Source organism: Lutjanus erythropterus, chromosome 6 (assembly GCF_056507025.1).
Source record: "Lutjanus erythropterus isolate fLutEry1 chromosome 6, fLutEry1.hap2, whole genome shotgun sequence".
Classification (NCBI taxonomy): Eukaryota; Metazoa; Chordata; class Actinopteri; order Lutjaniformes; family Lutjanidae; genus Lutjanus; species Lutjanus erythropterus.
In genome coordinates, this window is record NC_139322.1 from 35529435 (window position 1) to 35673613 (window position 144179).

At 40.8% G+C, this 144179-nt stretch overlaps 2 protein-coding genes across 4 annotated transcripts; one reads left to right on the forward strand and one right to left on the reverse strand.

The window, feature by feature from the left end:
• Positions 1 to 34513: 34513 nt before the first annotated feature.
• LOC146325661 (solute carrier family 41 member 1-like) lies at positions 34514 to 98624 on the forward strand. Of its 2 annotated transcripts, none has more exons than XM_084721792.1 (11): positions 34514 to 34722; positions 37369 to 37721; positions 50039 to 50146; positions 51298 to 51369; positions 51998 to 52142; positions 55087 to 55233; positions 57588 to 57732; positions 57825 to 57904; positions 63558 to 63692; positions 65117 to 65265; positions 96594 to 98624. In XM_084721792.1, exons 2-11 carry the CDS (start codon positions 37413 to 37415, stop codon positions 96765 to 96767), a joined length of 1464 nt encoding a protein of 487 aa, XP_084577918.1. In that variant the 5' UTR covers positions 34514 to 34722; positions 37369 to 37412; the 3' UTR covers positions 96768 to 98624. The 2 variants fall into 2 exon arrangements, with proteins under 2 accessions (XP_084577918.1, XP_084577919.1); XM_084721793.1 differs by lacking the exon at positions 34514 to 34722 and adding an exon at positions 35617 to 35752.
• An 8836-nt stretch (positions 98625 to 107460) lies between these two features.
• On the reverse strand, positions 107461 to 131431 carry LOC146325662 (carbohydrate sulfotransferase 11-like). 2 transcript variants are annotated; one of them, XM_084721795.1, is made up of 4 exons: positions 130846 to 131431; positions 111595 to 111671; positions 109563 to 109724; positions 107461 to 108852 (listed from the first exon to the last, which is right to left on the reverse strand). In XM_084721795.1, exons 1-4 carry the CDS (start codon positions 130937 to 130939, stop codon positions 108169 to 108171), a joined length of 1017 nt encoding a protein of 338 aa, XP_084577921.1. In that variant the 5' UTR covers positions 130940 to 131431; the 3' UTR covers positions 107461 to 108168. The 2 variants fall into 2 exon arrangements, with proteins under 2 accessions (XP_084577921.1, XP_084577920.1); XM_084721794.1 differs by having other exon boundaries at positions 109563 to 109727.
• Positions 131432 to 144179: the final 12748 nt, after the last annotated feature.

Below are 144179 nucleotides of genomic sequence, written 5' to 3' on the forward strand. Positions count from 1 at the left end.
TATCGTCTCCTTTCTTTGATCTGAAATCTTGTTTTTGTGGCTGGCGTACATCAAAAACGTGCGTGATCAGTAAGAAGAGTTAAGGTTTCACTGCGTGCAGCTGGACAGAGAGCTTCAATTTTAATAGAGGACAAAAGCAGCCCATGAGCCAAAATACATAAAAACACCCTGTAAATGTCCAGATTAGTCACAGTTAGTTACACACATTATTGACATGAGATAAAGTCAGCCACACTCACCAGAGCACAACGTTTTTTTATCCAGCCTTCACACAGCTGCTTACCTTGTGAGGCAGCTGGATTTGCGAGATCACGTGAGAATCCATCTCGCCAGGCTTCAAGTGATCCATTTGTGTCCGCACCAAAAGCCGTGCAGCCAATCAGCGTCCTAGGAGGGACTACTGGCCGCTTCGGGCATGGTTTTAGGTGTGACAACAGCAAGAAGCGTCCATGGAAGCGACTCATCTCGAACAAACAATGGCAGCTCCTGAAGAGGTTAGCGTAGATACAGTGATAGCATCAGTTATATCAGAACTGAAGAGTATTTCTTCATTGAAAGAAGAGCAAAGAACAACACTTTAGACTTTTCTCCATGAAGAAGGCCTTCTCGCTCTTCTCTCGGCCAGCTTTGGCAAGAGTTTGATCTGACTGGTTGAAGTTAGCCCATGTTAAACATGATAGTTCCCCCAGTTACGTGGTGAAGTGCTTGTTGAAAGTGCCTGCCCTTTTCCAAACAGTTTCTAAGAAGGAATTCCCAGATGGTTTTGTCTAATAAACCATTTGGTGTGTCAGGTGCTGTCCTGCTGATTATGTTGACTTGCTCACATTTTGTTGATTTGGTCCTCGTCCCTTGCTTTTTGCGCTTCTACCATGGATAAGTTCTACATAGCCACATAGTTCCTTTTTTGTTTGCACAGAGTGTTTTATTTTAAAAATTAACTGGATTCTCTATGTGGTTATTCTGTCTGACTTCCTGACTGCTCGATCTGCTCCATGTAGATTGACGCAGCGTCCATCAAAAATAGACTCTGACACCGTGTAAAAAGGCTGGATCAGCTCCAGTGGTTGTGGCATAGCTGTAACAAAGTGTGTCTTTGTCCTACTAAAGGCCTCGTGACACATAAGCAAAGGAGGGCAAGTGGTCTTTGCGAGGCTGTGACTCCGCCCCCTTAAAGTTAACCAAAGTTGAACTGATATCACATGCAAATTTGTGGCCTAAATCCTCAGTTTGCATATGTGTGACTGGACCTACAAGCAGGATACTTTCCCAGTTCATAATTATTAATAATTCTAATTAAGAATTAATAATATAATCTAATATAATATTATAATTGTTTCTCCTCGACAAATAAGATTAGGTCTATTTCTGCCTCATGGTCATGTAACTGAAGCTCCAGTCTGCTGCCTGGGTGTATGTCTAGACATGGCTTACCCAGAATGCTCTCTGGTATTAATTGCTCTAAGAGATATTTCAAAATGCCGTCTGTTGGTTACTTTCCTTTAGTTTGCCTGTGTTTGTTCATGTTGTGCCAGCGAGAATGAGATTTTATGTCTCACTGGTCAGGGATTCATCAATCATTCATCAGCTCTGTATTTTGTAACTGACACCATAAACGCAACATTGTGGCAGAAGGAAAATCAGAAAGAAAAAGAGAATCATTTCTCTTAAGTTTTAACAGATTTTTGTTCCTTCGCAGGCACCATATCATTTGTGCTGGAATCTGAAAATTAGACTTCAGAGCATCTTTGACTCCTCTGAAGGGTAAACAGGCCTGTATTGTGGCCAGGGAGGAATGGCTGGAGGAGGGGGAAGGGGGGGAGATGCGAAAGAGGCTAAACAAACAAAAGAAACAGAACAGATTGGGAAAAAAGAGTCAGTGAGTGCTCGGGAGTTTTCATAAATCTGCTGAAACATTTTCATAAGTCTGGCTACTGCTCTTTTATAGACTTCGTGTTTCGGTGTCTCTCTCTCATCATAGTTGTGTTATTTTGGTTGGAAAGCAGTGATGGCATCTGCAGAATGTCCTGTCCTGTCCTGTCCAGTGAGCATCAGGAATCCCATGTAGCTTTAGACACAGGCAGGTCAATAAATATCATCACAAGAATCACAAGAATGACATGAAATGAAACTGAACAGGTGTCCTCACTTACATTAGGTTGCAAGGTGTCACTTCTTTCTGGTTGCTTCTCTAACTCAGTTTAAATGATGCACTCTGTTCAGATGTGTTATAAAGGCATCAGTATGCTTCAGCTGAAGAGTATGTGGGATGTTTGAACAGCAACTGAAACCTCCTTCATTATTAGAGTGGCTCATCTTTCAGTTATTATATTGTTCCTGAGCTGACGCTTGAACAAGAACCCTCACTTTTTGCATAACTTGGTCAGGTGTACTGGGGTCTGAACTTCTTTGACCCCATTTAAGCCTCACATATGTCTTGGTTGATCTGATCACAAGTGGGCAGCTCTTGAGTACTTCAGGTAACACCTGACATGTACACAGCAGTTAGCATCCTAGTAGCTCTAAAGCTTTATTAGCTTTATTAAACCTCTTATCACTGGTGGTCCAAAGCTCCTACAACTAGCGATTTAAATACTAATGTGACCTCTTTTTTAGATGCCTTCTCTAGATGAACCTCTCAGGGCTGGAGAGGGTCGCAGGTTTATTCCATCTACAATCATAACAAAGGATAACAGACCCAAATCTCTAGATTTTCACATTTTACAAAATGAAACAATCTCAAATCTGTACAGTACATTCCAACAGTGACTGTATAGTAGATTTTAAATTCATGTTAATAAAATAAACAGATAAAAGTTGTCTGTCTTTTACACTTATGTAAAAATATATATATATTAAACAAAAAAATATGTAAGCATAAAAAATGTATAACAGGTTTCTTGAACTGGACTGTTACCTTTTTTTAGTTGTTTGCATTTTATAACAATTGAACATTACAAACCACACAAAATAACCTCAGTTAGCAACACATGAAAACAGACAGTTGACTTAAAAAAAATGTGGCAAAATTAATCTAAGACAACTAATATCCAACCAAATACAGTCAGTTTAAATTATAAGTGCTTTGGAAGTTAGTTAGCATTGTTTTGTCCACAGACATTCACAGATATGTTACCTCACCGCAAATCCTCCATTGCTTTGATGATTACCCATCATCCTTTGCTACTACTACTGAATGCAGGTGCCGATGAAAAACGGCATATGGTGCTGTTGTCCAATTTAGTGTGATTTAACTATTAATTTAACATGAACCTTTAAATTTTGTTACACTAACACTCACTGGTATTCTGAGCTACCAGTCTGGGCAGAGTCAGATAATAATAGGACAGTTAGATGCACAGCTAACTGAGCTAACCAGCTAGTGGCAGCTACAGTTTGCAGGTACTTGTACTTTGCTGACAAGTAAAGCTACATTGGAAATACAAATACATTTTTCTTGTTGTTGTGGCTTCTTCTTATTGTTTCACATGTTAATATGCCAGCATAGGCGTGCGAATGACTACATATTTGGTTTTGTAGGCTGTCCTTCAGTGTGGCCCAGAACACATTCTTTTTAAACTTTGCTTAAGAATTGGGAATGCTTCTTAGGAAATCTGGTTTGGTGTAGCTGTTTTGCTGCGTGGGTGGAAACAGTAGACTTTTAGAGTCGTACAGGGCTTTTACAAGCTATACAGTGTCGGGAAAAAAGTGGGAAAATTTGCCAGAAATCGGGAGAAATACAGGAGACTTGTGATTCCAGAAGGAAAAAGGGGTTTCTGGGCTACAGTAGAAACATGGCAATACAACTAACAAAATACAGCAATTCTTATTGTCAGGTTATTAAACATTAATGAAAACATTCTTAGGAATATTATATTTCATTTCTGCCATATTCTGCCAGTAGATCCCTCTAAAATTTACACACTGGAGCTTTAAATTCCTATTTCTAATTTGAACTAATGTGGGATCTTTTTTTTGTTTGTTTTTTTTCATGGGATTTGTTGACAACAAAAATATAGAATATTGCCAGCTGTAACTTTTAACAACAGACATCACAAGCATGAGGTATAATTCAATCTAACCTAATCTAATCTAATTTAATCTAAACTTTTACATTATTACCTCATTTACCAAGAACATCTGCTGAAGTCTTGCTGTGAGTTTATTTTGTGATGTTGCCGTTTCAGTATGTGATATAAAATTGAGCTCATGCTGCTTGTCTGATCTTTTTTTTTTTCACCAAACAGGCAGCCGTAATGTCTGCTTCCATTTTGTAATGTACTGTAAAATAAAACAATCACCAGATTCCCTGCAGTGTCTGAGTGTGTTCACCACTTGACACAGCACATGAGACAAGAATACATAAATTGCTCTATTCTATCACTGAGATATTTTCTCTCAAAGTAACAAGGTCGCCCTGCTGCGCTGGTTGGATTTCCTCCCCACAGAACCTGCTCTCAGGACTTTTTCAAACATATCTTATTATACATTTCTGAGTCTCTGAGGCTTGCTGTCGGAGGCACCCTGGAGGGCATGTCTGAGGGTGTCTGGGACCAAGTGGTTGACCACAGCAGAGTCCTGCCAAGCCATTGTAATGTTAAAACAACCACTGCATTCCTTGCACTGCAGTACAAGCACTGAGCCAGGCTTGGAAAGTTACCGACTTGGGGCCCATGATTTTCCCAAAAGCTTCTTGGAGCTCAGATAATCACTGCTGTGCTGTTAAACTAATAGATAAAGATTATCTTTGAGCGAAAAGGACTATGTGAACCCAGAGTTTTGAATTGCTGCAGAAAATAGTGCAGTATAATAGAGATATAAAACACAGCTTTGACACTTGGGTGTGATCGTACGCTGACTGATAATTTTAGGAAACGCTTGCCAAAATCTCCATGCATTCGAGGAATGAGCACACACACGTCCAAATAGCTAGATTTTTTTTATTATCCACCGCGCCAGTTTGCCAAAACTGGGGAGCCATAAACCAACAAGTCTCAGAATAATCATCACCTCAGAGCTGTCCTCTGATTCTGGTCCAAACCAGGACTCTGGACTCTGGAAAATAAAGGTTTTGTTCTGTTTTCAGGGTCAGAAATTAAACACATGGAGTAAAACTGCTTCGAAGTTTATAAAAATGTGTTGGGAATATAGAGTATATTAGGAGGGAAAATGATGATTCATTTCAACTTTTTTACTTGGGATTGTTTTCAAAGTAAAAGTGGCATTATTTCACATCCTCTTGATGCTAATTTGTGACTTTTCCTTCCTCACTCTCCTGTCTGTTCCTGAGAAAAAGATGCTCACTAATGAGACAACATCATTAAATGTGTAATATAAAATATTCAGCCTGGACGTCAGCACACATCTATTTCCTGTATAAAGATATAGTGGAGTTAGGGCTTGTGTCCACATAGCTTTTTTTTTTCCTGAGCGCCAGCATTTTTTTTCAGTTGTTCCCAATGAGGAGGGAGCATCTGCGGCTGGACGCTAGAGAAAAGGTGCTGCACTCATCACCCAGATAACCAAGAAAATGGAGGAGAGCTGTCTGTGAGCGCCAGAGAGCAGAGACTCAACCCGTCTGTGCTGCAGTCAAAGAGAAAGACGTCTTTACAAGTGTCTGTGTGTCCATCTTCCAGTACTTCTGCAGCTTCCAAAGGCCTGGGTGTGAATCTCTGTGGTTTGAACTTTGAATTTCCTGATGTTGAAGCTTTAAGGTAACAAACCTTTATTGTGAAGAATAGGAAGTGGCATGTGGTTATGAAGTGTTTTACAGCCACTTGAGCCCTGTATCAAGACACACCTTCAAGCAGGAGCAGATGCAGTTCCCCGCAGCGCTGGACCGATGAGGCGAATCATAGCAAGGCAGCACGTCTTCTGGTTCACGCTCACGGTGGAATAATGTCAAACCAGAATCAAAGTGGCGATGCAAACTGTGAAGTAATGGCAGTTGTAGGAACTTTTAAGATATCGCTGTCATTGAAACACAATCCAAATGAAACCCTTTTTCTTTTACGGCGCAGATGTTTCATCCCAGCACTCTGCAGCGCCGTGCTGGCGCCTTTCTGACAAAAAAAAAAAAAAAAAAACCTCTGTGGACAGAAGCCCTCATGGCATCCTGAGCAGAAATTAAGTCACACACACAGCTGGTATATTGTTAGACAAGCTTCTCTGTTTATTGGTGACGACCCCTCGTGCAAGTTCACACATTTGCGCATGCATGTTCATGAATGCGAGTCCCTCTCTTCTTGTATTGACTAATGCTTGCTTGCACAAACTGTACAGTGTGTACCATGTTATTCCAGTAACTAACCTATGATGACAATATTGCTCTTTTGGCAGCAGATATTTCAGAACAATGATAACACACCATTTTGGCTTCAGGCTAAGGCTTAGAGATTATATACAGTACTGTGTGTAAGTACTGATCCTGGGCAAACTGGTTTCAGCTACAAAGCACCCTATAAATAGAATGAATCATACACTGTGCTCTTGTTCAACCCCCTGGAGGTTTTAATACATTTTTATTAATTTTTGTGGTTCTCTGGCCTTTGTTGTTTTCGTATGCTGGTTGGTTGCCAGTCCAATTTAACAAAGTTTAAGAAAAATAAAATAAAATGCAGCCATAATTAATGTTACTATGTATTTCTTCACCTATGACAAAGTAAAATAAAGGCAGTTGTTTTCCTGTTGTGTTGAGCCCTAATTTATTTAAGTTGGTCCCTCTGAGTAATAAAACTTAAGGAGTTTTTTTTTGTTAATGATAGCATCAGTTTCATACAGACATTAAAATAAACTTTCAAAATAAATTGGGGACTTTAAATTGAATATGACAACCAGCTCCAGCGGTGCACAGGAGGGAATTCATGAGAAGGATTCATTTTAATGGTGCACTGTGGTGGAGAAAAATAGATCAATACTACACCATATGTATTTGTGAACTCTAGATTGTTCGCAGTGTAATCTGCAAAAAGCTCTGAAATGACTCTGAAGCAGCTGGGAACTTTTAAGGAAGGAAAAGCCGATAATAAATGCTGCATAAGGTTGTCAGTAAGGCCTTGACCTCTGTGAGCCAATCATCTCGTTGCTGTCAGACTGTTTCTCTCTCTGCCGCTGTCAGCTGTCATTCCATTGTCACGTCAACCCTCCTCCACTCCATCCACCTCCAGTTTTCATCACATCCAGCACCCATGGGTCCTTCCACTAAGTCCCGCTCCACATCACGTCCATCCAGATCTACAGCCATGACTCTTCACCCCTCTTCATCATCACCCCTTAAAAATGCTGATGTAACGATGGGGTGATTCCTGTCATATTTCTTCAACTTTCTACTGTGCACTGTATGTCAAAAAACAATTTAATTACTCTCCGAGCCTCCTAAAGGCTCCTTCTGGATAAAACACTGACCACGGACAAGTACCTCATACAACCCCACTTCTAATAATAAAATGAATAAAAATGACGATGTCACAATGAGGTCTAGTCACCAAAGACTCCTCTCATATTTCTCCAACTTTCCCTTTGTGCACAATGTCAAATAAATAATTTAATCACTCCCTAAGTCTCATAAGTCTCTCCTGATTGAACTTATATTTGAGCTGCTTGAAGGCCCACAAAAACTGTTTGCTCGTGTGTCGAAAAAAAAAAAAAAAAGACTCTCTGGCAAAAGAAAACCCTTCTGCTGGCTGGAGAACTGTGTGTGCGTGTGTGTTCTCCATCATACAAGATCCTCATTAACCTGAGATTTGAACCTGTGACCTCCTCAGTCACATTTCCAGCGCGCTCTGCCAGCCTTCTCAGCTCGGTGCCCAGTTGACTAACAAACTCGAGTGGATTTATTATACCGCTGCTGGCACCGGCCCCGTACCACGCAGGACCTGGAAACTAAATATCTGAACCTGAAGCTGTTTTACGTATATGGCAGCATTTATAAGCCACTGGTGGAGCTTTTTACTGGAGCTTTTCTATTCTGTTTTGACTCACATGTTCTGTCGTAGGTGATTTATTTTCCTGTAGTAAAAAGGTCTTTGTCAGGCCAGTGTGAACGTGCTCTGCTGTGATGCTTTCCCGTACATTTCAAATCTCCGTACAGTCAAACATGCAAACACTCATAATCACATGCATTTGATTTGCATACAGCCCGATCTGTAAACACATGATCTGAATGAGCTGCTTTGGATTTTTAGATAGCACCGATCTTAGACCTGTAATTGGGTTTAATTTCCTGCATGTTGCCCAAATCAGATACTGCAACTTTGACATTACACACACAGTCAGAAACCTGGCAGACGCACAGTGGTACTTTGTGTCGGCTGTAAGCCTGGTACAAATCCCACCTCAGATATCAGCTGGGGGCTCCTGCTGCTGCCTCCGACAGATCATCTTCTGAGGTACAAAAACACCAAGGATGACTGCATGTGCTGCAGAGGTGGGAAAAGTACACACACACAGTCTGTACTCGAGCACAAGTGCAGGTAATTGTGTAAAATTAAGACTCTGGTAAAAGTAGAGGTATTGATTCAACTTCTTTACTGAAGTCAAAGTTAAAAAGTAAAGGTTCTGAAGTTGTTTTAAAGAAAAAGTAGCCATGTGAGGGACATTTCTTCTGACTGTTTCTGTACAAAGCTGACTGGACCTCACCTTTTCTTCAGTCGAGCCTCCCTCTCTCGTTTGTTTAATTTTGTTACGTCTTTTCCGTCTTTGTACGTTGTTTTCATCTTAGTATGTCTTTCATGTAGTTTTTAGTGTTGTTACGTCTTGTTCGTCTTGTTAGTTTTTCACTTTACATCTTTTGTTTGTTTTATTGTGTTCTTTTTGTCTTTTTCCTCTTGTTACATCTGTTTTTCATCTAGTTACGACTTTTATTTCTTGCTGTCTTTTTCATCTTGTTGCATGTTGTGTCCGTCTTGTTACATCTTTTCTTGCCTTGTCTTTTTTGTTCTTTTATGTTTTTTACGCCATTTTTCATTTTGTCATTATCGTCTATTTGCAACTTTTGTGTTTTGTTACACTTTTTTGTTTTGTTACAAATGTCTTTTTCATCTTGTTACGTCTTTTATACTTTTTTTGTCTCATTACGTCTTTGCATCAAACTATGGTAAGTAGCAACGTCCTTTCTTTTTCATCATGTCACATTGTTTTTAGTGTTGACACATCTTTTATTCTTATTATGTCTGTTTACTCAATGTTTTGTATTATTACATCTGTTTATTTCTTTTTCATTTTATGTCTTTTATGCCTTTTTTTTGTCTTATTATGTCTTTTTGATCATGTTAAATGTCTTGTTATGCTTCCCACCTCATTTTCATCTTTGTTTTATTTTTTTGTGTCAAATTATGGTGAGCAGCAACAACTTTTTGTCTTTTTTGTCATGTTATGTCATCTTTAGTCTTGTCATGTCTTTATCATTCTGTTACATTTTTTCATCTTGATACAGCTTGTTTTGTTTTGTTACGTCTTTTTTGCCTTCTTATGTCTTTTACATCGTTTTCACCTTATTGCGTCTTTCTCATCATGTTACATTGCTTTTAGTCGTGTTGCATCTTTTACACTGTTTTCTGTCTTGTTACAACTTTTTGTCTTGTTATGTCCTTTACATCATTTTTTTTACGTCTTTTTGATGTGCACAGATAGATACACCAAGAAATTATCTTGTCGATACATTGTTGTCCAATCTATTTAGGCTGAAGGTGGTCTTGTTGGGATGTCGCTATGGCGATGTGCAATGATTGAAAATAAATGAAAAAAAATGATTCAATAATTTCTCTCAAATGCATTATAACCAAAGTAACAAGCCTGTTTAGAACATGTAAGTAGGAGTAGAAAGTACAGATATTTGTGTTCAAATGTACTAAAAAGCAGAAAGTTATAAATACTGAAGTAAAGTGCTGATACATGCTGAAAGTATTTTTACTTAGTTACTTCCCACCTCTGAATAGACACACAGTTATCCCTTTCACACTCTAGTTCTCATTTCCCTTCCCTCTCTGGGCTATTATCTTCTAATCTACACGTCAGGTTATCCGGGCCCTTCGGACCCGCCACACACTTGCACACTTGGCCCATTCATCAGATCAAATTGAATCTTTTTTGTGTAATTGCTGCTGCACCGTGTACTGCCAAGTGTTTGTTTGAATTGGAGGGGTTCTTGGTGCGTTCACTGTAACTGATAGGCAATCTCATCATGCTCTTACTCCCAGCCTTCCAGAGAGATCCAATCCCCAACCCACTCAGAACATAAATACAAGATAAATAATATAAATGGCTTCAGTTCTACAATAGAAACAAACTGATCTTGATTTTACAGTGACTTTATGATGTATTTCCGCAAGATATTTTCAACAGTAAGTCCACTTTCCAAAGTCTAATTAATATTCATAAACACACTGAGGGAGTTAGTCGAGATGAAAATACTGGAGCTGAGTGTTAATGGAGGCTTTAGGGTTTTTAGCTCTGGGTGAAGTGACTGGTTGTTTCCTTTTAGGGTTTGGCTTTTGGGGGAAATCAGTCTGATTAAAGGCAGCAAGGAGCAGCCATACTGCCTGCCCTCAAGCAGAGCTTTCAGAGCTTTGTCTCCACCATCAATCTGGGTCCATTAGCTTCTCCAACAAGCGGACAGATTCTTTTTTAACTTTACTGGATGCCCATTTTAAAAAAGGCTTTAGGGTAAGGGCTCCAAAAACGTTTCACAACCCAGAGTCTGGATGAAAAATGGTCTTGTTTTTATACACAAGAGACTCAAATATTTCAGCACTCTTTCCCTGGTTGGGCCTTCACCAAAAAGCAGTCCAGGTATCAGCAACAAGCTAGTTAAGAAGACTGCCACAAAATCAAACTTTATCGGAACTTAATGGTTGGTTCCACCGAGCATGGCACATCTGCGCCACGGTTCTGATTCATCCTCTGCACAGCTGCAAGCCCCATCCGCAGTGTTTCAGAGACATTTCAGCAACGGAGCCTTTTGCCCGCCTGATTATGTTTACTTGCTCAGATTTACAGTTTCTTGTTCTTTGTGCTTCTACCATGGGTAAGTAGGCTACGTGGTTAAATAGTTTCTTTTCTGTCTGTCATAATGATTGTCAGTCTCCACCGGGTCTTTTATTTTGAAAATTAACCAGATTCTCCCTGCCTTTTCTGCATCTGACTTCCTGCCCATTCGATCTGCTCTGTGCTAATTGTGGCATCAGTCAAAAATAGACTCAGCACGTATTTGAAGCAGAGAGCCTCTTCTGGGATGCACCTGCGATCAGCTGACATGGAGCAGCTGTAACGTGGTGGAATTTAGCCGTTAGAAAGGAAGTATGAAGAAAAAAAGCTAAGTATAAGTGATGCTAGCAAAAATAGCTAGGACTTTGTTAGCCTCTGTACCAATATTCTTTTGAAATCTCTTTACTAAATTAGACATGCATATTAGCTACCTATGTATACTTTATAGTTTCAGTGAACTAGTTTGAGTTGCTTGCCAGCTATTTGCCACCTAGCTAATTTATTTAGCATACACTGAGGAAGCTAGTAAATGCAGTGTTTGTAAGATGATGAATGAATGGACCATGTGGTGACAAATTGTTATTTAGGCTACATTTTTGCTTGTGATAAACAATGACGACACAGTTCAGCTACACGATTTACAATTTATTTTGATTGCAGTTTGGGCTTATTACGTGAACTTTTACTATAAAGCCGAAAGGCCTGGAGAACAGGTGGATTTTAGCCCCACTTCCTATGTTACTTTTTGCTGTGTGCAAGGTTTGTTAGAGCATATCCCAGCTCATTTTTCAGAAATGATCCACATTAAAGTACCCACTGCTCTGACAAAATGGACAGGCTGTTGAAACCAAACTCCATTCTGAAAGCAGGCATTTTATAGTAAGGCTATATTTTTTACAGTAATAATTGTAGTTACACCATCACTTTGACTGTATTCTGATTCACTTTAATCTGTTGGACCAATCGGCAAACATGTAATTTACTTATTGACATCAACCTGTTCATAATTAACCTATCATGAAGTGTTTGCTACACATGTACTGCTACATGTATGTACCGGCCCAGCACTGAATGTGTGAATGTGTCAAAGTGGAGTTGGCTTATATTAAATATATATTTTTAATTACATAATTTATTTCATGTCTGTTAGAAGTTGTGTAAGTTATAAAAAAAACTTACTGGGATACTTGAATAGAACATAGCCGTCGTTAAAGTGATTAGTGACATTTGCAGCAATAAGTCAAAATGTCTTCTGTGAAACATCCCTATTGGAGGGTCTGAAGTGATGTCACACATTAAGGGACAGGCCTGATAGGTGTGATAAACCACTGATGAGACACACCAGGGAGATGCCAGGAGAGCACTGCTGAAGATGTGGATTTGCATCATGTTGAGCTGATTCCAAAAGGGTGAGATGTTTGATTAGAACACTGTGTGATGTTTGATTGTTGTTTGGAACAATTTTTGCTATCCAACTTTTGACCCATAAAATAAAGGTTGAGCTGATAACATAAAAATTTTAATTAATTGATTTATGATCAAGTCCACACAGTCAATGGATTGGAGGGCGACAGAATCTGCACGATTTTTTGCGTCAAGCTCAGGTCAAACTGAAAAACTGCCTCTTTCCAGAAATCATGACCCAGTTTCCACGCATTGGCAAAAGTTTTGTGTCACATTGAACATGATCAAATCAGCTAAGAATCCCACATCACTACAAATCTAGAAACCTACCAAATGGCCCTGTGGTGCTCAAAGCAGTGAGCAGTTTCACAAAGGAACTACTTTTCTTTCTGCAGTAGAATCGATCGGACCTACTTTCTTTTTGACTAGAGAGAAAGTAGTTTCTTCATGAAACTGCTCACAACAAGGTTTGTGGATTTTCTTGAGTAATCAGGTCATGGTTTCCAGAAAGACACATTGGTTTTGAATTTTTCAGATGTATTTTTTTTGTTTTTTGAGCAGCTATAAAACTCTGCAACTCACACCAAAAAAAACCTAGATGGATAAATAGCAGTACAGGCCAGGGGGAAAAAATTTATTTTTTATTTTGGGATGGTTTGTCTCATAAACAGTGGTGGACTGCAAAAGATTGAATTCACTCGTGAGTCCTGCAAAAATCTGTGTTCTTCCCTAAAAGTTATTACGTGAGATTAAATTTCAAAAATCACCTCCAGACACAGCAAACATCTGAGAGTGGTAGCAGACTGAAAACTGGATTGTAAACTAATTTATAAAATGTTGCCAGGGGCTAATAGCATGTCAGAACATTCTGTATCAAACCCTGTGTTCTGATGTTTCTGTTTCTTTGTAGGGTGCGGATCTGATAAACAGGAGCAGGAGAAGAAGCTTTTCAGACTTTTAACACTTTCTTCCTCTGTGTGTGTGTTAGTTTGCATAAGAATTTGCCTGCCATGCATCTGGGTTTATGTGACTTTTTACTGGGAGCGGTTCTTTCAGTACTGAGGGCCTGGGATGGTGTTTGTTATAAAACAGTACCTCTCCTGGGATATCTGCTTTCTCTGTTACGCAGGAATGTACAGAAATTGAGACTTTGTGAAGACTTCAGAGTGGGGCATCCAAGAGAGAGGTAGAAACACACACACTCACACACACACAGAAACACACACTCACACAGAGAGAAAAAGAGAGCTGTATGAGAGTAAAGTGTGCCTGAGTTCTGTCTTGAAGACAGAGCTTTAAACACTACCACATGCTAAGAATCCAGCAGCGAGTGAGAGTGTGTGTGTTTGTGTGTTTATGCTCACTTGTCTGAGTGTGTGAGAGAGTCAGAGAGGGCTGACTGTAGTTTTATTATCCACTGTTGACGGCTCACACCAATTATAAGACTGATTAGGCTGCGCTTGGCAGAGAACCATGAGGCTCTGCTCGCCTGCTTAAAGTCAATAAGAAACACAGCCAAAGAGTTAAAGCGTTGTTTAACACACACACACACACACACACACACACACGTACACACACACTCAAAATGATGCTTATTACAATGCACAATAGTTCTGCGGGAGAATTATGTAAGAAGATGCATGGCCAGTCAGAAAATGTGTTTTCCAGAGACTGTCATCATCGTCCAACATTTCCTGGTTAGCGTTACAGTTTCTCCTGCGGTCGGAGTATTCTCTGCCCCGTGCGTGTGTGTGTGTGTGTGTGTGTGTGTGTGTGTGTGTGTGTGTGTTTGTGTGTGTGTGTGTGTGTGCGTCCTCTGGTTAATTTTCCCCACTTTCATATGAATGTCAGACCAGCCCTGGACATTTCCAAGAGAAACCATTCATTCAGTAAAACGATCCCACATCACGCTCCAGAACCACAATGAGATGAGAAAATCACATCCAGCACATCTCACGGTCGGATTTTGTCCAACAGATTCAATAGAGAGTCCTTTATGTGAATGGAGTAAAGAATAATATGAGTCTATATGTTGAGAAATGTGTGTGTGTGTGTGTGTGTGTGAGAGAGAGAGAGAGAGAGAGAGAGAGAGAGAGTTTGTGTGTTTGGGAAGGCACCCTCAACTGTTGCATTTGACACTTGAAGAACCTCCCATTAAAAACAGCTGAAGAGTGACACAGGCTGCTGAGTAGGCCTGGTAGCACTTGATTCCTGAAGTGTATTATTTAAGTAGGGAGTCCAGATGTCCCGTTTTCCAGTGACAGTCCCCGTTTTCGGTGGCCTGTTCCAGGCTGGAATTGTCCCCAGAAATATTCCTGTTTTTAATAGTGCGTTAAAAACAGGCCGCAAAGTGAAACTAGAAGAGGTCACTCAGTAGAGTGCAGATCCCTGCAAGGCAACAGATGGTGAAGCACCTACCGCAATGCCACTACAACTGCCAGATGCGACCAGCTGAGACTTGCAAAGTTCCACCAACATTAACACGACCCTCACATGCATTGTCAACTGAAACAAGCTTTATATCTGAAGCAGTTGTCGATCACTCATGGCCCCTAGCAGCTGGTTAACAAGAGTGAGAAGTCAGCTGGCAATGGTTGTATAAAACAGAGCAGTCAAAAAATAGATTTACATGAACCCTCCCCAACATACGCTTTGCAGGGATACTAACATTTTATGTGGCAAGTAGGGATGTGCACGGCTAGTTGACTACACGATTAAACGTCACCACCCTCACTAGTCGGCACCAGCAATACTAGCTGGTTAAATTATTTAGCAATATTTTATTCATGCACCATGCCAATTAACTGTTGCCTCTATGGTGTTATGCAGCCACCCACCACTAGTTGGGGCTGTGACCCCATCAGACAGCAGCCCTTCTTGCCACGCACCGTAAGTGTGTATACCCCAATGGCCAAGCCAACCCTGGATGTTTTTATCAACAAAGTCAAACAGATGACAGCTCCTAAAACCAGTTTGGCAGTGTTTTAATCTAGAAAATGGACATAAGGTTGAATGTAGACTATGACAGAATAAACTGGTATATAATCACTAGACTGGAGCAACATGTGACCACATTCAGCACAGACACAGACGTTAACCTGCAAGCAGAGCAGCAGCTGCTGCTAGCACTGCTAACATTAGCCACACTTTGTGTCAGGCTGACAGCTAACGTCAGCTCCAGGTCATTTACCCGGAAACGTTGGCAGGAAGCTATAGTGAATCCACAACATCACCACAAACCTCCAGCCAAGTAGAGTGGAGTGAAGGAGACTGTAGAGGAGAGGTAAAGATATGATCAGATAAAATGCAAAAAGAGGCAAGCAATGGAATCTGTTAATCAAAGTATTTGATCTAATGGTGGACTATTTATTATTAAGGATCGTGACAGGAAGGAGAAGAGTGAAGCGAGGAGGGTGTAGAAGAATGAGGCTGAAGAAGAGGAAGACAAGTGAAGAAAAGATGAGAAGAACCATTGTAGTTTTACTATTTTTTTTCTAGTAGAAACAAAAGTAGTTCTGGTAGATTCCTCTGCAGAAAAAATAGTTCCTACATGCTGCTCCCAACAAGGTCTGTGGATCATCTTGAGCAGCCGGGTCAAGATTTTTGGAAAGAGACACTGCTTTTGAATTTTCCAAATATATTCAATCCAAGTGTCATCTAGTCCCATTATATTTGAGAGAAGTCAGACATCTCTGCTACTGATATCTCCAAAACTCTGCCACTCACACAAAAACTTTCTAGACGGGTAAAGAGCACTACAAGCCAGGGGGAAAATATGTATTTTTGATTTTAGGGTGAACTGTCACTCTAAGGCTTCTTGGCTGGGTGTTCCTGTCACAAAGGATGAAATTACATGTTGTGTCTCTTTTCTGTTTACTCTTGAAACTTTATGCAACACATGGACAGTTTCAGTGTTTTCTTTGAAAAGAGTTTTTCAAATTTAAAAAAATGGCATTGTTAAGTACTACTCAGTGGTGGTAAAAGAACTGAATATCTCTATTCAACTCCAAGTACTGTTACATTGCTAAAATATTACTCAATTACTAGTAAAACTTAAGCAAAAGTACAAAGTATTTGTGATAAAAACTACTCAGAGTATTATTACTTAACCGTTGATGTCACCATCATGTCTCCAAACTACGGCTGCAAACTATGGTTTTGAAAGTAACTAAGTAGATTATATAATGTAATGCACACTTATGTACAAGTAAAAGTACAGACTTGAAAATGTACTCATGAAAGTACAAGTATGTCTTGTATCTGAGTATTTGTACTTTACTTGTTACTTTCACCCCTGGTACTACTTACAGACAAGTGAGAAAATCAATTTTTGGGGGTGTAATTTGGGTGAACCAAGCTCTTAAAGAAACATAAATCTACTGACACCCACAATAATTCAGTTGAGTTAGTGAGTGTAATCTAACCAATGAGAGTGTGTATTTATGTGTGTTTATCTTATCATGGTCTACACAATGACTGCTGAAGTTCCTCTTAATACAAGGACAGTGTCACACCAGTACATTGAGAATCCACTGTACTGGTGTTTCTCAGGTCTGAACTACTGTATGTTGCCTAATGCAGTATGACAGTGAGAAAATCCATGTGTTTGAGCGGTCTAAGTGAAGTTTTTAATCTAGCCAGCAGATCTGGTTTTACCATCTGTGAGTAAGAGGGTGTGCATGCAGCTTTCTCTTTGCCATTGATTATATCAAGTAACTGCCCAAGGTCCTGCTGGCGCTCTCACTGCTACTTGGCGAAGAGAAGAAGAGGCTTCTCTCTCAAACACACAATAAATAGTTCTCTCTCTTTTCTTTCTTCCCATCGGATGCATTCACTTTGATGGCTCTCCAGAGTGTGAGTCACCGCAGAGAGAGAGCGAAAAGGCGGTTCAGTGACATTCTTTTGCGTCATTTTGTGTACTTTTTGTGTACTTACGCTTGGACTCAAACAATCAGATTTCCAAACAAACAGCAGACGTGGTCAGCGAGCCTCAGTCAAGGTTGCGCTTTCACACTCGCAGCGAAGCCACACGCATACAGAAAATGCACATTTACAGACGCCGCTCATTCCTCTCAGTTGGTGGGTCTTGGACCCTTCAGAGTTTATACTTTTGATGAGAGCCAAAAGAACGCCAAAGCCATGCAGCCTTGCACTCCCGCCTTGTGTCCAGTGGTCTGTGTGTGTGTATGTGTATGTGTGTAAACAGTTCGCTTGCTAAGGAAGGATGGGGAGAAGCTTTTGTGTTGTACAGATGCCAGCATGAAATAGCATGCCAGTTTAAGGGCATTTCACATGTCATGTCAAGGAATTTTAAGCCTTTTGTGTGTCATTTAACACTACTTTGTGTACTGTTTTGGATGTGGTAAGAATCGTCAGGTGACCTTTGTTGTCATGGGGATCTTCAGTGTAGTTAACATGGTGAAACAGACACAGTTTGGTTAGATTTAGCCACCAAACTTGGTCAGGAAAAGATTGTGATTTCAGTAAATAAATCTGTTACTTCTGGAACTCCGGTTATGTCTGTTACAAAAGTTAAGACGGTACCCTATGCACTAAAGTTAAAATAAGTCAAGGCTAACTTTTGGTTTACTCAGGACATGAACTGAAGTACATGTACATAAGAAGACGTGGTAACATGTTATTTGATGGGGTGTGCATAACAGTGTTATAACCATGCCGTGACACCTGTCATAAACATAAACACAAAGGAGTCTTTCTAAATGTTTATGACCGTATGTCATTTGGCCAATTATGTAATTTTAATGCAAAGTTGACACTGTTTGAGATGCATTTGTTGCAACAAAATGATGTTAATTAAGATAAAGATGTCATAAAGATGTCTTAATGACAACCATGGCAATGTTAAAACAACATCTGATAATGTCAAGTTGTCATGACAAAGATATCTCAGACAATGTAAACTTTGCATTAAAAATGGTAATTGAGGGAATTCCACTTAATACCAACAGTCATAAACATTGACAAAGAATCCTTCATTCGATAAGACAAGATAAGATAAGATAAACCTTATTGATCCCACACTGGGGAAATTCACGTCACATCAGCTCAGGGATCAAAAGTACAGGTTGAAAATGACTGAGTTGTAAATAGAATACAAATAACATAAAAACAGAATACAATACACAAGGGAGAGTAAGAAAATGTTCATGAAATGTTCATGTACTAAAGTTTAAGTCAATGTTGACTTGTGGTTTTATATGGGACACTGACTGCTGTCTTCTGGGTGTAAATCATGTACGTGTGTTCTTGTACTATAAGATTGACCAGACTAAATGCCATGAAATGACACATGAAAAGCCCTCATGATAACAGAGTTTTTACTTTTTAAGCTAAGAAATGCCAAACCCATGCACCTTTGCACTCCCACCTTACCTCTTAGTGGTCAGTGTACAGTATGTGTGTGTATAGTCTGAGTGTAAATAGTACACCACTTTAACACTATGATATGTAAGATTTCCTAGTACTCAGGTTCAGGTTCAGGTTACTTTATTCATGCCTGTGGGCAGATTTGCTTTGCAGTGAGCTGTCCACCCATACATCCATACACACAGACCTCAGGACACCTGCAAAACTATACAGCATAACAAACCAGAAACCATGCTAAAAACGTGCTCAGGGCTCCACCAATAAAAGACTAAATATATAATAAAATATAAATATAATATAAAATAAAATATATTAAAGTAATAGAGCAATCAATAAAAACTCTAATTTCATTACATTATTCCAAATATTTCCAACAATGTTGAAATGCAGAGTAATTGGTATTTTTTTCCAGGTAAGAGTGTTTCCTGATAGCTGTTACTAGCTGGCAACTAAACATGACTTAATGTGAATAACATCATAATATTAGCTCACCCATACCATAGGCAACAAAACTGCTTTGTTAGGTTTAGGTGCCAAATTTGGTTGGGAAAGTATTGTGGTTTTGGTAAATGTCTATGTTACTTAAAGTGATAGTTCACCCAAAAATGAAATTTCAGTCAATATCTACTCACCTCTGTGCTGAGCTCTTCAGCCATCCTCACATCAGCACAGGGATGATGTGAACTATCGCTATCGTGGGTGAACTATTGCTTTAAATAAGTTAAAATAAGTCATCGATGACCTGTAGTTTCCTGCGGTCTTCTGTGTGTAAGTCATGCATTTGTGGTGACAACATCATGCCATCTCTGCATAAGATTGTACAGACTAAATGGAGTGAAATGTCACACAAAAAAGCTAAAGAGCCCTCATGATAACATCCAAAATTACTTAAAACATTGGCATGTTATTGATTTGCACCTTTGGGTGGGACCCAGCTTCACAGCATCACTGAGCACAATCAGGCCGGTGGCCAGACGCCCTCAGGGTCACAACGCTACCAGTTGGTTTTGTGTGCACACTGTGCACAGTCAGCGAATAGGAAGGAAACAAACCAACAAACAATATCAAACATTTATTCATTCTTGATTTGGTTTTGGATGAAGACGCAGGAAGGAAATGATTCATGTACTGGATCAGCTGTGGACTGAAAACAGACTTCATGGTGAACTGATGCTGAGGAGATTTTTTTCGAGAGAAAAGTATTACCAATGTATCGTCCAACAGTAGGGTGCAGGAAGCATGGGTAGTAAAATTTGGTAACTCTGACATTCAGACAACATAAAAACACAAACAGTGATTGATGCACAGCTGTTGCACTCGATTGTTTTGTTAGGCCTCAGCGACAGCAGAGGGAGGGAGGCCTGGTCCTAGATGTGTTTTTCCTCTGCTCTGTTTTACAACCTTTCTGCTCTCTGGCCTGCTTCCCTTTGCTCACAGCAGGTCGCTGGGTCTGTGGGAGGAATCAAAGCCTCTGCTCACTTCATTATATAAGAGCGCTGCTGCTTGTTATGAACGTTTCTCATCTGTCTTTCAGGCTTTTAACTTCCACAAGATGTCAGCTGTCATCTTGTGCTGACAGCATACTGACTGACCTCTCCTTTTCTTCTTCTTTAGTATTAGTAGTAGTAGCAGTAATGTTATTTTCAGCAGCATTTGCAGAAGTAATAGTAGGAGTAGTAATAGTAGCTGTACAAATTGCAATGTTGTAGCTCTAACAGCAGCATTAAAGGGACAGTTCACCACAAAAACAAATACGTACACATTTTCCCCCTTTCCTGTAATGCAATTGATCCACCTAGGTGTTTTTTATGTGAGTTGCACATGATCAGCAGTAAAAAAGCTTTGCGCTGGGTGTCTCAGAGTTTTTCCTATGGAGACAGCTGTGGTGCCCGACTAAAGCAGCACCGCTGCACTTGGCTAGATTGGATGATTGATTGGATTGGATAGATTTGTCCCTGGTCTAACCCAAACCCCCACTCTTTTTACACAGAGATCCTGCAATATTGCCACAACGAGGGCTTAAAGCCGGGCCGCGTGTATTTACACTGACCCAAGCAGCACTGGCATAAAGCTGTCCCAGTGTGCACTTTTATACAGCGTGCTGGATTCAAAAGAAGCATGATGTAACACAACAGAACAGCGGTCAACAAGTCACGACCAAAATTTGATTAAACTAGCCCATGTGACTCAAACTGATATGCATTTTCATCAAAAGACATACGCCTCATTTACACCTGGTTTTAAAAGTGTGATCTGTGTCCAGACACATCATCCAGATAAGGAAAAATGCATGTTAATGCAAGGTGTAAATGATTCATGATCAGAATGTGATGCTGTTTCACAAAGATATTAAAATTTAAGACTGGTCTGCAATGTTAGACTAGTCTTAATTTTGCTCACTGATTAGTGTATTGCAATTAGACTGTTTCACAAAAATAAAGACTGGCTAACTGTAAAAGAAAAAAATTAGATACTTTAACCCTTTTTTGATGCTTCTCTCCATGGTGGGTTTAATTTACTGCACCTTTGGCTGAATTTTCCAAGTAAAATGTCTTTGCAACTGTTGAGTTCTTCTACAAGACACATATTTTCTGCTGAGGCAAACTGAGCGGTTGGATGCGGTCACTTAGTGTGCCATTTTTTTTTTTTATCTTGAAAAAGGTTTTAATTTACCCAGAATTCATTGTGCCATAGTCCTAGTTAAGTTAGTCAAGAACTGTACATCTTTTGTGCAACAGATTAATTTAGACATTCTGACTATCTGTTATATCAAAGTCGAAGTCTATCTTTGTGAAACTGGCTCTCAGATCTGCCAGACCACATCTGGAGTTAGTCTGGCTTGCATTCCGTTCAGATCTTAGGTAGCTGTAAACGCAAACCAGACAACAATCTGGATAATTTATCTGAATACAGATCACATTTTTAATACCAGGTGTAAATGGGGTGTAAGAAATTAAAAATCAGGTACTAAAATCACAAACAGTTGCTTCAGTCTCGACACTAATTGCGAGTAGAGTAATATTATTAGTTGTGGTAACAGCAGCAGTGATACTGGCACCACAGAGTGAAATGACGGGAACCTCAGGGTGACATGTGAGCAACATGAGCTGGTGTCCCTGCACCTGTGTGCTCGTGGCAGAGCAAGCAACTGCTTGAGTCACTGAGATTTACAGTGACAGTGTGTAGAAATAAGCCACACACACACACACACACACACACACACTTGTGTTTCCATCACTTCAGAGGACATTACATTGACTTACGTCATTTACCCTAAACTGCTTCAACTGCCGAGTCTCCTTAAACTCTATATACTAGAGGGTGGGGGTGGAGCCACTGCAGGGGGAAGACTAGGGGAGCAATCAAGAATTAAACAAAGTTGAATGAATACGATCTATGTAGGTGAAATAAACAAGTATTTGATGATCTTATCTTGCTGCCCTTTATTTCACTAAAAATCAGCGTTTTCTATCAGTATGTCCCACAACTATTGCTAATAATTAATAGAAATTGTAGGGTGTGCAAACATTTCTTTTTGGCTTCTGAAAGGGGGACATGCCAGAAAAAGTTTGGGAACCACTGCCCTAACCCTTACCCCAACCTTAACCCAAGTCTTCAACCTAAAATTTAATGTTATGCAACACATAGCATTATAGCACTACAGTATAAGGTTGTTGTGCAGCAAATGCTTCTTATTACATAAAAGTGACGATACAGTGTTGCATATTTAATTTTTAAAAGCACTTAAGCTGCTGTTGTTAAACATTAAAAACAGATGACAAACTGGACTAAACTGTGATCTTTTAAAAAATGAGAATCAATAATTACAATATGACATTTGACTCAACAATAAATCCAGCTGAGTAATCCTCATTTCCGGCCCCATGTAATATTTATCAGACATTTAACGTAGCAAGAAAACAACACCTGCTGTGCTAGTGTTCATCTTCACAATAGGCGAAATCAAATTTGAGGAAAGAGAAGACGCAAAGGAGAGCAGTGACTCAGCCAGTAGTGTGTGTGTGTGTGTGTGTGTGTGTGTGTGTGTGTGTGTGTTTATGCATGAGCAGAGTAATCCTGATAAATGACCCCGCACTGACTGCTCACAGGACATGTCAGTTGACCCTCCTGGCACAACCCGACTGACCCCGACACTGTGAGCCGTTGCACGGAGCACCCTGAGACCCCTGTGCCCCTTACACGAGACCCCAAATTGCAGAGCGAAAGACTCTTTGACCCTGACGACTGAACCCAACAACTTTAAACCGCAGAATCAAGTCACTTGAACCTCCTCCTTGCACTTGCAGGAGGTAGACGTGTCATTGAGAGGCATTTATATTTCCATTAGCTCATTCAAGCTCAGCTTTTAATTAATCAATTTTATCAACACAAAAAATGTACAGGTTACAATGTGCAGCATGTTCACATACACTGCTTATAACACAGCTACTTACTAAAAATATAAATAATCTGACATAAAATATTCATTTTAAAATGATTTACTGATGTTGTAATGATGTTGCCAGAGCTCTTGTCAAACGTGTGACATTTGTGGGGGACTGGACAATATACAATGAAGTTACTTCAACTTCCTGTTTTATGGCTAAACACTGAATTCTGTAATTAGTCAAGTTTTTAACAATGCTGTGCTATATTTTTTAATTGTATGGCTTTGCTATGTATAACAGACTGTTGCTATGTAAAACAGACTGTTGCAGTGGATGCAGTTGTAATCTATATTTAAATCCATAAAATCATTCTTAAATTAATTTATTAACTCAAATTATTGTTTGTTTTGATGCTGCTGTTGTTGTTGTTTTTTCCGTGTTATCAGCAGGATAATGTACCCTTTCAGGATGATCCAAGTCCTGAGTCACCCCGTGGTTTATTTGTCAATACTGATCTGCCTACTGTACATTATCCCCTACATAATGAATGGCTTTTTATGTAAATAAAGGTATGATTTAACCTCTGCAAAACTCTTTAATATATTTAAATTATTCCAAACATTCACTGTGTGACAGGTCTTTCCTGTGTTGCACTGGAGGTGCATCTAGTTTATTTGTAAGAAACTCAAGAAAAACAGTATTATATAAGCACTGACTGCCACCATATCTAAACAGACATAAGAGCACCACCTACAGAAACTCAATCGTCAGTGCTTCAAGAACACAAATATCACAAAATAAAATACATAATTAAATCAGATAAATAAATTCATAAATTAATAGCATGAACTTGTATATGATTACATGATTTATGTGTGTTAATTTACCAGACATTATATGTCCAGTTTGTGTGAGTGAGACGTTGGCACACACAACAACTCTGTTAGGAGCTCCAGTGATCGTCACACTGTAAACTTAAGCAGGATTATGCAACGTGTCCCTTTAATGGTGTACAGTACACGCTCGGCAGCAGCAGACTGACAGATGTGCCATCTGAACTCATTCAGTGAAAGCTGACACACATGCTCACTACACATGCACATACATGCCGAATTCAGCCACAGGCATTCACACTGGAGCGAGTTATGTCTGCTACAGCATATCCTGCCACTGATAACCACGTGACAGCTGTTTCTAGAGAGAGTCTGCCAAAATATAAATGATACTGACCCTGAGAATGGTACTTGAGACCTCAGAGATCCAGTGTTTTTTTGTTTTTTGTTTGTTTTTTTACTGGGATTTATTAGCAGAATATGACAGAAATTGAATTTAATATATGTAAGCACGGGCACCTAGTTACAGGAGTCCAAGGTGGGAGTCCAAGATTAGTGCCAGGCAAGGGGAGACATGGCAGGAATTTTTTTTCTGCAGGGGTGACAGAATGTTAAAAAAATATATAGTTACATACATTACCAGTTTGAATTAACTAAAGCTCCTTGGAAAATTCCACCAAACTCCCTTTAAGAAATATGAAATATTAACAATTACTTTCATGTCCATAAAAACACATAACTCTAGAAACACAAGATGTAAGACATCAAACGTTGACAGTGTTCTTGTCAATTCAGCATCAATATAACATGTAAAGATTTCTGTACAAACTTTACATTTTGGATTTAATCACCTCAACTTGATACCAGCATGAGCAGTTTTTGTAGGAAAGAATATGCAGAAAGTACTTCTTTCTAGTAGAAGGAAAGTAGTTCTTGAAGATACTAAAGTAGTTCTGGTAGATTCTACTGCAGAAAGAAAGTATTTCCTACATGAAACTGCTCACAACAAAAGCTGTGGATTATCTTGAGTAACCAGGTCATGGCTGAGTGCTATTTAGTTCCAATTCTATTGGAGAGAAGGCAGAGATCTCTACAGTTAATATCTTAAAAAGTCACACCAAAGAACTCTCAAGGCCCTACAGGCCAGAGGGGAAAATATGCAGTTTTGATTTTGGGGAGAACTGTCCCTTTAAAACTAACTGTCTTGGGTTTGATGTCAAGAGTGTTTGTTGACTATGATTGGAAGAATGCGTCATTCTGCAGGAGTGCGTGCCCCCTCAACACATATTTGTTCCTTTTTCATTCCTTTTGTTACTCAGCGAACTAAATTTGGTTTATCTGACTTTGATTCTTCAGCCATGTTGCTTCCTTCTACAAAAACAGCCACAAGATACTATGTATTCATCATATCAGCGTCTTCAGTAGCTCCCTGCGGCTTTGATAAAAATCATGTGGAAACGAGGTATCCTGGTGGCTCATTTGCAGTCCATGTACAGAAGCTCAGCAGTGGTCATTGGTTCAATTCCAGCCTGTGACCCTTTGCTGTGTGTGTCCTCTCTCATATTTCCTGTCAATCTACAAGCTGTCATGTCCAATAAAAGCTACCCCCCCCAAAAAAAAAAGATTAAACAAATGTGTATATGAACGTGTTGTTATGTCTATGTATGTGTGTGTGTGTGTGTGTGTGTGTGTGTGTGTGTGTAAACAGACAAAGATAGGGTGATAGGGTGAGTGAAGTGGGAGTATCACAAGGCCAACAGCTGCTAGCGTGACCACAAACAGGTGCTCTAAGGTAAACCAGAGGTACACCAGAAAGACACACGTGCTGTAAGAGAGACAGACACACATTTAGACAAATATCTCTTTGCAGATGATACCTTCACCTACACTGCAACGATCCACTCCTGGATAGAGCCTTTATGTCCTTCCAAATCAATTATTTCAGTGAATAAGTTCATCTTGGGTGGCAGTCTGTAAAGATATTTTAAGGACATTGTGCCTGACAGACAGCTGGCAAGTATGCAGAGAGACATATCAAACAGGTTAACAGAATGACAGACAGATGTTTCAAACAGACAAGTAGGCGGTCAGATGGAAAGACTGAGACACAGAAAGACTGACTGTCATGATAGGGCGGCCAGCAACAGGGGGACAGGGACACTTATTTATAGCAACATTACAAGTTTCCATGATAGTTTCCACCACGCAGGCCAGAGACCCTGAAACACATAGCTATCTGTCAACCACCGCGCTTATCATCACACAAGTACCAAAGCTACTCTGTCGGTGGCAGCTTATAAAACTCACCATGGACTCTCACTGTCCCGAACCACAGCTCATCATTTTCTCTCTCCTTGTAGATGGAATCAGTGGTGTGGTTCAGAGTATGCATAACTGCACAGAGAGCCACTCTGAATACAAAGTCAACAAGCTTTCAGAAAATTATGTGATTTATAAAATGTACCGTGCAATAATGATAACAAATCTTTCATATTCCCAAAAAGCTTTTGTCCCCCTTATCGTTTGATAGATTATATGTTAAACAGAGTCTACTTTAAAGGGACAGTCAAATAAAAAATACACATTTTTCCTCTGGCCTGTAGCGCTGTTTATCCATCTAGATGTTTTGGTGTGAGTTGCAGAGTTTTGGAGAAATCAGCTGTAGAGATGTCGGCCTTCTCCCCAATATAAAGGGACTAAATGGCACTTGGCTTGTGGTGCACACAGCACCAAAACAACAAACAAATGCACTTGAAAAATTTAAGCATTGTGAGCAGTTTGATGTAAAGTAGTTCTGGTAGATTCTACTGCAGAACGATACGGTGGAGCTGGAGTCCAGGTCAATGCCATCTAGAGTAACTATACCTTTAGATAATGAGTTGCAGAGATGCTCAGGGCTGAGAATAATTACATAAGTTTTGTCTGAGGTTTTTATGTGTCGAATGCTGCACAAAGATTTGGCAAGAGAAGTGTTGGTATGGAGCACAGGTCACACAGATGATTATTTAATTTGACCACCTTCAGCAGTTAAGGCTGTGATCTTCCAATCTGGTTGCTAAAAGCATCCTACAATTCCCACAATGCAACTGTGCCTGTTGAACACCCACATCTTTCAAACTCTCTTTAAGACACTCACCACAGTTTATAATACCATTTTACACTAAATTAGTGCGCCGTTTTTCTAAACACAGGGAAACCCGCCAAAAATAGGTGATAGTCTCCCGCCCTGTTGCCAGTAGACACTGTTTGCTTTTCTGTTTTGTTTTTTTGTTCCTGATGTGTCACATTTGATGTCAAAATTGCGCCAGAAAGCAGAGACTCAACTCACGAGAGAGAAAGACATTTTTAAAAGTCTGTGTGTTCAGCTCTCAGTACTTTCACGCCATGGTAAGTTCCTGCTGATGAAAACCAAACCTAAAAACATTTCCTTAATTTGTTGCTTCATTATAAAAGCTTTAGGGTAAATTAAATGTATTAATCCACTGTTCAACTAAAGACAAACGTGTTTCCAGTTAAATCACACCTTCAAGCAGGAAGCCCCGCTGTAATTGAGAGACAAACCTCTGCTGTGCTGGGCTGATGTGCCGAGTGAAGCCAAGCCAAGCCAAGCCAAAACATCTGTATGATAAAGAGTGGAAAGAGCTGCAGAAGTTACCAATGGACGCAAGAAGCCTTCACTGCCTCCAGTGGGAAAAGGGGCGAAAATTAGCTTGTCCACACAGGTGTCGTGTTTCCATTGCTGCTGATCAGAGCTGGAGCTGAAAAATACCTGTGACTACTGCAGTCATTTGATCTGAGAATGAATGCAGATTGTACCTTTTCCCACTCAAGAGAAAAGCCAGATGTTAGTGGCTTTTTGGCCAGTGTAAAAGGGGTTTAAGGCATGCTTTCTGTTAAATTCTCGCCTCCAAGCCCAAGCTGAGATAACCCTGATGACATCATCAGTGTTATGTAATTTAACTTGACAAAGCTCCCTTCAGAGCCACACAAGACTTTAAACAACAGCCTGAGACAGGCTTCTCATGGTGACTAAAATCTTTACTTTCATTTATAGCAGCTTTAATGGTGAAGAAATAATCTTATTACACACTATCTGACAGTGTATAATTCTTTATCAGCTCTTCATTGAAGCTATATGAAGATTTCACAGAAAGATTAGATTAGAATACTTAAACCCAAGACTTCAACCTGACATATTTGGTATATTTTGGAAACCTTTTATTGGATTTCCACAAAGAACAAGCCTGTCAATTTTTGGGAAGTGTCGGCTCCTTGCAACTGAAGATGTAAATCTTTAAAAATGGGTCAGAAATACACATGGCCTGTGAGCCATGGCAGCCCTCTTTGAATAGCCTTTGAATTTCACTTTGAATACATTACTCAGCTACTGCATTAAACTGAACCGCCTTAAAAGGCACCTGTCAGGTGAGGGGTAATGATTTTTAGAGAGCTGCTGGTTGCATAGCAAAATGCATCATGGTGTGCCATCAGCGCAGCACTGTTAGCTAACATTAGCTATATTTATCCCATAATAAGTCACAGTATAGGTCACCAACGCCAATCTCGCCATCCTTTGTAACATAATCTTCTCTGAAATCTTTTCTCCATCAACTTCTGGTCCTTTTTTCAGTCTTTAAGAGAAAGAGTGAGTAAAACCTGTTGTTGTGTCACTACACTACAAAATCACAGGAATCGTACCTTTAGTGGCTAATATTAACTTTTGAAGAAAGAAAGTTGAATCAAGTAGGTGACTGTTCAGTGTGCACAGGATTAAAGCAAAAAAATGTATCTCGCCATAGAGCACAGTTTATATTTTTTCAGAAGTTAAGTTCTGTGGTGGTCCATCAGAAAGGCTGTGACCTCGCCTCTCCATAGACCACAGTAAAAGTCGTACACAGGGTTTTTCCTGCATAGAGAATTAAGAGGCGGGGGCCTCCATCAAATTTTATACTGCCTCCAGTTCTCGACATGGGTTCATGGAAGATGATCACAAGTGTTTCTCTCAGTGGATTTCTGTCATTTGTAACTGCAGTTGCGGCATTACACTGACGTGGTGGTGGTGTGGTGATGTAACATAATCTGAACAGTGCTGGAAAAGGCGTTGCTACAACTACCAACATGGAAGAGTCTTTCTTTCTTCGGAAAAGCACACTACTACATTTTCATTTTAAAACACAAGTTTTGCTACATTTCCGCCTCGTGTGCCCCCATTGCCCCACCGTTTTAGGACAGCCCCAGTCTCTGGTTAGTGTTAGACGAACGATGATGCAGACACCCTGCTGTTCTCCTTGATTGATTGATCTGTCACTACGTGTCACTCCCTGAGTCATTACACTGTGAGCTTACAGACACTGTGAGGCTGGCTGTCTCTTGATCGGTTCAGTTTTATACTCTTCATCTGCATTTTAACCTGAGTGTCAGTGACTCCACACTGGACTGGACTATCAGCCAAGTCAACAGCCACTGCAGCCAGTGAGCGTTATATCTAATGTTACCGTGATGTTTTGTTGTTGTGAGCAGTTTCACTATGAAGAAGAAGAAGAACTATTTTCTTTCTAGTAGAAAAGTAGAAAAGTTGTTTGGTAGATTCTAAAGTAGCTCTGGTAGATTCTACTTCAGGGGGAATGTAGTTTCTACAGGTTTTGAATTTTTCATATGTACTTTTTGGTGCTTTGAGCACCACAGGCCAAGTGCCATTAGGCCCATTATATTGGAGAGAAGGTAGACACTTCTGCGCCTGATATGTCTAAAATTCAACAACTTGCACCAAAAAAATCTAGATGGATAAATACCACTTCAAGCCAGGAGAAAAAAATTATTTTAGATTCTGGGGTGAACCGTCCCTTTAAGGCATGAAGAGATTTTTTTCCAGGAAAAACTTGGATTTTTGTAATTTTAATGAATAAAGATGACTTTTTACTAGAGGTTTAATCAATGCTAGGAGAGGAACAATGATGCATGTTGAATCTTTTCCTGCATAAACTGACAAATGTGACCACGGTCCAGCCAAGTAATTTGGATTGAGATGATATTACAAAATAGCTATAAAAAAACACTACGCTAAACACCACATGAACTGGTGTTTAGCTGCCTGCGATGCTATAAATGCCTTTTTAAATGATGTAACTCATACATGAAGTCCTGGCATGTCTCTGTTTTTACCCCATCCCTTCTGCAGGCTTCAGACCAGCTCTGCAGCGCACAGAATGCCTTTTGTTGTGTGCGTGTGTGTGCTCATATGTCTCCGTACTGTACATGGGTCTGTGCGTGCGTGTGCACCGCGTCTGTATGAAGGCGTTAATGAGGTGCTGAAAATGCCAGGGCTCGCACAGCCACGGTGATCTGAAGCCAAAGAACACCATAAAACGCATACTGTACACATGAAAAGACACAAAAAAACAGAAATGTATGGGAAAACATAAGGAAAGGCAATCTCAGTCTTTCCTGCTTCTGATTATAGTTAATATGAGTTGAAAATAAACAGTGAGGGCCTGTAAACCAGATTTCCATAACCTCCAGGGGCTTTCCACCTCTGAATAGACGGATAAAGGAATCCATAACTATAACATGGATCGTGTTACTATAAACTTAAATAAGACCAGGACTTAAAGCCTGTTAGAGACGGATCATCCTGACAGACCACCGTGCTGCTGATACCACCAAGACTCACTGACTGCACCTGAGAGGTTTTTGTTTTTTTTTCTCCCTCCGTAATGATCTTGTAAAATTGCTCTTCATACTTGTCAACTCTAATATCTTGAACAGTTTTTACAAGCCTCTTTGTTTGGATTGCAGCAGTTAGGAGCGAGTCTAAGCTGTTCAAGGGTTCTTATAAAAGCTGAGTTCTCCCCACTGGGCTCTGTTTTTAGCTTCAGCATAATGCTGCAAGTAGGTGAGAGTTTTGCCAGGTAATTGCCTGTTTTGAATAAGACTGAAGTAAAGTAAGAAAGATATGAGCTGGTTCTTTCTCTTTAATCTATGCCACCACCTAGTGGAGAAATTGTGAAGTGTCATGGTGCAGTGAAGTAACATACTGTATAGTACAGACAGCTAGATCAGTGATTCCCAAGCTCTATTCCTTGGAGGCCCCCCTTCTTGTATCTAAGGAAAACTGACCCCTCCATCCCAAATACACAAATCTTTACTGTCCAAAATAAACATCAATGAAATTGCTTCCATTCTTAGAACTTCTTTACCTTTGGTATATGTGTCTTCTCTAGTATAAGCTTAACATTTTTTCTTTTATCAACCAAATGGAGGAGTCTTATACACACTCACTCTTACCAAAAGAATAATAATCATTCATTATCACAGAGCAGGAGAGGTCACAGAGGTCACGGCCTACAAAGTAACCTACTATTTTTAACTGAGGACAAAGAAATGCATCTTTTTAAAATTTTGAGGACCTCAGAGCAGACGTGTGATTTCTGGTGCCCCCTCCCCCTCCTTAGGGTGGACCATTGAGTGAGACTGTGAGCTACAGACCATCCTTGCTCAGTGACACTACAGCAGCACATAAACAGGAACTAAATTCATTTAAGTAGATGTTTTTGTGTGTTTAAACACCAGGAGCTCCTGCAGCCTCAACAGAAGAACTGGAATGTATAGTTGGAGTACACTGCAGTGATGTAGTCCAAATGATTACCATATGGTTTCCTCTGAGCTATCTGGATGTTGATTCATCTACAGCCAGCCCAACATTGTGCACAGGGTCACTATTAATAGGCTGCAATTCCACTAAATATCCCAGCATCCCAGAGCATGAAATCTGTTTTTTTTTTTTTTTTTGAAGTGGGGTGTAATGTACTGTATAAATAGTCAAAAATTCCCCTCAAATGCAGTAAAACTAAAGTAACAAGCCTGTTTTGAAAATGCCAGCAATAGAAAGTACATATATTTGTGTTAAATAGTAGGGAGTGGAAGTAAAAGTAATGCTCAAGTAAAGTACAGATACCTGAAAGTTAGTATTAATAATAAATAAATGAATAAAATTAGTAATGAAGCATATTAAAACTTTGTGAGACACAAATATTGCATACTCAGTGCTGTCAAATGTGCTGCTGCCATCAGTACAGTACACACATATTTACATACAGATTCCAGCCAGTCATTTCCACGGGTGGAAATAAGCAATTACAGCAACGTATGTTACTGTATACTAAGTCATTTTTTGGCTACTTGTACAGTGCAGAGTTTGGTGTAATTTAGACAAGACAAGATCTGGGGTGCCAGTCACAGGGGGTCTCCAGGGCTTTGTTTGCTTTGAGGTGGTCAAAATTAGATTTAATCAAAACTAAAATCAAAATTTAGTTGAAGGCAATGCACTGTGATAGATTTTTGAGTTTTAAGCCCTACTCAAACTCTTAAGTTTTAAATGAACTTAAAAAAAAAAAAAAAAAGTTTTGCTGACCTATAATCTTTAGCTGAGATAATTTACTTTTCTTCTTTAGATAAACTTTAAACTTTTAGTTAAAAAAAAAAAAAAAACTTTCAAAAATTGGTCACAGTGAGCTGCAAACCTGATTTGTCATTTTTGTGTGTGCCTGAAGAATTAAATGGTTTTAATTGAAAATATCAAAACTTTAACGTTTATTTTCCCTTCAAGCCAAGGTCTATTATACTGGAGCCAAAACTATCTAGGTGGATAATTAGTACTACAAGCAATAGGGGGAAAATATGGTATTCATTAATTCTGGGGTGAACTGTCCCTTTAAAGTTGAGGGTTAGCTAGATAGGCCAAACAAATAAGGGACTTTCACCCATGTTTTTGGCAGTGCCTCGTACAGCTGCTAAATGGTACTTTGTGCATCAGTATTTCAGGAGTCTGTTTGGATATAATACATGAGAAACATCCTGATCACAACCAGGGTAAAGACTCAAATATCAAAAGTTTGAAGAGCCTATATTATTTCACATGAAGGGATTATTATTACTCTACAAAACTGATAGAAATACAAGTGAATAAAAGGTGCTTAACATGGCCCCTGATATTAACTCAGAGGAAGTAGCTTGCTTACAGATTACAGATACACACACAAAATATATCAAAGTATAGAATGAATGATGGACACAACAGATGGACACTACAGTAAAGAGTCATATTGTTCCTATACCACTACAGTACAATAGCTGAAAAAATATGTTAAACATTACTGGTACATTTATGAGCTTCAACCAACAGTTAGAGCAGCTAGACAGACATCTGATATGTTTCCACTTAGCAGACGTCCTCCGTTTGCCAGCTAGCTGCATGAATGAAATACACAAGTGGGCATTTGTATTTAGACACAGACCACTGAAGTATTAACAACATCACCGTGACATAACCATTAAATGTTACCGCATGCGCACAGAGTGGTGTCATGTTCTAAGCAACAGTAAAAAGATCATCATGCTGGACTGTGTTACACACACAGGTTAGTGGACGACAACAAATCAGACTTGGTGACACAACAGACATGCCATGAATTCAAATGACATTCTTGATGATAGATATTTAAATTCTACCATTTGAATCACTTGTAACTTGGATAATGAACAAGTGCATTTACAAAAAAATATAGAAGACAAATGAACATGGTATGATAACCTTCAATTTTCATACCACAGTCAGAAATCAGTATACTCCTGCAACCCTGAAATATGAGCTATTTTTGGGTTGTGTGCTAGGGGGACTTGCGTGTCTTTCTAAGCTTCCATTTGGAGCAACTGGACATTTTATCTGGCATCGTATCTGTTTGTGGAGCAGTGAGGAAAAGTACATGGCTAGTTCACGTTTAACTTTCTGAAAACACTTGTAAGTTTGCTAAAAAAAAAAAAAAAAAACACTAAGTAGCAGCCCTTTTTAAGCTAGCTACCTGTCTGCACAATTTTTTTTTTCATAAAACAACAGTGCACATAATGTTTCATGAACAGGACACTAGCTAAAGTGCTTTAAATGTAAGGGTAAAGCTAGCTTTGTACACTGCTAGCTAGCTAACATTCCTGAAAACACTTGTAGCTAGCTAAACACATATGCTGTGTACTGCTGAGGCTTCACTGTATAAACTCCTATAACTGTAGCTAAAAAGCATTTTAAATCGAAGGCTAAAGCTAGGTTTGTATGCCACTGCCACTGCTGCAACGTAATTGTAGCTAGATGAAGAAAAAGTAAAATAAAGTAACACCAGATTAATAGATATTCCTGGCTGCACAATAAAAAAGATGATTAAGGAAATTAAACCAAAATGGAATTATATGTTTTTGTTTTTTCATGATGTCATCTAAAAATGAACTAATCAACTATCAACTTTAATTATCTTTTCATAACAAAAGTATACTGAAAATTAGTCTGGTTGAATGTGTTCATCACCATGAATGAAAAAATGAAGGTGCATGTCTGCCTGCTGCTGTCACCAGCCTACCAGAGATGGAAAGAGACAGGAGGGGGATATCATTATCTGCCAATGCCATGAAATTCAAGACGTGCCCCATGATACATGCGCACTAGCTCACACATTGCATACACACACACACACACACCCACACACACACACACACTTGCACGTAGTGAGCTTAACGCATACTCATATGTTAAAAAATGCACGAGCACATGGAAGGCGAAACATACACATAGCCCAAATATAGACACTCACATACACACAGCATAGCTTAGCATAGCATAGCATTCTTGGGACACCTTTCACATCAGCTGTGCTCACACTCAACCGTCACTTGCTCTGGAGACAAAGGTAAGGGCGATAAATCAAATCCTGGCTTCTAATATGCAAAATTATCTCCACTTTGTGTAGTACAGGCCTGATTCAAGACAGCAGTAACGTACTTTTCAAACACAGTGTGTGCTGACTGAATGTGTGTCTTCATTATTAGTGACATGTGCCTCAGATTTTCTACGGAGTGTTGGCAGCTTTAGTTACAGATGCTATAGACTTCACTCATGTTTGCTCCAAGTAAACTACAATGGTTTTCCTCGTGGAGTCTGGGGTCCCCAGCAAAATAAATAGAATCAAAAATACAGCTATCAAACTATTAATATGATCAATATGTTCTGTTTGTGAGGCCCTTGACATGTAAATATTTGGACGTCTTGGCCTATGAGTTTATATTGTTAAAGATTTGATCAGTCCTGACATGGTAAAGAGAAAAAAATGGCAACTATCCTTTACTTTTTCACAGCAGCCATATTTATGTTAAATAACAGGATGAACACAGATGTTAACAATGATACTAATTAAGGTCCAGTTCAGTTTAGTGTAGCAGAGCATTTCCAGTGGGTCAACATGCACAGTAGCTGCACCTTGACCCTATTTAACCTAACCCTATTTAGTATCATTGGTAACACACCTGTGTTTGCCAAGGAAACTAAAAAAAAAAAAAACTAGTTACTAGTTTTCTTGGTGTAAACTGTTTCATTTTAAAATGGGTGCTAATAAAAAGGCATATTAGCTCTTTTTACAGTCAATGCTGCGCACGATCTTTAACTTTGCCCCCAAATGAATGCAGTTCACTTTCTCCAGAAGAGGGGGCGGGACCACACGTTGCCTGGGTTACTACAGTTTTTATCCAATCAGACAGCGCTTAGTTGTGTAACCTTGGTTACCCGAGCACTACTATTATGGTCTGTACAGATGGCAGCCTCCAGTGGAGGTATGCATGACAATAGAAGATTCTTGGACATTTTAATGTTCGGATGCGAAACTAATGGACGCGCAGATACAGTTGGACGTTCCGCGAGACTTCCGGGACTCTGCCATCGATATTGTGCGTATTCATATTTTTATTTGTTGTTTTAAATCTCTGTAGCCTGATGTAACCGTCAGTGTTTCTGAATAATCACACAGTGGTAATGTAAACAGACACTGAAGAAGCTGCTAGAAATGAACGGTTCATAATTATATCGAGTTGCAGGAGTTTGTCGACTCCGTCACCACAACAGAGATTCAGTAGTCAAAACTGGTCTTGGTGTTATGTGTGAATGCAAGTTAAAATAAGAATGTCGTCTGCATTTTAACACTGCTGAACTGACGTGGCTGTTTTTTGAGAAGTGGGGACTTGTATTGTGTGTGGAAGGACAGGGTTCTCGTCTTGTCTTGTTCTCAGACAGAGTATTGATTGTAAAATAGTGTAATGTAATAGCGCAGTATTGTGGACAGCTTTATTAGAACTACCAATGGGAAGCCGAGGCTCTTTGAATGTTCAAACTTCACGTAATTAACGCAGTTATAACACAGCTTAGGATATCGATGTTAGACATACAGGTGACGCCACCGAAATACAAGAAACATATCTAATATGTTTAACAGTTACCTAATAAATGGAACAGGAGGATTATAAATGGTCGTATTAATTGAAAGTAGGATTGCAGCGGTATGAGATTCTCACTGTATCATCAGCTACACTGAGCCTTAAGGAAATTAAAACATTTATTTATTTATTTTTTAAAGTTGGACAAACAATTTCTCTTAATTTCACAAAATATTATGTTCTTATAGTCATGACACTTGATATAAACTTGAAATGGAGCATATATTTGTTGTCAGTTTTTAAATCACAGTACTGTTAAACCAGCTGCAACTCTAACTGAAAATCTGGTATATTTTTGGGTTGTGTGCTGGGGAGATCTAAGCTTTCATTTTCAACAACTGGACATGTTTTTTTTCTGAACTCCAAAACCAACTTTTTTTTTTTTAACTACCTTCCTAGTTGTAGCTAACTTTAATCATGAAACAAGAGTGCATGTAATGTTCCATGGCTCTGCTGAAGCTTCACTGTATAAACTCTTGCAATGATAGCTAAAGGCCAAAGGTTTATACTGCTGCTAGGTAAAGTTAGCTAGGTAAGTAGTTGAGTAACATGAACTAATAAAGTTTTAATTTATTTCATCAAATAATAAAATTTGCTTTATAGTTTTTTTTACCAACTCAATTGAAGCTGAAAGAAATCTGTTAAAGGTTAATTTAGGCACTAGGTAGCTAGGGGGTGTGCTAGATTGAGTGTTTTGACGCCTAGCGCTACATTTTTTTTGGCCACCTAGTAATTCCTATAGACTAAGGTGGTGGTAACACAGCAACATGGCTGTGAACATCAGAGGCGTGTCTGCAATGCATCCTGGACAATGTAGGCACCATTCCACAGCTCTGTATTGCTTCGATTGACTACAATTACCATCAACACTGACTGGACATCCACATGAAAAGTGCAGAATTTTCCCTTTAAGGAATTTCCCCCTTTTTGACTTGTCTGATAACACTTTACTTCTCTTTGTCAGGATACGGGATCCAAACTCATATAAAAGAGATTTCAGGGAAGATTTGGGTACGAGTGTTACAAAACGGCACCTAACGCACCAAATGTCTCATTTTACTGTGTATCTCTAGATTAAGCCAGCACTGCCCCACTCGTCGCTGCCACCACTGCCATCATGCCTGGTGAGGATAAACCACCACAACAGACCCGCCAGAGGAAAAAGAAAAAGTCCCGCTCCAAGGGGAAGAGCCCTGGTGGGAGTCCCAGTGCTGGCCTGGGAGGCACCGTAGATGGCCAGGATGACTTCTTCTTGCCGCCAGTGCTCCAGCCTCCTCCTAAAAAGCCAGCGGAGGAGAGGCCGAAAGTGCCAGTCGTCAAACTTGAGGAGGAGTCGTCCATTGCTATCTGTCTTCAGGTGCTTTTTCCCTACCTGCTGGCTGGGATGGGCATGGTGATGGCCGGCATGGTGTTGGACAATGTACAGGTGAGTGCAGACATGAGGCTCATTTTGAGAAAGCGGCATCACAAATTCCAAGGTTTAATCATGAGCTGATAGTGTGCACATTATCTTAAAGATGAAGTACTGGTTGTGAATGTGTGTTTTTACTAAAGTAGCTTTAAGGAAAGTTGTCAGATTTGTTTGAATTAATTTTCACCCAGTAGTGATGGTTGGTTTTTGTGTTAGTGTGTTTATGGACATTAGGTGCCATTTTTTAGTCTGTTCAATTTCTGCCTTTGTCTCTTGGCTTCCAGTGTCCATCAAAGGCAAACGGAAGTAAAATGTGTCTATCCTGATTGGTTCACATAACCCACTATAGAAGCTGGGATCAACTGAGGATTTGGAATCAGTTTGTTAGTGTTTAAAACCGGTAAATCGGTTTAAAATGGATTTATTGAACCTCATACAAACATGATGTGTATTCCCTCAAACAAGTGTGGAAAAGGTTTGGTTGGATTATCAAACAAAGGTAAAGAAGCCCATATGAAAATCCTGTGTGATGTAATAGTGTAACTAAAACAAACTTCATATCCACTGTGCGTCTTAGGATGAAGAAATATTGTATTAGCACACCTCTTGAACAGCCACACCCTGTTACATCATATTGTCATGCACAGTACAGTATGCACACATTACAAAAACACCTTGACTATTAACTATAATAACATGATAACATGCAGTACATAGATCATGATGTCTTTAAGGCTGCTGTGGAAAAATGTCTTCCAGTTGTCTTAGTCTTTTAAGTGAAAAATCGCCACTCTTCATGACAAAATTAAGTTAGTATTGATTGTGAATGTAGGCAATTTAAGCAATAAATTCCTCAGTGCATGATGTATTGACCAAGAAAGTAGTTCTTCAGAACTATAGGCTATTTCAGCTCACATTTCTAGTCTCTGCTGCACTGATGATTTGGCCAACAAAGTAATAGCTAAAGGCTAGTGTGGTTATACACAGCAATATGGGTGTGCGTGTCAGAAGCTTACATGCAGTGCATCCTGGTACATGTAGGCACTGCCGGCACGGCTTTGTGAGCAGAGCTCAGTTTTCTTTGACAATATAGCACTCACTGAGGAATTTGTCATATGTAATTGTTATCTGTTAGAGTAATTGAGATTAAAATATGTAATTAAATTACAATTACTAATCAAAATGTTGGTGATTATAAATAGGTTACATCCAAATATTAGTTTTTGGTTGCTTCTTCTAGTTGTTACTTATTGCGTTGGTCTGAATCTGCAGTGAGAGGCTGCCTGAACACTGTAGGGAGAAGGACTTGCCTTCCACTCTGTTATGGTTTTGTTTTACTAATCAATACATTTGGATGCTGCAGTCATAAATGACGTGTTTGAAGGGGCTTCACAGAAACTTGACTTCCTTTGAGCAATGTCGGCACGCAGTTTGACACTGATCTTTGTCCGGTCGGGAGCAACACTAATACATGAGCTTGACTAATCAGGCAAAGCATGATACCACTGATACACAGCAACTGATGCACTGTCAAAACGTTCCAGATAAAATATGCAATCTAGAACTTCTATTCCAGTGAGCTGTAGATAAAATAGACGTTTTTGGACCACAGGTCCACAGGTGATATACTGATCAGAGCATCCTTTACTTAGAGTTATTCAGGACAAATAGAATTAATCAATGTAATTTTAGAAATTGGTAGTCCTTAGAATGCCTTATCAGAAGAGTAATGTATTTGAATTGTATTTCTCTAAGTTGGACATTTGGTAAAACGCCTTATCTCGGTAATTGCCAAAGAGTTCTTTATTCAGTACAACTGGACTTTCCTCGGTGTGTGTTTAAACATACTGAGTGTGTGTTTAGTTGGCAGTCTTTGTCTTTTAATTGATGTGGAGTGGATACCTCTATGTTTCTGTGTGGTCCCGTTGTGTCTTTATCCTCTGCCAGCCAGGCGTCCCTGGCATTTGTTCTGCAGCCAGCTGGGTTGAGGGAAATCAGACGCAGCACTGTCTGCTTTGTGATTAGCTGGTACCTGCTTCCCTTCCTCTCTGTCCTCCACTGATAAACACTCGTCTGTCCCCACGTGGCTTATTCCCTCCACTCCATCTGTTGCTCATCAGTATTTCTTCCAGCCTCTCGTCTACAGTATCTGTTACCCTCCTGCGTCTGATGGAGGATGATTACTCATGAGTTTGGCTGAGTGCTGTTTCTCAAAACACAGGGGACAGTAGAAGGACATTGAGAGTAGCTTATCTGAATGGAAAAGAGATAAAGACAAGAACACTACACTATCAGCAATTAGGATTGCTACTGTAGCCTGTGACGGTTGTGGATCTTGTCTAAACAACCACGCCCTGTTGTCATGCCTACAACATACACTATATCCCACATGTTACGTTCTATGTCCTGTTTGCTTTTTTGGTTTTTGACCCTCGTGGTTTGCCATTTCTTTCCAAGTTATAGCTCTCTCAACTTCCCCAAGCTTGGGCTGCATTACATAATTATGCAAATATATCTCCGATGCCTCCATAACATTATTTGTTGGATTGGGATGTGCATTAAAATGATATAGAAGATAGATGATAGAAAGAAAGAAAAATAACACACACAAGTTGTACAGTTGAATGGTGCATCCATGATGATTATGATGTATAGCTCTCTTTGCAGGCTATACAGTCACATGATATGAAATGAACTAGAGCTCTGCATGGGACTGCTTTCTCAATCCCACCTCTGCAGGATTTCTGATCATTACTGCCCACACCTGCAAACATTCATTGACCATTCACTATCGCACAATAATGGAGTTTCATTGATTTTGTGTCTTGTCCCAATATGCACGGCTATTTTATCTGTGGCATTAATAAAGAGAAGCGTAACTGTGGGCTCGTCTAGGGCCCGTCCCATACTGGATTTTTGGGTAAAAATCAATACATAGGAAAATATTCTATATGAAATGTAAAGTAAACATTTGTTTGTATTTGATTTTGCTGTTGTGTAACACTTTGTAACTATGTTTTCAAAGGTGCCTTAAAAATAAAATACATGCATTTATATACCTATATATAAAATCAAAAATGACATCAAATTTCATTGTATTGCTAATAATTCTAAATAGGCCTCAGTGATACAGCTGAAAAACCTATCACGATAGTGAAGTTTGAAGTCATCGATTATATAGGTTGTGACTGATGACATGTTGTGTGCTTCAAAGAGTGTGCTTCTATTATCGATGGGTGATATGGAGAAAATCACAGTATTTTTGACCCAATGTTGTAGGGAAGACTATTGGTGCTTTCACAAAATAAAGTTTGGTCGTCCTCAAGAAGCAATCATGAGTTAACTGCTTTTATCATAAATAATTACCTTTATAAAGTTAGAAATCATAGTAACAAGGTTCAACTTTGTTGATATCAAGTTATTTTGAATATAGATTTGTTTTTGCACTTCAGAAGTTTTTGCCTTGGTTATTTATTGGTTATGACGATGACGCAATGAAATATCATATTTGACTGCTCTAAAATAATGTTGTTGTTTTTTTTAAGGCAAACTTAAATTCTTAGAGAGGAATGCCTTGACTGATTTATGTGTTACACCTGCCACCATCACAGTGGCAGAAGAAAAGTGAAAGCTCCCGCTGCCAGATGAAATTAAACATTTTACAGGCTCAAACCACTGGTGTGAAAGTAATGCTAGGGTTGCACGGATACTGAATGGTGTTGGTTCTTTAGATATTTTGTCACAGTTCAAGGGGCTTGCTAATGCTAGCAGTGGCAAACAGAAACAACAAGTTGTTGCATTTAGAAAGTGAGGAACTTCTGATGAAAATAAAGCATATTTTTTCAAGTCATTGTAGCAACTGTAATGGTATCGACAACTACCCAAATGTAAGTACTTCTGCGTGGTCTGAAAAAAGGCAATATGTACTTAATTAGTATTTTTGTCCGACCTCCAGACTGGATGAGAAAGTTCTATGAAGCAGTTAAACCTGGTATCACCCACTAGCTTCTAATCATACATTTACAAACAAGCAATTCATGTTTTCTGGTTATATACATCTGTTATCAGATGAAATACATCACTTACTATTTTGACACATTTAATGACAACTGATGTAATGATTCAATGGACTGAATTAGAATGAAATCATTTATTCATAATCATTTATAATACCATAGAAATGTTGAACTGTCTATTCAAAGTGTACAAAATTTCATATTTACAAGATATTTCAGGTTTTACAGGATTTTCTGGGCAGATATCTGGATTCATTCTTCAGAAAAATAAGATCCTTTCTTCAACAGTTTTATTGGTTTAAAAGTGACGTGCCACCTCAGTAATGGCAGCTTGTTTGCCTTCACCCTTAACCCGCATTTGTTTATTTACATTACATTTTACACATGAACTTAATCATACTCATCATGAGTACTAGTTAGTCTATGAAAACAGTTGTCTAATCTCTGGCTCATGGAGGTTTGTCAATTCTGAAAAAATAACTGGTGAAGTCATTTGGGTGGTCTGGAGAAAAGATGCTGTCAAGTTGCTTTATGGGAAATGTAGGATTCAAGTTTGACCCACACGAGGGACTGGAAGTCAGTATGCCTCTGCCACTGCTGCTTTGATCTGAGCATTTCTTTTTTAACCTGTCTCTTGTGAGTCCCAGACGTTTTTTTTTTTTTTAGTAAATTGCTGCATCAGCTCTTGAAATAGCTCCGGGTAGTCTGGGAAAGAAATTGTTTGATATATCCATATTTAAAGCTAATAACTGCTGAGAGGTAGATAATTAAACACTGAAGGGTAGATAATGGAAGAAGTGCTAAAACGTAATTTTGAAGTCAATTAAGATGTAAAAGACCTTAACCAGTGCAGTGGGAATCAAATTAATAATTTGATAATAATAGAAAAAATAAAAGTATTCCCTCCATTAAATAGAGAAAGTGAAAGCATTGTAAAAGCATATTGATATGTGAGACAAAAAAACTAAAGAGAAAAGTGGTTTGCAGATTCTTGTGACCTTTAAGTGCTCTGAAATCAATATTTTAGTTCAGGGAAGCTTCTTGAAAGCCGGGTAATGTTTTAGTCACGCAGTACAGTACGTGTTTGCTTGGTGTTACAGAACAGGGAGACACAGTGCCAGGGCCCATGCCAGGATCATGGTGCAGATATAGCAGGTGGACGGGGGGTAGTGATGGATAGAATGGACGGAGAGGAAGAATGAGTCACGATGTAGAGAGAGGAGAGAGATCAGGAACAGAGGGATGCAGAGAGGGAGACACGCAGCGAGACCAGCCGACGTAGAGAGCGGGATGTCACATGGAAAGAGGGGAGGCAGGATGAAAGGCAGACACGCAGCAAGAAATAGCGAGAGATGAGAGCGTGAGACGGTAAGCCGGTCGTTTCCCACATGAGCTTGCATGTCGGGCAGCGCAGACAGCCCTGCCTCTTTCTCTGCTACGTCACAGCAGAGCAGAGTGGAGGAGTGGAGGGAGCAGGACTACCCTGATGCTGACAGGAGGAAAGAAGCACTCTCCTCCAGCCTGCCTGAAGCCGGCTGCTGCATCTTGTCAGTGGACATCTCAGATCACTTATTGACATCACCGAGCTCTTTTTTTGTTTGTCTCTCCTCTTCACCCCTATTGTGAGTCTGCCATAAGAGACGAGCTGGATTGACAAAGACATGAAGGAATTCTACTGCTCCTAACTCTCAAGACCTTTTGGACTATTCTTCATCTTCATCTTGCCGCTGTCAATCAGTCTTCAGCTGTCACGACAAGCATTGCTATCATTTACAGGATACAGCTGTGCCTTTACACTGGAGGTCAAAGGGATTTCACACTGGATCAAATGGAGAGCTTGATCCAATAAACACTAAACTCCATTCAAAAGACTTTGGAGTACATCAGATGGATTTTGGAGTGGATCAGAAGTCCTTGAAATCTGAACTCTGGATTGTCAGATTCAGTCTCTTGCGTTGATGTCAAAAGCCATCTTACCTTTACTTGAAAAGGCAGGTTAGTCCAAAAAGAAACCCAGACTTCAACAACAGATGTGGAGCATCTGTGCTTATAGATGAGGATTGTGACCTATGAGTAAGAAATGGTGTTAATGACTGTGCTGACAAATGGATACCTCGTCACTGCTGACTCACCACTGGGCCAAAGATGCCATGCTCCATTGCCCTCCAGTTAGAGTTAAAGCCTTTAGTTTTGATTTTGCCTGGGAAAAAAGATAATTACTTTCAAACAAATGGAAAATTAAGTGACAATCTCGAACCTGTTTGACGTCTGAGCATCCGAAGTAGCTAATTACTTTAGTCTTCAATTTGTGAAAAGGATTAATACAAGCTGATTGTTTGACTTGCTCATTGTCAAGAATGATTGAAGAGAAGCATTTCTTCGGAGTCTTTGGAGACCAGAACAACCATGCAATCACAAATCCCATTCTTCAGTTCTCCAATAAAGGCCTTCACAGTGACTGCTTAGAACATTTGCCCTTGGTCTTTTAAAACCAAGGACAATAACATTGATTGTTTTTGTCTTTCAGTTTTCATCCTGCTCACTTCTTAGGACAGGTGAAAGTCAAACCAAATTTATTTGAACACATCAGAAGCAGATTTTTCCCTTACGTGGGATTGCAGTTACAGTTACCATGGGATAACTATACACTGAACCAAGTGCTCAAGTAACCTCCTGTTCAACATGGTGGTGACTCGTCTGGAGCTGGAGCTACGCTACCAGGGCAAGAAGTTACGTGGCGTAACATGGAAGTTGACTCGATCAGAACATGGGTTCCTACCAGAGAGTTCCTGGCTCATTGCTGCCCAGGTCATCGTGCCGTACCTGGTGTCAGGGCTCGGAATGGTCTCCGCCGGTATTGTTATGGACCTTATACAAGTATGAAAATCTAAGAAAAAACATTTGTGGAATTAATTGTGAGAGATTGATTGATAAGTGAATGGTTGGGTATCATCTGAAATGTTTTATACTAGTGTCCTACAATAATTAACTTTCGCTACTGATACCAAAATAACACTTAAAAGACCTGAAAGATAATTATTTTTAAAAAAATCCTTATTTTTCATTTAACAAAAGAAACCCAAGTCCTCAAAGGTTACAACAATATAGAGTGTGGCTCATTCTACAAAACTCCAGATTACGTTCACTGACATTTTTTTTTGTATGTCCAGTGCAAACATTTTTGAGATTCTCGCTTTCTGTATTTTCTATGGTAGAGATCAGGACTACCATGACTGGTAAATACTTTTCACAATACACTTCACCTTTGTCTCACAAACACAATTATTTAGACACTAAATTAAAACATGCTTGCAAATGCTGCCTTTTGAGAAGATAAAGTACATGTCCCTGTTAACTGCTGCTTATTCTCGCGTGTGCGCACTATAGATTGCTTGGATATTGCGCTGCCCCCACAGCTGAGTTCTGCCTGTTTTGGCCCGTCACCATCGTGATAATTGACATTTAGGAAATCGATTTTTGACTTTTATGAATCGATTAAGAATCAAATTTTCCCCCACCTCTAATCTTCAGCCTAATAGTGAGAAGACATTCTTTATGAATTCCTCTTGATGATATTATATGATAATGTGAATAAAAAGGCAAACATTAATTGCATTTCTGTAATGGGACCTTTTTCCAGTTACCTGCACAAAAGTTAGACTTGCTGACCCTGACCTCCACACCCTCACTCTTGGCCTCGCAACATATGGGGAACACTACAGCACTGTGTATCAGTACTCAATACCTTTTAATGTATTAATTGAAGTCAGCCAGTACCAAGAAGTGTTGCGTTCAAGACTTTTGGTACCCAGCTCTAGAAGAAAATGACTATTTATATGGCTTTGCTCACAGCCAATCACAACAAGCACTCTTCATAAAGAAGAAACTTTGAAAAAAGGTAACAAATGAAGTTCTCCATTGGTATTGGCATTACTTTAAGGGTACTGTTATTGGTGTTGTACTTATTTAAACGATACCCAGATCTAATGTCCAATGAGAGTTGGTTTGGACATAAATCGTGACGAGCAGTACCATCTAAGATGGACAAAAGTAGTTATTTTGTATTTGGAATCAAAATCAAAATATATTTTCTAAGCTGCAGCTAATGATTATTTTCATTTTTGATCAGTTGTTCTAAGCCACATGACGTCCTCAAATGTCTTGTTTTGCACACAACACTCAGTCAACTGTCATCAAGGACTTAAGAAACCAGAAAAAATTTACATTTGATAAGCTAGAGTCTGAGAATTTTGAACTTTTTTGCTTAAAAAAAACACTCAAAGCAAATTAATCGATTATCAAAATATTTAATATATTTAACAATCAATTAATTGTCGCAACTCTAATATTTTTATTTGAAAGAGTCTAATTAAAGAATAAGTAAAGAAGAGCATGAATCTGAACAAGCATTCAATGCCAACTTTTGGTCCTTGACTGTTTTTGATACTTGGTACTATGGACACAATTCAGTCAGTACCATAGAAGCACTGACGTTAAACATGGACCCTCCCAGCCGTATATGGGTTTACGGTTGAATGGACTAACTTTACACAGTTTATCATGGATGAATGAATAATGTGAAGAGATGGGTGACCCTGTACATACTGTATACGGAAAGTCAGTAACAGATGAACAGGTAATTGATGTTTGCAGAATGGACGAACAGCAGAATGAGAGGCAGAGATCGACTTTACCTGCTGGCTGGGCCACAATGGTCTCAGCTGGCATCGTTGTCATATCCATGTATATAAATTGGGGTCAGACCAACATTGGCCTTTTATAAAAAAACTATTTGCCAGTCAGTCTAATCCACCTTCTTTATGATTGGGACGGCTTTTAACCACATAGCATGAGGCTTTTTAGTTTCTCTGTGGAGAAGAAAATGATTGATGGTGGACAGAGGCAGACTTTTGGAATAAGCACATAGGTGGAGGGAAGATGGAAAGATGTGTTTCTTTAAAGACAGAGAAATAACTGAATGGATCACTGGATAGATTGAAGTAATGAAGCAGCCGCTATATTCTCAATAGTTTGAACACTCCTGCGTCTCTGTTGACAGTCCTGTTTTCAGTTCAACAGATGGTGCCTTGTGTAACATCCACCTTTCTGAGATCTTCAAATCAGATTTAGTTGTGGGAGGGAGAGGAGAGCTTTGGGATAAAAGCGAACCGTTAATTTAATAAGTGGCTGGAGGATGAAAGAAAGGAGGCCAGAGAGAGGGAAAGGTAAAAAAAAACCCTGATATCTTGGTATTGCAGAGAAGACAAGACGTACAGAGAGCAGCAGCCAAAAAAAGCAGTGTTCACAGTGTTTGCATTTGTGTTAGCCTAAAATAAAGCTTGAACTGTTCTGAAAATAACTAAGTGCAAGTGCTGATGATGTAATAATGATAGTGATGATGAGTTTTAATACTAGTAATTATGATGAGAATAGCGGCAAAATAATTATAAACATTGTTTTTTCTCTTGAGAGATCTTGAGTGTCTCAGTGTTAAGTTCTCCTGGCTTTTAGCCCATCGCACTGAGGCCACAGCAGCAGCAGCAGCAGCAGCAGCAGCAGTATTATAGCAGAAGTGGGCCATGTCCCAAGATAGCCTCCCAACATGACAGCCGTCAGCTCGACCTACCAGTCTAGAACCTGAGAGCGACGTGTATAAATAGACACGCACACAAAAAGCACACTTCTACACGTCATCCCTCTAGCTGCTCTCGTGGCCTTGTTTAGCCCCTTTGGGCCTTGTGAGTTGCTATAAACAATTTAGGAGGCAGGTATTCTCTCATTGGTCATGTTCAGTGTTTGTGTAAGTGCACAAAGGATAATTAACCAAGGAGTTTTTTTCCCATGACTTTGGGTGAGCAGGCTAGATAACTAGCATATTTACTTGCTTTTTTTCCTATTGTGCTTCACTCTCAGCAGGGATGATGTATTTTTGTAGGCCAAAGTTAGCATCACTATGTTTTCTGCCACAAAAAGACAGTGGGATTTTACCAATGGATTTTAGATTAGTGCCAAAAATAAGTTTTGTGGCAAACAAAAGTTTATGATACATTCTGTTCGGCAAGATCATCGTCACTTCAATAAACACCTCTCTCATGATTTGTAAAGCCTGAAATTTAATCAGCAGTAAAAAGCTAACATAAGGCTATAAACAAACAACACCAAGGTCACAAAACTTCAGCATTATCCCCATTAACTGACAACCTCTGTAGTCTTTAGCTAGTTGGCAGTCGCTTTTGTTAAGGCTAAAAACCTCTGAATTAGCTGTGGCCACTTGACTCATCCATGGACCGTTGAGCTGCTGACGTTGAACTCACATCTTGGACTTGTGGGAAATAGAGACTCTTAAAGGCGACCAAAAACGGAAATATACAAAAAAAAATCATTGTTTTTTCAGTGTTTTCTTTTTGTTGCTCTTGTTTAAATTATTGGTTTTTTTCTAGACAAATGGAGTTAACCACATACCTTTCAAGGCTGTCAGAACAGAACTTTCTTTCTAGAAAAAGAAAGTAGTCCCAGTAGATTCTAATGTAGTTCTGGTAGATTCTACACCAGAAAGAAAAGAGTTCTTACATGAAACTGCTCACAACAAGATCTGTGGTTTATCCTGAGTAACCAGGTCATGATTTGTAGAAAGAGATGCTAGTTTTGAATTTTTCAAATGTATTTCTTGGGTGCTTTGACCACAAGCCACGTGCCATTTAGTCCCACAAAGTCAAACATCTCTACGGCCGATATCTCAAAAACTCAGAAACTCTCATCATAAAACCTAGATAGATAAATGGCTCTACAGGCTAGGGGAAAATATGTATTTTAGAAGTTTGGATTGAACTGTCCCTTTAAGTTTTCATTTAGAAATGTGACTGATGATAATATGTTTAGATCGATTCCTGCTCTCGAAACAGTTTGTCAGGTACGCTTTCTTATCTCCACTGCTGTCGGTAGCCGCCTACTTCGGAGGCTGCGAGTCGCATTATAAATTGGCATAGAGGAGGAAGAGCAACATGTTCAACCAAATTCCTACAAATCAAGTGTTGGGAGACACTTACGATTTTTCAAGAGAGACGGACAACTTGAAAAGACGCATGCAATTTGCAAAATATGCTGTATCAATATAAAGTACACAGGCAGCACCTGAAGTGGACATTTGTAACTTAAATGTAGTGTGTGAGGTGTTATGACAGTGAGACTGGTGTTCAGCCTGTGACTGCCAGTAATAGTTTACGTTTTGACATTACAAAGCAGCTACGAAAGACCTGTTTGTGAAAGGAATGATTTAAGGCAAGGTCCCGGTCCAGTTTTATCTTTTATCCTTTGCACTTCAACAGACTAATAGAAATGCCTGTTTGTGAAAAGGCCAAGTGTTTTTCAAAGGTCAAAAACTAATAGCATAAATGAGATCCTTACCTAGTCGCAGTCCTAGAGAAACAAATATGTGAAGTAAAAATTGCTCTTGAATTCATGTTGTCTGAGTTGCAGGGGCGAAAAAATAAAAAGGGCACCAGCTGTATGTAGTGGGGGAACCTGTGTTTACAGGAATGGCACCGTAGGGCATTTTGTCATGTTTTATCTATCATAGGAGCATCAAAGTGGACACTTTTGCTGTGTTTTTTTTTAAATGTGTGTGCTTGAATTAGTTGAATTCTTGTGTACCATATTGAATTGCATGGTGTTACATCGAATAGCATTCTGTTGAATCAAATTGTGTCAAATAGCAGTAGGGGTGAATCATATTGTATTGCAGTGGTAGTTGCTTGTTGCTTCCAGGACATTTTTTCCTCTGAGAAATTCTTTTATATCAAAACTTCTTATCTGACTCTTCTGTTCTTCCTCTTCCCTCTTTCCTTCCTCCGTTTCTGGCCTGTCAGTCCCTCCTCTCTCATCTTCCCCTGCTCCACATCACTCTGCTCTTGGCAGCTGCGTTGTTCTTTCATATGTGCATCTATTTAAAGATCTAAACCGTCTTGGTCCTGCCAACTCCAGTTGTAGTGAGAAAATATGAGGCAGACGTGAACTGCACGTCTTCCAAACCCGCTGAACCTTTGCAGTATGGCGTGGCGTCAGACGATGCTCAGAGATGTGGAAACAGGAAAAATAGGCCACTGGGTTAGTCGAGAATATGCAATGTGCTTATTTAAGTGCGTCAGAGAGGCACAAGGTTCAGAGGGTTCATCTGTGGAGGTGGAGATGACACTGACGGGGTTTATTTAGAACTGAAATATGTCACTAGAGTTGTAATTAAGTGAATTTATATATGTTTTGTGTAATGCTCTGTAAATATTATAATACAATCTTCCATTTCTGATCTGTGTGTTGCAGCACTGGGAGGTGTTTAAGGTGATAACGGAGGTGTTCATCCTGGTGCCTGCACTGGTTGGACTCAAAGGAAACCTGGAGATGACCCTGGCTGCTCGCCTCTCCACTGCTGTAAGAAGGACTGGGTGTTTAATATTTTAGGTCCTCCTGCAATTTTTGGATTTGATTCAGAACTAAATTTGTATTTACTCACTGCATGTTATTGTTTAAGAGGACACTATGTCTTAAATTTACCACCAAATCTAGAATTGATCATGCACGCAGAACAAAGTAGGCCTGAACGATTTTGATATTTAAAAAACATTTAACAAATCATTTTTGTTGGGTGATGTTGATACAGGTATTAGGGAAACACATTTTTTGCAATAATCGCTGAAATGTGGTATTTAAACACTTCAACAACATGCAGCCATTTAACATGTGACTGAGGCGGGATATTTTATAATATAGGCTAACAATAAACATTATTGTCCAAAATATACACTGAAACAGTGAACTTCACTGGAAATTTAATAATTATAAATAGCTCTAAATAAAAAAAACACAAATAGAACCTAATCAATAGATCTAAATTAAGCCAAGCATATTTTCTTTATTATGTTATCTAAATTAACCGTTTTCATACCAGCACATTCCAAACTACACATTTGCAGATACTGATATATTTCTGATTTCTAAAATCAGTCAGGGTCACTTGTTGACATGTTGTTTGTTGCTGTGAGGCAAAACATTAGACTAAGCCTGGGAATGAGCAGATTTATAGAAAAAAATAAAATATAAAATATTGTAATAAAATATTTGTAGTGTGTATGTTGTGTGTAGTGTGTAAATTACTGAGGAACAGTAATGATGCATTGTGGTCCAGTATAAGGTCCAAGTGATGTTAAAAAATTCAAAAAAACTACTGCCACTTGTAGTATCTATAATTATTTAATGTGTAGTGGGTAATTAAAAAAATACTTACTATGTAATGTGTTACATTACAGGTCCCTCCTAAATGCCAATATGTTATTGCTTTATTCTCTGCACTTCTTCACTCATAACTATCAGTAGATACTTGGCATGTTCAAAATGTTTGCATTGTAATTTGCAGGCAAAACTTCACCCACATCCCAGATTATAAAAAGAATATTTTTTCTTTACCTGGAGGAGTTTCTGTCCACAATCAACATGTAGACCAAATTTTAACTTATCTGAATAACTGAAGATGCCTTGTCTCCACCTCATAATCAAAACGATTTGTGTTGTCTCCATGTTTTTAGGCCAACACAGGCCAAATGGACGATCCTGACAAACAGTGGACCATGGTGTGCAGCAATCTGGCGCTTATACAGGTAACGTAACTTACTGCTCCCTCACACAGCTAACTGAGTTCTGTTTAGGTAAAAAGAAGAAAACAGACACTGAGATACTTTGTTTAGGTATTTGTGGTCCCCTTTGGTCTAATGTATTTTGTGTCTAGTGTTATTGGTGTTATGCAGAGTGTTTCAGCTATAGTGTCAGTTGAGTATTTCTATCCAAAGTTCATAGTAACAACTTTAGATTATTGTTTACTGTTAATGTTCACTATTTATTGTAACACTAGGTTAAAATGTTAATTTTAGACCACTAGTCCTAATTAGAAATACAGTAAAAGGTGGCATGCTTTGAGCTCTGGTGTCTCACATCTTTGTTTCCAAAAAATGTAAGGATGGAACTGAATATTATTCAGGTAAATCAGTTTACATGATGTTAAAATGGGAGCGTAGTCCTTAGTTCTATGTTAAAACCTAGCCCTAACCTGACCTCAACCCTAAACCCTTTATGTTCTTTATGTAGAATTGATGAAACATTTTATTGTACAGGTAGAGAAACATACAGCACTCATTAGAATCAGGCCCGTGTTGTGAATGTCACCGTACTGTATGTATCATTGCTCTACTCATGTTGAATGTAACAATAATGTCTCTTCATTTTCCGCAGGTTCAGGCGACGGTGGTGGGCTTCCTCGCAGCAGTGGCAGCCGTGTGTTTAGGAGCGATTTCTAGAGGAGGGGTTGAACTGGACCAGGCGGCTGTCCTCTGTGCCAGCAGCATCACCACTGCCTTTGTAGCTGCTCTTTCCTTAGGTGAGAAACCACGGATGCTTCTTTGTTCTGCACCAGGAGCTGAATGAATCCTGTGTATGTAACAATCTGAAAAACTTTTAACAAAATATTACACTTCTAAATTTGCCACAGAACCTCACGAAGCACACAGAATGAAATGTATCAAATTAGCTGACACTTCTTGCACCTGGTTTATTAGAGAATCACAACAATCCATGAGTTCATCACTGAATCTTTTATAATTGTTACAATTTAAGACAAAATGGTCATTATCAAATGATGTTTCCAACCAGCTGCTACTTTTAATCACAGCAGAGGATGGTGATTTTCTTATAAACAACAGTGAGAAAGAAAATGTAGTTTATGCAGAAACCAGGTGTGTCAATATATGTTTTATGCTTCTATGGTGAGAAGAATGCATAAAACAAGGTTTCCACAGGTCCCTAAAAAGTCTACAATCCCATCATCTGAATTTTAGGCTGTAAAATGTTGTTAATACAACTTTGAGAAAGTGATTGGTTTGTTGAATAAACATTGCTTTTAAAGTGATAGTTCACCCAAAAATGAAATTTCACTCAATATCTACTCACTTCTGTGCTGATGTGAGGATGGGTGAAGATCTCCAGTTCACAAAACGTTCCCGGAGTTTCAGTGGAAAACAGTGTTGCAGCCAAATCCAGTACAATTGAAGTGAATGGTGAACAGTTTTAAAATAAATAAATAACACAAAAAAACACTAAATGTCTCCATACTGCTCGTGTGGTGTAATCCAAGTGTCTGTAAGCTGCAACATTAAAATTTGACCCAAAAAGATGCCATCTACACCATGTTTTTAGCCTAAATGTCAACTGTGCGCGTAACAAGTCACTGTTTCAGAGCAGATCTCTCTCTGTTGTGTGAGTCACTTCCAGGTAGCATGTAAACACAGGTGTGAAGGTATCGCGAGATCTCATATATGGCATGTCATGCCGCTTGGGCAAGAAATTGATGAGTTTATGAAATTAATATTGCTTTTAAGGTGGATTAACTTCAGTCTCACTTTGTTTTTAGGAAAAACAATTATTGTCAGCTGTAAAAACTACAAAACTAAACCAACATGGAACCACTAACCACTAATGCAAACTGGTCAGAATTTATCAGAGCTCACGATGTGTTGTGTGGGCTAAAGAGGCATCTCCTTCCAGTTTAAAAGTCTGAAAGACTGTGTCTGTTAATGTTACTTTCTTCAAATATGGGTGTGTAAGTGCAGCGAGATCCAACATGAGAACAGCACTTTTAGAGTTTATTTGAATCCTGTCAAAAATAACAGATTTAAATCCAGCTGCACCATGTGCAAGAAAACACTCAAATGAAGAACTTTGGTATAGAGACACTGGAGTCACATGAGAAGTCAGAAAAACAAAAAGCTGCAATAAAAAATAATGACTGCCATTACCTTGTTCTGTATTTACATTGGGCTCCACCAACCCAGTCTGCACTAACTAATTCTATGACTCCTATTTTCCTTTATATCCTTTATACTTTTCTTTTTGCTAGGATGGACATAAAAGAGGTCATAAATTGCATTTAATATGGTCTTTAAAAGTCTTAAATTTAACTTAACCTGCAGTAACCCTGGTAAAATCAATGTGTGAATGCTCCAAAGATGCGGTGATGATTTAATCACCCAGAATCCAGAAAATGGCTGCCAAACAAACAGGTGGCAGGGTTCTCAAAAGCCCCTCAAAAATAGATTTTCAAGATTTACAGCCAAGAATTGGCATTTACAGGCACAGCTACTTTCTCTTTTACAGAGTGTAACGGTTATCCAGCTGCTTTATATGTTGACGCAGAGACACACAGGTGACCGCCTCATTCATCAATCAGTCTTTACTTCTTTTATTGGCTGCCCTGTTTATTGGGCAGTCGTTATGTCTTTACTTTGCTTTGTGATTTATGGAGGATCCACTTAGCTGAACTTCCTTTGAATGAAATGGTACATTGTCTTATTCATTTGATTGCAGTGATGAGAAAACTGATACCCCTCTTGGATCTGCCCTTTAAGTATGAAGCTGGAGTCATGAGACAGCTAGCTTAGCCGAGCATCAAGCCTGGAAACAAGGGGAAAAAGACAGAACTCCAGGATTAGTGAGTTTTAAACATGGCACATTTTCTTACCTTTACAAAGAGCGAGCCTGTTTCCCCCTGCGTATAATCTTTATGCTAAGCTGACACTCTGCAAAAAAAAGGGAGTAAGAGAAATTTCCAAAACGTGGCACTAATCCTTCAGCTGAAAGAAAAGATAAATGTAGCTTCTGTTTATGTAAATGCTAAAGCAGACACCATCAATCAGTCCAGTTCAGCCTACAGACTTGACAGGTTTTTCACGTAGCAGCAGGAGCACCTATCCCCAGATCACCCTTTCCCTTCATGTAAGAACTGCATAATCCATAATTTATCCTCACCATAAATGTTCTAGTGTTTAGCGGGCGTGATGAGAGAGGGAACCGATTCGCCCCTAGTTCTGTTTTTCTGCTAATGTCTTGAGTCATGTCTCAGCGGGGGAGTAACCTCTTTCCAGTTTTCCTCTCCTTACTCTGCCATTTTTAATTTTTCTCCATAAATCACTTTTCTTATTTTGCTCACTTCTAAATGCAGCCGGTTTAAGGCTCTTCTTTCCAGGAGGCTGTCTCTTGATGTTCTGAAAATTGTCTGTTTAGACACAGAAAAACTGACACATTTTGTTTCATTTTACCTTCAGACCGAGTCAGGCAAACAGTTTCCCCCTGCTCGCAGCTGTCGTCAGCATTTTGTTGTCTTGTAACTCTGATGAAAGCTCTCTCCCAAAACACGGAATCATTACTTTCTTTATACAGTTTGCGGTTGACTGATAACTTTTTCTCCATCATCCTGTTTTCTGTTTCTGTCCTTTCTGATGAACTCATTTCTCTCCTGTTTCTGTTTGTCTGCACTGTCCCCCCCACAGGTCTGGTGATGATTGGAGTGATCATCGGCTCCAGGAAGGTGGGGATCAACCCTGACAACGTGGCCACCCCCATCGCTGCCAGCCTGGGTGATCTGATCACCCTGTCCCTGCTGGCCGGGGTCAGCAGCACGCTCTATGAATACATAGGTGAGGAAATACAGAAACAGGAGCTGCGCCTCTGATTTATGAGCGTCTCTGCTAGATTTTAGCACCTACCGAGTATGACAGCAGTTTAAATCTGGATTTATATTTTGTCAAAGTAAGAGGAAGGTTTGAATTTCTTTGTTTTGTAGTAATGAGAACAAGAGAGATTTAGTCAAATGAGAAGGAACATCTTGACCATTACACAAAAATCATTTCCTGAGTTTGTCATGCTGGTAATCAGAACACAAGATGGCAGCAGAATTCATGTGTATTTTCTCAGTTAGCTTGTGTGTGTGTGTGTGTGTGTGTGTGTGTGTGTGTGTGTGTGTGTGTGTGTGTGTGTGTTCTGAGACTCTTGGCTCTAATTTCAGTTTGTGAAAGTGTTCCATGTTTGAATGTGTGCATTATAAATGTTTATCTTGCACGTAATTTTTATATTCTGATATAGGTGAAAACATGACTTTATCTTAGAGTTTATTACCTTTTTGTTTAACTTGACACAAATATTAATGACTTGAAATTCATGAAAATAATTTGAGCAATTATTTCTTTTACTGCGTTCACCTCATGTATAACGTATTGTTAAACGTCAACTATTGGTAGTAGTTCGTATTATTGCAGAACGTAATTACAGTGGTTTCTTTGAATGTATAGCGGTGCCTGGTAGGGCTGAGAAATATCGAAATCGCAATATGGTCTACTGCAATTTTCAAAACACTGTATGCGCAATATCTGTTAAAGGCAAAATGTGTGTCAAAATACCATTTTGTATTAAATATTGCAGTTCTGCAGATGTGTCCTGGCCAACACATCATTCTCTGATGATGATGTAAAAATGATCCTTTCCTCTAGTATCACAAATTATATTGCAATTGCAATATCAGTCAATTAGATATTTCTTCAAAATTGTTCAATCCTAATGTCAACTAAAGATAATAGTATTGATTATTCCACAATGCAATCATCAGTACTGTAATTGCAATGGCTTCTTTTAGGGTATAGCAATGCCCGTTTTTCATAAAACCACTGAGGCTGAGGTTTCCCTCCCTCAAATTTTCATCTAAGAAAAAACATGAGTGGCGTAAAGTCATCATAAGGTTTTCCTTAGTATGTTGCTAGAATGTCCTTAGTAACCAAACCAGTCTCTTGAAAGTGAAATAATTTGTGGAACGTATGACATTGGCTGAATTTATGGTGACTGGAGAGGAGGAAGAGATGCATTTCTGGGACGGGGAAATTCCACCGAACACTGAGTGAAACTTGCAACTTCAAGTAGCAACAGTCAGAGAGTACAGATTTGACTGTCGGATGGCATTAGCAACTTTACACTGATATACTTCTGTTTCATGTTAACGTTAAGCGTATCATTGAATTGACACTCACCGCTTTTTGTCGACTCCTGTCTATGTTTGGCTGTCTCCTTCCTCGCTGTCACTGTAATATTTTCATATTTCTTCATGACTTCATCTGCAGTTTGTTTTACAGCAGATTTCTCACATTGATTTTGTCAGTTCATTCTTGCCACATCTTCTGCTTGTGTGTATTTGTTATGGCTGCTTGGTTAACTTTATTTTGGATAATGTGCTTGTTCTTTCCATATTCCTCGAGGAAAACAACATTCTCATATTCTGTCCAGTTTGGCTTTCTTTTTCCTTTTGGGTATTCTCCTTGTCCATTTTGAAGAGGCTAACTAACACTGACAACAATGCTGTCAAGTAACGTTAAAGGATTATGATGTGAGTGAAGTGTAACTATGGTAACTGAAGTGCACTTGTGCTGTATTATGACAGTTACTACTGTGAAAGCCTCAGTCTAATCACTTAACCAAGGAGACAACCTAAGAAACTTTATGCAGCGCTCCTAAATGAACCTCTTAGGTTAGGAAAATATTATGTGTAAGGGACAAACTTAAAGGTGGGGTGGTCTAATCTAATCCAAGACACTTTTTATCACAGTCCTCTATCTCCCCGTTCTGTGTGCGCTGAAAAGAAAACTGATGTTTCTACACAGCTTTGGCTCAGTAAATGGGAAACAAAAAGTGACGCCACGCAACACTATTCCAGCCGATCAGTGACAGGTTGCATTTATGTCTGTGCATGGGACAAGGGGAAGGGGAGGTGGGGCGGAGAGGGACGATAAATCCTTTGAAGGAGGATTTGTTTGGCTGTTGAGTTCAAATATAAACAATCTTTCTCCAGAATCACATTCCCCATGTTTAACTCAGAAACCAAATGAAGTATCTGCATCTGGACGCTGTTTTTTATTTATAATCGTTTTTTTGTGACTGTCAAAATAACGAGGATATAAGAGGATGTCAGTTTATTCTTCACCTCCTCGTGCCTGTTTCTGTCCCGCAGATGTATGGTACCTGTCCCCCCTGGTGTGTCTGGTCTTCCTGGGTCTGATCCCACTGTGGGTGGTGGTGGCCCGACAGAGCCCTCAGATCAGGGAGGTTCTCCTCTCAGGGTGGCAGCCTGTTATAGTAGCCATGTCCATTAGCAGGTATGCACTGAAACACCTGTTCATTGCTTCATTTAATTATTCATTAAGAATTAGCACATGGTTCTGATTGTCTTTGTGTTTGTGATTTACAGTTTTGGAGGCCTTATACTGGACAAGACAGTGAGTGATCCCAACTTCGAGGGCATGGCTGTCTTCACGCCGGTCATTAACGGTAAAGTGATAGGTCTTTACAACTAGCTAGCTAGCTTGCAAGTTTTATCAGAATTTTAGCCATTTATTGGATGTTGTTGTTCAGAGCAACCCTTCAGGAACACACATCATTATGATTAAAGGTGCAATAGGCAATAAGTTTGGTTTAAATCTTTCAAAAATGAACTAACAACATCAGCAGAATATGAGAAAATAACAGTGTTGACACTATATCAAAGAAATCTTTGTATTGTGTTACAGAGGTATTTACTGAAGTTAGCATGTTAACCAGCTGGCTCCAGTGCATACTGTCTTATAATACCTCTCTGTAGTTTGTGCTGGCAGATGTGTGCTGAGCGACAAGTTCACTTGTTCCACGAGTTCTCAAGTCAAAAAATCAACTCACAACATGTCAAGATAGGAATATTCACATTTTCCTTATTAAACAGAAATATACAACTGTACACCCGAATCAGAGTTTAACTCTTTTAACAAACTAAGACTAGCTTAATTCATTCAGACTCAACAGAAACAAAACAAAATTCAAAAGGATTTTCTTCCCACTCTTCCTTCAGCTTTGCTTTGGTTTATATAAACCCTTAATTCACCAAGTTAGATGTAAAAATACTGTGGGTCTACATGCCACTGATGCCCACCCCCTCGTTGCTCCTTTCCAGCTTCAAGCCCGTCCCTGTTAGTCGTGTCTTCATCGTCCCTTGTGTCTTAGTCCTGGTTGGAGCCGCTGTAAATCAACTCCATAGTGTATCTTTTTGTGATCAAATTGGCTTCCGTCTGGGACTGTGTTTGGTGCCAGTTTGGACGTGTTCATTCATTCACCCTGGGCCTGAAAACCACTCAGTCAGTTAATGAGAAAGCTAGCTGCACAGCTAACAGAGCTAACTAGCCAACAGCAGCTACAGTAAGCGGTTGCTCTAGTGATATGGTGCCCCTGTTTGTTTGGAGTATGAATTCAACAGGTGGTTCATTCTTACGTATTGCACCTTTAAACCATCCTGCAGGTTCTTCACTAGTGTCCTGCCTTCAATCAGAATGCTAAAGACTCAGCAGCATGCTGAAATTATATTGATGTAAAAACAGGAGTGAATGCAGTGTGGGGGGTAAACAGGAGGGCAGCAGCAGTTTGAAGCCTGACTCAAGGCAAACAAGATATTCATTGTGACTGACTGCATCACCTGATGGTGAGTTGAAGTGATAATATTCATTTTAGTCAGATACACTTGTTCACATAGTCAGACCTGTTCATGTCTCAAAAGTTGTTTGGAGGTACAGGTTGTGCTCTTTTGGTGCTTCCTGTGTAAATCTGAGCAGCATACTAAACACCGAGTTGACAGCGCAGTCCGACTCTCAGAACAGCACAGTAATGCCTCTCACTCAGATTTCACTCCGATTCGGTGCTGAGTGCATCACTAATCCCCAACAACATTCCTCGGCTTCATCCAATGACTTTTTTGATTGATTTCCTTCCTTCCAGGAAGCCACCGGCGGCTTCTAGTTTTCTTTTTTTTCACCTTCTTTTCTCACTCAAGTTATTTTGCGTGGTTGTGCAGCTGCATGCAGTGACTGATTTAAAAATGCAGGTAAATTTAAAGATGCCTGGCAAGTGACATAAAGCATTGCTTTCAAGAGTGGTGTGATCAGAAAATGGAAGATAGATATGCAATAATGTAATCAAAAGGATAATATCAATGTGATTATTTCTTTGACTGAAGTGTCCTTTCGAGTGACTCTGAGGCAGTGGAGTTGTTGTCAAAGATAAGCAAAAAATGTTCCCTAAAAAACATATAGTCTGAAATTGGCAAACGTATTTAAATCTTCTGCTGTCTGATAAAAAACAAAAAAAACCTTTGAATCTGACCAGGCATTTGGTGCCAACAGTTTTTATACTCACTTTTCATTCAGTACCAAAATAGTATTATGGTCTGGTACCCAGCCGTCACAAAAAGGGCAGTGATCAGAACGTTCCTCGCTTAAAACTGAATCACCATACTTAATGACCGACTGTATCTCAATCACTTATTTTCAAGTTGATTCGAATTGCCAGTGTGAAATGAACTGAAACCAGCGGCAGTCTGGAAGGAGGGAAGTCAGTCTAAAATCATATGTGATCCTTTGGAAAATGTTTGACTCTAATATTAAAGTATAGATGATTTACTGTAAATGGGCTAAAACAGCTGCCAGGATGTCCTGTAAATGAAGCCTTAAAACCACTGGAACATTTTCAGGAGCACCAGCTATTTCAGATGCACCAAGGCCATCATCTGGAGCGTCAGACTGCTCTGACAAATCACTCTCCAGTTCCATTTAGTTCAAAAGAGTTAGACGGTTTGTCCAAAATGTGAAACAACTTCACAACTTTATTCACTGATTTGAGTTAAACTGGATTATATTTTGTGGAGAAATATTGGTGTGGTTTTACTTCTGATGTCCTCCTGCTGCTCTGCCTCATCTCTCAGTGATTTTTCTCAGTTTTCTGATGGATAAATAGCTGTACTTGTTGCTAAAATAGCTAACTGCTGCTAACTGTAACTGTTAGCTGCCATCAACAGGCAACAGAACCGGGCCCAGCAGCCTCTCGGTGAACACGGCCAGACCGGATTCAAAGACAGCCTCAGAGACCGACTGGGAAGACAGTACCAATTTACTGATTTGATTTGACCTCATTTACTGAGTTTCTCTTTCTGATGCAGCCAAACTCGTTTCTTGAGATAGTGTTGCATTCATCGAACACATCAGTCCTCATCCTAAAAGCCTTTTCTCTTGTAGTGTTTGAAAATAGGAGCATGTATGTACCGAGTGTATAAGCTCAGCAGCCAAAGAAGGAATACTAGTCTGATCTCACATTTTTCCTTATCATACTTAGAACACTATTTATCACTAATTTCTGCTTGGATCATCAGCTGGTGAGGATGCTGACTTTGTCAAGGTTCTTTTGCGGATTTGTCATCCTACAACACAGGGTCGCACAACGAAATACAAATTGTAGACCTTTTATGCGCCACAAAAAAAAAACAAAAAAAACAAAAGAAAACTTTTGTTGCTTTTTTTAAGTGCTTAGAATGACTTTATAATTTTCACAGGTTAAGGAAAGTAGCTGCTCTGTAGTCGGGGGTACGGCAGTGGATACTTCTGTATCTCTCGCCAGATGACATTTAGCATCAGCCTCCTTTTAGCATTATTTTATGTTTGTAGCCATAGGGTTCATATCTAAGATCCACTTTATAGGGTTCTTGTTTTCAGAGTCAGCTTGAAACATTCAAAATTCAGCTGAAGACTGCATTTGCAACTCATGGAGTTAAAGTTAGCTTAAAAATATTACATGGAACATTCGCATTTTGTTGACTTTTAATGTTAAAAGTGAAATTGAAGTGAAGGAAAATCTGCTCCTGCTTCTTTTTAAGTGGCTAACATAGGACTCACTGTAACTTTACCTGGAAAAATGTACTAAAACTATATTTTTAAAAAAAGCCAATCTTCTTGCAGATGGTCTTGTTAACTTTAGATCATACAGAGGCATCAGTAATAAATTGAGACTGTTTCATAAGCAGTTAAAAACTCCTAGTAGTGGCTTTGATTAGCCAGGTAGCGACAGCTGGTAAATTCTGCCAGCGATAGTTATCATTTGAGCTGAAAAAATCAATGCTGTTTGCTAGCTAGCTAACTAATGAACTTAAGCTCTGTGTCGCTAGAGGTTGAAGATTGATTGATAGGTGGATGTCATGATATTATTGGTTGAAATTGGTGGTTTCAAGCCTACAGAAGCTCACATCATATTTTGTTTTACAGGAAGAAAACTTGATTGGAATTTTTGGCATATATTGTTAAATAGGTGCCCAATGTGTCCAGGGATTATATCTTAGAGGGCATTTTTTAATTTCCTCTCCACTTAAATAAATTTCATTAAATGTAATAACCATCACAGTTGTGCAAATGAAACTACAGTACTGTGGTGGTAACTTGGTACTCTGCTTGAAGTCCACCACAGAAATGTCAAACATGTAAAAAGTCACTTTAAGTGCATTAGAGCTGTTAAGCAAGAGACGAGAAATCATCTGTCTTCATTAGCGATTCACTACAAGACTTAAATGAAGGGATTGAAATAATCAGGAGGACAGAAAACAACATTTTCCAGTGTGTATTGATTTTGTAAACTGACCCATGTCCAATCCCAAACAGTTTAATTTGACTTTCTGGATTAGCATGCAGCTCTTTTCTCCACGACAAAGTCCTAATCGGCCGTAGAAATCCGAAAATGAAACTACGCCTGACGATTTGTAGACACTTAATACACATAGAAAACTGATTTTCACCCCATAATGCTGATGAAAAATGCTGTTAGACATCGAGAAGTGGAGGCAAAAAAAAAAAAAAAGAAGCAGCCTTCAGAATACGTGGTTTGGCTGTGAAGTGACGCATGCAGTGCAGGAGAGAAGTCGATATAAACCACTAATGGTGCACACCCTGTGTCCTGGCACAGCTGACAGGGCCTTTAATAACCATCGACTCTCGCTGTCACTGTTTCTCATTCTGTCTCTGCCCATCTTCCTGCTGTTTCACAACCTCCCTCTCTTTCTCTCTCTCTCTTTGCACCACTCTCTGCTAAATTCTCAATTTGCCAATCTGGTTTGAATTTCCCATTTTCCCTCACTGGCTTGCATATAAACCGGTATTATGTTTTACGAAAAGTTCCCTCAAGTCATTTCCATCTCACAAAAGAACATCTGTGCAGTTTTTTGGGGTAAATACTTGGAAAGGTGTTTGATGTAACTGAATTATGCGCAGATACTCTCGTCAACGACAGAATTAAAGTCTTTGAAAGCTGGTAGGATCTGGTTGTTGTTTTCCATCCAGCAGTAACGCGGCTTTGAAGAAGTGAATAAAAAAGGCTCAAGTCACACCAGAATGAGAGGATAAAATCTCATCTTCGGTCTCCTGTTTAACCCCGCTGAGCTTTTTTTCTCGCTTTGATGCACGACACATCTGGGAGCAGTTTAAAAATCTCCAGATGACTTATCAGACAGATCTGACATCTTGACACATAAGCGAGTCAGGAACAAGTTATCTATCAGAATTTAAGAAGTGGCACATAATGATTTCTGCACAACCAGACTCATATTTCACTGTCAGAACCACGCAGCTGCACGAGGATGATTTCCTTTCCATGCACACGTGCCGCCGCTCTCGTGTCTGAGAGGTATCGGGTGGAGCTTTTGTTTGTGCTCTTTTTTTTCAAACACTTTGACTCCGCCGGCCAGATCTGAGCTGTGCTTTGGCCTGTGCGGCTTATTAAGATGGACTCCGCTCTCTGTAAAACCCCCGGCCGGATCACGGCTCAGCCAAGCTTGTGTCATTGCTTGGCTTAATTTGCGGGCAGGCGACAATGAAAAAGATGAAGCGTAACTGATTCTAAAGCTGTTGTGGGAAAGAACTCTCTGTTTCAGTTCATTGTGATGTTATAAATCAGCATCAGCTTTTCAAACCAATCCATGTGGAAAACAATAAGTCTTTGACATGAAGACACGCATAATAAATTGTGATGTTTTTTTTGGTAGAAATTAAGTTACAACCAGCAAATTAAAGTGGTGTCTGTTTCTTGCACTTATCCTTTATTTATATATTCACTCACCCACTCACTCAGTCTGTCCTCCCCTGTGTAGGGGTGGGTGGTAACTTGGTGGCCATCCAGGCCAGTAGGATCTCCACCTACCTGCACTTCTGGACCATCCCAGGGGTGCTGCCCTACAAGATGAGGCAGCACTGGCCCAATCCCTGCATCACCTTCTTCTCCTCAGGTAACACTGCCAAGCTGAATGCAAACTCTCTATACAAATAAAACCTAAAGTGCTTACCCAACAGTGACTGTCGAATAAATTTAAATTCCTAGATGGCAGGTGTCAGAAGCAACTCAACTTAACTCAGCTCAGCTTTAGTTATAAAGCAGCTTTCATACACAAACCGAAGTTTGAAGCTTAAAAGACAAAGGTTATAACAAAAGAAATTAAAAGCCAGAATAAAAAGATAGCTCCTTACTTTCCTTTTAAAAAAGTAAAGACCTGTCCAACCTTTGAAAGCAAACTCCAGTTACTGCTGCATTATGCATTCATAATGCATTCACACGTTCTTCTCCATGGTCAGGTACTTCTTTAAAGCTGCACTAATCAGTGCTGTGTAACACAGTTCAGTTAAAAAAAGAAAACATTAAAAATACATTAAAAAATCCCTGATTCATGTCTGTCTCATCCCCTTTCCCGTCACTCTTCAGCTCCTCTATCAATAGAGACAAAAAGCCCCCCAGAAATAATCTCAGACCTGCCACACCTTTGGGGTTACCGCACAGTGGAGGAAATCCTGGTCGTCCCTTGGAAACAGCGTATAAATTCTTCTCTTGGAGTCTAAACACTGGTGGTTAGAGAACAGTAGATGTAATTTTTGATAACCAGAGACTTTTTCTGGAGTTGATCTTAATGGATTTGATTTGGAGTAGAAAATCCTGAGAAACTTAAAAAATACAAGCTGGGCTGGCTGTGGACTGTGGGTGCGTTTACACATGCTTTATTATCCTGGTTTAGAGCCTTATCCTGGTTTTGATTTCATTTGTCATTTCATTTTTATCATCATACACCTGTACACATGACTTTAACAGTCTCCGGGTTTATGGTCGTCTGTGTGCGGCTGTCTTCATTTCTCGCCATGTCAGTCACTCTGTTCTGAACAAAGAACATTCAGAAATCTGGTTAGATGTTCACATGCCACAGTTTGATGGTTTCAGCTGGGTGATATATTCAGTTTTCTCAACCCAGGATAATGACTCACACAGGTTTCTTGAATCAGAATGTTTACATAACCAGGATACTCTGAAATACCTGATCATAACCAGGATACTCTGAAATACCTGATCATAACCAGGATACTAGTGCACATGTAAACACACTCAGTACATGCTGGGGTAGTGTCTATTTTTCATAACTTTTTTGCCTTTTAGCTGCTTTTTGTGAGTTATTTAGTGATGTCTGCAAATATCATATCTGTGCCCAAAACTGATATAATATCGTATGATGATAAAACTTAGCAGGTGTAGCCTGATGTCAAACACGTTAAACTCGAACAAACCATCACACAGCAGACAGGAGTGAGTTAACAGCAGGGAGAACTCAGTGTGTAAAGAAGCCCGTCTGTTAACTGAATGAACTGAATGAAGTTCTCTTTTCTCTCCCAGGGGTGAACTCCAAGTCAGCACGGGTGCTCCTGATGCTGGTCGTCCCCGGTCACCTGGTCTTCCTCTACGCCATCTCTCTGCTGCAGGGAGACGAGGCGCCAATCTCCGTAGCCTTCACCATCTGCTACCTGTGTGCCGCTCTGCTGCAGGTAAACTGATGACGGCTCATCCATTTTACACATTTTGTTAGATGTTCTCGTGTCATGTCTTCACAATCTCGTCAGCTGTGGTGGGTGGGTGAACTGAATGGTTGCTCATGAACTCGTTGGCCCTCAGTTGGCCCTTTCGTTTCACACGACACTCTGATACAAACACTGTGGAAACCAGTCATCAGAAGGTACGACTTTGTACAGTCTGGTAAAAAAAATGGCTGCTGCCACCTGTTAGCTAACTGTGAAACGACCTGCGCCAGATGTTGGTGTTTCAGCAGCTCGGTGAGATAAAGATTTGTTCCAGGACAGAACAAGAAGTACACTGCACTGCCATGGTCACCTTTCTGAGCCCCTCAACATAAAGTCATCTCAGCTGCTCGGGATTTGTAAGAGCCTGAGGCTCATTATGTTTGACGGTGTTGTTAGAACAAATGCACAAAACAAGTTGTTGTGTCTTTTGGCACCAAGTCAGTGACTGTCTGGCAGTATCCATACTCTCTCTGAGTTTGAAATAAGTCGCAGATTTATTTATCTGTGCGAGTCCAGAAGCTCTGACTTAGACCTTGAATGATTTCACTGTTGGAAGATTCATGATGCTGCTAGTGAGTTCACTCGCCTGGCTGATGTGATAAAATAACACACAAAACATAAGCAGGTGCAGAAAGAAACACACTTGTACATAATTTATGTGAGCTGAAGTCCAGCAGTTCTATAGAAAGCCCTTTTAACATTACAGTAGTGGTAATAGCAAATATAACTAGAACTGCAAGCAGTTATGAACGGGGGCCAAGCCTCCCCGCGCGATCCCGGTCCCCGCGGCCCTCGGAACCCGCCGCCGCGGGCCCCGAGGGACGCAGGGCTCGGGGCGATCGCGGGGACGCGCGCCGTCGTCCGAGCCGCGGCCTTCCAGTTCAGGGCAATTGTCAGGACACAGTCTGATGCTGAGCTGCAGTATTCACTGTAGTGGGTGTGCACTGTTAGTGCCAAAGGCAGAATGCGTGGTGATTTTGATTTGTTGTAATAAATCCCGCCCACTTTGACCAATCATTACGTAAGTTGGCGGTTGGCATCAGGAGGGAGTCCACATCATGCACAGCGAATTTCGTAGGAATCCGAGCAACTTTTCGGAAACTCGATTTTTTGGGGTTTGTAGCGCCCCCTATTGGCCGATCCGCACCAAATTTGGCACAGAGTCTGCGGATGACCTCTGGAACCACCGTGTTAAGTTTGGAGTCGAAAAACTTAAGTTTGACCGAAATATGACACAACATGTGTTTTTTAAGCTAGCCGAAAAATAGTTCGGTTATAATTAGCGAATTTTTTGTCGTGCAACAATTCTTTTGATAACTTTAGATCAGACACGTCTAGACATTGTATGTGCAAAGTTTGGCGCAGATAGCGCTTAAACTGTAGGAGGAGTTCGAAAAAGTAGGTTTCGGACACGCGGCGACTTAGCGACGGGAATTTTCGGCGAAAGTGGGCGGGGCCTACGTCAAAAAGTCCAGCGCTATTTGGGGAATACGGCAATATAAGATTTTTCAACGGGTCATTTAAAATGTGGAAGTTATAGGTAAAAATGCGTTATAGCGCCCCCTAGTGGAGCACAAACGCGATTTTCGGTAGGCGGGGTCTGAGTCCTATTCTACATGCACCCATAAAATTTCAAAGCCCTAAGTGTTATACTTTGGCAGAAATTATTTTTTTTTGTTTATCTTGTCATAAGCCCCGCCCACATTGACCTGTCATGACCCCCTTGAAGTTATGGCCTCAGGACCGGCCCTACTTCGTACGGACCAAATTTCGTAGAAATCGGTGCAGCCGTTCTAGAGATATAAACTTCCCATATCTCTAGCGCCCCCTAGGAGCCAACATTCGCCAAATTCAGCTCATAGGCTCCCAGTCTCATGCCAACCAAGGATCTCTGATTTGGTGTCGATAGCATTTACTTTGACCGAGATATGCAAGATTTTCCATTTTTACGGCTAGCTACGCAAATTTGTTCGTTAATAATTCGCGGAATTTTCAACCCAAAAAACATCTCTTGATAACTTAAGCTCAGGAGCAGCAGAAGAGTGTCCGGGCCAATTTTCGTGCAGATCAAACAAAATCCCTAGGAGGAGTTGGAAAAAGCAGGTTTGCCAGTTTTCGTGATTTTGCGAAAAAATTATTTAGGCGGAAGTGGGCGTGGCCAATTACAAAGTGACTCAGCTCCATTCAAGGAATATGGGGATATAAGGTTTTTGAATGTGCGACATACGGTGTGGGAGTTATAGGCCAAAACGCGTTGTCCTTGGTTATAGCGCCCCCTGTAGGCGGACGTGTGCAGTTTTTTGTGTCTGAGGTACGTGCGGGGGTGTGGGCCAACCCTCCAAATTGCACCGCCCTACCTTGCACGGTTTAGCCTGCAGCATGAGTTTTATCGGGAGAAGAATAAAAATAATAATAATTAAAGCTGCAAGCAGCTGTGACCGGGCCCGAGCACCGCCGCGCCACTCGGGGGGGGCAGCCACCGCCGCCCGCCGGCCGGACCCGCCCCGGAGCGGACAGGCCATGCGTCGCCGCGACCGTCCGACGTCGACCCGAAGCCACGGTCCGCCCCGAAAACCAAACTGCTCTCGACACCCACTCACCCCCGTGCCGATGCGAGGACGGGTGAAGACCTCAAGTGCGCACAAATAACCCACAAAATGTCTGCGTACCGCTCCCGTGGTGTGATTTAAGTGTCTGTAAGAGGCGACAGTAAAATGTAACCCAAAAAGACACCATTTACACCGTGTTTTCAGCCCAATTGTCAACTGTAGCCTCTGAGACTGGAAATGCATGCACACGGCTGAAGCACGTACACAAGCTGTATCACAAGCGGCACAGCTGCAGCCAAAAAACACCGTGTCTCCTCTATGTCCAAGTGCTCAGACATTTTCTTCTTTTTTGAATGTTTGCTAAGGAAACTCTATGCATAACTGCTTCCAGTCTTACACAGATGTGTTCAGGGCATGCCTATTATCACACATGTGAAGTTTGATGTAGATTGGACAATTTACACTAAACTTATAGCAATTTCCTGTTTCATGGCGAAACGCCAAAATTCGCCGCCACGCTACAGCCACAGTGTTTAACGCTGACCAAATCTTTTAATAAGTTTTAATCACACACTTGTCTAGATGGTCCACTCAAATTTTCAAGTCAATTGAAACATTTGTGTAGGAGAAATTAGTTAAAAGATGTCATGTGAAAAATGCCAAAATTGAGCACGAAATTCAAAATTGCCGACTTCCTGTTGACTTTAGCCTATGGGTCCAAGAGACTTTTTTGTTCATCTTTCTGTGATACATATGTGTACCAATTTTCGTGCACGTCGGCGAAACTCACTATTTGCGGCGCCGCACGTCAAAGGGCGTGGTCAAGCCATTTGGACACGCCCATGGACAAAACTCATATCACATGTTCAGACTGGGACTGTTAATGAACATGTAAAGTTTCAGCCAGTTTTGACCAAGTACAGGGAGGCTAAAGCCACTTCCTGTGTTTTGGCGAAACGCATTAATGGGCGTGGCCAAGCCATTTGGCCACAGACATGGACGAAACTCATACCATATGTTCAGACCGGGACTGTTAATAAACATGTGAAGTTTCAGGCAGATCAGACCATGTACAGTCCAGTTATAGCAACTTCCTGTGTGTTGGCGAAACATGGACCTTCGCCAGGCCGCCAGGGCCACGCCGTTTTACGAGACGTCCTGATCTTCATGATGTAGCATCATCATGGTCTTAAGGCTTTTCAGACCAGATTGCAGAGTGATATGGTCAACGGGCTGGGATCAGGACCTCAAACAGTAAAACATGTCATTTCCTGTTGCCAACAGGGGGCGCTATGAGAATTATTGAATATTTTCATATAGGTGTGTTCAGGGCCAGACTATTATCAGACATGTGAAGTGTGGTGCAAATTGAACCTTTTACACAGAAGTTATATCAAAAAATTAAAAAATTGAATTTATGGCGAAACGCCAACATTCGCCGCCCCACTATGGCCACGCCCTTCAACTTGAGGAATATCTTTCAATAACTTTTGATGAGAGTGTAGTGCAGAAGGTAGCCAGCGAATTTGACGCCGTTCTGATTCTTCCTCTAGGAGGAGTTCGTTAAAATGCGAGACAAGTGAAACGCCAAAATGACCAGGAAATTCAAAATGGCCGACTTCCTGTCGGGTTTAGCCTATGGGTCCAAGAGACTTTTTTGTGCGTCTGGGTGTGATACACATGTGTACCAAGTTTCGTGCATGTCGGTCAAACGTGGCGGGGGGGCTGCTGTTTAAAGGGCGTGGTCAAGCCGTTTGGCCACGCCCATCGACGAAATTAATATCATACGTTCAGACCGGGACCTGTCATGCACACATGAAATTTCATGCTGATACAAACTTGCACACAAAAGTTATTGATGAATATGTCTTTTTTTCGGGCCGCGGTCCTTCGCCGCTCTCTAGCGTCGACACCCTTCGACGGACCGCCACGCCCTTCAAAATGTAGCATCACCCACTTGTTAAGGTCATCTTCACCAAATTTGAGCTAGAAATAATGAATGCATTTGGAGCAGCATGTCAAAACCCGGAAAAAGTCATTTTCTGCCACCACCAGGGGGCGCTATGACAGTTATGGAATATTTTCATATATTTGTGTTCAGGCCCATACACTGATCATACACATTAAGTTTGGTGCAGATCTGACCATGTACCCCAAAATTATAGCCATTTCCTGTTTCATGGCGAGACATCAAAATTCGCCGCCACCTGGCGCGCAGGCCCTTTATCAAAAACGTAAACCTTCAATAACTTTTGATCACAATGTTGTCTAGATGGTGCACAGTGATTTTGAAGTCGATACGACGAATCGTGTGGGACGAGTTCGTTCAAATACGACACGTGCGAAACGCCAAAATCGGCCGCAAAATCCAAAATGGCCGACTTCCTGTAGGTTTTACGCTATTGGTACATACAGACTTTTTTGTGCGTCTGGGCATGTTCTATCTGTGTACCAAGTTTCGTGCACGTCGGACAAACCTGCCGTCGGGGCTCGCCTTTAGATGGCGCTATTGAGCCAATTCGCCGCGCCCATTTTCGAGACCCTTAAAATACGTAATTTTTCGCCGGGACTGATGCGCCCGCCAAATTTGGCGGCCCTACCTATATGGCAAGTCCCCCAAAAATGCGATTAAGTATTGTGAACGAGAATAATAATAATAATAATAATAATTAAAGCTGCAAGCAGCGTTGGACGGGCCCGAGCACCCCCGCGCCACTCGGGGGGGCCGGCCACCGCCGCTCGCCGGCCGGACCCGCCCCGGAGCGGAGAGGTCACGCGTCGCCGCGACCGTCAGACGTCGCCCCGAAGCCACGGTCCGCCCCGAAAACCAAACGGTTCTCGACACCCGCTCACCCCCGTGCCGATGCAGGGACGAGTGAAGACCTCAAGTGCGCACAAATAACCCACAAACTGTCTCCGTACCGCTCCTGAGGTGTGATTTAAGTGTCTGTAAGAGGTGACAGTAAAATGTAACCCAAAAAGACACCATTTACACCGTGTTTTCAGCCTCATTGTCAACTGTAGCCTCTGAGATTGGAAATGCATGCACACGGCTGAAGCACGTACACAAGCTCTATCCCAAGCGGCACAGCTGCAGCCAAAAAACACTGTTTCTCTTCTATGTCCAAGTGCTCAGACATTTTCTTGTTTGTTGAAAGTTTGCTAAGGAAACTCTATGCATAACAAGTCACTGTTTCTGAGGAAAAACTCTGTCTGTTGTCTGAGTGTTTTCCAGGATTGAATCATCCGTGCAGCATGGAGACATTTTGTGAGCTTTTTGTGTTCATTTTTTTTATAAAACTTATCACTCTTCACTTCAATTGCACTGGATTTGACTATGGTTTTGTTTTCTGTTGAAATTCTTGGAGTATTTTGTGTACTGGAGATCTTCATCCCTCCTCACATCAGCACAGGAATGAGTCGATATTGAGTGCAATTTCATTCTTAGGTGAACTACTTTTGAAAGGAATTCACTGTCATTTCCTGCTCCCAGTATTATGTAGATGTGTTCAGGGCATGCCTATTATCACACATGTTAAGTTTGATGCAGATTAGACAATTTACACTTAACTTATAGCAATTTCCTGTTTCATGGCGAAACGCCAAAATTCGCCGCCACGCTACAGCCACAGCATTTAACACTGACCAAATGTTTTAATAAGTTTTAATGACACACTTGTGTAGTTGCTCCATGCCAGTTTTGAAGACAGTTGAATCATTTTTGTAGGAGGAATTAGTTAAAATAGGTCATGTGGAAAACGCCAAAATTGAGCACCAAATTCAAAATAACTGACTTCCTGTTGACTTTAGCCTATGGGTCCAAGAGACTTTTTTGTTCATCTCCCTGTGATACATATGTGTACCAATTTTCGTAAACATCGGCGAAACTCACTATTTGCAGCGCCGCACGTCAAAGGGCGTGGTCAAGCCATTTTACCACGCCCATGGACAAAACTCATATCACATGTTCAGGTGGGGACTGTTAATGAACATGTAAAATTTCAGCCAGTTTTGACCAAGTACAGGGAGGCTGAAGCCACTTCCTGTGTTTTGGCGAAACGCATTAATGGGCGTGGCCACGCCATTTGGCCACGGACATGGACGAAACTCATACCATATGTTCAGAACCAGACTGTTAACAAACATGTGAAGTTTCAGGCAGATCAGACCATGTACAGTCCAGTTATAGCAACTTCCTGTGTGTTGGCGAAACATGGACCTTCGCCACGCCGCCAGGGCCACGCCGTTTCACGAGACGCCCTGATCTTCATGATGTAGCATCATCATGGTCTTAAGGCTTTTCAGACCAGATTGCAGTTTGATATGGTCAACGTGCTGGGATCAGGACCTCAAACTATAAAACATGTCATTTCCTGTCACCAACAGGGGGCGCTATGAGAATTATGGAATATTTTCATATAGATGTGTTCAGGGCCAGACTATTATCAGACATGTCAAGTTTGGTCCAAATTGAACTATTTATACAGAAGTTATAGCAAAAAATTAAAAAATTGAATTTATGGCGAAACGCCAACATTCGCCGCCCCACTATGGCCACGCCCTTCAACTTGAGGAATATCTTTCAGTAACTTTTGATGAGAGTGTAGTGCAGAAGGTAGCCAGCGAATTTGAGGCTGTTCTGATCCTTCCTCTAGGAGGAGTTTGTTAAAATGCGCGACAAGTGAAACGCCAAACTTAACAGGAAATTCAAAATGGCGGACTTCCTGTGGGGTTTGGCCTATGGGTCCAAGAGACTTTTTTGTGCGTCTGGGTGTGATACACGTGTGTACCAAGTTTCGTGCACGTCGGGCAAACGTGGCGGGGGGGCTGCTGTTTAAAGGGCGTGGTCAAGCCGTTTGGCCACGCCCATCAACGAAATTAATAACATATGTTCAGACCGGGACCTGTCATGCACACATGAAATTTCATGCTGATACAAACTTGTACACAAAAGTTATTGCTAAATATGTCGTTTTTTCGGGCCGCGGTCCTTCGCCGCTCTCTAGCGTCGACACCCTTCGCCGGACAGCCACGCCCTTCAAAATGTAGCATCACCCACTTGTTAAGGTCATCTTCACCAAATTTGAGCTAAAAATAATGAATGCATTTGGAGCAGCATGTCAAAACCCGGAAAAAGTCATTTTCTGCCACCACCAGGGGGCGCTATGACAGTTATGGAATATTTTCATATATTTGTGTTCAGGCCCATACACTGATCATACACATGAAGTTTGGTGCAGATCTGACCATGTACCCCAAAATTATAGCCATTTCCTGTTTCATGGCGAGACATCAAAATTCGCCGCCACCTGGAGCGCAGGCCCTTTATCAAAAACGTAAACCTTCAATAACTTTTGATCACAATGTTGTCTAGATGGTACACAGCGATTTTGAAGTCGATACGACGAATCGTGTGGGACGAGTTCGTTCAAATACGACACGTGCGAAACGCCAAAATCGGCCGCGCCGTCCAAAATGGCCGACTTCCTGTACGGTTTAGCCCATGGCTCCAAGAGGATTTTTTGTGCGTCCCGGTGTGTTCTATCTGAGTACCAAGTTTCGTGCACGTCGGACAAACATGCCGTCGGGGCTCGTCTATAGATGGCGCTACTGAGCCAATTCGACGCGCCCATTTTCGAGACCCTTAAAATACGTAATTTTTCGCCGGGACTGACGCGCCCGCCAAATTTGGCGGCCCTACCTATATGGCAAGTCCCCCAAAAATGCGATTAAAGATTGTGAACGAGAATAATAATAATAATAATAATTAAAGCTGCAAGCAGCGATGAACGGGCCCGAGCACCCCCGCGCCACTCGGGGGGGCCGGCCACCGCCGCCCGCCGGCCGGACCCGCCCCGGGAGCGGAGAGGCCATGCGTCGCCGCGACCGTCCGACGTCGCCCCGAAGCCACGGTCCGCCCCAAAAACCAAATGGCCTTCGACACCCACTCACCCCCGTGCCGATGCAGGGATGGGTGAAGACCTCAAGTGCGCACAAATAACCCACAAACTGTCTCCGTACCGCTCCCGCGGTGTGATTTAAGTGTCTGTAACCATTTACACCGTGTTTTCAGCCTCATTGTCAACTGTAGCCTCTGAGACTGGAAATGCATGCACACAGCTGAAGCACGTACACAAGCTCTATCCCAAGCGGCACAGCTGCAGCCAAAAAACACTGTTTCTCTTCTATGTCCAAGTGCTCAGACATGTTCTTCTTTTTTGAAAGTTTGCTAAGGAAACTCTATGCATAACAGGTCACTGTTTCTGAGAAAAACTCTGTCTGTTGTCTGAGTTGTTTTCAGGATCAAATCATTGGTGCAGCATGGAGACATTTTATGGGCTTTTTGTGTTCATTTTTTCATTATAAAACTGATCACTCTTCAATTGAGCTGGATTTGACTGCAGTTCTGTCTTCTGCTTAAACTCAGGGAGTGTCTTGTGAACTGGAGATCTTCATCCCTCCTCACATCAGCACAGGAATGAGTAGATATTGAGTGCAATTTCATTCTTAGGTGAACTACTTTTGAAAGGAATTCACTGTCATTTCCTGCTCCCAGTATTATGTAGATGTGTTCAGGGCATGCCTATTATCACACATGTTAAGTTTGATGCAGATTAGACAATTTACACTAAACTTATAGCAATTTCCTGTTTCATGGCGAAACGCCAAAATTCGCCACCACGCTACAGCCACAGCATTTAACACTGACCAAATCTTTTAATAACTTTTAATCACAGACTTGTGTAGTTGCTCCATGCCAGTTTTGAAGACAGTTGAATCATTTTTGTAGGAGGAATTAGTTAAAATAGGTCATGTGGAAAACGCCAAAATTGAGCAGGAAATTCAAAATAACTGATTTCCTGTTGACTTTAGCCTATGGGTCCAAGAGACTTTTTTGTTCATCTTCCGGTGATACATATGTGTACCAATTTTCGTGCACATCGGCGAAACTCACTATTTGCGGCGCCGCACGTCAAAGGGCGTGGTCGAGCCATTTGGCCACGCCCATGGACAAAACTCATATCACATGTTCAGACTGGGACTGTTAATGAACATGTAAAGTTTCAGCCAGTTTTGACCAAGTACAGGGAGGCTAAAGCCACTTCCTGTGTTTTGGCGAAACGCATTAATGGGCGTGGCCAAGCCATTTGGCCACAGACATGGACGAAACTCATACCATATGTTCAGACCGGGACTGTTAATAAACATGTGAAGTTTCAGGCAGATCAGACCATGTACAGTCCAGTTATAGCAACTTCCTGTGTGTTGGCGAAACATGGACCTTCGCCACGCCGCCAGGGCCACGCAGTTTCACGAGACGCCCTGATCTTCATGATGTAGCATCATCATGGTCTTAAGGCTTTTCAGACCAGATTGCAGAGTGATATGGTCAACGGGCTGGGATCAGGACCTCAAACTGTAAAACATGTCATTTCCTGTCGCCAACAGGGGGCGCTATGAGAATCATGGAATATTTTCATATAGATGTGTTCAGGGCCGGACTATTATCAGACATGTGAAGTGTGGTGCAAATTGAAGTATTTATACAGAAGTTATAGCAAAAAATTAAAAAATTGAATTTATGGCGAAACGCCAACATTCGCCGCCCCACTATGGCCACGCCCTTCAACTTGAGGAATATCTTTCAATAACTTTTGATGAGAGTGTAGTGCAGAAGGTAGCCAGCGAATTTGACGCCGTTCTGATTCTTCCTCTAGGAGGAGTTCGTTAAAATGCGAGACAAGTGAAACGCCAAAATGACCAGGAAATTCAAAATGGCCGACTTCCTGTCGGGTTTAGCCTATGGGTCCAAGAGACTTTTTTGTGCGTCTGGGTGTGATACACATGTGTACCAAGTTTCGTGCACGTCGGTCAAACGTGGCGGGGGGGCTGCTGTTTAAAGGGCGTGGTCAAGCCGTTTGGCCACGCCCATCGACGAAATTAATATCATACGTTCAGACCGGGACCTGTCATGCACACATGAAATTTCATGCTGATACAAACTTGCACACAAAAGTTATTGCTAAATATGTCGTTTTTTCGGGCCGCGGTCCTTCGCCGCTCTCTAGCGTCGACACCCTTCGCCGGACCGCCACGCCCTTCAAAATGTAGCATCACCCACTTGTTAAGGTCATCTTCACCAAATTTGAGCTAGAAATAATGAATGCATTTGGAGCAGCATGTCAAAACCCGGAAAAAGTCATTTTCTGCCACCACCAGGGGGCGCTATGACAGTTATGGAATATTTTCATATATTTGTGTTCAGGCCCATACACTGATCATACACATGAAGTTTGGTGCAGATCTGACCATGTACCCCAAAATTATAGCCATTTCCTGTTTCATGGCGATACATCAAAATTCGCCGCCACCTGGCGCGCAGGCCCTTTATCAAAAACGTAAACCTTCAATAACTTTTGATCACAATGTTGTCTAGATGGTGCACAGTGATTTTGAAGTCGATACGACGAATCGTGTGGGACGAGTTCGTTCAAATACGACACGTGCGAAACGCCAAAATCGGCCGCAAAATCCAAAATGGCCGACTTCCTGTAGGTTTTACGCTATTGGTACATACAGACTTTTTTGTGCGTCTGGGCATGTTCTATCTGTGTACCAAGTTTCGTGCACGTCGGACAAACCTGCCGTCGGGGCTCGCCTTTAGATGGCGCTATTGAGCCAATTCGCCGCGCCCATTTTCGAGACCCTTAAAATACGTAATTTTTCGCCGGGACTGATGCGCCCGCCAAATTTGGCGGCCCTACCTATATGGCAAGTCCCCCAAAAATGCGATTAAGTATTGTGAACGAGAATAATAATAATAATAATAATAATAATTCTTGCGATTTCAATAGGGTCCTCGCACCGGTTCGGTGCTCGGGCCCTAATAATTCTTGCGATTCCAATAGGGTCCTCGCACCGGTTCGGTGCTCGGGCCCTAATAATTCTTGCGATTTCAATAGGGTCCTCGCACCGGTTCGGTGCTCGGGCCCTAACTAGAACTGCAAGCAGTTATGAACGGGGGCCAAGCCTCCCCGCGCGAGCCGTTCCCCGCGTCCCTCGGAACCCACGGCCGCGGGCTCCGAGGGACGCGGGGCTCGGGGCGATCGCGGGGATGCGCGCCGTCGTCCAAGCTGCGGCCTTCCAGTTCAGGGCAATTGTCAGGACACAGGACGATGCTTAGCTGCAGTATTCACTGTAGTGGGTGTGCAGTGTTAGTGCCAAAGACAGAATGCGTGGTGATTTTGATTTGTTGTAATAAATCCCGCCCACTTTGACCAATCATTACGTAAGTTGGCGGTTGGCCTCAGGAGGGAGTCCACATCATGCACAGCGAATTTGGTAGGAATCCGAGCAACTTTTGGGAAACTCGATTTTTTGGGTTTGTAGCGCCCCCTATTGGCCGATCCGCACCAAATTTGGCACAGAGCGTGTGGATGACCTCTGGAACCACCGTGTTAAGTTTGAAGTCGAAAGACTTTAGTTTGACCGAAATATGACACAACATGTGTTTTTTAAGCTAGCCAAGAAATCGCTCGGTTATAATTAGCGCATTTTTTGTCGTGCAACAATTCTTTTGATAAGTTTTGCTCAGACATGTCTAGACATCGTATGTGCAAAGTTTGGCGCAGATGGCGCTTAAACTGTAGGAGGAGTTCGAAAAAGTAGGTTTCGGACATGTGGCGACTTAGCGATGGGAATTTTCGGCGAAAGTGGGCGGGGCCTACGTCAGAAAATCCAGCGCTATACAGGGAATACGGCAATATAAGATTTTTCAACGGGTCATTTAAAATGCGGAAGTTAAAGGCAAAAATGCGTTATAGCGCCCCCTAGTGGAGCACACGTGCGATTTTAGGTAGGCGGGATCTGAGTCCTATTCTAAATGTACCCATAAAATTTCAAAGCCCTAAGTGTTATACTTTGGCAGAAATTAATTTTTTTTGTTTATCTTGTAATAAGCCCCGCCCACATTGACCTGTCATGACCCCCTTGAAGTTATGGCCTCAGGGCTGGCCCTACATCGTACGGACCAAATTTGGTAGAAATCGGTGCAGCCGTTCTAGAGATATAAACTTCCCATATCTCTAGCGCCCCCTAGGCGCCGACATTCGCCAAATTCAGCTCATACGCTCCCAGTCTCATGCCAACCAAGGATCTCTGATTTGGTGTCGATAGCATTTACTTTGACCGAGATATGCAATATTTTCCATTTTTACGGCTAGCTACGGAAATTTGTTCGTTAATAATTCGTGGAATTTTCAACCCAAAAAAAATCTTTTGATAACTTAAGCTCATGAGGACCAGAAGAGTGTACGGGCCAATTTTCGTGCAGATTGGACAAAATCCCTAGGAGGAGTTCAAAAAAGCAGGTTTTCCAGTTTTCGCGATTTTGCGAAAAAATTATTTAGGCGGAAGTGGGCGTGGCCAATTACAAAGTGACTCAGCTCCATTCAAGGAATCTGTGGATATAAGGTTTTTGAATGTGCGACATACGGTCTGGGAGTTATAGGCCAAAACGCGTTGTCGTTGGTTATAGCGCCCCCTGTAGGCGGACGTGTGCAGTTTTTTGCGTCTGAGGTACGTGCGGGGGTGTGGGCCAGCCCTCCAAATTGCACCGCCCTACCTTGCACGGTTTAGCCTGCAGCATGAGTTTTATCGGGAGAAGAATAAAAATAGAGGAAGAAAATAATAATAACTAGAACTGCAAGCAGTTATGAACGGGGGCCAAGCCTCCCCGCGCGAGCCGGTCCCCGCGGCCCTCGGAACCCGCCGCCGCGGGCTCCGAGGGACGCGGGGCTCGGGGCGATCGCGGGGACGCGCGCTGTCGTCCTAGCTGCGGCATTCCAGTTCAGGGCGATTGTCAGGACACAGCCTGACGCTGAGCTGCAGTATTCACTGTAGTGGGTGTGCACTGTTAGTGCCACAGGCAGAATGCGTGGTGATTTTGAGTAGTTGTAATAAATCCCGCCCACTTTGACCAATCATTACGTAAGTTGGCGGGTGACCTCAGGAGGGAGTCCACATCATGCGCAGCAAATTTCGTAGGAATCCGAACAACTTTTGGGAAACTCGATTTTTTGGGTTTGTAGCGCCCCCTATCGGCCGATCCGGACCAAATTTGGCACAGAGTCTGCGGATGACCTCTGGAACCACCGTGTTAAGTTTGAAGTTGAAAGACTTTAGTTTGACCGAAATATGACACAACATGTGTTTTTTAAGCTAGCTGAAAGATTGTTCGGTTATAATTAGCGCATTTTTTGTCGTGCAACAATTCTTTTGATAAGTTTTGCTCAGACATGTCTAGACATCGTATGTGCAAAGTTTGGCGCAGATGGCACTTAAATTGTAGGAAAAGTACGAAAAAGTAGGTTTCGGACATGCGGCGACTTAGCGACGGGAATTTTCGGCGAAAGTGGGCGGGGCCTACGTCAGAAAATCCAGCGCTATTCAGGGAATACGGCAATATGAGATTTTTCAACGTGTCATTTAAAATGTGAAAGTTATAGGCAAAAATGCGTTATAGCGCCCCCTAGTGGAGCACAAATGCGATTTTTGGTAGGCGGGATCTGAGTCCTATTCTACATGTACCTATAAAATTTCAAAGCCCTAAGTATTATACTTTGGCAGGAATTAATTTTTTTTGTTTATCTTGTAATAAGCCCCGCCCAAATTGACCTGTCATGACCCCCTTGAAGATATGGCCTCAGGGCTGGCCCTACATCGTACGGACCAAATTTGGTAGAAATCGGTGCAGCCGTTCTAGAGATATAAACTTCCCACATCTGTAGCGCCCCCTAGGGGCCAACCTTCGCCAAATTCAGCTCATAGGCTCCCAGTCTCATGCCAACCAAGGATCTCTGATTTGGTGTCGATAGCATTTACTTTGACCGAGATATGCAACATTTTCCATTTTTAAGGCTAGCTACGGAAATTTGTTCGTTAATAATTCGCGGAATTTTCAACCCCAAAAAAATCTTTTGATAACTTTAGCTCATGAGGACCAGAAGAGTGTCCGTGCCAATTTTCGTGCAGATCGAACAAAATCCCTAGGAGGAGTTTGAAAAAGCAGGTTTGCCAGTTTTCGCGATTTTGCGAAAAAATTATCTAGGCGGAAGTGGGCGTGGCCAATTACAAAGTGACTCAGCTCCATTCAAGGAATATGGGGATATAAGGTTTTTGAATGTGCGACATACGGTGTGGGAGTTATAGGCCAAAACGCGTTGTCCTTGCTTATAGCGCCCCCTACAGGCGGACGTGTGCAGTTTTTGGCGTCTGAGGTACGGGCGGGGGTGAGGGCCAGCCCTCCAAATTGCACCGCCCTACCTTGCACGGTTTAGCCTGCAGCATGAGTTTTATCGGGAGAAGAATAAAAATAATAATAATAATAATAATAATAAAAATCCGAACAAAAACAATAGGGTTCCCAGCACCGCTGGTCCTGGGAACCGCGTATGCCTTGCATTCGCGGTCCCCAGGCCCCGCGGGCTTGGCCCCCTAATAAAAATCAGAACAAAAACAATAGGGTTCCCAGCACCGCTGGTCCTGGGAACCGCGTATGCCTTGCATTCGCGGTCCCCAGGCCCCGCGGGCTTGGCCCCCTAACTAGAACTGCAAGCAGTTATGAACGGGGGCCAAGCCTCCCCGCGCGAGCCGGTCCCCGCGGCCCTCGGAACCCACCGCCGCGGGCTCCGAGGGACGCGGGGCTCGGGGCGATCGCGGGGATGCGCGCCGTCGTCCGAGCTGCGGTTTTCATGACCAATCATTAGGTAACTTTGCGGTCGGCCTCAGGAGGGAACCCACATCATGCACAGCGAATTTAGTAGGAATCTGAGCAACTTTTGGGAAACCTGATGTTTTTGGGTTTGTAGCGCCCCCTATTGGCCGATCTGCACCAAATTTGGCACAGCAGCTGTGGATGACCTCTGGAACGAGCGTCTTAAGTTTGAAGTCAAAAGACTTTAGTTTGACCTAAATATGACACAACATGCGTTTTTTGAGCTAGCCAAAAAATCGTTCGGTTATAATTAGCGCATTTTTTGGTGTGCAACAATTCTTTTGATAACTTTTCGTCAGACACGTCTAGACATCGTATGTGCAAAGTTTGGCGCAGATGGCGCTTAAACTGTAGGAGGAGTTTGAAAAAGTAGGTTTTGGACATGTGGCGACTTAGCGACGGCAATTTTCGGCAAAAGTGGGCGGGGCCTACGTCAGAAAATCCAGTGCTTTTCCAGGAACACGGCAATATGAGATTTTTGTACGTGTCATTTAAAATGTGGAAGTTATAGGCAAAAATGCATTATAGCGCCACCTTGTTGGGTTTGTAGCGCCCCCTATTGGCCGATCCGCACCAAATTTGGCACAGAGTCTGTGGATGACCTCTGGAACGAGCATGTTAAGTTTGAAGTCAAAAGACTTTAGTTTGACCGAAATATGACACAACATGCGTTTTTTGAGCTAGCCAAAAAATCGTTCGGTTATAATTAGCGAATTTTTTGTCGTTCAACGATTCCTTTGATAACTTTAGATCAGACACGTCTAGACATCGTGTGTGCAAAGTTTGGCTCACATGGCGCTTAAACTGTAGGAGGAGTTCGAAAAAGTAGGTTTCGGACATGTGGCAACTTAGCGACGGGAATTTTCGGCGAAAGTGGGCGGGGCCTACGTCAGAAAATCCAGCGCTATTGAGGGAATACGGCAATATAAGAATTTTCAAGGTGTCATTTAAAATGTGGAAGTTATAGGCAAAAATGCGTTATAGCGCCCCCTAGTGGAGCACAAACGCGATTTTCGGTAGGCGGGGTCTGAGTCCTATTCTACATGTACCCATAAAATTTCAAAACCCTAAGTATTATACTTTGGCAGAAATTAATTTTTTTTGTTTATCTTGTAATAAGCCCCGCCCACATTGACCTGTCATGACCCCCTTGAAGATATGGCCTCAGGACCAGCCCTACGTCGTACGGACCAAATTTCGTAGAAATCGGTGCAGCCGTTCTAGAGATATAAACTTCCCATATCTCTAGCGCCCCCTATGGGCCAACATTCGCCAAATTCAGCTCATAGGCTCCCAGTCTCATGCCAACCAAGGATCTCTGATTTGGTGTCGATAGCATTTACTTTGACCGAGATATGCAACATTTTCCATTTTTATGGCTAGCTACGGAAATTTGTTCGTTAATAATTCGCGGAATTTTCAACCCAAAAAAAATCTTTTGATAACTTTAGGTCATGAGCACCAGAAGAGTGTCCGGGCCAATTTTCGTGCAGATCGAACAAAATCCCTAGGAGGAGTTCGAAAAAGCAGGTTTTCCAGTTTTCGCGATTTTTCGGGTAAAGACGTCCAGGCGGAAGTGGGCGTGGCCAATTGCAAAGTGACTCAGCTCTATTCAAGGAATGTGGGGATATAAGGTTTTTGAATGTGCGACATACGGTGTGGGAGTTATAGGCCAAAACGCGTTATCCTTGGTTATAGCGCCCCCTGCAGGCGGACGTGTGCAGTTCTTTGCGTCTGAGGTCCCTGCGGGGGTCTGGGCCAACCCTCAAATTTTCATCGTCCAAACTTGCACGGTTTAGGCTGCAGCATGACTTTTATCAACGGAAGAATAAAAATAGAAAAGATGAATAATAATAAAAATCTGAACAATTACAATAGGGTTCCCAGCACCGCTGGTACTGGGAAACGCGTATGCTTGCATCCGCGTTCCCCAGTCCCCGCGGGCTTGGCCCCCTAACTAGAACTGCAAGCAGTTATGAACGGGGGCCAAGCCTCCCCGCGCGACCCGGTCCCAGCGGCCCTCGGAACCCGCCGACGCGGGCCCCGAGGGACGCGGGGCTCGGGGCGATCGCGGGGACGCGCGCCGTCGTCCGAGCTGCGGTATTCATGACCAATCATTAGGTAACTTTGCGGTCGGCCTCAGGAGGGAAGCCGCATCATGCACAGCGAATTTAACACTCTGAGCAACTTTTGGGAAACCTGATGTTTTTGGGTTTGTAGCGCCCCCTATTGGCCGATCTGCACCAAATTTGGCACAACGTCTGTGGATGACCTCTGGAACGAGCGTGTTAAGTTTGAAGTCAAAAGACTTAAGTTTGACCTAAATATGACACAACATGCGTTTTTTGAGCTAGCCAAAAAATCGTTCGGTTATAATTAGCGCATTTTTTGGCGTGCAACAATTCTTTTGATAACTTTTCGTCAGACACGTCTAGACATCGTATGTGCAAAGTTTGGCGCAGATGGCGCTTAAACTGTAGGAGGAGTTCGAAAAAGTAGGTTTCGGACATCTGGCGACTTAGCGATGGGAATTTTCGGCAAAAGTGGGCGGGGCCTACGTCAGAAAATCCAGCGCTTTTCAGGGAACATGGCAATATGAGATTTTTCAACGTCTCATTTAAAATGTGGAAGTTATAGGCAAAAATGCGTTATAGCGCCACCTAGTTGGGTTTGTAGCGCCCCCTATTGGCCGATCCGCACCAAATTTGGCACAGAGTCTGTGGATGACCTCTGGAACGAGCATGTTAAGTTTGAAGTCAAAAGACTTTAGTTTGACCGAAATATGACACAACATGCGTTTTTTGAGCTAGCCAAAAAATCGTTCGGTTATAATTAGCGAATTTTTTGTCGTTCAACGATTCCTTTGATAACTTTAGATCAGACACGTCTAGACATCGTGTGTGCAAAGTTTGGCTCACATGGCGCTTAAACTGTAGGAGGAGTTCGAAAAAGTAGGTTTCGGACATGTGGCAACTTAGCGACGGGAATTTTCGGCGAAAGTGGGCGGGGCCTACGTCAGAAAATCCAGCGCTATTGAGGGAATACGGCAATATAAGAATTTTCAAGGTGTCATTTAAAATGTGGAAGTTATAGGCAAAAATGCGTTATAGCGCCCCCTAGTGGAGCACAAACGCGATTTTCGGTAGGCGGGGTCTGAGTCCTATTCTACATGTACCCATAAAATTTCAAAACCCTAAGTATTATACTTTGGCAGAAATTAATTTTTTTTGTTTATCTTGTAATAAGCCCCGCCCACATTGACCTGTCATGACCCCCTTGAAGATATGGCCTCAGGACCAGCCCTACGTCGTACGGACCAAATTTCGTAGAAATCGGTGCAGCCGTTCTAGAGATATAAACTTCCCATATCTCTAGCGCCCCCTATGGGCCAACATTCGCCAAATTCAGCTCATAGGCTCCCAGTCTCATGCCAACCAAGGATCTCTGATTTGGTGTCGATAGCATTTACTTTGACCGAGATATGCAACATTTTCCATTTTTATGGCTAGCTACGGAAATTTGTTCGTTAATAATTCGCGGAATTTTCAACCCAAAAAAAATCTTTTGATAACTTTAGGTCATGAGCACCAGAAGAGTGTCCGGGCCAATTTTCGTGCAGATCGAACAAAATCCCTAGGAGGAGTTCGAAAAAGCAGGTTTTCCAGTTTTCGCGATTTTTCGGGTAAAGACGTCCAGGCGGAAGTGGGCGTGGCCAATTGCAAAGTGACTCAGCTCTATTCAAGGAATGTGGGGATATAAGGTTTTTGAATGTGCGACATACGGTGTGGGAGTTATAGGCCAAAACGCGTTATCCTTGGTTATAGCGCCCCCTGCAGGCGGACGTGTGCAGTTCTTTGCGTCTGAGGTCCCTGCGGGGGTCTGGGCCAACCCTCAAATTTTCATCGTCCAAACTTGCACGGTTTAGGCTGCAGCATGACTTTTATCAACGGAAGAATAAAAATAGAAAAGATGAATAATAATAAAAATCTGAACAATTACAATAGGGTTCCCAGCACCGCTGGTACTGGGAAACGCGTATGCTTGCATCCGCGTTCCCCAGTCCCCGCGGGCTTGGCCCCCTAACTAGAACTGCAAGCAGTTATGAACGGGGGCCAAGCCTCCCCGCGCGACCCGGTCCCAGCGGCCCTCGGAACCCGCCGACGCGGGCCCCGAGGGACGCGGGGCTCGGGGCGATCGCGGGGACGCGCGCCGTCGTCCGAGCTGCGGTATTCATGACCAATCATTAGGTAACTTTGCGGTCGGCCTCAGGAGGGAAGCCGCATCATGCACAGCGAATTTAACACTCTGAGCAACTTTTGGGAAACCTGATGTTTTTGGGTTTGTAGCGCCCCCTATTGGCCGATCTGCACCAAATTTGGCACAACGTCTGTGGATGACCTCTGGAACGAGCGTGTTAAGTTTGAAGTCAAAAGACTTAAGTTTGACCTAAATATGACACAACATGCGTTTTTTGAGCTAGCCAAAAAATCGTTCGGTTATAATTAGCGCATTTTTTGGCGTGCAACAATTCTTTTGATAACTTTTCGTCAGACACGTCTAGACATCGTATGTGCAAAGTTTGGCGCAGATGGCGCTTAAACTGTAGGAGGAGTTCGAAAAAGTAGGTTTCGGACATCTGGCGACTTAGCGATGGGAATTTTCGGCAAAAGTGGGCGGGGCCTACGTCAGAAAATCCAGCGCTTTTCAGGGAACATGGCAATATGAGATTTTTCAACGTCTCATTTAAAATGTGGAAGTTATAGGCAAAAATGCGTTATAGCGCCACCTAGTTGGGTTTGTAGCGCCCCCTATTGGCCGATCCGCACCAAATTTGGCAGAGCGTCTGTGGATGACCTCTGGAATGAGCGTGTTAAGTTTGAAGTCAAAAGAGTTTAGTTTGACTGAAATATGACACAACATGTGTTTTTTAAGCTAGCCAAGAAATCGTTCGGTTATAATTAGCGAATTTTTTGTCGTTCAACAATTCCTTTGATAACTTTAGATCAGACACATCTAGACATCGTATGTGCAAAGTTTTGCGCAGATGGCACTTAAACTGTAGGAGGAGTTCGAAAAAGTAGGTTTCGGACATGTGGCGACTTAGCGACGGGAATTTTCGGCGAAAGTGGGCGTGGCCTACGTCAGAAAATCCAGCGCTATTCAGGGAATACGGCAATATAAGAATTTTCAACATGTCATTTAAAATGTGGAAGTTATAGGCAAAAATGCGTTATAGCGCCCCCTAGTGGAGCACAAACGCGATTTTCGGTAGGCGGGATCTGAGTCCTATTCTACATGTACCCATAAAATTTCAAAACCCTAAGTATTATACTTTGGCAGAAATTAATTTTTTTTGTTTATCTTGTAATAAGCCCCGCCCACATTGACCTGTCATGACCCCCTTGAAGATATGGCCTCAGGACCGGCCCTACATCGTACGGACCAAATTTCGTAGAAATCGGTGCAGCCGTTCTAGAGATATAAACTTCCCATATCTCTAGCGCCCCCTAGGCGCCAACATTCGCCAAATTCAGCTCATAGGCTCCCAGTCTCATGCCAACCAAGGATCTCTGATTTGGTGTCGATAGCATTTACTTTGACCGAGATATGCAACATTTTCCATTTTTACGGCTAGCTACGGAAATTTGTTCGTTAATAATTCGTGGAATTTTCAACCCAAAAATAATCTTTTGATAACTTTAGCTCATGAGGAGCAGACGAGTGTCCGTGCCAATTTTCGTGCAGATCGGACAAAATCCCTAGGAGGAGTTCGAAAAAGTAGGTTTTGCAGTTTTCGCGATTTTGCGGGAAAAAAAATCGGGGCGGAAGTGGGCGTGGCCAATTGCAAAGTGACTCAGCTCTATTCAAGGAATGTGGGGATATAAGGTTTTTGAATGTGCGACATACGGTGTGGGAGTTATAGGCCAAAACGCGTTGTCCTTGGTTATAGCGCCCCCTGCAGGCGGACATGTGCAGTTTTTTGCGTCTGAGGTACGTGCGGGGGTCTGGGCCAGCCCACCAAATTGCACCGTCCAAACTTGCACGGTTTAGCCTGCAGCATCAGTTTTATCAACGGAAGAATAAAAATAGAAAATAAAAATCTGAACAAAAACAATAGGGTTCCCAGCACCGCTGGTACTGGGAAACGCGTACGCTTGCATCCGCGTTTCCCAGCCCCCGCGGGCTTGGCCCCCTAATAATAAAAATCTGAACAAAAACAATAGGGTTCCCAGCACCGCTGGTCCTGGGAACCGCGTATGCCTTGCATTCGCGGTCCCCAGGCCCCGCGGGCTTGGCCCCCTAAATATCAACTAGAACTGCAAGCAGTTATGAACGGGGGCCAAGCCTCCCCGCGCGATCCCGGTCCCCGCGGCCCTCGGAACCCGCCGCTGCGGGCTCCTAGGGACGCGGGGCTCGGGGCGATCGCGGGGACGCGCGCCGTCGTCCGAGCTGCGGTATTCATGACCAATCATTAGGTAACTTTGCTGTCTGCCTCAGGAGGGAACCCACATCATGCACAGCGAATTTAGGACGACTCCGAGCAACTTTTGGGAAACCTGATGTTTTTGGGTTTGTAGCGCCCCCTATTGGCCGATCCGCACCAAATTTGGCACAGCGTCTGTGGATCACCTCTGGAACGAGCGTGTTAAGTTTGAAGTCAAAAGACTTTAGTTTGACCTAAATATGACACAACATGCGTTTTTTGAGCTAGCCAAAAAAATCGTTCGGTTATAATTAGCGCATTTTTTGGTGTGCAACAATTCTTTTGATAACTTTTCGTCAGACACGTTTAGACATCATATGTGCAAAGTTTGGCGCAGATGGCGCTTAAACTGTAGGAGGAGTTCGAAAAAGTAGGTTTTGGACATGTGGCGACTTAGCGACGGCAATTTGCGGCAAAAGTGGGCGTGGCCTACGTCAGAAAATCCAGCACTTTTCAGGGAACAAGGCAATGTGAGATTTTTCAACGTCTCATTTAAAATGTGGAAGTTATAGGCAAAAATGGAGGGATCCCACATCATGCACAGCGAATTTAATACAAATCTGAGCAACTTGATGTTTTTGGGTTTGTAGCGCCCCCTATCGGCCGATCCGTACCAAATTTGGCACAGAGGCTGCGGATGACCTCTGGAACGAGCGTCTTAAGTTTGAAGTCAAAAGACTGTAGTTTGACTGAAATATGACACAACATGTGTTTTTTAAGCTAGCCAAAAAATTGTTCGGTTATAATTAGCGCATTTTTTGTCGTGCAACAATTCTTTTGATAACTTTAGATCAGACACGTCTAGATATCGTATGTGCAAAGTTTGGCGCAGATAGCGCTTAAACTGTAGGAGGAGTTCGAAAAAGTAGGTTTCGGACACGCGGCGACTTAGCGACGGGAATTTTCGGCGAAAGTGGGCGGGGCCTACGTCAGAAAATCCAGCGCTATTCGGGGAATACGGCAATGTAAGATTTTTCAACGTGTCATTTAAAATGTGGAAGTTATAGGCCAAAATGCGTTATAGCGCCCCCTAGTGGAGCACAAACGCAATTTTCGTTAGGCGGGATCTGAGTCCTATTCTACATGTAGCCATAAAATTTCAAAACCCTAAGTATTATACTTTGGCAGAAATTAATTTTTTTTGTTTATCTTGTAATAAGCCCCGCCCACATTGACCTGTCATGACCCCGTTGAAGTTATGGCCTCAGGGCTGGCCCTACATCGTACGGACCAAATTTGGTAGAAATCGGTGCAGCCGTTCTAGAGATATACACTTCCCATATCTCTAGCGCCCCCTAGGCGCCGACATTCGCCAAATTCAGCTCATACGCTCCCAGTCTCATGCCAACCAAGGATCTCTGATTTGGTGTCGATAGCATTTAATTTGACCGAGATATGCAAGATTTTCCATTTTTACAGCTAGCTACGGAAATTTGTTCGTTAATAATTCGCGGAATTTTCAACCCAAAAAAATTCTTTTGATAACTTTTTGTCATGAGCAGCCAAAGAGTGTATGGGCCAATTTTCGTGCAGATCGAACAAAATCCCTAGGAGGAGTTCGAAAAAGCAGGTTTGCCAGTTTTCGCGATTTTGCGAAAAAATTATTTAGGCGGAAGTGGGCGTGGCCAATTACAAAGTGACTCATCTCCATTCAAGGAATGTGGGGATATAAGGTTTTTGAATGTGCGACATACGGTGTGGGAGTTATAGGCCAAAACGCGTTGTCCTTGGTTATAGCGCCCCCTGCAGGCGTACATGGGCAGTTTTTTGCGTCTGAGGTACGTGCCGGGGTGTGGGCCAGCCCTCAAATTTGCATCGTTCAAACTTGCACGGTTTAGCCTGCAGCATGACTTTTATTGGCGGAAGAATAAAAATAGAAAACTAGAACTGCAAGCAGTTATGAACGGGGGCCAAGCCTCCCCGCGCGAGCCGGTCCCCGCGGCCCTCGGAACCCGCCGCCGCGGGCCCCGAGGGACGCGGGGCTCGGGGCGATCGCGGGGACGCGCGCCGTCGTCCGAGCCGCGGCCTTCCAGTTCAGGGCAATTGTCAGGACACAGGCCGATGCTGAGCTGCAGTATTCACTGTAGTGGGTGTGCACTGTTAGTGCCAAAGGCAGAATGCGTGGTGATTTTGATTTGTTGTAATAAATCCCGCCCACTTTGACCAATCATTACGTAAGTTGGCGGTTGGCCTCAGGAGGGAGTCCACATCATGCTCAGCGAATTTCGTAGGAATCCGAGCAACGTTTCGGAAACTCGATTTTTTTGGGTTTGTAGCGCCCCCTTTTGGCCGATCCGCACCAAATTTGGCACAGAGTCTGCGGATGACATCTGGAACCACCGTGTTAAGTTTGAAGTCGAAAGACTTTAGTTTGACCAAAATATGACACAACATGTGTTTTTTAGGCTACCCGAAAAATCGTTCGGTTATAATTATCGCATTTTTTGACGTGCAACGATTCTTTTGATAAGTTTTGCTCAGACACGTCTAGACATCGTATGTGCAAAGTTTGGCGCAGATGACCCTTAAACTGTAGGAGGAGTTCGAAAAAGTAGGTTTCGGACATGTGGCGACTTAGCGACGGGAATTTTCGGCGAAAGTGGGCGGGGCCTACGTCAGAAAATCCAGCGCTATTCAGGAAACACGGCAATATGAGATTTTTCAACGTGTCATTTAAAATGTGGAAGTTATAGGCAAAAATGCGTTATAGCGCCACCTAGTGGAGCACAAACGCGATTTTCGGTAGGCGGGGTCTGAGTCCTATTCTACATGAACCCATAAAATTTAAAAGCCCTAAGTGTTATACTTTGGCAGAAATTAATTTTTTTTGTTTATCTTGTCATAAGTCCCGCCCACATCGACCTGTCATGACCCCCTTGAAGTGATGGCCTCAGGGCTGGCCCTACATCGTACGGACCAAATTTGGTAGAAATCGGTCCAGCCGTTCTAGAGATATAAACTTCCCATATCTCTAGCGCCCCCTAGGCGCCGACATTCGCCAAATTCAGCTCATAGGCTCCCAGTCTCATGCCAACCAAGGATCTCTGATTTGGTGTCGATAGCATTTACTTTGACCGAGATATGCAACATTTTCCATTTTTAGGGCTAGCTACGAAAATTTGTTCGTTAATAATTTGCGAAATTTTCAACCCAAAAAAAATCTTTTGATAACTTTAGCTCATGACCAGCAGAAGAGTGTCCGGGCCAATTTTCGTGCTGATCGAACAAAATCCCTAGGAGGAGTTCGAAAACGCAGCTTTTGCAGTTTTCGCGATTTTTCGGGCAAAAAAGTCTAGGCGGAAGTGGGCGTGGCCAATTACAAAGTGACTCAGCTCCATTCAAGGAATGTGTGGATATAAGGTTTTTGAATGTGCGACATACGGTCTGGGAGTTATAGGCCAAAACGCGTTGTCCTTGCTTATAGCGCCCCCTGCAGGCGGATGTGTGCAGTTTTTTGCGTCTGAGGTACGGGCGGGGGTGTGGGCCAGCCCTCAAATTTGCATCGTCCAAACTTGCACGGTTTAGCCTGCAGCATGAGTTTTATCAACGGAAGAATAAAAATAGAAAATAATAATAATAACTAGAACTGCAAGCAGTTATGAACGGGGGCCAAGCCTCCCCGCGCGAGCCGGTCCCAGCGGCCCTCGGAACCCGCCGCCGCAGGCCCCGAGGGACGCGGGGCTCGGGGCGATCGCGGGGACGCGCGCCATCGTCCGAGCTGCGATATTCATGACCAATCATTAGGTAACTTTGCGGTCGGCCTCAGGAGGGAACCCATATCATGCACAGCGAATTTAGGACGACTCTGAGCAACTTTTGGGAAACCTGATGTTTTTGGGTTTGTATCGCCCCCTATTGGCCGATCCGCACCAAATTTGGCACAGCGTCTGTGGATGACCTCTGGAACGAGCGTGTTAAGTTTGAAGTCAAAAGACTTTAGTTTGACCTAAATATGACACAACATGCGTTTTTTGAGCTAGCCAAAAAATCGTCCGGTTATAATTAGCGCATTTTTTGGTGTGCAACAATTCTTTTGATAACTTTTCGTCAGACACGTCTAGACATCGTATGTGCAAAGTTTGGCGCAGATGGCGCTTAAACTGTAGGAGGAGTTCGAAAAAGTAGGTTTTGGACATGTGGTGACTTAGCGACGGGAATTTGCGGCAAAAGTGGGCGTGGCCTACGTCAGAAAATCTAGAGCTTTTCAGGGAACACGGCAATATGAGATTTTTCAACGTCTCATTTAAAATGTGGAAGTTATAGGCAAAAATGCGTTATAGCGCCACCTAGTTGGGTTTGTAGCGCCCCCTATTGGCCGATCCGCACCAAATTTGGCACAGAGTCTGCGGATGACCTCTGGAACGAGCGTGTTAAGTTTGAAGTCAAAAGACTTTAGTTTGACCGAAATATGACACAACATGCGTTTTTTGAGCTAGCCAAAAAATCGTTCGGTTATAATTAGCAAATTTTTTGTCGTTCAACAATTCCTTTGATAACTTTAGATCAGACACGTCTAGACATCGTATGTGCAAAGTTTGGCGCAGATGGCGCTTAAACTGTAGGAGGAGTTCGAAAAAGTAGGTTTCGGACACGTGGCGACTTAGCTACGGGAATTTGCGGCGAAAGTGGGCGGGGCCTACGTCAGAAGATCCAGCGCTATTCGGGGAATAAGGCAATATAAGATTTTTCAACATGTCATTTAAAATGTGGAAGTTATAGGCAAAAATGGGTTATAGCGCCACCTAGTGGAGCACAAACACGATTTTCGGTAGGCGGGATCTGAGTCCTATTCTACATGTACCCATAAAATTTCAAAACCCTAAGTATTATACTTTGGCAGAAATTAATTTTTTTTGTTTATCTTGTAATAAGCCCCGCCCACATCGACCTGTCATGACCCCCTTGAAGATATGGCCTCAGGACTGGGCCTACATCGTATGGACCAAATTTCGTAAAAATCGGTGCAGCCGTTCTAGAGATATAAACTTCCCACACCTGTAGCGCCCCCTAGGTGCCAACATTCGCCAAATTCAGCTCATAGGCTCCCAGTCTCATGCCAACCAAGGATCTCTGATTTGGTGTCGATAGCATTTACTTTGACCGAGATATACAACATTTTCCATTTTTACGGCTAGCTACGGAAATTTGTTCGTTAATAATTCGCGGAATTTTCAACCCAAAAATAATCTTTTGATAACTTTAGCTCAGGAGGAGCAGTCGAGTGTCCGGGCCAATTTTCGTGCAGATCGGACAAAATCCCTAGGAGGAGTTCGAAAAAGTAGGTTTTGCAGTTTTCGCGATTTTGCGGGGAAAAAAATCGGGGCGGAAGTGGGCGTGGCCAATTGCAAAGTGACTCAGCTCTATTCAAGGAATGTGGGGATATAAGGTTTTTGAATGTGCAACATACGGTGTGGGAGTTATAGGCCAAAACGCGTTGTCCTTGGTTATAGCGCCCCCTGCAGGCGGACATGTGCAGTTTTTTGCGTCTGAGGTACGTGCGGGGGTCTGGGCCAGCCCACCAAATTGCACCTTCCAAACTTGCACGGTTTAGGCTGTAGCAGGACTTTTATCGGGAGAAGAATAAAAATAGAAAATAAAAATCTGAACAATTACAATAGGGTTCCCAGCACCGCTGGTACTGGGAAACGCGTATGCTTGCATAGGCGTTTCCCAGCCCCCGCGGGCTTGGCCCCCTAATAATAAAAATCCGAACAAAAACAATAGGGTTCCCAGCACCGCTGGTCCTGGGAACCGCGTATGCCTTGCATTCGCGGTCCCCAGGCCCCGCGGGCTTGGCCCCCTAATAACTAGAACTGCAAGCAGTTATGAACGGGGGCCAAGCCTCCCCGCGCGAGCCGGTCCCCGCGTCCCTCGGAACCCGCCGCCGCGGGCCCCGAGGGACGCGGGGCTCGGGGCGATCGCGGGGACGCGCGCCGTCGTCCGAGCTGCGGTATTCATGACCAATCATTAGGTAACTTTGCGGTCGGCCTCAGGAGGGAACCCACATCATGCGCAGCGAATTTAGGACTACTCTGAGCAACTTTTGGGAAACCTGATGTTTTTGGGTTTGTAGCGCCCCCTATTGACCGATCTGCACCAAATTTGGCACAGCGTCTGTGGATGACCTCTGGAACGAGCGTGTTAAGTTTGAAGTGAAAAGACTTTAGTTTGACCTAAATATGACACAAAATGGGTTTTTTGAGCTAGCCAAAAAATTGTTCGGTTATAATTAGTGCATTTTTTGGTGTGCAACAATTCTTTTGATAACTTTTGCTCAGACATGTCTAGACATCGTATGTGCAAAGTTTGGCGCAGATGGCGCTTAAACTGTAGGAGGAGTTCAAAAAAGTAGTTTTTGGACATGTGGCGACTTAGCGACGGGAATTTTCGGCAAAAGTGGGCGTGGCCTACGTCAGAAAATCCAGCGCTTTTCAGGGAACACGGCAATATGAGATTTTTCAACGTCTCATTTAAAATGTGGAAGTTATAGGCAAAAATGCGTTATAGCGCCACCTAGTTGGGTTTGTAGCGCCCCCTATTGGCCGATCCACACCAAATTTGGCACAGAGTCTGTGGCTGACCTCTGGAACCACCGTGTTAAGTTTGAAGTCAAAAGACTTTAGTTTGATCGAAATATGACACAACATGCGTTTTTTGAGCTAGCCAAAAAATCATTTGGTTATAATTAGCGAATTTTTTGTCGTTCAACAATTCCTTTGATAACTTTAGATCAGACACGTCTAGACATCGTATGTGCAAAGTTTGGCGCAGATGGCGCTTAAACTGTAGGAGGAGTTCGAAAAAGTAGGTTTCGGACATGTGGCGACTTAGCGACGGGAATTTTCGGCGAAAGTGGGCGGGGCCTACGTCAGAAGATCCAGCGCTATTCGGGGAATACGGCAATATAAGATTTTTCAACGTGTCATTTAAAATGTGGAAGTTATAGGCAAAAATGCGTTATAGCGCCCCCTAGTGGAGCACGAACGCGATTTTCGGTAGGCGGGATCTGAGTCCTATTCTACATGTAGCCATAAAATTTCAAAACCCTAAGTATTATACTTTGGCAGAAATTAATTTTTTTTGTTTATCTTGTAATAAGCCCCGCCCACATTGACCTGTCATGACCCCCTTGAAGATATGGCCTCAGGACCGGCCCTACGTCGTACCGACCAAATTTCGTAGAAATCGGTGCAGCCATTCTAGAGATATAAACTTCCCATATCTCTAGCGCCCCCTATGGGCCAACATTCGCCAAATTCAGCTCATAGGCTCCCAGTCTCATGCCAACCAAGGATCTCTGATTTGGTGTCGATAGCATTTACTTTGACCAAGATATGCAACATTTTCCATTTTTACGGCTAGCTACGGAAATTTGTTCGTTAATAATTCGCGGAATTTTCAACCCAAAAAAAATCTTTTGATAACTTTAGGTCATGAGCACCAGAAGAGTGTCCGGGCCAATTTTCGTGCAGATCGAACGAAATCCCTAGGAGGAGTTCGAAAAAGCAGGTTTTCCAGTTTTCGCGATTTTTCGGGGAAAGACGTCCAGGCGGAAGTGGGCGTGGCCAATTGCAAAGTGACTCAGCTCTATTCAAGGAATGTGGGGATATAAGGTTTTTGAATGTGCGACATACGGTGTGGGAGTTATAGGCCAAAACGCGTTGTCCTTGGTTATAGCGCCCCCTGCAGGCGGACGTGTGCAGTTCTTTGCGTCTGAGGTCCCTGCGGGGGTCTGAGCCAACCCTTAAATTTTCATCGTCCAAACTTGCACGGTTTAGGCTGCAGCATGACTTTTATCAACGGAAGAATAAAAATAGAAAAGATGAATAATAATAAAAATCTGAACAATTACAATAGGGTTCCCAGCACCGCTGGTACTGGGAAACGCGTATGCTTGCATCCGCGTTCCCCAGTCCCCGCGGGCTTGGCCCCCTAATAATAGGGATAATAAAAATCAGAACAATTACAATAGGGTTCCCAGCACCGCTGGTCCTGGGAACCGCGTATGCCTTGCATTCGCGGTCCCCAGGCCCCGCGGGCTTGGCCCCCTAATTACAATATCAGTTACAATCCCCTATTCCAAAAAAAAACTGGGATACGGAAATAAAAACAGAATGCAGTGACTCGCAAATCCGTTTTTGGCCTGTATTCAGTTGAGTACAGTACAAGGACAAGATACAACTGTGATACATTTGTGAACTGAGAACACTAATTGTTGGAGTTTTGAAAGTGAAATTCTTTCTCATTCTTGCTTGGTATACAAAGGCTCAACAGTCCAGTGTTTCTATTGTCGTATTTTTTCCTTCATAATGCACCACATATTTTCAATAAGAGACAGGTCTGGACTGCAGGTACCAAAAAAAAAAGAAAAGAAAAAAGTGTCATCTGGACGTCAGCATATTTCGGTCCAAAACCTGTATGTACCTTTCAGCATTAATAAGGCCTTCATATGTGAGTCACCCATGATGCCACAGGCACTAACACTCCTCAGTACCATCACAGATGCTGGCTTTTGAAGTTAGAACTGGTAATAATCTAGATGGTCCTTTTCCTTTAGCCTGAAGGTCACAACAGCCATGAATTCTAGAAACATTCGTCAGACCACGGCACAGTTTACCACCTTCTGTCAGTGAATCTCAGACGAGCTCGGGCCCAGAGCAGTCGGTAGAGTTTCTGGATGTTGCTTTATAGAAGCAGCGACAAACTGCGTTTACAGACGACGTTTATTACAAGTTTTCCCAAACCCATGTAGTATCCTTTATACAGTCATGTTGGGTTTAAATATAGTGCTGCTTAAGGGATTAAAGACCAGTTATGTAATCTTGGTTTTCAGGCTTTTCCCTCCAGATTCTCTGAATCTTTTCATGATATCATGGATTGTAGCTAATGAAATTTCTAAATTCTGTGCCATTGTGCATTGAGAAAACTGCCCAATTAACTGAACAAGCCATAACTTTCAGTCTTCTGTTGCCCCAGCAGCTTTTTTGCAACGTGTTCCAGGCATCAAAGTCAGAATAAGTTAATCAGTTTGAACATTAAATATTTTGTCTTTGTACTGTATTTAATGGAATATAGGTTGAAAATAATTTTTGTAAATGTTGCATTCTGTATTTATTTACATTTTACACAGCACCCCAACCTTTTTGGAATTGGAGTTGTAGTAAGAATGTGCAGTAAATACAGATACCTATAGTTGCAATTTAGATAAATGAAATGCAACTGACAATTATATTCATACTAGTAAGAATTAAGCAATGTTACATGAGAGGTTGTGCTTTACTCCTGTTATTGTGATGTGGTCAGGTGCTTAATAACAAAAGTAAAACTCACCCTTGAGTGTAATCTTGCAATTATACAACAGTTACCAACAAAATAATAGATAGTAATCTGAATATGATTGCAGCATTTCATTTTCCCCCCATTATATCCACATTTTATTTCTTCTCAAGTCGCAGCTTTTTCAGCTCAGTTTTTTTTCTCCCTCCAGGTGGCCATCCTCCTTTACGTTGCCGACCTCATCATCCGCGTGATGTGGAGACGGAGTCTGGACCCCGACAACTTCTCCATCCCTTACCTGACCGCCCTGGGGGACCTGCTGGGCACCGGCTTTCTGGCCCTCTGCTTCCGCTGCGTCTCGCTGGTTCAGAGCCTGGGTCTCTGAGTTTGTTTTTTGTTTTTTTTTTTCCCACTTTTCCCACTGAACTCTTAGCCAGCCACTGTCTCGTTGCACCACTTTTGTTACATTTGCACAGAGATGCTTTTGATTGGACAAGAAAGCATTTTCTGATCGTTATAACCGGGCCAGTCCACACAGAGGAACCTCTGTCACAAATTCAAACCTTTACAACGACGGACAGACGGCACAGGTGACACCCACCCACTTACACGCGTCCATCATGGGTGAAGCTGCCTGAACCAGCCAATGAAATTCTTTTATTTGAGGGAAAAAGACTTCAAATGATTTCAAGGTCTTAGTTCTCTGTCCTTCAGAGCATCTTCTGCAGCATATTGAACTTTATTTTGTTATCATTCCTCTTTATCTGTCCGTCTTTTAGTTCGCCGGCTCCGTGCTGACCTCGTCTCTCAGCTCGTCTCTTTGGCTTCATCAGAGGAATATGTAGCAACTTTGCATCATAGCAGCAAGACTGAACAATCGATCTGCTTGTGGACATTTGTTTGAACTTGACAGAGCAAACAGACTTAAAGCAGTCCGTGTGTAGGCCGGCTGTACTATGCATTAATATTAGAGGTATGTGGTGCACTAACTAGAATTTCATTGATGTTCGTCCAGTATATGAGTTGATAAATTTATGGACAGGTTTTCATGAGAAATCAGGTTCTGTACCTGTAACACACAGGGGAATGTTTATCATCATCTCCATTATTATCCATTTAATGTACTCTATGTACTCTACCATTTTTTCCACAAAGTTTTCTGCAAATTCATTTTTGAGGTACTGTAACAAAGGCAAACAGACAGAACGGGGTAATAAGCATCTCCATGGCGTGGCTGCACAGTGGAAACGGTATGATTAGATGGAAGGCAATGGATGAGGTGGGAGAAAGCAGATCCACCTTAAACACCTCCCACTAGTGGACACTGATGTTGCGTGTTCATCATGAGTTGGTATAATGCAGCTGAAGAGTTTATTGGAAGCTATGGTCGCTGTGTTCATTGGAGAACCAGTGTTTTAGTGAAGTGAGGTGAAGAACCAAACACAACTGACCACAAAGACTGTTCGACAGTAGGGGGGTAGGGTATCCACCAGCAAGTTCTTGACAGCTATAATTTATGTGTTTGTATTCAAAAACCCTCCCATGGTGGCAGAGTAAAACTAGCTTAAAGGGATTGTTTGACATTTTGTAAAATATGTGCTTTCTTGCTGAGAGCCAGATGAGAAGATCAATACCATTCTCATGTCTGTGTGCTAAATATGAAGCTACCGACGGTGACTGGCTAACTTAGCTTAGCACAAAGACTGGAAATGAGGAAACAGTTAGCTTGGCTCCATCCCAAGGTGGTAAAATCTGCTTACCAACAACTATAGCCCACTAATAAAAGGAGCTATGTTTGGTCCCTTTGGTCAAGCCACCAGCCCAAAGGGTAGATATTTGACAACCTGGGAATGAGACTCACCATTTCATCTTTAGTATATACAAAAAAAATGTGAAAATTAAAATTGACTGTTTTACAAGCATTTTCTTGGCATGGAACTAAGTTTCAGTGCATAAACAAACAACATACAACTTGTTAATTACAGAACTCTGCTTCTATTTGGATTTTTTCAATTTTTGATAATGCCAGACTAGCTGTTTCCCCCTTTTTCATGCTAAGCTAACTTAACCAGCTCCTTGCAGTTGCTTCATACCCAACATAAAAACATCTGCATCAGTCTTCTTTTCTCAACAAGAAAGTACATTTCTTAAAACGTCAAAACTTTTACTTTGAGGTTTGGAAGAGGATTTATTCATGTGCAAATCACTTAGTAAATCTATAAAATGAGCTGCTGTGTAAAAATCCTACTGACAGCTGTTTTTTTCAACAACATACCAAACAGAAGAGAGAAGCGAAAAAGCCTCAGTTCTAACAAAAATTCTCCTGATCCACCATTAAAACAATCTCCAGCGTGTCTAATATGCAGATGATGTATTGCTTTTCGTTGCACATAGAGTAGGTATATAAATGTAATTAATGTGGCACTTGCAAACAATACATGAAAAATGATGAGCAATGAGATTGTTTTTAAGAATCTACGTCGTACTAGAAATTGTTCAAAGGCCCAAACACTTAGTCGTGTTCTAAAGCACTGTGAAACAGAAAACGTGTCTACACCTCTCACGATTTGTACAGCAATCTAAAATTTCCAAAAAACATTTTGCAATATTGTATTTATTGTGTATTGCCACTCAATGTAAAAAAACAAACAAAAAAATGAAGTGAACTGATGCAGAGGACTTGTTTTCAGCCCAGGTTTATGTGTTTACATTGACTGTGTAGCTGCAGAGGATCTTGGGTAATCCCTCACTACTTGATACTAATAGTCCCTTTAATGAAGGGTTCACAAAGCCTTACTGTTCGTTGTCAAAACCATAAAACCTCATCATTACAGCAGTGAGTGCATGTACATGCACATGTTAATCATAAAGGTGTGTTCAGACAGAAAATGAAGCGACGTTTCGCCTTGTGTCATTTGTGCTAATTGGACTGCTGGACCGTTTGTGTTCAGCTCGGCCCGCCACTGAATTTCAGAACTCACCTCAGCTCCAGTTATTTTCCCTCCAGTCTTCCATTTTTCTTCTCATCGCTGTACATTTATGAAGCAAATTTGAGAAGCACTGGGATGCGCTCATTTTTTATTTTTTTTTGCTGACATTGAGCCATTTTTAACTTGTCTCACTGTTTTTTTCCCTAACAGTTTACCCTCGACAAATTCACATCTATTTACGTTTTACCATTGACTTATGCAGTTGACCCTTCCTAAGTACCGCCCCTTTTTTGGTCTGTTCTCCAGTCACAGTTGTACAACTTTGGTACCTGGAAGGACCTCGATTAACTTTCTTGTTTCTAGTACTTAGATATGCCGTGTGCTCAGCTCGTCTGTGTTGAAAAGAAAACCAAATTTTGAAGATGGTTAGAAGATGTTGTTAAGGGACCTGCGAAAGTGACAAAAATAGTCACATCTTATGTTAGCAAAACACTAGCCAATTGTAATTAGCTAGTTACATCTGATAGCTAATGTTAACAAAATCTTGCTAACTAGCTAGCTAATCTACGTCATTAGCTAGCATTTTGCTAACATTAGCTAAAAAAATGTAACTTGCTAGCTAACGATTGATGTAGATTAGCTAGCGAGTTACAGGTCCCCCAGCAACATCTTTTAACCATCTTTAAAACATGATTCTTTTCAAAATCAGCAAACCTAGCATATCTAAGTACAGGAAACAGGAAAAGAGCTCGCTCAACTTTTATTGCAGCACAGAGCGAAAACCTCAATCGCACCATGTCTAAAATTCGCTGCACAGTTTTGTCTGACCACACAGTAACACTGTCATTCATTTAACAATTGAAGTCATGTTGAAGCATCCTCACATCCCATTTCTGCATTTTATCACTTTACATGAACACATAAAAGATTATTATTAGTCAGGGTTAAAAAAAAAAATTAACTGCAAAACCCAGAATATTTAGGAGACAGAGTTTATAGTCTGAGGCGCACTGACTGTCTCTGTCCTTGCTGTCATACTTGCATTTCTTAATGTGGATATGAGCTTCATCTCAAAGTTTTACACAACTTCTCAAAAATAACACATTAATACAAATGTGTGTGTAAATGCACTCATGAAGTCATATGGAACATTTTTGCTGTTTGCTGGTAATAGTAATACCTATTTTTAGATAAACCTCATAAACACTGAAATCTGAGGTGTTTCTAAAAAAAAGCCTGTCTTGTCAATGATTGATCTTTTATGTGAGTATTTCAGTGTTATTTCAGTGTTTTGCTAAAAGCTTTTATCGTGACACTGTTACACAGTACTTTCTACACTAGAAGGTGATGAAACTTAGATATGTACTATTTGAATCACAGTTCATTTTAGTCAAGCTTACTGTATGAGATCTATGTGTAACTGTGATACTGTGAGAACTAGACCACAGCTAAGGTTGTGTTGTACCAGCACATAAGTGTGTCTTAAACAATTGGGCTGGATAATATATCATCATTATAAGTGGTCAACCTTAAAAAAATACACCATTGTATTTGTCTCACTTCTAATGTTTGTCCTAATTAATTACAGGTAAAGAGTCCAGTCCTCTGGACTCAGTTGGTTCAGTGTCTGGCTGGTTTCTGTAGCTTTTCTTTAGGTACATGTATTTAAGTTGGATAGTTTTTATTATGACTATATTTAAGTTGGTAATGATGACAGTAATTTACAGAAATAATTCACTGTTTTGGGAAATATGTGAACCAAAGTGAAACCAAAACTTAGTTAAACCTCCTGTTCCAGAAGTAAGAAAACATCATTCAAAATCCCAATGACACTTTAAAAAAAAAAAAAAAATTAAATATAAATATGAAGCTATCTTAGCTTAACATAAAGATTTAAGAAGGGAAAAACAGCTAGTGTGACTCTGTTCAATGGTACAAAAAAATTGAGAAATAAATCATGTAAAAACAATAAGTTGTGGTTTTGCTGAGTATTGTATGCTGTAGTTGTTTCTTGAATAGGCCAATGACTGTTTATGTCGCAAACAATTAGTTCCAGCACCTAATAAAAAAGGCAACTTGTCATGCCAAGTAAAAGCAAAGCAAAATTTTGGATGAAGCCAGGCTAGCTGCATCCCCGTGCTGTCAGTCTTTATGCTAAGCTAAGCTAACTGTCTGGTGGTGGTAGCTTCATGTTTAGTGTCAATCTCCTCCGCTAACTCTCAGCAAAACAGTGAAAAAGCATGTTTCCCAAAATGTTGAACTGTTTCCTTAAAAAAAAAACAAAAAAAAAAACGGTTTATCATCCAGCCCTATTAAGTACGAAAAAGAATGATGGCAAAATAACATTTGCAAACTTGCACTTCTGTTTCAATAGTAGTCTAAGGTTGCCTTGAAAACAAAGTTAATGTCAACTGTGTCTTATCAAAAACCTTCTCATCTACAACCATGTCAGTGTCAAAAAAAAAAAAAAGTAGCTTTACTTCAGTGTTGCAGCAGTCCTCTTTTGCTTCGTGTCGAGCAAACGTTGTACTGTACTTAATGTTGACACTGCCACATTTCGACTGTAGGGGCTTTTAAAATGCCTTTATTTTCTAATCTTGCTGTTCACCGTCACCTGAGCTTCCACACCTACAGTATGTTTATGTCTTATGTGTGCAGCAAGTGTGGATTCAAAAAAATGTGACAAATGTTTGCTGAGTGTTTATGTAATTTTGTGGCTATGAACAATTATATTTTAATAAAAACAAACTGTGTAATGAAATCTGTGTTACTTCCACATCATCTAAATCTAAAAAAGTAAAGTAAAACAGTATTTGATATGAGTAATGACACCTGTCAGGTTTCCATCCAAATGTAAAACCTGTAAAAGCGACAAATATATAGTCACATCTTAAAGGGAAAATCCGTCACTTTTCATGTGGTTGTCCAGCTGGTGCTGATGATAAATGTAGTCAGTAAAATCAATAAATTCCTCAGTGCTGCTAAACTGACCAAGAAATATGAGTTTTCCTGCAAAATCTGTTGTTCTTCCTGCATCCAGCGCTGTCACAGAGATGTGGTTGAAGAACTACAGCCTGTTTCAGCTTGAATTGGTGTGGGCATCAGAAGCCTGCATGCAGTGCATCCTGGTAAATATGCAGTGCAATGCGGCAACAGCTTTGCCAGCAGGAGGACTTTGTTTTCTTGGTCAATATATTACACAGAGGAATATATTGCTTCAATTGACTAAATTTACCACAAAAAAAGTGGACAACATAAACATTGTCCCTTTAAGTTAGCTTATTTTAGCAAAATGCAAGACAACTAGCTGGCTCTTGATTGACGTAGATTAGCTAGCTAGTTCCCTAGCATTTTGCTGACTTAAGCTATCAGATCTAACCATGTCTAACCATGTCCTATTGTCCACAGGATACCATACACAAAGATGTGACCGAGTGCTTGCTTGGTGCATACGACAGTATGCGGCCGACTAAAATGCTCAGGCGTGTGTCCTGCGCTGGTCCTGCCTGCAATTTCCCACTTGGCCTATAGACTTTAGGTTCATGATGTCACAGGTTTTTAAATCTCTTTTCTTCGCTCGAGGAAAGTATAAAAAATGAAAACCTCGGTGGATCAAATATTCATAGTAGAGTCAACACTGACTTTGCTTGCAGTTGCCCTGTCAACAGTTTTACATGCGTCTTTTATAATGTTGGTCTATGGAGTAGATGCCTTTTGTGCTGCAATACCATGAGCGACCACGAGGCAAAATTGGAAGCAAGACTGAGCGATGTCATATCCTGGTTCTTTGTAAAGGCCCAGTTCCACATGCACAATTAATGTAGATTAGCCAGCTAGTTAGAACTGTTATTAGAGCACAGAGCAAGAAGGTTCGGGACTGAAGGCCTTTACACATCAACAGTGACACAAGTAAGTGGCACCAAATTGCAGATATTTTGGAGGCAAAATTTCGACCCACCTGACTAATCACATGAAGTGCAACACGATTTTGGGAATATACAATCAAGCTTCTAAAAATAAATCCCACCATGGCAAAAATGATGTGATTAACATCACGTGAACCTGGTGCTACTTTTACTTCATGAAGAGAAAAAGCATCTCTTTGTGATGACAAACAAAACCAAACAAAAACCACACACACTCTCAGGGCTGCTGTTAAGGGATTTGTATTTATTGAAACTTCAAGGTAACCAGCCGGTCAATCATCACATCAGCAAGTGCACTTCAGTTATAAAGTTATCACATTCACAGTTTTGTGGCACGAGTAAACTGGTGCATGACAGATTCTTTCTGCTTGTGCTCTGTTCACCATTTCACAGTGACTCACCAAGTCACAGGTCTGACTAAAGGAACATTTCCACAGAAACGGCTGGAGATGTCTGACTAGCTGTGTTCACGCACACACAGCAGCGTCTGGGCGTTTTGAGATGGATATACAGCACGTTTGATCCCTTTGAAAAGAACAAGCTACTTATTTGTATTTCCAGGACAAAAAAAAAAAATTAAAAGGTAAGACATATATTTTGTGCAGCATGTCATTCGAGCAAGTAGGAAGAAAAAACATGAAGGGTGTGATTGGATTTTGGCAAGTCGCTTCTTCTTGCAAATTATGGCTTAAATCGCACGCTGCTACACAGGGCAGCATTCAAATGAAAACCCTGTAATCCACGGCTGCAGACAGAGCCAAACAGAAAAATAAAATGTGGCACAAATCTACGGCTTAAATAAAAAAGGAAGTCACTTATAAAGATACAGCTTTTTAACACATTACAGATACACACACACAGATATTGCACTTTTCAAAAGCATGACTACAGGCAAGAAAAAAGCAATGTTTCTACAGCCTGCCTGGGCCTGTCTGACAATATTCTTCAGCGAGATGAAAAATTTTACATGAGAAATCTGGAAGACAAAGAGATGAAATTATTGCTAGTTCTGTGCCAACTTGTCTTGACACGCGCTAACACAATTGTGCACGCTTTTTTGAGCAACACTGGAACTAATATCCTGCCTGTGGGACTTGTCTTTTTTAATGGAGATGATGATCCCAGCGTTCAGTGTTTCCAATTCATCCAGGGCTAGATTGGGCGCCTTGATAAGCGCGGTAGCCCCGAGATGTGCTGAGTAAGAGATGACAATTTGAGACTTTATTACAGTGGGAAACGTGGGGAAGCATTAGTCAGAGTAGTTGCATTGCTACATGGGTGAGGTTTCTATTTTTAAACATTTTTACCTGATCTGCGTTAACTAAATTTATTATCTAATGACATGATCTCCAAAAACATTTTTAGATATTCAAACGGATGGAAAAATTAAGTGTTTATGACTACATGTTGTCATTAAGGACAAATATATCTTTTCACACTAATACATGCATTTGGACAAATATTCATTAACTCAGCCCAGTTATTGCCTTACATTCGAACTTACATTGTATGTATTTACTTCACATTTTATGTTTATTTGTATTGCAAAATTGGCCTTAAAGGTATTCTGTCTTAAAAAGTCTGAAATGAGGCTAAAATGCCAATTTCTATGCTGAAAGTCATTTAGGCCCATATATTATAGTTTATACATCTTATCATGTCTTATTTAGCCTACAAATAATCTATTGTCATAATGAATTGAGTTAACTGTTTGTATAGATTGGACTAATAATTTTTCCACTTGTAACATTCACCCAAATATTGATGGAGTTATTCAGTTATTTAACCAGCAATGCTGATACACATCACATATAATGAAAATATATATGCAATGACATGAATGAGACTTGCTCTGAAATGCTGGTAATTAATGGATAAATGGAAACACTAGACATAACTGACATTCAAATTTAACTTTGATTACATTTTGGATGAACTGTACAGGAATTTTGCACCTGGAGTGAATTTTAGATCATGCATACAGCATTCAATAAATAAATATTTAACGACTTCCCAAACAGACATTTGATTAGTAAATGTAAATTTAAGAATTAAGGCTTTTTAGGGACCCTCAGCCACCCTGTATAAAACCACAGGTTTACAGGTATTCTTTTAGTCTTCCTTAAAACTACTCTGCAGTGACAATAACCTCAACCTACACTGAATTAAGTAGAATAGTTCGCTCTGCTACTTTTCAAAAGATTGGTTTTGCAAAGGCACTGGCAGATTTGACTGTTGTAAGTCTACTGGATGATTTTACCACTAGTTTGATGAATGAATGGACTTAAAAGAGAACTCCACAGATTTAGCTTTACCCCTTGTCTGCACTGCAAACGTCACGTCATGATCAAGCGTGTGTGAAGCGTTTCTCTACAGGCTCTTGTATTGTCCAGTACTTTCTGTGCTGTGTGCAGTTTTTCTTTTATATGTGTGAATAGTCCTGATCTATTTTCTATCAACACAATGTCTAAGCACTGTGAAGTTGTCTAGTGGCAGTAAATGTACAGTTTCCCCATGAAAACACTGCAGAAAAAGTTTAAGAAGTTGCAGTTTTCCAACTGTTGGGTGAAGTGAAGGGAGAGTCTTCAGGATTAAACTGGAGCAGAGTGAGCTGATCTCTGACCATGGAGCACACTCTGCTCTGCCTAGGTAACAAAACGTGAATAAAATTAGTTTTTAGTGCCTTTATACTGAGCACCAGCCTCACATTTGAAGTCTTTTTTTTGACAATACACACGCAAATATATGCTTACTGTCAAGACAGGGGCTTATACTCTGTAAAAGTACAATAAGCAACATTTTTCTCGACTCAGATAATCCCTTTCAATCACCATTTATGACGGACTAGAAGTGTGTGGTGGTGGGTATGTAAAGCTAGTAGCTGCTCTTGTGCGGTGTTAGCCTCAGGCAGAGATGAGAAACGAGCTACACAGGTCTGAGCTCATTCTCTTTAACTCCACACCCTTAGATTGTTTTCATTTTCAAATTTGTAGCCTTCAGCTTCAACTGACACTGACTCAAACAACATTACTTGTGGCAATTTATCACATAGCTCCCTCTGGAGCCACAAAAGGCTTTATACAACTTTTCTCACACATGCAGCAGTACTCCCAAAAACCTGAAAATAAAGTTTTTATCTGTGGAGTTCTCCTTTACTCATTTAAAACTGTATGAAGACATCTTGTTAAACCTGTTAAATCTTTTTGCAGTTCAGTCCATTAAGAAACATTTTCCTGCTTTGACCTCTGTATTATTTAGCATGAATTCCATCACATTTGCTGAAAAAGGCCCTGCAGTGGAGATGACTGTAGGTGGATTAAGCCCTCAGGTACCCGCATTCATCCTAACAAGGAGAGCTCTGACGAGGGGCAGTGCTGGGCTGGACCCAGCCCTGACCACAGCTATGCGGTTGTTTGTTCAGCCTACCTGCCCAGAGCTAAATACAGACAGTGATAGAGGAGGGACGGCAACAAGCTTTTACTGGAAAAAAGGAGCGACTGCCAGTTTCCCTCTCAGATATGCATTTGAGATAGTGTCAGCGAGTGCCGTGACAAGTCAGATAAGACAAGCCAAGGGAGCAGGGTTTGATGAGAAAAGTGGAAAGAGAGTATAATCTGATCATTTTTGAATTGTCCAGAAGCTTTCTATTTGGCATGAGATTATGTGCAAAAGCCAAGACAGCAAGTAACTTTCCATGCAAAAATCAACAAAAAAATTTTTCTTTTAAAGACAAACCTCTCCCTTGTTTCATATAAAACTCATTTTCACAAAATCATGAGCCCAAATCCTTACCGCCACTCACATTCCCATAACAATAAATACTTTATGCACTGACATACATAAATAAATGCCATCCAGTTATTATGGTACTGTCACAGTCAGCACATTCACCTGTATACCCACGCAAAAAGGAGAACCCGCTCCTCTGAGGTGTGACTCTCATTTATGGCTCTGGGAAAAACAAGCCATGGGAGAAGCTTTACTCTAGTGGGCACAGCAGGGAAGCTGGGAAGGCATATCACACCAACTCAACGACCACATGTAACAGAAAACGAAACTAATATTTGCTCAATTTGACAAAGACATTTTTAGTTGAGAAATGGCAATTAGCAATGTTCCAATACCATCTGAGTATTGAGTATCGATCTGATACCAGTGCATTACAAATATATATCAATATTTTTTATAAAAGTAGCTTTAAAAAGGGCTTCAGCCTATGTATGTCTGTGGCTCCTACTTGCTGTTTGGACTGCATTTTTGCCATTGAAAGCCATATACCACTGATCCTGTATGACTGCTCAGGTTAAAAATTTGGTGTATGGGGTGCTGCTGGTATCGGATCAATGCATAGACTCATACTCAACAATAACAAATCCAACATTTTAGGCTGTATCTGAGGGATTTCCAATACTGGTATTGGTATCAGAACAATCCTAATAGCATTCAGGTGAATACAAAAAAATACTGATTTCTGACTGAACCTAACGCCGCAACAGAAAGGACCTGTTAGTGACCACAGTTCCTGTATCACTTGCATTTTCAAACACATTTTGGGAACAACCTGCATCTGCATCCTGTTCTGTTCAAACTTCTGCTTAACACTACACCATTTTCACACCGTAGAACAAACCGACAAATATGACAGATGCTCGGATTACAGCACAAACTGTCTGTCACTTTTCTTCTCAGGGGAAGGAATTTGGTTTCGTTTAGAGAAAATCAAGTTTTTGTTGGCGCCGTCATGACAAGCCAGTGCTTGCGACAGATCACTCTAGGCAGGGATGAAAAATATCCACGAGTCCATGGCAACCAAAAAGTGCAAAATGATCCATCGTTTACAAAAAGTCTGAAGAGGATGTAAAAGGAGAACTTTCACAACTGGTCCATGCATGGCACTGATCCACATCCTCAATCTTCTTGTCTCTGCTCCTCATCGAGTCCTGAGGTACTCCGGTCTGGAGTAGTTGAAGAGCAGGAAGTCCATTCGATACAGGTTGAAAAGTTTCTTCTGGTAGAAAGGACTGATGTGCTTAAAGAACCGTGCCGCCATGTTGCCATCAGTCCTGGTGCTTTTACCAGATGTTGGAAATTGAAGCGTCTCCTCCACTCCAGCCAACCGGAGTACAGACTGAGCATCTGGCTCCAGAGTCTCGTACTTCCCCACTACATCGTAGTGGATCAGGCAGGGATGGCAGAGGGAGTGCACCCGCTCCCAGTGCTCGTTAAAAGGTTCCTCCCTTTGGGTCCGAGGGTCCACGAGGTACTGGACGAACTCGTGGAAAGAAACATCATTCCCTTTCTCCAGTGCTTCGGGCTCCGGGTCGGACCGGTGCCGTCGGATGATCTTGGTTCCGTAGCGCTTGTGGAAAGCAGTGTTGTAGCTACGGGTGAACTTGTTCCGATAGGCAGACACGAGGCGCTCGAAGGGCTCCCGCACAAAGATGAACTTGAGGTAGCTGCGAAGGCGATGGTTGATCTCAGGGACTGAGAACTCGGAAAGTGTGCGGAGGTTACCTGCCACATGGGCCTCGTTTGCAGGGATGGCGAGGGGGTCGGTGTAGCGGCCTTCACTGGTGAGGACCATGAGGACACGTTTCCAATTGGTGCACGCAACCTGGAAGTGGAACAAAAAGATTCTTTCAAGTTAAAATACTCATTCAGTGTTTTTATACACTGCAACAAATTTCCATCTCAACAACCTGAACAATAAATACATCAACTGAACAAGATTTAAAAAGCATTTAGAGCAGAATATTTTGTCTTGAACAGGAGTTTTCAAACTCTGACACTGTGGTCAACTGAACCCAACACCCACTACCCCCTCCTTGTCAACAGGAACTCAGTCAGAGTTCAACATTGGCCCATGGCTATAAAAAGTTGCCAGATTATGTACTGAATCAAATATTTAATTAAGTACACCAAATTAACAATTAGCAGTTCCTGTCTCCAATGTACTTGTGAATGTACAGACAGCTATCACTGGATTACTTTGATATTTAAGAAAATAATTAATATTTAATTTAATATTTAAAGTGATGATACCCTGTGTTCTAGAGTTATATGAACCGTATTTTTTTTTATTTCGAAACAGACACACTGAATCACACACTGAAATTAACACTGAATCTAAAAATATGTCTATCGTGTCTGTGCATTCACATTTGGAAAGGAGCACGTTTTTAGATTATGAGCCAAATCAGTTTGTCTCACGTCTTTCCCTCTGTGTCCCCCCCTTCAACTCTTCCTCTAACGAGGCATACCTCACAGTTTGAAAAATTCCGATCTACAATTTCATCTGCACTTCTTAACCTCATGGTAACCAACCTTGGGTACATAGCAGTAAATAAGGCTGTGTTTATCATCCACAATGAGGTGTTTGAGATCCTCGGGTGAAAGCACCTGGCGCTTCCTCGTGTGGCTCAGACATGCCTGCTCCAACACCTCCCTGCGACCTTGGAGGGACCTCTGAGCTGCCAACAGGTCCAGCTGCTTGTAGGGATGTGATCAGGACGATGCAGGAGGACCAGTGAGAGAGGGCCCGGACGGGTGAATGAGGGAGGGAGAAGCAGAAATAGAAAACCCTTTTAAAAATTGTTGTAGGAAAGTAGTGTGACCAGAGCAACTCCTACAGCCAGAGCTATTTTACAACGGTAAATAAACACGAGACAAATTCATGTCAGTTTCAATATTTTAAGACAAGGAGATTTATCCTTTATCATGACATGCTTTGCAAAACAAAAACAAAAAAAAAACACATCAGTTACTGAACAGCATTTATTTGGATTTTTTCTGGCCTCTGGACAAACGTAAATCCAATATTCATTCTCTTTTAGCTCTGCTTTTGCTTTCTACCAACTCGAGGGAAATGTCTCTCATTAGCTGCTAAATGCGTCCCTCTGACATTTGGTGCTTCCAAAACGGGAACCAAAACAGTTAAGTTGTGTCCAGACAGCTACCAGTGATCTCTGCAGGTTCATCACTATGAGTAACCACTCTCAGTCACATTGTTCTCACATTGTCATTTGATACTTTGTCATAATAAACACATGATTACAGCTGCTTTAAGTCTACTGGATAAAATAATCCTTATGATGTCATTTGGTTATGTTCTCTAAGCTCTAAGTGACCCCAGCTTTATGAAACTGTAATACTTAATTGCTGAAAAACCCCTTCATCCCTGTCACCTTGTTGTAGGAGGTTTGGTTTCTGTGCTGATGTGACATGTCTGCTTCTAGTATTATGAGTGTGTTCCAAGAAATTGCAATGCATAGTCATAAAATGACTGCAATGGCTGCAATGAACTCTGCAAAAGCCTTGACTCAATTCTCCAAATCATACCCAATCAGCCTTTCACTGTGTGTGATCTTTTCCCTTCCAAAGTCAGTAACTTTTCCACAGAAAATGCAATGTTTGTGGCTCACATCTGAGACCTAGAAACACGTTTACTAAATGGTGGTTCAAAGACAGTAGCATCAGCACAATACAATATTTATCAGGTTTAAGATGCAAAAAGTACATATAAAATGTCATTTCAGTACATGGGAGCTTGAGTTAGATTAATCGGCATATACAGCAGATGTCTGTATGGCTAGACGACTACCTCAAGTTAAGGGAAGTAAACTCACTAAATGAAAACAAGACTGAGAGTCCGCAGTCATTCTAGTGCCTCTGTGAGGCTGTACTCTGGCAAAGTGGTGCTTTGCATTAAATGCTAATATCAGCATACTATCATACTTACAATGGCAGGGCTAATATGTTTATGTTTTGCAGGTATAATGTTCACCATCTTTTCTTTTTTTTAGCATGTTAGCATGCTAATGTGCAAATTAGCACAAAACATAAAGTACAACTAAGGCTGATGTAATGTTATTAGTCTGGGAGGTATTTGGTTATAAACCAATGTGCTGGATGTATTAAAATTTTTACAATTATCACCCATGACCCACCAGAAGTGTGTGGCATCCACAGGGACCCCTCCCTCCACCCATACCTTTTCTCATTATTTTCCTATACTTGTGACACTATACCAACCCAAAATGTATTAATTTGAGGTCTTGGAAGACTCAACTTTCAGTTACGGTCCTGGTGTGTTTACAAAATTGACAAAGTTGTTACAGTTCATCCTAAGGAGTGTATAAATGTGTACTTTTCATGGTAATCCTTTCAGTCTCAACTGACCAACAAACTGACAGCACCACCAACAGAGCCATTCCACTAGAATGTCTACAAACTAACATTCAGGGATTGTGTAATGACATGTTTTCATTCATTATTCAAGTATTACAAAGTTGGCAAAGCCTCTAAGAGTTTGACAATAGACAGATGTTTCATAGTATGTGGGTGTTTGTGTTCTCACCTGGTCTCCATTGTAGAGGGTCTGCAGTGGACTTCTCCTGCTTTTCCCTGGTCTGCTGTCTGTCTTCACACCAGGGTCTGCAAATAGAGAAACAAATCAAAACGAAATTTTATAGAAGAATTCTACTTTTCTTGTCAATCCATCGTTCCAGTGCCTTTCTGACCTATTTGCAGGATTTGTGGGAAAAATGTGAAATGTATACGACCACAGGAAATCTGTATGTCATGTGTTATATGTCAACAAAAGAGCATGTCAGACTTAAATCAGTAGTGACAAAACCAACAAAGCCCCTGATGAGAAAATTCAACTGACCACATTACTTTTCTTTTTAAGAGGTCACAAATGAGGCACACTTTTTTTTTATTTTACAATATATCATGTATTTGCGCAGAAGTTTAAATTACCCTATAAAGATGTCCAGACAGTGTTATGGGAAAGGTCAGTCAGAGCCAACTTTCCAATCCTCCTCTAGTTCTGCATTTGTCATGACGTGATCCTTCTTTTAAGAAATCTGCCTCTCATTTATAGATTCCATAAGAACAGTGTGTTCTTCCAAAGTCTCTGTAACTCTTACGTAAGTTACACCTCCCCTCTTTTAGTGTCTTGTTGCACTAGCTGCAGCTTTTTTTCTTAATCTGTCATTTTTAATTTGACTGTTACAATTCTGGAAATGAGTTATCTATGCAAAGAGAATTAACTTGAGGACAAAGGATGAAACAAATTAGATTTAGAGACCAGGCACTACCCATTTCCTAACATTGTGAAACCAAACAGTGATATAAATATGTAACACTGGTTAGCTGTGGGTTAGAACAATGCTTGGCAGCATAACATGTAATGATGGACCTGCTGAAAGCTCTGCTAGTTTGAAGAAGTTAAGGTATGTGTATGGAGACCTTTTTATCATTTCTCCTCCCTCCTCTATAAACACATCTGTCTTCTCCTTCCATCCCCCTCACCCATCCCCCTCCTCTCCAGCGCCGTCCCGGGCCTGATGGCAGTCAGAGCTTGGGTCTGCAGCTAATGGAACTGAGCAAGAAAAGTGATTTGTTGTGCACATGTGGCCAAACAATAGGGTTGCTTTACATCTTAGAGAAACCTGGAATTTGTTGGGACGTGGAAAGAGTTGGGGAATGTGCTTGATGTATATTGGCAACAGGGAATCTGCTTGAAAGAGGGTCAATGGAATGACATGAAAATGCCAAACCATCATATGGAAAGCATATCAGTTAGCAATAAAAAGGAAGGTGGGGGTTATTCTATGCAAGTATGGAATCCAGAAGGAGACAGAGCCTTATTCTCTCCCCATGTTTCTCTTCTTTCTGCTGAGTTAACATTAAGCAAATAAACTGAACTTGCACTTAAGAACTGCTCTAAAATGGGACGTAAATGTAATAAATCTCTGTGTCATCTTGGGACTCTCCTCTCACTATTGTTTACAGCTTTTGTTCAAGATCAACATCAGACTCTAAATCATAGTTGCTTCCTGCCATTTCGAGGAATCAGAAAACAAAAAAGGAGAACAATTACAGCACTGGTGACGAATCAAATATAGTAGAACATGTAGTACAAGAGGAAGTAAGACTGAGACTGCGTGATACAGCCTCTGCCTGTCCCTCCTCTCTGCCCCAGCTCACAAAAACCCATCAAAATCCTCCACTTCCTCTGGGCGAATCTGCCACATCATCTCAACACGCACAGATAGAGATCTAAATGTAGCTGGACCATGTTCAAAGATGTAGTGGACACAAATCAAACCCACATCTTAGGCCATGTATGGATGCAGGGCACACATGCAGTTAAATACAATCTATGTGCAATTTTGAAGAGCTGCATTGATTAATCACTTAAAAGAAAATTAGCTGCCAACTATTTTGACCAGCGATTTATCATTTTTGTCATTTTTCAAGAACACATGCTAGTTCCAGCTACTTAAATGTTAAGATTTGCTGCATTTCTTTGTCATTTATGATAGTAAATGAAGAGTTGTTGGGCTGTTCGTTGGACAAAAAATGCAGTTTGGAGATGTAATTGTGCCCTCTGGGAAACTGTGATGAGTATTATTGAGTATTGTAACTTTTCTTTTGCATTTTAGAGACTAAAGGATTAATCAATAAAAACTGTAGTTGAAGCCCTAGAATTTGTATAGCCTTTACATAACATTTTACAGAATCAAAGTTATGGTACATTTTTATTAGGAGGAAATGTTGAATAGAAATTAGGAGGATCAGTTTAGAGAGATCACAAAGACAGCACACTGCATCCCAGAGGTTTGAAACATTAAAGTCCATTGTGCGCAGAAATCAGACAATCTTCCAGGTAGAGCTGAAAATAATGGATGAGGTGCCTAAGCTCTCAGTCAACAGCACTGCAGTTCACATCTTAAGCAGCTAAGCCGTCTGCAAACTCAGGACGCTTCCTCAGGAAGCTAGAAAGTAGGTCAAAACACACTTGTGGAGCCTTTACTCATATTAATGGGTTATTAGGCTGTCTGTTTTGTATAAACACCCATAAACACTAAATGATGGAGAGGAAACACTTAAGTGTTTAATCCATTCTCATATCTTGAGGGGAAGACAGGAAAGGGGGAAATAAATGTCAAATACCTGTACAGAGCCAATTTGTCAACTAATATGATCATGCTATGAGTCCTAAAACCTAAAACATAGAGTCTTTTTGAAAAATGCCACTACTCATTCATGATATGTTGATACTGTTGCTGACCACAAGCGTACTGGTGGTGTCCCACTCTTGTTCTGGTTTCAAATGTCAATTCTTAGTCGTACACCACTATGACTAGTGGTATGTTGCTGCTGTTGAACCAGTTAATGGCAGAAGAAAACATACTATGAACCATTTCCAAGTTGCTTTTATTGATTCTTTTCTGTCATTTTAATTACTCAACCTTTATATAGACAGCTAATCTCATTGAGATCTGGAGTGTCATTCAGTGTTGGGAATTACGCAGTACTTTGTAGTACTTAAAAACCATTATTTAGTTACATTTTCAATTAGGCTATCCATTACTGTTAGAATTACAGGTGCCTGCAGCTCTCAAGTCAGCTGTATTGAACAAATTTCCTGTGATCAAAACATTCTTCAAGTCAATAATCTAACACCATCCAGTGCCTGCGGAGAGGCTTTTTATCATAAGTATCATCAGTTTTGAAAAACTTCTCCTGCATTATAAGGGTAAACTACAGAAAACAATGGTTGGATGAGTGATTTGAAAAAAATATGGTTTGTATGTAGGACTGTGTTTTGAGAAGCTAACTGGTTCAATGGTTGCCTGTTGTTCATCATGTACTGTAGGATGTATAAGCTGTGTTTTATTGTTTTCAGATGTGTAATACGCCTCTGCCCAGTTTACTCTAAGATCATGAGGACAAGATTAACAACATGCACAAGGAACCACAAAACAGTTTTCATTTTTGGTAACACAAAAAGGATTATTTTATTGATTAATCGGTCAATTATTTGAAATATTTAAATATTCAGCTTACTGTCATAGAAAGTAGTCACATTTAAGAGGCTAGAATCAGAGAATTCTGACTTATTTTCTTAAAAACTTAAACTGATTAATTGATTATCAAAATAGTTTGTGATTAATTTAATAAATGGTTAATAATCAATTAATCAGTTAACTGTTGCAGCTCTAAAAGCTCCCATATATATATATATATATATATATATATATATATATATATATATATATATATATATATATATATATATATATATATATATAAATAATCAAACTTGTATTCACATCCCCATCCAGAAGATGACCAACATCATGACCTATGAGTATATTTTTCCAAAGGAAAGGGAAGTCATGTATTTGGTCCTTTTTAAGCAATGGTAGCCTTTGCAGCATCAGCCATGCTTGAGTGAATGAATCATTTGGAAATTTCCCAAAAGATCTGTCAGAAAGACTTTTTTTTTTAGCCAGGCAAGCAATATCAGGGCTCCACATTAACTCATGCCCACTTGCCTGGGGCAAGTAAACTCTGTGGTCAGGCAAGTGGAATGCATCATGCAGTTGTCCGCTAAAGCTAAACATCAGCATGTAGCATGTCTTTTTTTTTCTCACCAGCCAAATGGCTGACAAAAGTTCAAATTATTATTTGTGCATCATCTGAACACAACTTCTCAATGTATGGGTGTACTTACAAGTTTCATATGCTGCTTTTTAGAAGATAGTGTCCTTCCTTCCTTTTTAAAGGATTTTTTTTTCCTGAACGTACCATTTTTAGCTCTGTAACAATAAAATCCACTTAAATCATTTTAATGATCCATTCTTTTGAATTTTAAGAATCTAGGCCATATATAAAGGTCTATGTCTACTGGCACTGCGAGACATCAGCCAGCCGAGAGGTTGTCTTCCATTAGCAATGCTTTCTTTGGTTGTGTAAGAAAACTTTGCTTTTCTAATCTTTAAAATGCATCAAAGTGTTCACCTGCACTCACACTGCCAATGTTTTATCTGTTAAATAGAAATTATAGTGGCACCTCTATTCTGATCATCATAAACCACATCTTTTTTTTGGTGACGTTCTATCACATGCACCAGAAAACCACCACTTCCTCTCAGATCCAGGAAGTGACACAATACTGACAGTTGAGAAAGAGCAGAAGAGGCCCCAGTCTTACACACTACAGACACAAACAGGTCCATGTTGAACCTGGCTCTGTCGGGTTTGTCAGGCATGTGAAGCTGTGCTGATGTCATATTTGCAGGTAAACAAGGTTCCATTAAGCCAGTGGTTCCCAAACTTTCTCTGCTGGGCCCCCCTTTGGTTGATAAGAAAATTTTCGCGCCCCCCTAAACCTGACACACATACACATATTTTGTTTTCAGACTCCATTGCAGTTTATTTCACACATTGTAATTAATACAAACCTCATAAACTCTAATACAACCCTCATAAACTACAGGTTGCAATAAACTACAACCTCTTTTGGAATAAGAAATAAATAACGAAATAACAAACCACCTTAACAGTGTAATTATGTTCAGTGTAACAGGTTTCTTTTTTTTTTTTACTGTGTAACAATACTCAACATTGCTATCAATGCATTTTTCAAAAATTGCATCTATGTGCAAAAATGTTTTTTTAAAACATGACAACACAAATATGAACTCCCTGAAAGGAAAAAAAAAACAACAAAAACCTAAAGGTTTGTTGTGCAAAAATGAAACCTTTAATCCTCACATCTTTTCAGTGACTGGTGTGGGCCTGCTTCATGCTGCAGATCTTCTCAAATCTGGGTTGCAGTTGCGAGACTGCCACTCTGAGTTCATTCATTCATCATTCACTCGACTAGCTATGTGTCAATTGACGCGCCATCCGTCGGAAATAGACTCGCTGAGTATTCTCCGCGGAGCAGAGCGCCGAGCCGCTTCTGGTATAAATTACAGCTCCGCGGAGAATACTCAGCGAGTCTATTTCCGACGGATGGCGCGTCAATTGACACATAGCTAGTCGAGCGGGCAGGAAGTCAGGCACGGAAAACAGGGGAGAATCCGGTTGATTTTCAAAATAAAAGACCCCGTGCAGACTCGCGATCATAAAGACAGACAGAAAATAAACAATTTAACTATGTAGCCTGCTTATCCATGGTAGAAGCGGGCAACACGCTCCGCTGCTGAGACGCTCCTGAAACGCTCCTGAAACGCTGCTGATCTTAATTGAAGTCGCGTGCATTACGGAGCAAAACCGCAGCGCAGCCGCGCCTGGTGTCAATACCGGGTAAGCCTTACCGCGCCCCCCCTGCAATGGCACCGCGCCCCCCCTAGGGGGCGCGCCCCCCACTTTGGGAACCACTGCATTAAGCCTGTATACTGGTCTGAATCATAACAGACAGCACTATCTTATGGCTGATCCGTTGACAGTAACTACTGACAAACTATGTTAAGAAGTACACTAAAATGCTTTCACTGTGTGTGAGCCCAAAACAACCAAATGTTTTTGTTGTTTAAAGCTCTATTATGCAAGATGTGGTATAGTTACAGTTTACAGTTTTTGAGTGCTTTTACACCACTGTCAGTAAATATAAATTGTGCCATGACCCCCACGGACAGGTATACATGTGCATCTGCTGATGAGGTGACGGATTTGGGCAAAGCAAAATAAGGTAAGAAGCCAAACAACAGGGTAGAGTAATATTTCAAGATTTTACCTAAATATAACTGCATAGTTTAATTTATTGTGAAATCAGAGATAGACACTAATAGGGGTGCAACAGATCACAGTTGAACCTTGTCCCGTACGGAGCGCCCTCTACGGTTCGTCACGCATGTGATCCGCGGACCACACGTGAGCATCATAGTTTTACTGTCACTGTTATTTTTGTATAAGTTATAATACCCGAAATGTCAATACAGAGTTGCAGTGAAAAGACAGGACAGATGCTGCTGTGTGCAGCGCATCTCTGATTTAAAAGCCGTCACATCGCCTTGAGTGAAATCCAGACCATAACTTTTTTCACTGATGTAACTATGCTATCACCAAAGAAACAGATCATAAAACTGTGATGTTCATTGAAATTTTGGTGATATCAGCTGTCTTAACTTCTACACAGCTCCTCTCTGCTCACCGGTGCAGCTCTGTCTCGCCCAGTCTGTGACACAGTGTGTCTGCTGATTGATCATGACTTCTAACCAATCAGATCTGCTGTGCTGTAGGCGGGACATTGAGTCAGACTACAGAGCGTAGTTGTGTATTATACTGTGCAGTGTATAATGATCTATGTCTAGTATATACATAGTACAGCGCTGTATAAGTTTGAAGTTTTTAATATTATTACCATTATCATTACTATTATCATTATTATTACATTACATAACTGTGGTGATAATTACAGACAGATCAAAGACAAAGACAAGTGCATTTTTAAAATAATTTAACCCTAATCTCACCACTTTTTTCTTTTTTGCTGATCCGAAAAATGATCCGAACCGTGACTCAAAACCGTGATACGATCCGAACCGTCAACAGTATTTGTTTTATTTCTGTGTTTCTGGACTTTTTGGCATTATGTGTGAAGCTCAGAAAAACCATTTACATCTTAAAATTGAACTTGTCCTTCATCTCATATTTCAATATACATTAATGGGATTGTAAAGTCAGGCATCTTTATGTTCAGTCAGACACACTGCAGCTGGTTTCCAGGTAACCAGTTAGTAACCGTTTGTTATAATATAGTTTAGAGTTAGTTGGCCCACTTTCTGTGTGTGTTACAAGCATAAATACACATTAGTATCTCACACTCTCTGTCATCTTACTCATTTGAAACATTAATATAGCCGATGTCACAGCACTGCTGTTGACTGCTGTTCAACATATTATGAGCCATGATTGAATGTCATACTTTTTCAGTTGTCTGACAACAGAAAAGAAAAATTGGGACCTCAAATCAGAGAAATTTGATACAGCTTTTATTTACAAGTTACAGACATGGCAGATTTTCATGAGATCGCAATCACAGACAATCTCCGCAACTATTTCAAATTACTAGAGGTCGCCAGGTAATACTAGTTATGTACGAACAGGGCTAAGGACTGACTAAACATTTTGGTGGGACATGAATTTATGTATTTGCAAGTTAGCATGAGACAGAACTGAGATTAGATGTCTTTTGGCATACAGAAAAACAAAAAACTGTGACAGCACTGAGACCAATGACTTTACAGCCTATAACACAATCTTTCATAAATAACATTGGCAGGTATGTATACACTGCTGTCAGATTGTCATTCTTCTGGTGTGTGATGCAGTGCCATTAAGTGTTTTGCACTTCTCGTGGGAAATCATACCTGCTCAGCCCAAGTTATATGGTGCAAGAACAGGCATTAAGACCACAGTGGGAATGAAAAAGGCACCATTCTCCCTAATAGAGATGTCAGTGTACCATCAAAATGATTTTGAAGCTGTTATTTTAGGGTAAAATAATGTTGGTTTAATGTTTTTTTTTAATTAAGTAAAATCTGTTCCCATGTCTACTGGCAAATCTTTCCCTCTGTGATCATGACAAATTGCACAGAGAATTCTGTGGCATCAATATTGTAAATATTTACTTAAAGACGTAAAATTACACTTAATTGCACATGAAATAAAGGCATGTCTTCATAAGGGCCACATAATGGAAGTTTCCATGAGAAAGAAAACCACAATGTAGTTTGACTGAGGTATAAAAGTCTTTTTCACAGTACAGCTGAAAGTGACTGAAAGAGAAAATAGGATGTCACAAATGAAAACAACTGAAGACAGGAGGAGTCAGCAGGGTTATCAGAGTAACAGGCCGCCAGACTTTCTGTGTTTGTTTTGAGTATGGCTCAATTCAAAGGTGTCACACCATCCACATGCTGAGAGCTGCAGATGGTGGTAATTAGGCCAACAAGCTGAAGTGACTTTACGATCAGTTATATCCTTTGTAGTGGGGCAGGAAGTTACTCTTACCCTCCTTATGTTTACTTGCACAGTTCTTTCAAATACAAAAAAATTAGGAGAGAGATTTCTGGATTAAATTACTACATAAACCAGTGAATTTCACACTTCAGAAAGTTATGCCTCAAAAAATATTATGTTTGAGTTCAGGCTGACCCTGTCGGCTACTAAAAAAAAACAGGGTGATGGACTATGAGTTCACTCAGGTTAGACATGAGGGCAGAGAGGCTCCCCTCAATTTGTGAGGCCCTAGCAAATTTGGGTTATTATTCATCACTGTGAATAAGGTGTGGATGAGAGAAGCTAAAGGGGAGGAAGTGAAGTACTTGTAGATTTTAGACTAGAACTGGGCAAAACATTTTATCACTATATTTTTTTTGTATCAGTCAGTATCCCCACATTAGAATATAAATTAAGTCACTATTTTTGTTGAGCTTATTGATTTCTTTAACCTTTAGAATTCCCCAGTAGTAGATTCAGACCCACAAAAATGAAAAAAGATTTAAGAGCTGCAAACAGGAAATCAATCTAAATAAACAAATTATACAAAAGTAAATACAAATCTTGTGTCAATGTTGTCAGAGTAAATCCAGTATAAATGTTTACAGCCTGGGAGCGTGTATCTTGGGTCAGTAATGTTCAGCAGTTAAAATCCTTCATGTGTCTATTAACCAGGGAAATGAACATAGTAATGTTATAGTTTGTATTCTCAGAGACCCTTGTTAATCATTCCAGAGAATGAAGCTGGTTTAAGAGTGTAAGCACTTGCACTCTTTGTCTTGTCATTAATGGCTAACCATTATAACCGTTTGACTGGTGATGCATGTAGGTCTATTGTAGTGGTTCCCAAACTGAGGGATGAGCCCCTCATGTAGGGTGTAGAACCATTACAGGGGGGCGTGGATGACCAGAGGAGAAATATAAAGTGAAACAAAGTTGAATTAATATGACTTATGTAGGGGAAATAAAGAAACAAGAGTTTGCTGATGCCATCATGCTGACATTTAATTCACTTAAATGTTAATGATTGATATTAACTGTGGGGTGGGGTAGGGCATTAACTCTTTGGCATAAACATGCACGGCTTTGCTAGCTAGCAGACTGAGATCTAAAAAAAAAAAAAAAAAGCTTGCTGAGAGAACATTTCCTCCAAAAAGTAGAAATGTCTTGTGCTCACTTGAGTATCGCGATATTTTGTGACACTATCGATTCGCAAAACAATGTATTGTGATATTGTAATACATGCAAAGATTTATGGCAGAGGTTTGTTTTGTGTTGCATTTAAACCCCGACCACTAGATAGCAGTGTTGTTATCAGTTCCACTGATTGCATAAAAAAGTAAACTTTTAACTCAGATTTTTATTGTTTATACCATGACTGTTTTCCTAAAATTAGAAAATTGCAATACATCACCTCATTTACCACATCACAACATATTGAATCGTAAGTCCTTTATCATGATAGACACTGTATCACCAAATTCTTGCCAATACACAGCCCTACTAGAAAGGCAACAAAGTCAAATGTAAACTGTGTGATGCTACTCCTCAGTTTATTAGCGGTGATAGCACTATACTCCACTTGTATCTAGTACATTTTGGCTTAATTTTACAGTGTGAAGAAGTGGAGACGTGTCATTCATTTTGATGTACAGTCTATGGACTGACTGTATAGAAAAACACTTTAAAGAGAGGAAGGATGAGCTACAAGTCGAGCTAGCTCTGACTACCGCCTGCTGAACAGCTCTCACAAATGAAAGCTACATCACAACCACCTGTCATTTCATGAGTGCTGACTGGGAGTGTTCCTCACTCATAGTCTCTCCATCTGCTGGAGGTTGTCAGACAACCAGGCCATGAAGCTGACTAATGAGGTGGGAACATGGAGACAATAGGCGCCTCTTGTGTTTCACATCAACTTTTCTTCAAAATGAACTGGTTACTGACCAGTTAATGACAAACAAAAGCAAAATGAACCAAAACTGACATCTCTAGTTCTGCCTCTCTTTAAACTAACAAACTCATTTATAGCTGAAACCACAGAGAAGCTACAAAACACAGAAGAAGCCACAGATAGATCACTGCTAACCTGCAACAGAGAACATGACGATGACTACCAATGTTACTGGTTTACAATAGAACAAGTCTAATCAGAAGCACAGTCTAAGCTGACCATGAAGCACTGAACCCACAACATCATCTTCAACTACTTAAGACACCAGCCTCTGGCTCTCATCTTTGCATATAAAATCACTTATGTTTCAGTGCTTCATCTCATCTCATCTTCATCTAAGAGTCTTTAATGTTAGTGTTTTTAAACAGATGGAACAGAAGGCAGAGGCTTAACGATTTACAAGATAAAGAGGGTTTGGGAAATTAACAAATAGACTTTTGATACAACCCCTAAGACTGAGGCAGAACAAATAGCCAGCAGGTTTAGCATGTGGTGTACAGTGCTATCTAAAGAGCTGTCAGCATTGTAGGAAAGCTTGAAGGCATCACAACATTCTTTGTTTGTTTCAGCACAGCCACCCTGATGTCAAGGTCAGATGATGAAGTGGCAGCATGCATGCATTTACATAAAGTAACATTACTGTGCTCAATTACAGGATTACACTGTGAATGTGTATAAATGGGAGTGAACAAGTGCGTCCGGGGGTAAATGTGTGTACAATAACAAACATTATAGTGCGTGTGCCCACAGTAGGTTTGCGTAAAAAATGACAATATACATTGTGCACCAACTCTGTGTGTGGGCAGGACACATCAGAGGAGGCCTTGATGTTGACTCTGTTTAGAGTTGTGAGGTGGAATTCATCACTGTCGGAAAAACCAGCTGCTTTTGTGAACTGGAGTGTGGAACACCAGTAATATTTAGCTAAAACAATCTTCAAAAACCTGTCGTCCATCTGTGGCAATTGTCTGTTTTAGTTCAGCACAGATTGATCAGTATAGTGACAACAGTAGTGCCAGAACTCTCAGAACCCAAAACAGCAGTGTGGTGTAAAGGAGAACCACTGCTTTAAAATATGCTATTCAGGTGCCCATGGGCATTTCAGCTTGATCAGACAATTCACTATTGTCTGCCTCCCATAGCTGGGAAAGAGAGAGAAGAGATTTCCCACCCTCTAGTATGGGAAGCTATGTACAACTGCGTAGCAAATGAAGTGGAAAAGTTGGAGAGGGTGAATGTAGAGCAAACAGCACCGTGAACAGAGAATATGTTCATGGTTGAGAAACGATGAGTCTACCAAGAGCAAACCTCAGAAAAAAAGTCCTGGTTCTACTCAAGGGCAACATATGGAAGTTCAGTTTGGTTACCCTACCATGTCATATCCTACCCATCTTATTTGAAGTTTAATTATAACCATATGCTGAATGTAAGGGTTTAAGAATGATGTGTTCTACCTCTTAGTTCAGTGGTACTATCGCTCATGTTCTTATTAAATTTTTAAATTCCAGTCAAAGGTTTTGGTTGGTTTGGTTTTGTTGCTCAGGGTGATGACAGAAAATGGTTTCCTGTGTCAAACAGCAGGGATGACGACTCGTCAAAATAGCACTGTTAGCACAAGTGTGGATTTTCACTTACGTTATAAATGCTGACAAATTCACTCCAACTTCATTAAGTTCTCACACTGTGCAGCACCCCTCTACACTGAGCTAAGACACTCGACATAGTAAGATATACACTGAGTCAAACCATGCACCCATTGACACTGTGGCATGGTATTGCTGAGTCAATGCAACCACATAAAAGAGAGTCTGAGAGGGAAGAGAAACTGGGTGTTCATCTCTATTTTTGTACAAATTATGATGCTTCTAATAAGAGAGGCTGACTGGAAATAGTACAAGTCAAGGAAATTTCCTCAGTGTCAAAAGTGTTTTTTACACTGGCTTGGCAAAAATGAAACACTTCAGTACCGATGGAAACGTGTTTCTGCTGATGGAAATGCACCATATTTTCATTTTATTGTTGATAAATTTAAAAAAAAATGTAAAAGCTGAATGGAAACAGGATCAAAGAGAAAGACTCACTCTTCCGATACAGAAAGCTCCAAAAGCAAAATGTTTTTTAGCCTAATTTTGAAAAGAGCAGCAGTGAGGCAGTTGACTTGCTCTTGCCCATCAGCTACGACAATGTCAAAAAGCACACAGTGCAAAGCAGTGATCTACATTCATGACTTTAACTGCATGTATGAACAGATCATTTACTGGGGACATGGGCCAGTATGACTCAGAATAACTTTAATCAAGCAAAACTCTTCACGCTTCAATCCATGAAAGCTCAGATAACTATTATTTTTTTCATCAATTAATCTGTTGATTATTTTCTTAATTATTAGATGTAATTATTGAAACCAAAAATCAGCTTTACAAAGTCCAAAGGTTTTTTTTTATATATTTCTGGGATATTCATGCTTTTAATGGACAGGATAGCTGAGGATATGACAGGAAAGGGAGATCGAGAGTTGGGAAAGGACATGCAGCAAAGGGCCACATGCAAGAGTCGAACTCGTGGCCACTGCAAAGGACACACAGCCCTGGCATACGGGGCAAATGCTCCAATGACTGAGCCACCAGGCCACCATCTTCAAATGCCTTAGGTTGTCTGAACAACAGTCTGAAATCCTAAGATATTCAGTCTACTACCACAGACCATTATACAGTATATTCACATTTGAGAAGACGGAAGTAGTGGTCAGTCCTGCTAGTTATTTAGCTTCATTAACCGTTAGCTCTATTAGCTGTAAGCTCTATTAACTGCTTTAGCCAAACACACCACAGGACTCTCCTGCCCACTAGCTGCTAACAGCTAACTAGCTCTTGTCCTGCCGATTTCCCAGAGATGTCTGTTTGTCACAAACACATTTTCTAGTGACACCCAGACAACACGTTGTTAGTCTCCAGCCTTGACTATACAGTAATGTGTACAGTATGCACTCAGAACAAGCACCTGGCTGCCGTGTCCCAGAATGGCACGCAGCCAAAGATCATATTGTTGCTAACAGGTAAGAAGAAGTGTGAAGTGTTCTGGTCTGAAGCCATCACCCACTGAATGACTGATCCTGAAAATCACTGTGGTAGAGGGTGAGGGATTCAGCGAGTTAGTTCAGTACCTGGAGCCTGAGTATGTTATGCCATTGTGAGCTACTGTGACTGAACATGTTGAAAAACACTTTGAGGAGAGGAAAGATTAGCTAAACGTCAACCTAGCCAAGACAGACAAGCTAGCTCTATCAGTGTTCACTGAGAGATGCAATCCACTGTGCTCCTCTCAGCCTCTCCACCCACCATGTCAATCTCTGTCAGCCTCTCTGTCCACCACAGGTTGCCTAACATAGTTTGATTCTGCCATTCAGTCTGTCCCGAGACACTGACTTGTGCAATGGGAACATGAGGATAATAGGTTCCTCCTATTACTTGCCTTTTCTGTAACGTTTTTACACAAGTGTACAGTTGGGCTTACAAAAATGTACTTTGGCCTCCAGTTTTAGGGATTCGGTTGGACAGATTCAAATATTTGTGTCTATGCCTGCATTACATAACAATAATAATATTACATAATGTTATATGCAGTAAGGTAGTTTTCTATTCTGGTACACACCCGCTGGACTGAACATACACTGTGAATTGCATTAGTGTTAGTCGTTTTGAACAGTCAAATTCACAGCCAAAATGTTGCAATGCTACATCATCTATTTGGTCATCCATGCATACAACATCTTGAACATCACTGATCTCATTCTAACAAAAGCTGAACTAGTGCTGTATCTCACTGGCAAACCCCAAAATGACAGTACTTTACACTAATATAGTTATAACACTATCTCACCCAAAAAGGAACTGCAAATAAAGCTCAAAATAAAGTGACATCTGAATCTGAACGCACTCAAATTCCTACCAAAAGGAACAGTCAATAGGACAACAAATCTAATGTGACTTTAATGAGTTTATAATAGTACACTGGGTAGCAGTCTATTTCTTTCCTGAGTGCCAAACCCAGGGTGTTGGCACAGGAAGACAAACAATGGAGGCACAACAATAATATGCACTGACCTTCCTGTCCAGTATTCAACAGTAGCCTTAATTGGGAGATGTGGTTCCGTAAGACTTGAAACATGAGGGTATTTTAAAATGACCTGCAGAATGTCCGTTTTCAACTTACATGTAAGATTTTTGTAGCATTAAGCTATCTATGAAGCAACAGAGGTAAAGAATTATTCTCCTTTTTGGGAGAGAGAGCTTGGTGTTAATGTTGATGTCTTGTTACAGAAGACAAGAGAGAAGCTGTTCTTAAAGCATATTCATCACAATATTGATCCTTATACCAGACATAACTTTATGTATGAGGATTTGACAGAGAGTAAGGCTGGTCATACAGCTTAAAAATAACATTATTTTGATATTTTCAGGCTATGGCACAATATACAACATACATCTTGATATATTTTCTCTAAAATAACCAACCATAAATTCTCATATAGGGACGATTATCTGCAGTACAAGTTTGTGTTTTGGAGACAAACTCTCGGGCCTTGGGAAAACATTTTCTCGATCTCAACTAATCGATTAATTGAGGAAAATAATCGGCAGATAAATCAACAAAGAAAATAATATAATGCAGCCCTAGATTAAACAACCCAACACCTGGGCTGGGCAATATGGACGAAATCAAAAATCACAATATTTTTGGCCAAATACTGCAATATTGTGTCAATATTGTTGGGATGCCTATTGGTGCTTTCAAAAACATTAACAAAATTAGATTTTTGATAAATAATAAGCAGTAATGTGGATATAATCACAAAGTGAGTAAAGGCAAATAATAGAACTGCTAGAACAGTCTGGTAAGTTCAATGCAATGCAGCTTTTAAAAGGAAAAGACAACACTTATGTCATGTCGATATCCAAAATCTATGACAATATCTAGTCTCATCTTGTGATATCAATTTAACATCTAAATATTGTGCAGCCTGGACAGAAACTGTCCTGGATCTCAAATATGAAAACTGTAATATCCCATCTAGGGTTGGGCGACTGGACGACTATATTGTCTATCGACGATGGGCTGAATCCATTGCCGATTGCTTTTTCTGGTTGATTTTAAGGTGATATTTGTAATTTTATTTTGCTAATGTAATAGTCTGCAGAGAGACAGGCTCTGCTCTGCACTGCACTCTCATCCAGCAGGACAGCACACACTAACTCAGCCGACGGTGACTGGCCGGTCAGTGTCACATATCCGATTCTGTGCCTGTCATTGTCACACACGACTTCTGCACGATGGCCACGTCATGCGCACAGCAGACAAACTGACTGTGATATCAACACAGCACTGATAACAGCTACACACACTCAGACACATGCTAGCTTGAAGATGGTGTCAGCGACAGATTCCAAGTACAGGATAAAGAGAAGACAGACAGTCTACAAAGAGACAGAGCAGCTGACAATGTCGCAGAACAGCCGTAAACTTTGTAGCTCTTCAGGCTAATGTTAGCCAGCAGCAGGCTACTGTTCACAGACTGACAGTTAAAATCTCACCTCCTGTTCTGGCTGAAGAATAAACAACCTGTGTTGATGTGTCTCCTCAAACACCAGACTCATTTAACTTCTGCGTCTGTTTGTCTCACGGCCAAATTTTACTGCAGCAAACTGTTGCACCGTGTCAGTCTCCGGTTTGTTTACATCTGCTTCCACAAGAAATCACGTGAAATTGCGTCCCACAAAACCCCACGAGATTCCATGTTCTTGCGAGATCACGTTCACCCAATTCATAATCTTAATATAAAACTATAATAAGCCTGGTTGTAACCTGGAGGACTTTGGAGAAAATTTAAATAGTATTTAATTAGTATTTAATAGTCAGTGTCTTATTATGAACATCCAATTTAATTTTTACAAGAAAAGTTGCAAAAATATTTTGAATGTTGTCGATTACAGTTCTTAGAAAGACAATCGTAATCTTGTGCAACTTGGGAGGAGGTGGGAACAGGGACGATGATATCGCCAATTGCCGATGGATGGGCTGACAATGATCATTTGGAAAATTTTAACATATCACCCAACTCTAATCCCATCTATCATAAATAGTTGAAATGTGTTTAAAAATGCAAAGAATCAGTCCCATTTTTGTCAGTTAGCCATTCTTTTTCAATATCTAGAGTAACAAAACTTTCATACTGTAACATACTGCTAGGATAGGGCAACATGGCCCTAAAATATATCACAATATTCAAGGTATTTATGTGATAACGATATTCTTGACGGTATGTTTTGGTTTAGACCTACAGTAGCTCACAATAGCTCTCCTAGTGGGATTTTTGGCTCTCCTCATACTCAACAGGGTGCTTCGGCTTGAGGGGGTGAAATTAGTTTGTTGTATTGCCCCCAATTAGTCTTCCTGCACTTCTTTCGTATTACTGTGGTTTATTGTACTTCTGATCTTTTATAACCAAACCACTTTTATACCACTGAAGTTGTTCCCCTTCATGGAACTTCACAAAGAAGTGCACGGTGCATGCAGTAGCAAGTTACTTTCCCTTTCAGCCACTCTTGTTGTTGCTGTGTAACGATGTGACGTCATTCTGTCAACAAGTCAGAATATTTCCATTATCACTATTTGTCACAAAAGGAATTTTCTTTACCATGAAAAAATTATGACAATATATTGTGAATGATACAATATGACACACCCTACAACATATTATTCCAGCCAAGGACAACCAGTAGCTAGTTCCTCCACTCCTGCTTCTCTTCTCTTTGCTCCAGGTAGAAACAGAGCAGAAGTAAGAAATTAAAAGGAATGAAAATGACTGGGGTAATACAGAACCAAACAACAAATTTGATGGTGGCTTTCATACTGTCTCTGACTAGATACACCCTGTGCTTCACTGACATCCTGTGAATTAGTACTCTCTAGTGTGGCTCCAACATGCTCTTCATGTGGTCTGCATGTCTGCTGGTGGGGCTGTAAAGCAGACAAGTCTAAACAGGTCAGACACTAAGGGTATATACACCTAGGATCAATAGGAGGGCCTAAGTGTGCTTGTCGGTTTGGCTACATGTGGTTTGTATGTCTGCCTCTGACAGATACACATATATTCAATGAGGTGGTCTATAAAAGGTGATTTATTGCTGAGGTGTGTGCTGAAAACAATCCAGGAAAAGTTATGGGTGTAATGATACTTTTTAAGGTTTTGCAATTTCTTAATCATTATCTTTTAGAGATTATGACATAACAACTGTAGACAATCCAGTATGTGCCTTGACCTGTCTCACCAAAGGTATGGAACATCACCAAAAGTATGCAGTGCTGAGTTTAGGCAATCTCACTATTTTTCCATTTCAGCACACTGATTGATCCAGTTCCTCTTGCCCTAAAATGCCACCAAAACATGGGCACTAGTTCCCCCTCTCTGCACCACTCCTCCTCTTCTCTTCTTTACTATGCACACAAAAAGCACCTCTTTTTTTATCAAATGCTCATCCGCCCTCTCAGCTCTGCCCATGCCCCATTTTGCTTTGGCATGTTTGGTGAGCACGAATCAATCATCTCTACCTCTTTCTCTCTGCCTGAGCCCTGACTCCTCTCCCTGGGAGTCTGCAGTCCCCTGGGGGCAGATCTGTCTTTCAATGTCCAGAGCAGGCTCAGCCCAGGAAACAAAGGGAGAGGAGAGGTAAGAAGAGGAGAGGAGGGTTAAGGCAGAGGAATGCAGGGGGTCTCGAGGAGGAGGGGGGCTTTCAAAACATTTCACTGTTCACAGTGAGCTTATTCATACTTCATTTCATTCTGTCTCTGCTCATGTGCCTCTGTTTCCAGAGTTGGGGAGTATTCTGAATACAAGTATTTAAAATAAGTCTTTAAAATACAAAATGTGAGTAAGTCTATTCCGTTACAGTTACAATAATATCTGAAATTGACAACTCATATTGCAAAGTACTCCAAAAGTAATCCAGAGAAGTATTCCAAAAGTAATCTAAAGTGTCCAGAATACATTTCGTGACTTGAATAATCTAATGGAATGCAACACAAATTACAGTCTGTGTCAGTGCTGTCAATTGTGTCACAATTATTCTTTACCAAAGATGCACAACTCTTGTAAACAACACAACCATATTTAACAGCCTGAATGCTGCATTTAAATGCATGCAAGACCACCACGTGCTATTATCCACTAGTTGTTACTTTCATGTTATATCTGTTTGGTGTATTAAATTGAATGGAGCTGTGTAACATTGATATAAAGTAACGTTCTTATTATAAAACTTATTTTTTGATAACTATAGATACCTATTTGCACTGCAATTATCAGCATTTGTGATTTGGGCTGCAACTAACAAACAATTTCATTGTCATTGAATCAACTGATTATTTTCTTGAGTTTCCCAAAGCCCAAGATCACATCATCAAATGTCTTGTTTTACTCACAAGCCAAAGATATTCAGCTTAAAGCAAAGAAATTAAAACATGTTCACATTTAAGAAGCTGAAATCACATAATTTTGACTTTTTGTCGTAAAAAAATTATCCAAACCAATTAATTATTATCAAAATAGTAATAATCAATTGACTGATTAATTATTGCAGTTCTATTTGTGATACAAGTCCCTAAACACAACACCATAAAGGCACTGTGACAGATATGTGGCTACACAGTTTGTATAGTTTTACTTTCTTTATTTTCGCTTCATTTCTATATCTACATCAATATTACTGGTGTAGTTAAATACTGTTTGTACAGTACGGTCAGAGAAGTTATATTTGTCAGGAGGTATTGAGTATGAGTGGGGTCTCTTACCTGGCTTGGTGATGCTCTGGAAGTAAAGCACGAGAACGAAGAGTGAGCCGAGGCACGTCGCCAGGAACAGGCGTCCTCCTCTGGGCATCCTCATCCTGAAGCCCGGCTCTGCTTGCGGACCCCCCGACCCCTCGTCGCTGTCTCGACACGGTTCATACGAGACCACCCGGGGGAAGATGTGAGACTCTCCGGAGAATTAGGAGCCTAAGACTATTAATTAATTGCTGTGAAACTAAAAAATAACTCACAACACATCCAGGAATAACGTTAGCTGGGCTGTTAAACGACAGAATAATTAGCCGTTCATTTAAATGTGAGTGGGGCATAAATCCAGAACCGCCCGCTCTACTCTGTGCCAGGTTTTTAAATAACGTTAACTCAATAATGGTGACAAATTAAGCCAGGTCACGTTAAATAAAACGTTAAATTACGTTCCGATACCATGACAAGCCCTTAAGCTAAATGAAAAGTTATAAATTAACAGTTTTCTTCCCCTAAACTCCTGTTGTCAACTAAACTAGCCAACGGTGTGTTGAGGTTATCGGAGCTACAAACTTCTCTTTCTCCTCCGCCAAACATGGACGGGGCACGGTGCCATGACGTCACGCCCACCCCTCACTCGCTCGCGCCCTCTCCCCGATTCATAGGCTGCTGTGCTGCCTTCAGGTTGTGCCGGAAATATTAAACCTACGCTCATAAAGTCGGGTTTTCCACGTGATGTATGCTCAGCTGACAGGTGTTATGCAGAGCGTGTACAGTACAAGAAAAATCTGTAACCACTTTGTGTTTAAAACAAATACAGTCAACGTTCCGACTAAAGATCAAAAGTGACTCTTTGCAGGCTGAAGCAGTATGACTATCTATCTGAGATGCACATGCTTACGAGGAACACTTGAAGGCAGTATTAAAGTCGATCAAAGATTTCAACATCAACTGAGGTACAGCATGTCCCCTCTCATGCAGTTGACACTCAAATGCTGCTGGTAGACACACGTTTTATAAAATACATGATTTTTTTTTAACAACTCTACATTGGAACCACATGAAACTTCCAGAGTAATATATTTTTACTCAAATAGGCAGAAAACAAACATATAGAGCACACACACACACACACACACACACACACACACACACACACACACGTAAATCAGATATCCTTACTCCATGTTTTAGTTCATTCCCATTTCATCTAGCTGATTGCTAAGGTAGAAGCTGCAGGGATCAAAGCAGTGTACCTCTGTTGTGTCACGTCCACAGTACTGACCCAGTTTCTTTTTCCTTTGTGTACCATTGCACAGTAATTGCTAACAGACCTATAGACAATCATGCATTGCAATCTATTTCATTTTTTAATTCCAATAATATATTACATTGGGTTAAGTATATTTACAATTGCTTAACTTTTAGAGTTTATATGTATAGCCCTGGCAAAATACAGGCCTGATATGGCCCACTAGCCCATCCATTGTTGCTTACATGTCTTTTACACATTTTTTACATTGTTTCTCTCGTGTGTCCTCCAAATTATTGCTATTTTTTTTTTGTTTTTTTTTTCTAAAAATTAAAATATGTATGAATATACCCATTAGCATGAATCCAACAAATTATTAGCACATATCCCCAAAAGGATTGACAAAAGGCTACCCATAATTCCTCATGCAATCACGTCATATATCCATAACTAGTTAGCTACAAATTATTGGAACATTTTGCCCAATTAGCTGTATTATTACTCCAAGTGTACAGAATCTCTTGTGAGGCACATTGCATTATTTTGTAATGAACGACAGACTCTCACATATGCTCCACCTGAAAATACACCGGTGAAAGAGCTGAGGTTGAGGCTAACGCAGCTAACATTATCCATGCTACAACTGCTGCTGACTCAGCAGCTACAGATAACCGCAAACAAGAGAAGTCCCGAAGATGCTGAAGACCCCTGACCTACAGTACTCTTTCAATGTTTTTATGCAATTCTTAAATATCACCATCTGGACAAATTTTGCTCTCCTAGAGTTTCTAGACGTCAAATGAGCCTAACCCTGAACAAGAGTACATTCCTCAGAGAAGTTAATGCAGCATAGAAGTCAAGCGGTGCTTTGTGAAAGTTTTTGACAAATTGCAATAGAGGATTATGACACATTTATCAAGTTAGAGGATGACTGAAAACACAGTTATGGTGTAAACAAAGAAAATATGTAGATTAAATCCCTCAAAGAGTTGGATATGAGAGGTTGTCTTAGTTGTTTATTCAACTGTATGCTCTCCAAACTGTGTGTGTAATGTCCCACTCCATATGCTCACAGCATTAAATCATGTCATTCGGTTTTATTGACTGTATATACAGATTTCAAACGGCGACAGACTCAGCATGTTTCACATAACAGCCATAAACACATAGTAACTCTGAGAAATGCACACATTTATCAAGATGGTACACATGTGTTTGCCTTTGCTTCTAGACTTTTTTCTCCAATTTTTATGTGCAGTTGTCTACAATCAGATCAATATTTAACTCCACAGGACTGAATGGAGTAACTGTCATGCAAGTGCTTCTGTGTACAAGTGAGTGCATGCATGATGACTGGAACTGCAGTTTGTCCACACCTAATCTGGAATACTACTGGACCAATCAGCCTAATTTTTTTTTTTTTTTGCACATTCATGACTGTATACTGAAGGAGTTCTATGATTCAGAATTAATGAAAAACCTTGAAAAAAAACTTTTTAATGACTTTTATGCCTTTATGTTTTTATGCCCAGAGGCATTATGTTTTCATGTCATCACATTCTGACCGTGATATCTCAAGAACACCATGAGGTAATTTCTTAAAACTTGGCACAAATGTTCACTTGGACTCAAAGATTAAGTGAATAAATTTTGGTGGTCAAAGGTTGAGGTCAGTGTGACCTCACGAAACACATTTTTAGCTGTAACCTATGATTTCACACACTAGTTGACAATGACAAAGGTATACACACATGGAAATGTGATTAAAAGAAAAAAAAAGATGACATTCTATATCCAAAAAGTCAAAGGTCAACTTCACTGTGACATCATAATGTTCAGTTCTCTATCAGCCCTCTGTCCTCCTGAAGACAGCACTCACTCACACTGGAAATTATTCACTGGAATCAGTAGATTCCATTTGGCCATTTATTAAGTTCCTTTAAAGTTACAGGTCAATATAGTGATATGTTTTATATTAAATTGCATTGCTTCAAAGTCTTCACCACATTATAAGTCTGGACAGACATAGTGACTGGCTGGTGGAGACTTCTCACTCTTCTTAATTGGCCACTAGAGGCCACGAGTGATCAACAACTGCTTCAGTTTGAAATCTTGTTTCACAACATATGTGAAAGTCATGTTGATGTTGGCATACGTTTGCAAATCTCTGCTGGTTGCATCTGGCAGTTGTGGTGACATTGCAGTAGGTGCTTCACCATCTGTTGCCTGGTGGTTGCCTGGCCTGCACTCTACTGAGTGACTTTTTGTAGTTCTTGATCTAAAGATTCGTTTTAATTTTGATTGCAGAAATGACCCATTTTTAAAACTGTCAGCTTGTGGCCACATTGTTAAGTGCTAACACATACAAGCAAGGTTATGACAGTGCACAATGGTGCTGTAATGTCAGTGCTGGATTTTCCTTCAAAATACAGTCCAAACTGCATTCTCCTGGGACAGAACCTGATCAGAGTCTACAGACATGGCAGAAATATGCACCACTGAGGAACTGCCAGGTCAGGGAGTGAGCAACCAAACCATTCATGCTGCCATATCAAAGAATGCTGTAATTACCCACATGCCCATCATTACACCTACAACATGCAATGCCTCCTGGGATTTTTGGAAACACTTGACAGAGATCTCAGACTAGAGAATGAGAGAGGCTCGGTTAAGGATGGCATGGCAAATTATGTGGTTGTTCGGGCCAATGTTAGCTTTTACCACACAACTCTCACCAGCACATGGTTTACTGACCACCCACGGGGTCTCGTTCTACCCCTTACTTATCACTGACAAGTTCCTGACAGCCTGAGGCGGTGCACCACCAGTCCACTGACTAGTGCTGACACAGTTACCATGATATAAACGTCTCCAGAGCCATATTGACACTAGTAGCCTTGTTAGCATTAGCATGTTGCATATTCTGACTTAGCAGATGTCATAAAATCTTCATTTTGACTGTATTCCTTGATAGATTTATGTAGTTTTGGAAGTTAATCATTACTCTATAAACACACACCTGTGACCAGCAAATTGTTTCAAGATGTTGGATTTGTTGTGAACTTTGATTTACTTGGTGGGTTAAGTAAGGGTGAGTGGCTGAAAGTGATGGAAAATGAAGTTTTTCATTTACAAATGCAGGAGACATGCTGAATGAATGACAGAGACACTGAAGACCTTTAAAAGTTAACAAACCAAGCTGGGACTGTTAAATAGAAATTGTGATTGTTAAACCATGCCACTGTAAAAAGAAAGAAAAGTGAACCTAATGATTAATTTTTTACGATCATATAAGCCTAAAGTTATTTTGAAAAGCAGAGTGAAGTCAAACTGGTGTCTGTATTTTGATTTTAGTTCAAGTTTATTATGCCTGGGCCACACTGGCCGTGCCTATCTGTGGTGGCCACACAGACAGCATTGCTGCCGTGGCACTGCTGCTGCCAGCCCTGTTTCTACGTTGAGGTTGCAGAATAGTTTTGAAGAGAAGTAAAGAGATGTAACCAGAAAGCAGTGTGATTTTTTTCCCCACATATCAGAATAGAGAAGACAGGAAGGGGAGAGAGAAAGAAAAAGAGAAGAGAAAAATACTGCTAGTCTCTGACATATTCTGCAGACATAGACATTTAAATTGTGTCATGTTGCTGGTATGATGTCAATATGACTGGCAACAGATCCTTTTCACTCTATTTTTGCAGAGAACCACGCAAGTCATGTGCAAAAAAAAAAAAGGCGAGACGCCAAATCTCTAGATGAAGCGTGACTGCAGCCACACGTGACTGACAGCATTGCTACTGCGGCACTGCTCTAACCCATTAATATGCCCACCAAAATAAAAACCAGCAGATTCTGCAGCAGCTGAGTGAAGTAGACAACAGGTCTGTTTTAGCTCCACTTCCTACTTTACTTTATAATGGTCACAAGGTTCATTGTGACACTGGTTCAATTTATGCATATTATTAACATTAATAAACCCTCTCCTTCTGGTGGTCTTTCAAGTTGATAGGCTGTTTTAAACCAAACTTCATTTTTATAGCTGGTGGTTTATGGTAGTGTCATATTTTTATCATGTTAAAAACATTACTCACACCAACACCAGAACCTTTTTCTGATTCACTTTGATCTACAGCCACAGTCGGCACACATGACATTTACTCAGTAAAATTAATAACTCAAGTTTTTGACACAGACGTACATTACATGTACTGACCAGTTCATCACTATGGTGCTTGTTTTCACTCTCTGACAGTTAACTGAAGGAAATAACACATGCAGTTCAAACCACTAAGCAGGATAGGACTTGTTCCCCTCGTCAGCTTTTTGCGTAATTATGAACCACTTTCTCTTTTGAATGTGAAGAACAAGTATGATATTCTGGCTGTCTTTATACGGATGCTTTCACAACGAGAGAAAGACCAGACATTTGTTCATTATGGTTTCACAATGCAGTTATCCAGACAGATTAAAGAACTTAAGTTGTCCTGTCGTCAACAACCTACATGGGCTGCATCTCCCAATTTTTGACATTTATTGGTTTGTAGTAGGGATGTGCATGATTAGTTGACTGCAAGATTAAACATCACCATCCTAACTAGTCGGCACCAGAAATACTAGTCGGTTCAACTGTTTTTATCAATATTTTATTCACAATGCCAATTAACTGTTGCCTATAAGACATTACACAGCCGCCCACCTCTAGTTGGAGCTGCTGCCCCATCAGATGTGTTTAACACGATCGATTAATGAATTGTGCTCAATTTTAACTGCATTCTGAGTGTTTCTTTACTATTAGACTAGTTGACTAGTGTAAATTTAATTTTCTGTTTAATTGACAGGGCATTAGTCATCAGGAACATCCCCAGTTTGTAGACAGACATGCGTCTGACATTGGAGTGTTTACAGTTTGGTGGTGATGAATGAACAGATTCACATGGTTGTCACCATAATATTATAATTATGACACTACTACCAGCAGTACCAAGCTGAAACAGCATCTTAAAAGTGTCCACATTTTTATGAGTTTTTTTCCAGTTGACTCTTTAAAAGATGTCAATAAAACATCTGGTCTCCTCATGTCTCCGACTGCTCCCACGGCTCATTTTGTCTTGGTGCGTTGATTTTTCATCCAAAAAATGTTTTCACACCAGAAACAAACCAAACCAGTTCAGTCTGATCCAGACTGAGGCTGCCTCCTTTCTCCTGACTGAAGTCCGACTGTTTGGTCCAGAGTGTGGACCGGGAGAGGTTTCACACCTGTAATTGTGGTCTGGATCAAACTGAAAAGTCCGAAAATCTGGAACAAATGAGGTAGGTGTGAAAATGCCCTAAAAAACTCGAGAAAATTGATACTAGCTTATATATATAGGAACCTACCTACCTCTGTCCTAAGTCAAAAAGCTACAACTTGTCATTTTTACATGTTAGTTCTTGTACAGATCAAACAGACGAGAAAACATGTTGATTAGAAAGATTGTTTGATATTGATAACAGTCCTCCTCCCCTCTGACATTGGTGCTTTTCTTGCCAAGACAAATCAAAGTGATTGAAAGTGTGAATCATTTTGAAAATGATACAACAAGAATGCTTTCATTTCGGCAGACAACCAAGATCCAGGTTAGCAAGATTTATTTTTGTTTCCCAAAGTAAGGTATGACAGGAAAACATTGGGAAACACCGCTATACACCGTTCCCAGGTGCGGCGTTATGGGTGGGCCTAACGGGCCTGAGCCCACCCACTTCTACAACTGGCCCACCTTAAATGACTGTGAGAACCACAGCCAAACTTAAAATCCTGGCACTGTGCCTCACCATTCCATTATTGTCCCAAAGGTGCGTATAATCTGACAAACTTCTCAAACACATATTTTTTTTTTTAGTGTAGCAACCCATAAAACAGAAATGCTGAACGGCATAAAGAACAATAAGGTGTTCTTGGCCTGTAATTATCTTGTCAACAGGCCAGTAAAACAAATGTACACTAATAATTATATATTTTATATATATTTTTATTGAAGCGTTGATGGGATTAATCCACATCCTTTTAGGGAGATTTTGTCAACAGAAAGCCCATTCTTTTGTCTTCAATTTTGAATTTATTTAATTCTGTCCCTGTGTTAATTATGATGCAAATAAATCTTCTCTCATGAATAATAAGGATTCAAGTTGCGTGACTCTTTAACACTTTTGAGCACTCATGACCAATCAACAAGAGGGGGGAAAAAGGTCAAAATCACCATATTGTCCATAAATTTAAATGAAAAACTTGAAGTGTTGATGCAGCTCGTGATTTTGTCATTCAGTAGCACTGATTGTAGGTAAATGAATACAAGCTGGAGGGAATCACAGTCTTAAAATGTATTTAATTTGTGACTGATGGAACTTCAGGGAAGTAAACGTTTGCAGTTTTCTGTCTAACATGTGCTGTAAGACCTGCAGTTAGCGGTTAGCGTCATTACCGTCCTTTGATCTCATATGGTTTTCTGTTTGTGGTGCAGGGATGGGCCGGGGATGACTGGGCCTAGTGTGGAGACATCCCCTGTAAAACTGAAAGACAATAATAGGGCCCTGAAACATGCTGCGCAACGCAAGGAGACATTTTCCTGGACATGACCTGAGTCAGTTTTTAAGTCTTAGAAAAGATTTAATCATAAGCTTGTGAGGTCAGCCTATAATACACTCGCTCTATAATATAAGCCTGTTTCAGACAGTCATGCAAATGAATCACACTGGGTCACATTAGTGAGGAGGATTTGTCATCATACTGTACACTGTACAGTACTGTTTGTCTGTCGACATGTATGCTGTCATTTGATACACGCTGCTCAGGTCCAAATCAGGTTTTTGCACAGCCCTTAATCACATCTCCAGCCTGCGAGGCCTGCATAATTATCAAAATAACTGTAACTATAATTGCCCCCTCCCAATCAATCCTTCAGCCCTTTGACCCAAAGTGAGAACAAGAAAAAACTCCCACAAAAACCTCACAACATGAACGACCTTGCATGTACTTTAATGTTCACCGTGTAATGAGTATGTTCCTTCAAAATGCACACGACCCACTAATCTAGGCAACATCAATGCGACCAGAGGACTCTGCCTGTGTAAACATGTTACATGTATGGGCGCTCTGCTGCGTATGGAATTATCATGACCTGGGTTCAAACCCAACCAGAACGTATGTTCTATGTCATCTGCCTGCTCTTGTCCAATCTCACCTCTCTGTACTTAAATCTGTCTAATAGGGATCAAATCAAACCAAAAAAACCCCAACAGAATGTCAGTATACAGTAGATGTGTGCTCACATTATATTTGAATCTCACATAAGTATGTGCATGATGACCACTGAAATGTGATGGACTAGTAAATCTCCAGTGTTTGGCCTGAGCAGCTGGGGACATTCTGTAGTTCAGTGGTGGTTAGTTGTTATATGAAGAACTCCTGTATCCATCAGTTCAATAAAAGAGTGAAAAGTGTGAAATGGCACACAGCAGTGAGCTGCTATGCTACACAGTGTTAAGTTTCTAGCTAGCAATAACAAACAATGTAAAGTTTTGTTAACCTTTTAGCAATCTATAGCAAACAATGTGTTTTTTTTCTTTTTTTTTAGCTAGATATACCACACAGTTTAATATTTTATTAACCTTCTGGCCATCCATAGCAAAAAACGTAATGTTTTGTTAATTATTTAGCTAGCTATAGCAAACAGTGTGACATTTTGTTAATTATTTACCTATCTATAGCAAACAAGGTAACGTTTAGTTAGTTTTTCAGCTATCCATAGGAAAAGATGTGACATTTTGTCAATTATTTAGCTGTCTATAGCAAACAAGCTAGCTACAATGTAAACAAAACATTACATTTTGTTGACTTATTTTAAATCTAGTTTTGCCAAACTCTGATTAGAACTAAATTTAGGATGAATGACTCTTTGTTGGTGCAACCCAGTCTTAGACACCTAGTCCTTTGTTGCACTTTGTTAAAATATAATAAAATCAAATGTTGCTTCTTCCATTGAATGTTTCCAAATGTATATGCATAAAACTGTATACATTGTTTTACTTTATGTTATTCAATTTTAATTTAAATATTTACTTCTATATTCTATGTGTGTGTGGCATGAAGGAGCTACAACACACATTTCATAGTGCAACTTTGTATTGTAAAATGACAAATACATGAACCTTGATTACATTTCTTAAATTATTGTTCTCAGCCCAGTAATCAGTTTGTGTACATTCATCTTGCAGCCCTTTGTAGGGGTCCCGACTCACAGGCTGGGAACCACTGCTGTGACATTTGAGTTCTTTCCCCTCTCTGTTCCATCCGATGAGGCCGGTTAGTCATCCTATAGGAGATTATTGGACTGTGAAAACACTTTTATTGAACCATTACTTGCACCATGGAAAGCGTGAATCACTGTGTGTGCATGTGTGTGTGTGCATGTGTGTGTATGACTGTGCACACACTAATTTTCTCTCAGCTGTTCTGGGTGTAATAGTACATGTTAAACGCTGCAGCAGCAGGAGAAACTGCAAACTGCACCCTGGACACTGTTGCTAAGCATGCTCAGGGATTTTCTCTGCAAGGCTTCGTAAACTCATGTGTTTATGCCAAAATAAAACTAACTAGCATTACATGTCTTTATGGGGTGTTGTACTATCAGAAGACGCCAAAACACCTTCAATGTGTGTCTGAAACTCAGTTGGAGAGGAGTAACACCATTCCTCCACAGGCCATGACATCATCCGATGTTTAGTTGATGACGGTGGAAAATACCGTCTTTCACATGGCACAGCAGACTCTCTCTTAAGCGCTCAGCTGTGTCGAGATCTGAGGTGCCATGTGTTACTTTTTGTTTGTTTTGCTTTCAGGGTCAAACCATTTTGTGGCCATTTGTGCCCCCTGCAGATTCGGGGCAACAGTCGACCCCCATCAAGACACGAATCACAAACAAATGCGCTTAGTGAGAAAACAATCTGGCCCCATCTTTCCACTTTACGCCATACAGAAGAAAAAAATATACATGTATGGATGATTTGTTGGGGAGGAGGGTGTGCAGGTCAGATCTGGTATAGTATATACACTGACAGACTAACTGCATATTTATTGTTAAACTGTGTAAAACAGGGCTCTTACGGGTGCTGGAAATCCTTAAAAACACTTGAATTTTAATGTTTTGTTTTCAAGGTTTGCAGAGCACTTGGGTTTTGGATAAAGTGCTTGAAACTGCTTGAAACGGTAACTGCATTACTTTCCTGACAAATCTCTGTCTGACTGAATACTTTCCATTTTAGATAAAAGAAGTAAAATAATTTTCAGAGAGCCTAATTGCTTTTAATCTTACGAGGCAGCTGGATTCGTGAGATCATGAGATCATGTGAAAATCCATCTTGTCAGGTTTCCATTTGTGTTCACAACTAAAGTGGTGCAGCCAGTCAGCATCTTAGGAGGGACTACTGGCAGCTACGGGCATGATTTTAGGTGTGTCAATCCATGGAAATGACTCATCTTGAACAAACAATGGCAGATCTTGAAAAGGTTAGTGTAGATTCTGCAACAGCATCACTTATTTCAGAACTGGAGGGTATTACTTCATTGAAAGCAGAACAACAGAATGCAATGAGGGTTTTCTCAAAGGAAAAGAAGTTTTCGTTCCTCTTGATCTGATTGGCTGAAGTTAATCCGTGCTAGATGTGATACACAGTGTTTCCTGAAAGTGCATGCCCTTTTCCAAATAATTTCTAAAGACGACTTCAACAGTTCAAACCATCATGCGTGTCAGGTTAAATTGCTTTTTTCATTCGCACAAAATGAAAATGACTTTCACTCAAGCCTCGTTTGCCACCACGGTGTGATCTTTTTGCTTTAATGTGCACCCTGTGATGGAAAAATAAACAGGAGATTAAAAGATGACAACGTGCCAGTGTTAACGTAAAACACTAAATCCTCCCCCACAAAAGACAAAAAATTTATTCAAGTTGAACATCTTATTTTATGTGATGAAGAAAAACATAAGGTCCAATCATTTTGAGCACATGCTGGAAAAGCTTGAAAATGTACCTTGAAAATGCTTGAAAAGTGCTTGAATTTGACTTTGGAAAAGGATTAGGAACCCCAAAAATGTGCAAAGGTGGCAGTGGCAAAATTTCCTTATTAAATGTGAGAAGTAACTCAAAGAGATTCATTAGAGCCATTTGAAGCAGTGTACAAATCAGGACATCATGGGAAACAGCACATTTTTTAAGTTTAAATTATTGCTTGTGTCTTTTCATTCATTAACTATTTCAAGCCAAGGCTTATTTCGTTGACAACAAAATACAAAATAATTTGCAATCATGAAGAAGCAGGTTGTCCCTTTATTTACTTTTTCTCTTGGGGTTTCTCTTAGGGTTCTCTTGGTGTTGTTTCCAATCAAATATATGCGTCGTTATATAGAAAGTAATTAAAAAATAAAGGTTGATGTCCTTTCACTGTGCTTCCATCTATGCTTGTATATAGACAAAACTTCCCACTTTCTACATTACTTCATGTTGTTTGCAAAGTTCTTGATTAGAAGGTATGTCATCTCAATTTATGTGAATTATTAATGTTAAAGTACTCTCTGCAGGTCTTTTGACCAAACTCCATTCTAAAAAGCAGGTGTTTTATGGTCTGGCCATATTTTTTCACTATAAAAACTTTAGTTACACCATCACTAAGACTCTTTTCTGATTCAGTTTGATCTACAGGCACAATCGGCACACATATGAGTTGGTCAGTAACATCATTAATTGAAGCTTTCTAGCAGAGTTTCAGGAACAGGACCACACCTCAATTCACTCTTCCAGCAAAAATACCCAACTAACCTTTTTTCTCCTCTTTCGCTCACGTCCGTCGTGCCCAGGCAATACGACAGATTCTCCTCTGAAGCTTCCACAAACACAGCTAATGTGTGAAGACAATCAAGATCTAATTCCATTCATGTGTTTCACTTTGTTAATAAATGACTTTAACACCTATGGTTAATAGTGTGGTCCTTGCTAGTGAACTAAGCAGTGATGAACAATTCACCATTTTCATCCTCTCTGCTGACGACCTGAAGCCACAGATCTCTTCCTTTATTGTCCTTCCCTCATTTGGGAAATAAAGAAAATCGTAAACTGGGCTTTTATTTTATTGTTTGACATATAAAATGTGGAGCAGCTCTTAGGCATACAGGCACTATTTTTTTCACTTTGACATCAGCACTTTTACAGCCCTTGTTTTTACCCAAGAGGGGATGTGGTTGTTCTGATGACAGTAAAGTGACGTACACCTGCTCTTATATATGAGGGAGAGAGAGATGTGCTTGAAGCCCATTTTTACTTTTTTGTTTCACATTTTTATGTGAGAAAACCATGTTAAACAAGTACTATCAGATTTTTTTTTTTTAAGATACTTTAAAACACGTCTAATAGGGTTGTCACAATTGAGTCTCACTTCCAGGACGTCAGATACCATGTTTGGCCTTAAACAATCTGAAAAACTTGCTGAACATTGTCTGGTTTTGCTACAAGGCAGGAAAATAAAGCATAAACCAAAATGAGGCACTTTTACTTTTGATACTATCAATTGTTAGTATTGTATTGTTTTTAATATATGGTATTGAAAAAGTAATGATCTATACATACATTTGACAACTTAATCTAAAAAATACATTATACATTTTATATGTATGACAGTGCATTATTAATGACAGATGCCTGCTTATTTACCCTTGATGATAGATCTAATTGGTTATTTAGCCAAGAGCACCAGGAAATGCCCTGCAATTTTTAGCAACTCCAGCATTATAACTTCAGTTTTAACATCAGTCACAAATGCTCAGCGCTTCTGCCACAGTAACCAGGGCACTGGGTCAAACATAACAATCGAAACATTTGAATTCCCCTTCCATCTTGATCCAGAGCTTGTGGAGTCAGCAAAACGCCGAAAATGTAACAAAGAAGGGATGTATTGCATACACAAATAGCGTCACAGAGTTCAGCTTTCCTCTCTACTCTATGAGCTCAAGTCCAGCACGGCAAAAGCAAGCAGCGCTCAGCATGCAGCAGCAGCAGGTACAATAAGCCAGTGTTGAGTTTC

Excerpts from the sequence above, each read along its gene's own strand:
- LOC146325661 (XM_084721792.1), top strand. The coding sequence starts at position 37,413 with ATGCCTGGTGAGGATAAACCACCACAACAGACCCGCCAGAGGAAAAAG. Across the intron at positions 57,733-57,824 it reads GTAGCCATGTCCATTAGCAG|TTTTGGAGGCCTTATACTGG; the intron begins GTATGCACTGAA and ends TGTGATTTACAG. Across the intron at positions 63,693-65,116 it reads CATCACCTTCTTCTCCTCAG|GGGTGAACTCCAAGTCAGCA; the intron begins GTAACACTGCCA and ends TTTCTCTCCCAG.
- LOC146325662 (XM_084721794.1), bottom strand. The coding sequence starts at position 130,939 with ATGAGGATGCCCAGAGGAGGACGCCTGTTCCTGGCGACGTGCCTCGGC. Across the intron at positions 111,672-130,845 it reads CCAGAGCATCACCAAGCCAG|ACCCTGGTGTGAAGACAGAC; the intron begins GTAAGAGACCCC and ends CTCTATTTGCAG. Across the intron at positions 109,728-111,594 it reads CCCTCTACAATGGAGACCAG|CAGCTGGACCTGTTGGCAGC; the intron begins GTGAGAACACAA and ends CATCCCTACAAG.